This window comes from Diadema antillarum, unplaced genomic scaffold, assembly GCF_040938485.1.
Source record: "Diadema antillarum isolate AM-2024a unplaced genomic scaffold, OU_Dant_1.0 scf00000049, whole genome shotgun sequence".
Taxonomy (NCBI): Eukaryota; Metazoa; Echinodermata; class Echinoidea; order Diadematoida; family Diadematidae; genus Diadema; species Diadema antillarum.
The window spans coordinates 1,908,212-2,052,390 of record NW_027270938.1 but is presented as its reverse complement, the minus strand read 5'-3'; the positions used below and the strand labels follow the sequence as shown (position 1 = coordinate 2,052,390).

Here is a 144,179-nt window from a genome sequence, read left to right as displayed (position 1 = left end):
TTCATCCCTCATACTTCTGCCATCTGTACAGACTTCAAAGGAATTTACATGCACTGATTTAACATATCATAGATTATTGCATACACGTAGTTCCATACACTGATTACTGTATCTGTAATGGTCGAACTTCACATTTACTATGTACAACACCCTTGCTTTTCAAGGGATAAATGTACCTTTGTCTTTACTAAAAATGTTACCGTAAAGATGAATGAAGAATAAAGTTGACATAAAATAATATGTTATATCAACTTCATTCTTCGATTGTATCTACATGTATCACATTGATTAGCACCTTTCTGAGGTAGATTATCATGATCATATACTGCTCTAGGTTTCCTGCTAGGTTTTTCAATGAACTGAAAAAGGCTACTAATCAGTTGTTTCTATTCTTGTGAGGAAGCCATTAAGCTCTTGCAACAGCAGTGCTCTCCTTGATAAAATCTGTCAGAGATTGAATGGTGCATCCAGGAAAACAAAACATAGAACTGTGCAAACGATAGCTTGTACAGTGTAGATCTCCTCGTTCATGTCATGCAGATTATCCTGGAGGCCACAGAGAAGAGAATCACCATAAATATGCACGTTCCACCGATGTGATGTCAGGTACTGGGGACACCTACGTGTACAATGTGACACAAGAGAAAGAGATTAGAGAAAGGATTAGAAAATGCATAACAATTTTTCCAGCCATTACTCCAAATTATAGATGATATTCTAAACCATTATTCACATAACATGTCTGAAAACATTATCATGATGGAGTAAACCCCAATTCAAGCAAAGAGAAACTACAGACATGCACTGTACGTACATGTGCACATACATGTATACACACATTGAGAGAAAAAAATAATGTAATAATTCATAACTCACACACCTTGTAAGTAAAACCTTTCTGAGAATATTAAATTCAGACTACATCCTTGTAAACTTTATTGATAGATGTGGAAGACTCTGCATCTCTACTACACTGTATTTACAGAAAATACACTTGCAAGTTGGATACCAACTTGAAAAATTCAAAAAGCCTGGTACTCTATTCGTCTTAAAATTGCAGCAGGGTCAACTCTTGATTTCCTGAAAATTATGTTTACATCAAATACCAGAATCTCTCTACACTCTTGTCAATAATGTCTCGCAAGTAGGCACAATAAAAATTGAATCTATTCTAGGGTAGGAGTAGGACAGGTTCTCGTTTGAAACCCAATCATAGGTCGATCACTACAATATCCACAGCCAACACCTTCAAGAAGTTCACTCAGCAAAGCATCTGGGGGTCCATCTTGACAGAAAGCTGAATTTCAACACACATATTGATGCCACCGTCAAGAAGGCAAACTCTATTTGTGCCTTCTTCCGTCATATCTTCAGACACTGCAATCAGAAGATAAAGCAGGCCACCTATTTCACCTACATTCGTCCAGTTGTGGAGTATGCTGCAACAGCATGGGACCCACACACCAGGAAAAATGTGGACAAGATCGAGATGGTTCAGCGACGAAGTGCATGTTATGTGACTGGCAACTTCAAATGTCACAGCAGTGTCACCGCCATGTTGGACAGGTTACACAATGGTCATCACTTGCTAGCAGGCATCTACAAAGCCGTCTTGTAATGCTGTATCGCATAAGTTATGATCTGGTGAACAATGACTGGCAGCAATACCTACAAAAGTCAACATCTTCCACAAGAGGGCATGATTCCCGCTTCAGGACACCATTATGCACCAATCTGGTGTATAGCTCATCCTTCTTCTCCAGAACTGCCAGAGACTGCACGGAACCACCTACCAGCAGACCCAGCTGACTCATCCTCCCTTGAGGCATTCAAGTCCTTCTGGAGGGAGATGTAACTGCAGCTCATGACATGTAGGCCTACAGTGTATGAAATTATGGATTTTTACTTGCACTCCAAAAGTAAAAATTTTCGCGGTGTTGAAATTTTCGCGCAACCAGAAACTAGCGCGAAAATAAAAGTACGCGAATATTTTTGCTTGCTAAATGTTCCTGTGTGGGGTGTCTTGATTCCGCGGAATTAAGAACACGCAAAACTCTTTTCACCCGGCAAAGCGCGAAAAATAAGTCGTGCAAAAATATCCACTTTTACAGACATGTTTTGTAAATACACTAGGCCTACTTGTGGAATTTGACTGGTAGACCACACATACGGCTTTACACTCTCACACACTACAACAGTGCGTAATCTTCAAGTTCAAGCAGAAAGCTGCACTTAACACCAACAGAAGAAGAAGAAAGAGAGAGTAGCCTATACAATTAGGCTACTCTTTCAAACGAGAACCTGTCCTACTCCTACAAGAACCTGTCCCAGAACCTATGTTACTCCTACAGCCACAGGCTGGAGTCCTACCCTACCACCCTACAAGGTTGTATATAAAGCAAAAGGCCTAGTACTTTAGTACTAGTACAGGTAGTAGAACATAATTTTCAGGAAATGAATAAGAGATGAAGATAAAGACTCTGTTTATAGATCTACTATAATTTATAGACATCGTCATTCGATCATTCTTTCTTGAGCTGTAATATCCATAATCCAATATAATAATCCAATATTTGTACACTGTACAATTGTTGTAAATTAGCTCAATAGCTGTACAAACTGCCATCGCCATCGCCACATACACAACACACGTACACGATCACGGAGTTTCACTTGACCGAATGAACGACGCTAATTTCAATGTATGGGACTGACCCTGCATCTCCGCAGAGATCGTCAACAACGCGTCAACGGTGCATTTACGGTCCGAAAAAGTCCCCTTCCGCACTAGATGCGATCACGTGACCTTCCGGAGGACTAGAATACATTATTTGGCCTCTAAAAATACAATCTTCAGGCCTAATTTTTAATAAATTATGCTTTAAGTTAGTCTTTATTTATGTCCTAACTTAGATAAAATAGCGACGGCGTCTGGTTCGCATAATCCAACCAACTCTATGGGCTACTGAGTATACAAATTGTATTATCCATATCCCTGTAACCTTACTGCGGCCAGCAGCCCCATACGCATAGCGTCATTGGTGTGCGGCAAAGAGACTTTTCTCCTCCCCAAAACCCACCACTGGGGAAAATCTCTTTGGTGTGCGGCCAGCAATTCAGCCCCAGCCCCATACACATACTCAAGTATGTGTAGTACGCTATGCGTGTGGGGCTGCCGCGCCGATCGCAGTTCGTTATCCCTAACCTAATCATGCTAACAGTAACACAACAATTTGAGTAACGCTAAACGAATAAACTAACGGTAGGCCCTATATGTTTACAATTACAACCCTCTAGTAGTCCTGTGGCAGAAGGATGTATTCTAGACATAGAACAAACTGGTAACTTGTTGGTAACTTGTTGGAAATGCGGGTCGCATTTACTTACACAGTCGGTCAGCAGCAGCCCTGCGAAGTCCCCGTCATTCGAGACGGCACTTGCCTGTCGAACCTCCATCAACGGCGGATCGCCGTGTGTAGTGTGCTCATGCTGCATACGTCCAATGACTCAATGTACTGTACAGTGTACGTATACTTCTGCGATTGAGTACGATCGCAACGCGATGTAAACTTGTAACCGCTACCGCTGAGGGAGCTAAACAACTTTTTTTTCAAACCAAATTCGAATAAATTCGGATAAAGTTGGGGCATGTCGTCTTTTTCCCGTTCGTTCGTTTATTCATATTTTAGCCATTTCTGACCCAATTTTCTTCAAACAAGCGGCACCTGTGCTTTAGATTCATAATTTCACATCAATATGCATAGCTATTTTGTTTCCAGCTGACGAAGTAGTTAAAATCCCAAACGCCACCTCCCCCACTTCTGTACACGCCCTTTAATACTATAAATAATAGACTAAATTTCCTTTTAATTATCGGTACCCACACAAAGGTTCATTCGACTTCCCATGCCAAGATTCGACCATGCCCAAAAGGATCCAAGTTTCTACATAGCTACATGCAGCAGGCAGTCAATATTTGGACAGCGTTGTGGTCGAATTATGGATGGCATGCGTTAAACATTAATTGAGGGGGTAGGTCTACACTGTACACAATATTTACTACATATTGGTAGGCCCTACAATTCTACATGGCCATGGCATGGCATGGCATATGGACATGGAGCCAGCAGAGCGAGCAACATCCCCGCAAGAAGCAAGGTGAAGCTTTCGGACAAGTAAATTTAGAATCAAAAGTTAGATAGATCTTGTTAGAAGTAATTTCAGATTTAGCCATTTTAGGTAATTCAGAATTTCTAATTGTTACATGTTATTGTTAATTATACCGATTGGTGATATGTAACACAGACTTCTAACTTTTGTTGCTACTTGATAGCGGATGTTAGGCCTATTGGGTATAGATTTTTAGATCTAGGGCTCTAAACTGTTGAGTGTTATTTCTAGACTATAACCAGATCGTGTTGATTGTTATAGAGATTGCAAACTAAACCTACACAAACTTCTACACGTGGGACTACGCCAAACAACATCGCCTTCAAGATCCAAACCTGTTTTATAACAAATTGGTTTTATAAAGAAGTAGATGATCCACACTATTACGGTAATCATTAAGAAATATGATTCCTAAAACGTTGTTAAAGATATACCGTGTATTGTTCAGCAGGACACCAAAATTCTCGTAACCGTGGTCGTGGAGTTTTGACGGCCTTTGGCTTTCCCCACAACACGTGCTCACGAACCGGACGCATTCGCTTCGCTTCGCACCGCCACCGCACCGCGGGCATCATCGATCGCATGCACGACTAGTGAACAACCTGAATGGACCGGTCCGTGTAGTCCGAGTCGTACGCATTGGCGTTTTTACTCTACCCAGTGTATATACTAGCGTTCTGAGAAGCGTGTTGCAAGTTTTGTCAAGTACAAAAGCTTGTGAAGAGCAGAGTAGAGTCCTGTGCTGTGCTGTGTTGAGCTGAGCTGTAGAAAGCTAGAATCTGTCTCCAAGATGGACGACGATCTTGAAGAAATGCGAGCTCTTAGAGGTAATATTAAATAACTAATGTTATTTTATGATAGGCTAAACTTAACTTTAGTCTTTATTTTACTTTGCAGTCGTCGCGTCATGTCTCACTTCATGATATTGTTGTTGTTGTTGGAAAGGCATTGGAATAAATAATGGTAATTTAATGTCAAATATGTCATTGTTTTGAAGCAGCAACCTTTTAGACCTAACCTGTTAACACTCTTTTTTTTTTTCTTTCAGGTTTCATTCACAGTTTATTTCATGATTCCATTAAGCAGCGTAACACTAACATTCGTAACAAGCAGTGTAACAAGCAGTATGACAGCAATAAATTAATGCCGAGCAAACTCCAATGGCCACGACAAAGCACAAGTTCTACGGCACAGGAACGCGGGGCACAGACAGTGCTTGACCGAAATATCGGTCTGTATCTGGTCGTCAGGGATATGTTACGCGGAGACTACGTCTGGCTTCACGGAGGAGAGCTGTAAATGTCAAAAAATTATTTTAAAAAAAGTTCCTCCGCACAGACGGATTTTTCTGTCTAACGTTAAGACAGTGCAAGGTGCTGATCGATGACGAATGACGATGCACCATATCATTATCTATTGTCATCAACCAGAAAGATAAAGTATCAACATTCCTCAGACATTCCTGATCCCGGTAGCAAAATCACCTGCGGCAATTCTATGATATACCGGTACCGGGGTACCTCTGTTTGGCTTTTGCACAGACTCTTCTCTATCAGACTCAGAGATTCTTCTTTCCAGAGGCTGTCATTAGTAACAGGGATGCCAAGTTCAAAAAAATTTTATGAGTGAGATTTTCATGACTCGGCATCTCGGCATGCGAATTTGCGCGCGAGCGAGGGTGTAGGAGGGGTTTTCCCCCCTGTGGCCTCCCACGGTAGGGAGCTTTTTCAATTTTTAACTCTTAATGGTGCGATCAGGTGCATACTTAAGCCTAAGGGACTAATTTTTACTTATTTTGAAAGACAAAAGGGAAATATACCTTCATTTGCAACTATCACTGTAATTTTTTGAGCTATCCTCATTATTATAGGCCCAAGTTGCAGACTTCGCCCGATGCGTGAGAAAAATGGGTGCCATGCGTGAGATCGTGAGATGACTCCTAAATGCTTGAGTCTCACGCAGAATGCGTGAGACTTGGTAGCTCTGTAGTAATAGTATATCAGGTTTGGAACACCCTGCAGAGGAGCATTGTTTCTAGCCGCACATAGTATGATGTAGAATATAGAAATGTTTTGGACAGTTACTGTATATTTTACACCAGACCTGGCAAATAGTATGACTGTACACCGGATAGTAGACTGTACTTTCCAAGCAGAAGAAGGAGGAGGAGAAGAAGAAAGACAATGGGGCTAGAACAGTGGCGAGATACTCGATGGCCAAAACCAAAAGGACCTTAATGCAATAGGCTCATTTATATTTTTACGTGCTGACTGGTATTCATGGTATCTTGTACTGAGATCAAGTAAAAGTAAAACAAACAAAAAACAAAACTGTAGGGTTATGTGTTTACAAATTATGTGTTTGTTTGTTTTTAACCTTTCTCTACATCAGTTGGTTCAGCTTTTGGGTTTTATAAGGATCAAATACATTGTATAATTCAAAGGAGCAACTGGAGGTCTCGACGGAAAGATTGGCTACAAGCTTTTACGATACTTCATAGATTATCATTGAGTACCTGGTATATTAACATGATAAAGAGCTGGGAGGGAGACATAGCACAGACATACAATACGTGTATCGACATGTCCCTTTGCCCACCCTACCATTTACCAGAATGCAGCAACAGTTTGGCAATTACAGAGCCCTGTATTCTTGTATTGGCATCAAGTGGGCAATGCGCTGTGCTCCAGTATAGTCATGAAGTAGTCTGACTCTACCAGTGTCATATAAAATTGTCTTTGTTTTTGTCTTCTTCTTATTCTTCTTCTTATTCTTCTTCTTCTTCTTCTTCTTCTTCTTCTTCTTCTTCTTCATCTTGTTTTTCTTGTTTTTCTTCTTCTTCTTCTTCTTCTTCTTGTTTTTCTTCTTCTTCTTCTTCTTCTGCTATCCTTTAAATGAGGTATTCAGTTTTTCTTTTTTCTTTTTGCATGCTGTTGTTAATGCATTTTAACTTTATATGTTACAGAATTACATGTATTTCTATTTCCACTTTACACACTAGAGGGCAGCTTGAGTAGAAAAAAAGAAGCAAAGTGTGTACCATTTATAACCATAGTAACAGGGAATTCTTTATTATCGTATGTATACAGCTGCACGTCTTGAACGAGAAAAGAAGGCATCAATGAGTCAGTCTGTCAGCAAGCAGAACGACAGTTCCACATCAAACACCAAACCACGAGATGACCCTCCTGAAATGGACATGGCACAAGTGATGGGATTTTCTGGCTTTGGTAAGAAACAAAATGGAATCTACTTAAAAACTGAAATAGAAAGCAGTGAATGAGGTCATGACAAGTGATATTGGTGTTGTTTGAGCAAAGTAATGCTTGTCTGACAAACTGTAGCACGAAATGTATAAAACTTTTTACTTCATGTAATTGTTTTGAAAAAAAATAAAACATATATACATGTTCACATTTATTTGATCCCTAAATTACAGGAAAGCGTTATCTGCATCATAGGAGATATCAAAAAGTTTTTGATATCTCCTATATGTTTTTTCATATTGGCTTTCTTTATTTTCTTCACAGCATTGTAGCTGAATTTGACTCACATCACATGTGCATGCACTAAAGTTGATGATAAAACTTCAGTAGATCCTCTCTGTCTCTTTCTGTCTCCCTCCTATATCTCTCTTTTTTTTTTCTCTCTACTTTCTCTTTTCCATGACTAATTTTTACATGTAAACATAGCATCATACAACAGTAGCTAAAAGATATTGTAGGACACAAAGTGAAATGAAACATAAACCAGTTTATGTGAGCAGAAAATTGTCATAATCCAAATTTCAAAGCTTTTTCAGCTTTAATACTGTGGCATGAAAAATATTCTTGACATGTAGATAAAAATGAGAAATCTAAACATGTGCTTTTCCTGTCTTTAGGAGCATTTGGAACTTAATTTGTAATCTCAAGGTCAACCTGTCCATGCGAGGTATAATATTTAATGTGTCTGTGTTGCCTTTGATGGATGCTATGTAGGCAAGAAAGCAGCCAAGACTTTTGACTTCAACAAGATGTTTGAACAGACGAGGAGAACCGCCCAGGAGATGTCGAAGAAGAAATCATCAAGAGACAGCGATGACGATGAGGACGATGATCAGATCAACCGACAGCAACCTTCGTCATCAACGAAGAAGTCCAACAAGAACACATCAGACGATGATGACGATGATGATGATGACATGATTGGTAAGATATGCATATACACCGTAGGTGTGTATTTTATTTTTTGACAATTAAAGGCAGAATCAAGTTAATATGCAGATGTTTAAATCCTCATGAAAATGAGATACTGTGTATGTACAACAGTATCTCCAGTATGATCCTCAGGAATGTGTTCATTTGGCTTATGTTGAAGTAATCAATTGGAGCTCAATACAGACTATCTGATGTCAACATGGTATATATCATTTATATATTGAACTTGATGTGATATTGTGAAGTTTATTCTCCCATCTTGGAATATCACAGATATGTTCAATTTTCTTTTGTTATTATGTATACCCTGACAGGTCCTCCACTGCCACCTGGCTTTAGCAAGCCTTCTACCTCCAAGAAATCCTCCGCAAATGTTGACAGTGAGGATGATGATGACGATGAAGATAACGATGAAGAAGATGAGGACGACCTGGTAAGAATGTATCCAGTATACATATTAGGTGTTACTAATTCATTGAAACAATTTCTGGTATAGCATTTGTGCACATTTATGTCTTTTGCAGTGCAATTTTCTTTGAATAAAAAGGTATTTCTTGTTATACATGTCAGGCAATATGAAACACTTGAGCGTAGATGTAATTTGAAAACACTCTTGGACCCATTTCATCAAAGATTTTGTGACCATTGTAAGTTAAAATTATTGCACTTACTGCAGCAATACTGCAGTCATTGCCATTAGTGGGATGTTTCCTGGCTGTAAATGTGTGTTTGTAGCCTCTATTGATTGGAAACCTCTTTGTGAAACATGCTGAAGATGTGTGTTATTTCTCTCTGCCGAACTATTGCTGTCTAAAAGTGTTGATAGCATACTAATTTCTTGAATCAAGTTGATATGTAATATGTTTTGATTTGTAAAAGCGTGTTGACAAATTTAAATATTTGTCAACACCAATCATTCTCTTTCTTCTTTTGTGTGTATGGTAGCCTCCAGAAAAGAAGATCCCAGCAACACATGAAATAGTTTTGAATCACGGCCATAAGTCTGTAAGTATTCCCAGCTGTATAACCATATCTTACTTCACTGTGCATTTTGGTCCAGTGACTCAATACAATACCTAAAGCAATTCAGAGCAAGAAGTTTTATGGTGCTATTTGCTTATTTGCTTATTTGTCTGTTATTTTGCATGCTGCTTGTCCACCCTTTCCGTAAATTATACATGAACTGCGTCTTGTGATCATGATAACTTAAGAATGACTTTAAAAAATATATATATATTTTCTCAGTGGATGCATAAAAATGGATCAATTATTATTTATCACACTGTTTGTGTATGCGGTCAAAGGATAGGGGGCACAGTTGCAGGTCTGGAGAAAAAGTCCCCCCAAAACACTTTGAGGTAAAAATATGTTAGCTGGTTTTCCAGTGCTTACATGATTGTGCTCTAAAACATTCATCACGTATATTCCACTCTCCCCACCATTCATATTATGAATTCTGCTCTGCCATGGATAACACTGTACTCCAGGCACCACACTTGTAGAAGTGGAGGCTGGTGAACATGGTATCTCATTTTTAGATGCACTTTATGGAATGCATCGCCAAGAAACTTTGCTCATTACCCCCAGTATCTTTTCTCGAAAAGAATCTTTAAAGTTGTACATTGGTACCAGTTTTGCAATATGTGAATCTCAAATTATCTGTAATGGCCTTGTCAGAACCAAGGTTAAAGTTTGACATATATGCATGTGAGCCAATGGGTGTCAAACTTCAGAGAACTTGTTTGTAATGAGCTTTAAAACATGAACGCAACTTTGAAATACTTTTCTGCAATACATGTTTCTCAAATGATGATCTGCCAGTCTTGGTTGAGAGCTATTCTCTCTATTGAATTTTGCTTGGTTCTGATGTGCATTATTTTGTAGTTTGAATGTTTTAACCTCTGAAACACAAAGACGCACAGCTTTACTTGACTTTTGTAATCCCTTTTGCCATGGTTTTTCCGTGCGTTAAATACTCAAACATCTATGAAGTATATTGAATCATTCCATGTGTGATTGACGGGCCATAGCATTTGTGAAATCAGCTGGGATTTAGAATGTCATTGGAGCTATCTTTCAGTGAGGAGACTTATTTGAGTATTTGACCATGCCACAACTCTGGACAAATCAAGAATTACATTTCAGAAATGTTGTTACAAGAGATTTCTATCTTTCAGTCTGGAATCTTTGTATATTCTAAAGGACATATAACTTGCTACCTTTTCATCCTGGCTTCTTTTTGCTCAATAGGTATCTGCTGTAGCTCTGGATCCGTCTGGTTCGAGGCTTGTGACTGGAGGCTATGACTTTGATGTTCGCTTTTGGGACTTTGCCGCCATGGATGCATCCCTCAACTCCTTCAGGTCATTCCAACCATTCGAAAGGTGACGTAGTGCAACACAATGTTCACATTTGTCAACATACAAACTTTTTTACCTGCCTTAAGTGATTTACTTGCCTACGACTGCATGCAGAAGAGATATTTTCTTTGATTTATGTCCCCATTCAGAATGAAATGTATCCTAATAAAGATTGTAACATATCGCATATTGCATATGGCATTAACACACTGATGCAGCAGCATCAGGTGAGAGAAAATTGAGAATGAAAAAAAAAAGTCATGGAGAATTCACTAAAAGGACCATTAGAATGGAAAGTGTTGGTAAATGATTATTCATAGTTTCCCGAATTAATCTGAAAATAGCTTTTGCATGGAGGATTAATGATAATTATTATGCACTGTATAGATATATTACTATTATTATTATTATGTGATGGTCACAGTGTACCTATCTCACTTCTTCTCTCCCCCTCTATCTTTTCATTGACTCTCGTGTACTCATTAAATCCCACTCTGAACAGCCATCAAATCAGAAGTCTTCAGTACAGCATCACTGGTGACAGCATCCTCATGGCTGCAGCCAAGCCACAGGTCAAGGTCGTTGACCGAGACGGCTTTGAGGTCATGGAGACTGTGAGGGGTGACCAGTACATAGTGGACATGAGCAATACAAAGGTGAGAGGAAGGAAAAGGAGGAAAATTCAATGATGATGATGGTGATTATGAAACTGATGACAATGGTGATGATGGTGATTGTGGTGATGATGATGATAATATTGATGATGATGGTGATTTTGATGATGATGGTGATAGTGATGTTGTTGGTGGTAATACAAAATAATGCTTATGGTGGCAATTTTTAATGTTATGTTTATGGCAAAGATTTGTGTTGTAATAACTTGGACTGGGAGACTGACTACTATTGGGTAAACCAATATTACAGGTACATCACAAATGTCCCTGAATGTTTGGGACATGTGAGATGTATACATACTAATGAACACATTATATGACTTACCTGGCAATATGACTGAGATAAAACATCTAAAACTTTGACAGATCATAGAATTGCAAGAGACAAATTGCAAACTGATTGTGCCAGTCATTACTTTTTAAGCATTTGTCTCCCCACAGAGAGAAATTAAAAGTTGTTTACATTTGGGAACAAATAATTGCAGTGTCTGAAGCGAATCTATCTTTGGTTTGCTTTGTTGCTGTTTCTTTTTGCAGGGTCATGTATCCATGGTAAATGGAGCTTGCTGGAATCCCAAAGTTAAGGAGGAATTCATCACATGTGCAGGTGACAGGTAAGCAGTAGGATTTATTTTACGTTGACTTTATTCAGTCCCCATGACCCATCATTTGTGAGAAAAATGTATGATATGTGTTTGAAGAAACTTCAGAGTCAGTTTAGTAAAGTCACAGCAGGAAACACACCAAGAAATAACCAATCCAAGCCCCACTGTGTTTCAGGAAGCTAGTGACCTTTGTGGCTTGCAAACAGGGCTACTAGTATTCAATTCAAATTTTGTAGGAAAAATGCACACTTATTTTCAAGTACATATATTTGTTATATATCAGCTTCTCTGTAAATTTGTTCATGATCTGATGATTATGTCTGTTTTTACATGTGATTTGTTTTGAATATGCTCCTTTACCTTTGTATGTTTTATTCAGGATAATTATAAGGAATGAGGAAATAAACAGAACTGAACTGAAGTCAGAGTAGTGTAAGGCAGTGCTGCATATACAACATGTATATAAATGAAGTCACTGATGATTGCATTGATGCTACACTATGTGATCCTCACTGCCCATTCAACAGAAAATTAGGAACTTGCTTTCAAACTTTACCTCAGGCAATCTGCCATTCCCGTACGCAAGGATTATCGTATATACCATATACTCATGGCTTTACTTATCATCACTCTCTCTGTTTTACACATGTGTTGGGGCAGCACTGTACGAGTATGGAACCTGAACAAGCCCTGGAAGCAGTTGCAGGTCATCAAGTTCAAAGGTCAAGGCGGCAAGAGGACCAACCCAATGTGCTGTGCGTTCAGCCGAGATGCCAAGCTTATAGCAGCAGCCTGTCAAGACGGGAGTCTGCAGCTGTGGGATGTGAAGAGACCACTGGTGGGCAATCTCTTCTCTTTTGCTTCTTCCTTCTCTGCTTCTGTTCACTCTTCTTCCATGTCTAGCCAGATGACGGCACATTCAAGCTCTTCCCTCTTTCTTTTGACTTTCTGAAACTGGAAGTAGTATATTCCTGAAAATAATGCATATTTAAAGTTGGGTGCATATTTTTGCTTGTGAACAAACACTTTGTACCATTTTTTCATTAAAGGACAAGTTCACCTTCATAAACATAAGGATTGAGAGAATGTAGCAATATTAGTAGAACACATCATTGGAAGTTTGAGGAAAATCAGACAATCCGTTCAAAAGTTATGAATTTTTGAAGTTTTTGTGCAGTACCCGCTGGATGAGAAGACTACTGCAGTGTATGAATAACTTAGATGTCACATGCGTACAACAATATAAGGAAAATATAAAGAGAATTTCACAAAATTCCATCTCTTGAAAAAAGTACACATTCCCCTGACTCGTTACCGATAAATGTTATGGGTAATATTATTCCCCCTGCCTTTAGAAAGAGGCAAGTCAATTGCTCTTTTATTATGCGAAAAAAGTGAAAATATGTTGAATTTTCTTTTATATTTTCTTTATACTGTTGTACGCATATGACTCACAAGCTGTAGTAGTCTCCTCATCCAGCGGTTCCAACACAAAAATTTAAACAATTCATAACTTTTGCATCGATTGTCCAATTTTCCTCAAACTTTCACTGATGTGTTCTACTAATATTGTTGCATTTTCTCAATCCTTATGTTTATGAAGGTGAACTTGTCCTTTAAACAGCACATGATAACTCAAGAGGTATAAGCACATGATAGCTCAAGAGGTATTATGGGCACTTGTATCTTATTAAAAACACTTCTACATCCTCATTTTCTTCTCTTCTTGTTGCATTTTTATTGCTATAGTGTGTTATTTCTATCTCCCTCTCTCTGTTTCCCTGTCTTCTGTCTCTCTCCATTTGTCAATTTCATATTTTGTCAATAAACTTGATGTAATTTTTGTGATGATTTGCTTATTCTTGCCTCACAAAACCCTATGAAAATGACCTGCACTTGGCTTGGAGCATGTTGACTGTTGTTATGATGTAAATAAAAGGGTTCTCTATTGTGAAATTATGGGTGATTTCAGCATGCATCTATAATGGGTGGAAATGAGCTGCTTGGTGGAGGTCCGCTCTCTATGGGTGATTTCCTAGTTTTACTTTTTGTCTAACTGAATCTCTATCTCCCCGTCAGGTGAGACCAACATACCATCAGAAGACAGCTCATGGCGTCGGCACGGATACCTCCTGCATCTCTTTCTCGTATGACAACCAGATCTTTGTCACAAGAGGGGGTAAGGTTAATCAGGTTTTGTGACATGCTTCCTCCCTCTCCATTCTCACTCTCTATTCATCTATAATGTGTATTTATCTATTCATTCATTCATCTTGCTGTCTCAATATTCTTTCATTGTTTTCTGGTCTGTAGCATTATACTTACTATCCATCTTTCTTCCCCTCTCTTTCACACACACAGGTCAACCAGAAAAAAAAAAAACACAAAAAACATGAGGGGCTTGCTTACTTTCCATTGTAATACAAAGTATGGAATTAGTGTCATTTGGAGACTAAATTTGAAAGAAAAGAACAAGTGTGACATATGATTTTAACTAGTTGATCCACAAGAAGAAATAGTTATGATGTGGTCTCTATGGCTGTGAACTGGGCCTTTTATCAGTTTTTATTATTTTGTGCTGTGTCAAATCAAGATGTCATGGTCCATAAAGAAACAAATGAAGGACTCAACCTCATACTCTTTATGGAATATACCCCCAAATGAGATTGAGGTAACTGAGATGAACTTTAGGACAAGGGAGAAGAGGTTAGAGCACGACAGATGTGATCTGTAGACTTCCTTACCATATTTGTATAGGCATAAAGCTGATTGTAAGTTTTGTTTGTCTAGACATTTCTTTATTTTCAAAGATAGTGCTCCTAACACACAAAGTTACTCATGCTCACAAAGAGAAGATTTCACTAATGCTATATAGCTACATTGCCTTGGCTTGATATTGCTAAGCCCTGATACAAACTTGCACACAAATTAATGACAATTGAAAACCTCCACCCATTAATTACTCCTCCCTGTGCATCTCGGTAATGTGCCATTGAACAGGAGATGACACGCTGAAGTCATGGGACATTCGGAACTTCAAGAGGCCGGTCAACGTTGCCACAGGACTGGACAACTTCTATCCTGTGTAAGTATCTGAAGGAGATTTGTTCTGTGGTACAATAGCTCTCAATATGTACACTGTAGCATCAGTTTGTGTAGCTGTATAGTATGCGCTGATAAATTTGAATTTACTTGTCCGAAAGATTAGTACTTATACCATTTTGTGTATCATGAGTCACTTCCTCTATGTGTTTAGAGGTAAACATCCTTGCGACGTTGACAATATATTATTGTGAGGATTTTGTTTGCTTTTGTTTGTTATTGTATTACTGTGCATACTTTTCAGCACTTACATTGTATATAGTGATTCCTTTGCAGGATTGTTTAAACATTCCCAAGGCCTTGTGGTCTTTCCTGAAGGCCCGCAGAAGTTCTTTGTCCAAAATTTACAGCCTAGACTACTGTAAAAGCAAAAATTTTCGCTGGAGTAATTTTTCGAGCTTGTTCTGATAAGATGAATTTTGCACGTTTTTAATTTTAAAAAATCAAAGATGTTGAATATTACAAATAACGAGCATTTGACTTGGACACTTTGATTTTGGCACCAGTTATGCATAAATATCACATCTTTTGCGGTATGCGACATTTGAAAGGCTGCTAGTATAAAGAGGACTAATTCTCTCAGTACAGTGTTTCTTGTCTGCTTAACTACAATGTATGAGGTTGTCAATGTCGTCTTCTTACCCATCATACATGATTGTAAGAGCGCTTCTTTGTGAATTCAATTTCCACAGTTCAGACTGCTGCTTCAGTCCTGATGACAAGCTGGTGGTGGCCGGTCTGTCGGTCAGGAAGGAACAGCAGGGAAGGCTCGTCTTCTTTGAGAGGGAAACCTTTAGGAGAGTCACTGAGCTGGAATGTGGAGAATCAGTGAGTGAAGCATGAAATACATGGCAGATTTGGGTTAAATATGATTTTTACCCGTTGAGGACGAGTCCTGAGTATACTTGAAGCAGGGGTCTATGGGAAATGCGTGTTGTAGCAAAACCAGTCCGTCCTCAACGGACGAAGTGTTTTCCAAGTACATAGTTGTATGTGACTTAATCAGTATTGATGTATGATGGATGTCAGAGGCAATGGTGTCAAATATGATTTGTCATGATTTTTTTTTTACTTCATGTTAATCTATTTTGACAACCTTCCATTGAGCTACAGTCTTAGTAAAGGATTTTGCCATTCTGCGATTCTTGTATGGTCTGTTGTTTCTTTATGGAACATCCATAGGTGTTGCAATTGTGTTATGAAGCTATTACAATGATCTTTGTTCCTTCTACTGCTGTATATTCATTGTACCGTAGTGTAGTTTTGCAAGGAGTATATTTCATGGACTGAATAAATACAAATCACAGAAACATCTGTATGTTTATGCACTGTTGACAGAGTGTTGTAAGATGTCTGTGGCACCCGAAACTCAACCAGATCATCATCGGTTGTGGCAATGGACAGGCCAAGGTGTTTTACGACCCTAACAAGAGTCACAGGTACAGTACCTGCAAGTCTTTCTCTTTTCCTAGCTAGGCTTCATCCAGGGAGAATCAAAGTGATATTTTTTTTTTCTGTTTTTCATGTTGGCTTTAAAGTCACTCTGTTAGAGTGTAGATTGTTATTGTATCCTGATCTGACTGATTACCGGTACTTAGTAGCCCATGTTACTAATACATCCAAATTTACAATTTGTTTTTTTTTTAATGCTAAGGACCTTATAAACATATAAACAAGCTATTCAATTCATGTGACCCCGTTACATTTATTTCACTACTTGGAATCCAACTTGCATGTATTAATTGCTGCTATGTCAGGTGTACTTGGTGGATGTATTTTTCCTCCTTTTATTTTCTTTATTATTTTTTTTTTTTGGTGGTGGTGGTGGTGTGTGTGTGTGGGAGGGGGGGGGGAGGGATGTCCAGGTTCATGAAATTCATTATGAACAATAATGTTGTAGGCCTGAGGTAGTTGTATGGTGTTCAGTACAGCTTTCAAACAAATCAATGTGAACAGAGGCATTTATCATCATGATGGCAGATGACAGTGTGAATGTGTGTGAACTTTTGAATTTGTGTGAAAGGGAATGATATAGACCTGAAAACTTTGCAGTGATGTCTCTTTCTTGTTACTTTCTCAGAGGTGCCAAGCTGTGTGTCGTCAAGAAGCGGAGGAAGAAAGTAGAGCCAGACATTGTCAAGAATGAACACATCATTGCACGTAAGTAGAGTGTGTGGGAAGAAATGATATTTCAGGAACAAGAACAGAGACTCCAACTCTCCCGTTTTCGACGGGAGATCTCCCGCCGAAAGCCCAGTTTTGCAAAATCTCCCGTTCTCCCGTTTGAGATTTGATTTCTCCCGCCCTGGCTCTGTGTCTCCCGGTGGAAAGGATTTCTTACTTATTGCTATCGTACCTTGAAAAAATAAGCCTTAGATAGCACCAGAGAACATCTAGAACCCTAGGAACTTCACGCTTTGCACACATCAACTTGGAGTCTCCCGTTTGCTGGGGGTTTCGGGTGGGAGAATCTTCAGATCAGAAGGTCCTTGGGGTTGGAGTCCCTGCAAGAATTGTGATTGAATAAATATTCATACAATTGTTCATTCACAAAAATCAAATAGGAACATAGAGGGGGTGATGGAAAGAGAGCTGGCGCAAAGAAATGTACAAGTATGTGCTCAGAGTAAGGCAACAGGGCATGATATGTGAAGAGAGAATAAAAGTGGGTAAAAACAGTGTATTATGTCTCAGTGCACCTTCAGCATGCAGCAGTATTACAGTGTGTTCAGGTCATTGTCCCGATTTTGAGAGGCAAAAATCAAGCATGGATTTAGACTTAGTGCTTGTTCGTTGATGAAAAGTTACACAGTGTAAATTTTATTGTGTGTTTGTTTGTTTTTGTCATTATTTGGGCAGGGTTTGTTTCCGAGGTTGCAGTGATTGAAGCAACGCTGTAATTTTACCATACACTACTGTATGTCATTACAAGTGTACACTAATAGTATTTTGTGCAATGATAATGAATGACCATTTAATGTTTGCTTGTTTGTTTTGTTTTTTTATTTTCCCGCAGCTGTCATGTCAAGGAGGTCAAGATTTCGCAAGGATGAGCCGAAGCAGATGATGGCCTACAAACAGCAGCAGAAAGACCGGCAAGACCCTGTCAAGTCGAGAAAACCAGAACCACCGATCAAGCAAGGTACAAAAACAGACAAACAAACAAACAAACAAACAAAATCACAGGATACCTGATACTAAGGTTCTGGCTTGATTTGTTGACAACTCTTCCAAGTGGTCATTGCTGAAGTGTTTTTTTTTTTTTTCTTTATGTATTGTGCGTCAATACAGATTGGTTTCCAAAGAGCTGGCATAGATTGTAACCAAAGGGTTAGAGGCTTATTTCTGATGGCAAAAAAAAAAAAAAAAAAAAAAATATGACAGCATACAATGACGTTAAGAATTCTTGCTGATCATGATTAGTGGTAATGGATTAAATTTTAATACCATTGATAGTGATAATGTTGATGTTGATCTCGGTGATAATGATGATATGAATAGTGACGATGATGACTGTAAATGTGATGCATACATCAGAATATCACAATCTTATTTATATGATAGTAGTAATGACATAAACACTGCTGTAATATTTCTCACACATAATTTTTAATTTTCTACTAATAAAAAAAGAAAAGAAAAAAATGGAACTTATCCTTTACTTGAACCATTTTATTGACCCATACACAGGTCAGGGAGGTCGTATTGCAGCTGGCGGTAGCACACTTTCTCGTTACGTAGCCAAGACCATTGCGCTGACCAAGAAGGTCGATCCAAACATTGACGCCAGGCAGGCCATTCTGAGACATGCCAAAGATGCTGAAGAGAACCCCCTTTGGGTCGCCCCAGCCTACAAACAGTGAGTTTATGGCCTCTTATGGCCTTTTATTATTTTTTGGTTATGAGCATCAGAGTTCATCTATCACAATTTTGAGGTTACTCGAATCTGTTGTCGCATACACAAGAGCGCAAAATATGGGTTAAGCTTTTGTATACTTCGCAATAGTTTGATTATTGTCTCCCCTTAAAAAATATCAGTACTCAAAATGCAGCAAACCTTTTAAAATCCTAGAAACACTTTGTGTCAGTTTATTTACGGCCATTCATACAGTATATGGACATGTCTTCTGACATGGTGTAGGAATGGATGCTGCGAAAGAGTACTTTCCTGTCTAATGAAAAGATATGAATATGATGTGACTTGAGCAGTACTTGTCACATCTTTTAACTCTTTATGTGCCACGTTCGCACGTCCGACTCAGTCGACGGCGTGCCAACTTCGCATATTCTGCTCAACAAACAAAGCCCCCAAAACCAATCAATAAATCGCTAATCTCGCAGTACAATGAAAGCGTTTCTTGCGCCTTTGTTCCTCTCACATATGGATTGCATTCTATGTGGTGATTGACTATCAAGCGGTGTTCACAACTAGATTTGCGTGTACATTCTAAGTTTCTGTCACGGTTTTATGTGCAAAAGTCATGCCTTCACAGTAATGTAGCAAACTGGTCAATCAAAAGAAAACTTGAAAATAAATTTGTCATGTAATATATATCGAAGCAAAGTTTCGCTTTCCTCTAAACTTTGATCACTATTACGTCCAGCTTAACAGAAATTTGTAGAAGTTATAACACATTGGAAAAACAGAATTCTTTCTCAAAGCATGTCTACCTTCGTGTCCAAGAATAACATGGCACACAGGGGGTTGCCACCATGGCACATAAAGAGTTAAAGGGTAATGTACAGTATTATATCTTCTTTCCTGGAGGGACACATTTTCTTCATTATATGGAAAATATGTCATTCTTCCATCGTGAATAATACTGTGAAATTTAATCTTTGACAGAGAAGTTCAAACAAAGAAATATTTTCTTTTTGTACATTCAACTTTTTGAGCCATTCTGAACAGTTGATCATGTTCTTGTTTTGGGCAAGTGTTGATTGTATTGATGTGTTTCTATCCATATTTCTTCTTGTCTTCATCCAGCACTCAACCGACACCAATCTTCCATGAATCAGATGAAGAGGAGGAGGAAGAGGAAGGGCCGAGTTGGGCCAAGAGGGCCAAGGTGGATTCCAGCAAATGACACTCTCAAACATGTACCCTACCATCTGCCGCTTCTTCAGCAATTTGGTCCTCTCTCGCAAGTGAGATGTGACATGTTCCACCTCGGCTCTGCGGGAGTGAGATATCAAGAATGGAGCAACACCAAGTTGGCTATTTTTCCTTGAGGCAAGGATGATTATTAACCTAAAGAGTTTGAGAACATCATGCTCCTACCAAACCAGCATGTGGGGGAAAATAGGACGGCAGTGAAGTAACAGGAACAAAAGTGAGCAGATGCAGTATTAAGCAACATCAAGAGCTGCATGAATCAGAGAAGAATGGCTTTCTTTTTCTTCTGAATATTCTTCTTTCCATCCGGGTACATGGAGAGCTGGGATCATAAACTGAGAACCAGATAGGCTTTCTCCTCACTCTTAGTGCTTGAGGTTACTCCCCTCCCACTTCTCTTCCTGCCTGCTGTCACATGTAAACCCTAATCACAGAGCTGTGCTGCCCTTCAGTGACTGAAGTGACTGAAATACAATATCTTGTAGATGAGCACAATGTATCTGTGATTTACACTGACATCATTGTGATTGTAAAACAAAGGTCCGATTCCAGTCACCTGTCAGGAAGCTTCTGCTGCCCTTTATACAAATACAGTAAGTGTAATATCTGTTATTTACAGTGACACAAGAGTGGCATTTTAACAGCATGGCTAGGCTGTGTCTCAATCAAATTAGTGCCTCTGCTGGTAACATTGACATCTAAGTGGAGTATGCTAGGTGCAATGAGAATACATTGATTACTTTAATTTTGATGATTGTTTTGTCACTCACTTTCCTCACAGTGAGGCTAAGTTATTTGTCAAGAATACTTGGAGCCACCTTTCCCTGTCCATCTCTAGGTTTGAAATACATGGAATTACGTGTGTTATATTATAAAACAAGAGCAAAGACATAAAATCCATGTTTTATGAGCTGTAATGCAATGTATACATAATTTGTGAATCAGAGTTTCACCTGAAGGCTTATCGCATTTTACATTTCAGAGAGTGTTTTTATGCCTCCGCCACGAAGTGGTGCCGGAGGCATTATGTTTTCGGGTTGTCCGTCCGTCCGTCCGTCCGTCCGTCCGTCCGTCCTTCCGTCCTTCCGTCCGTCCGTAATAAATTTTGTGGACAGGGTAACTATCAAAACCTTTTTAAGGTATCCTAATGAAACTTGGCATGTATGTGTATTAGGGGGTGAAGTTGTGCCTATCAACTTTTGGGTGCACATGGTCAAGGTCAAAGGTCAAAAGGTCAAGGTCAAATACGTAAAATTTCACTATTTCCTCCATATCTATGCAATGCCTGAAGATATTTTCTTGAAACTTAGTGTATACATGTATTACCCAATTAAGATTCTCTGGTGAAAGTTTTGGGTCATGAGGTCAAAGGTCAAAGTCAGAAGGTCAAGTTAAAATATTAAAACTTCGCTTTTTTCTCCGTACCTTGGAAATTGTTCAAGGTATCTTCATGGAACATAGTATATATACACGTACTGACTGGCAGTTATTATCTAGAGAATCTAGGGTTCATAGGTCAAAGGTCAGGGGTCAAAGGTCAAGTGCAACACTTCAAATTTTTACTATTTCCCTCATACATGTATTTATGTAATGCCAGCAATTTTTTTTTTTTTTTAAACACTTGGTGTATGCATGTATAACCTAGATTATCTGGAAATTTTCTTTTTCTCTTTTTTTTTTTTTTGAGGGGGGGGGGTTTGCCTCAAAGGTCAAAAGGTCAAAGATCAAGGGAAAGTGCTGAACTAACTTTTTCCTCCATATCTCAGAAGTGGCTCAAGTTATCTTGAAACTTACTACATATTTATGCATGTTCTGCCTGACAGTGATTATCCTATGAATTTTAGGGTCAAAGGCCAAAAGAAAATGGTAACAGTGTACTTTTCAATACAGAAATTACACTTTTTCTCCATACCTTGAAAATTACAGTATTCATACACTTATGAATGGGTCAAAGTTAAGTTAAAGTCCTTGAATCCCCAAATACATGCTCTCCTATTCATCTAATTAAATCTAGGTAAAGGAAGGTGAACATTCAACACATTTGTGACAAACATGTAATTTCAATATTTTGCCAATATTGTGAAAATGTAATTATACATTGTCCACATGTACTATAGACCTATTAGGAGAATCATGCATTATGGCGGAGGCATAGCAGTCGCCTTAGCGACATTTCTAGTTCCGTATGTTTTCATTTCGGTCTGTCTCTTTGTGTGTTTGTAGTACTTCTCAAATACAGTGGACTCCTGTTACAACGAAGTCCTCGGGACCAGCATTTTTCTTTCATTGTATCGAAATTTCGTTATAACCGAATAAACAAACAATAAAAACCAGGGAGAGGATAATGTTCCGGCCCTGATTTTTATTTCACTGTAACCGGAATTTCATTATAACCGTGTTCGTTATAACGGGAGTACACTGTATACTGTATGCCACTCATAATGTGCCAGCATTCCCCACAAAATCATGCTGTTTTTTTTTTACAGTACTGGCCTGTCAGTGTAACTTCCCTCATCTAAAAATATGACAAGTCATTACAATGAATTCATATACACGTGTATTTGGCATTGTGATACAACAAAAAGATCAAGAAGACAAAACGGTAATATTCTTGCTGCTTTAGTTGTGGTTAAGGATTTATTGACAACACTGATGACAGACATGACTTGGCTGCACTGTGAACATTTACGATACTAAAACTATTTGTTATTAAAAAAAATGTTAATTAAAAAAAATCAGCAGACTGGATGCAGTCTAAGTGGGTATAACCAGCTTTCTTAATTACAGAACCTTGTCCATAGTTCACTTCAGGATCACGTCATAAACATCCTTTACACTCCTGTTTTTGTAAAATTCACTTCAACGTGGGTGAGATTCACACCTAATGCAACATCTACTAATGCAGAGTTGACTGCACTTCTAAATGCATACTGTAGCATCCTACGAGGGAATAATCATGGAAAACTATACGGGTATTTGCCCAATATTTTGTTGTGGTCTTATTCTTGCTAATTTTGAGCATCTGCTGATACAAATTTGCCGAATACGCCAAAGAATTACCCGCAATAGATGAATGTCATGTGTATTGGTATTGTCTTCATGACACGTGAAGACAAGTCAACAACAAATGTCTATTGTTGGTGGTTCTCCATCAACCACTCACGAATTTGTCGTACAAATTGTGATTCACAACTGATTTATGTCTGCAAAATATGTCACATATTGGCCCAAATTCATGAGGGTGGTTTAATTTAAATTTAGACTATGGTGTAATTCTAAACCATGGTCTAAAATAAGCGTGAAATAGGCGTACCTTTGACATGCGCGCATCAATGCGCATCTGTTACTGGACGTTTGTTGGCGTACGCAATCTATCAATCTTATTTATGCAGAAGAAATTTGCATAAATCATGGTCTAAATTTAATCCACCTTTGTGAATTAAGGCCATAAAGTCTGATTGATTGCAGCCCTACAGGGAAAGTCTTGCATATGACAGCTAAATGTAATGTCTGCTCACATGGGAAATTGAATCGACTTCCTGTTGCTCCATATCAGCTTCATGTATTGTAGTGTGATGAACATATGTATAGTGTACATACCTGCAATTTTGATATCATGTACATAAACTACAGGAGACATTTCAAATTAAAGCTTTTGTTGTTGTTGTTGTTTGTAAGTATATATACCCAAATGGCAAGGTTGGATCATACTGAGGTATTTATTAGCACCTTGTTGAAAGAGTGTGTGTGTGAGAGAGAGAGAGAGAGAGAGAGAGAGAGAGAGTGTGTGTGTGTGTGTGTGTGTTTGTGTGTGTGTGTGTGTGTGTTTGAGTGTAACTACAATGTATGTGATTCATGGTTGTGCTTTCCTTGAACATTTGTGTTACGGAGCTTGTGACGTATGTTTTACTTGTGCATGCTGAGTAAGGTTTAAAACTTAAAGGCATCTTGAGCAATTAATACTCTCCCACATCTACACACAACTCTCTGGCAGATGAGGAACATAGGGGATCTTTAACATGAGAAATAGGGAGTTAGTACAATTAATTTCAAGGCTTTTTAAGAGTATGACATCCACTGTAATCAAACTCACCAGTGGATGACCATGGTTTAAACTATGTGACCATATATGGGCCTTCATTTACGCTCATGCTTTGATAGATCACGCACGCTGATGCTCAAAAGATGGTATGATTCTGGAATAGATAAGCATTGTATTGCAGTTAGTGAGTGATAAATGGAATAGATAAGCATTGTATTGCAGTTAGTGAGTGATAAACCAACAGTGAGTCCCTTTATCAAATTATTATGTCTTCAACAATTATCCACATGCTAAATTGTATGAATTACACACAGCTGCAATAACATTCTGGTGTTCCATTTAACAGAAAAACTTGTGCACTGGCCGTAATGGCTCACATCCTTACGGCTGGCTTTCACACTGGATTACCTATTGTCTGTTGTAACAAATGATTTACTGGTCAACATCCCCGCAACCCACTGCATATGGTGTCTTTGCACTCTTGATTAGATTCCTTGTGATGTGAACATGGTGTATGTGTCTACCCTGGTCCAACTCCTAGTAACTTGACACCATTTAAAGGTCCCTCATTGCACATAATGTCACATAGACAAAAGATAAAGACAATCAAAACAGAAATTATTTGAAATACTGACAAATACTTTAACAAACACCTTCCTAACGATGAGAGATGAAACCTTATGCAGAGTTTGTGTTTTCTTTAATTTCTTACAGCCTACTCACATCCATTCACACTTGATTTTACACCACACATGAACAAAAATGTTTGTGGGTTTTTTTTTTCTGATACAAACAAGACTAAAGAAGCATATAATTTCTTTATCAAAAATAATTTTAACATAAATAATCAAATGTATATTTCAGATTTATCGCAATATCTCTCTGGTATCAATTTATACAATTATATTTCACCTCAAACTGTTTTGATAGCCATAAAAACTTTCACCTCTCTTTAATACTTTTCACTTCTTTTCAATACTATTTTCCTTAAAACAAAAATCATCCACAGAGAGTTTATGCATTCACCTGAAAATATCACAGCAGCTCACTTGCCTTCAATTGACCATTCACACAAGCACAATGCACTTCTATATCATATAGAAGCATATTATAAACTATGCAATATTTGGCTGCTTTTCACCACACATTTACTGACATGTTCCACAGAAAACACAGAAGCTACTTATGTGTAGATCAGACACAATACTACAGGAACTTCATTTCTATTACAATCTATTTACCCTCTTAACTAGTTTCTCTAACTTGTTTCCAAATGCCCTAAAGGAGAAATTGTTGATTACTCTGTCTCGCCCCGCTCTCCCTAGTCGATCCCTCAGGTCAGGTTCGCGCGCAAACCGCTCCATGGCACTGGCAAAGCTTGCTGCTGTTGGCTCGCACAGGAATCCTGTTTGCTTGTGCGCTATCGTTTCGAGAGGACCCCCACTGTTGACTGCGATGACTGGCCGGTTCATGTACATGGCCTCTATTGGCACGATGCCAAAGTGTTCGTTGGACGGCGTGTACAGGAGGCACGTGCAGTTATCCAACAGGATCAGCTTCTGGGCATCGCTAAACGAACGTAGGAATGTCACATGATCTACAAGACCATGCTGCTCTGCGAGGGCGACGAGCTCTTCATAGTGCTCGCGATTCTCAACAACGCGGTCGTCGTAGCCACCAGCCATCACTAAGTGAACATTCTGCCATTCGTCATCGGAGAGCTTTGTTTTCAGTTCACCTAAGAAGTAGGGATGGAGGAAAACAATGTGGAAGAAATGTGGGCACACACAATGAGTATCAAAACCAAACTCATCTATAATTCACAGTGACAGTTCAGAGTTGAAAAGGTGAAAGTGTTGCTATCTTTTTAATATGATACTTTATGAGTACTTATTGTGCATTCATTCATGGAGACAGAAATTTGATTTAAACTGGTAACATGTAGACAATGAAAAATATGTTACTAAAATACAATTATACAAACTTACATACAATGTACAAACAAAGTCCAACTTTACATGTCAAATTATAAGTAACATGTTCAAAACAATATGGCTTTTTTCATTCCGCATCTCTACTACAAGGAGATGATACTCACCCATGGCTTCTATTGCTAGGCTGAGATTCTTCTTCCTCTCATAGCGATTGATGGACAAGAAAAGAGTCTTGACACCAGATGGTATGAGGTCACCAGCCGACTCGATGGTCGCATTGAAGGCTGAGAAGTTGAGGGAAGGATACAGCACCTCCGGCTGGACATCGCTCAGGGTTGAGAATGTCTGTTTGAAAGTTTCAGCTGGAGAAAAGAGAAGAGAGAAAGGAGAAATAACTAATAAAGACTATGAAGGTCTTCAATTCTTTGTAGTTTTCACATTTTGTGCATTCATTACATCAACTGTGTATTGTTCTATAAATGCAGCTTCAAGTGAAAACAACTTTATGTTCCAGGCAAGCACGAGATGTCACATACTGTTTAAGTCTTCATACTGAAAATGTTATTAACTCAGAATACACATAGGTCTTATTAATTGCCATTACATTTGCTGCTAGGAACAGATTCCAAATGTGATAGCCATGTCATCTACTCAGTGTCCTTCTTGTAATGAACAGATGAAACCACAGTATAACTAAAACACTATTAAGTGCATCACAACATTTACATATCGGGTCGACAACAATTTGACAATTTTCTATGTTTGATATGTTTTTACCGGACCTGTGACAATCCTGCAGGCTTCTTTTTGTTTTTATTCCACACAGTCTTCACTCATTTTTTTATTCTTTTTTTTCTCTGGAGAGTGAGGATGATGCTAAGTTGCTACCACTTGCAAATATCTTTGTATAGACTTTGCAAAGATTCAGAAAATTGAAGAACATAAATTACCCTAGAGTAGTTTTTATGTAAGACAATGCTTGCCTGTGAAATTACTGTTGACCACTATACAGTCTGCCATTCCTGTAGTCTTCTCCTCCAGCCAGTCAATGGGCGCACGATAGAGCTTTTTCAAGAAGCTTTGTCGTTTTGTAAGCAGCAGGTCAGGAAAGTGGCAGTAGAAGAGTATCTGAAATGAGAAGGGCAATTGTCAATATTGGAAACGACTGCAGACTTGGAGCTTTACAGATTGAAGCACATGAAGAAACTCACAAAGTGATATCCTTAAATAGTTTAGCTTCCCATTATATAAAATTGCTCTTTAGTGGATTTTTGCAGGGGATTGACCTCTTGTCTAAATCACTTTGCTATTGACAAGGCAAGCAATATATACTTGGAAAACAAAAATGAGGATTCATTCATTAAAAAGCCTGATAAATACTTACTTGCAGCTTTTTCATACCACTTTTTAATTATGGCTTGATTTGGTCTAAAAATAGGAATAGTTTGCAGGTATATAACATAACAATGTGCAATATTTTTGAAAGATAAATGTATTTATAGTTAAAGAGAATTATAGATACCAAACATTTGTCAAAAACTTATGAGATATTACCTTGGATCGACGAATCTTGAGGAATGGAATGCAGGCGGAGATCTGGTCACAGACGATGACATCATACTGTTCTCGACTGAACAGAATCAGGTAGAGGGTGACATACACCATGCGCAAGTATGCACAGAGGGCGTAGCAGTAGCCAAATACGCTCCTTGGCAACCAGTCTCCAGCTGTGATGACCTGCATGGTGTCAATGGGTGAAGCATGGATTTAATATAATTCCTACCATAATTAAACAAAGAACAATGAGGGCAGCACAAATGACTCTTTAACACACCTCCATTCATATCAATTAGTGTACCTACACAGTGACTGCAAATCAAGGCATGTTTACAGCAAAACGATAGCAAGGTAAAGTACACGACGTGAAACATCCAGCATGGTGACATATAAACCAGGGCTCAGGGCTTGATGTTTAGCGGTAGCCTGGTGTCAAGCCCTGTATAATCCATCTGAAAGTCTCCATAATTTTAATTTTAGTTGGTCCTAAAACATAATGAAGCACTCACTTCATGGCGCTAAGGTCACCAGAACTCGAAATCACTTGCGACTGTGTGTGTTTGTGTGTGTCCTATCATTATTTTTTATTTATTTTTACCTTGGTACTGCTTAGAATGCAATTAAGTATTCTTTTTTTTTTCTTCCTTTTTTTTTTCAGTGGGGGCGGGGGGGGGGGGGGGGGGGGGGGGGCAGCTTCACTTGCTACTGGCCACAATTTACAACTCATTACAAGATTCAAAGTTTATAGTCGCCAATTCAATGACAATGCCTCTGAACAACAACAACAACAAAAAAAAAAAAAATATATATATATATATATATATATATATATATATACCTAGATATATATACTTAGCAGGAAACCTAGATTTAAAATAAATTAATTTTACCAGAAATTAGCATCCACGACCCACTCACTGCACTGGCACTGCTCTCCCGACACAACACAGTTATCAGTTTCATTATCCTTGACATTTTGCACTCTGTTCTGATGTAATGTACTATTAAACTAAGCGTGCTATCAGCCATTGGCATATAGAATGGAGCTGTGCTCTTGGAATCTGTATGGTCTGGTTACGTAACTGGATCAATCAGTGGATGGGATGGATGGGTGCACAGCAATTCAAATTTCCCACAACATTATTAACGTGTGGGACTACACACAAGCTAAAGGTGACTCTGTGACGGACATATTACAAGTTGGTTTATCGTAGCTTGATAAGTTTTCATCAAAAAACTTTAGGAGTTGTATCCATACCTCCAAAGTGCCATCGCTTGTCTCTTTGAAACAATGCGAAGGGTCGTGATGAGCAGTGTACAGCTTCACTGAATGTCGCCGAGTCTGCAGGGCTAGTGCGGCGTCGACTACGAGTCGCTCGGCTCCACCTATGCCCAAGTCTGGATGCAAAAAGATCACTCGAACCATCGCTGATTATTTAGTTTTACAACTGTCTTTCAGTTGTGTTGCAAACTCTTTTGGTTGCCCAGAGATGTCTTTTGACTGTGAGGGAGATTGTAAAAGATTGGTCGCTACTCAAACGGTATTTCCAAGCGCATAGCATACACGTTGACCTGAAAATGAAATATGAGGTCTTATAGCATGACTGCTCTGACTGTGTGTATGGGTTGATGAGAGTGTACGTGTGTCATGCTACTGGCTGCTACTAGTAGTTTTCGTGCACATGTGGGGTTCGTGCACCAACGACCGCGGGACGCTACCATACGCCGCGAGCGCTACACCGGGACGGGACGGGACCTGCCCTGCCTCCGATCCCCTCCGCGTTGCAGCAGCAGATTCAGCCTCGCCTAGCGCCTACGTGTCGATGTAATCGATGCTGATATTTTACAATCAGCTGATGCCCGACGCGACCAGCCGGCCACCCGAACAGGTCGAAACAGGATGATGTAATCCCGGTTACAAATGATAACTGGGGTAAAATCAAAGCAAAACGAAACAGTCAGAATAGAAATCGCTTAACGTCAACAAAAATGTGTGATTAAGTATAAATTTAATGATATTCATGTACGTTATGCTAATAAATACCACAGTAATCTAGGGGTATTCATAGCATGAATGCTTTTGTGTGTTGGGAGAAAGTGGGTACATATCGCAAGGATGAAGAATGGATGGCAGTACACTCCATATTAAAATGAATTCATTTTTCTGACGCAACAGCCACATGCATGTAGATGGTAGGGTGGAATTAAGAGACAGGTCTTTCTTACAAAACATTTCTGTACAGGCAATCTGTAATTCTATAAAAGCAATTCATGACATCCTTCAATTTGCCACTTGCTCAAATTATGAAAGGATCTGGTTACAAAATATATACAAGTTGTAGTCCTATATAGGCCCAAAGCAGGAAATGAGGTTTTTATTTTATTTATACAAAGATGAAAGTCAAAAGTTCCAATGTAAACTTTAAATTGTAAAAATGCAAACGCACATACACACCATCTCTCTCCCTCCTCTCCCTCTCTCTCTCTTTCCCATCTGTATATCTCTCTATCTTCTCTGCCTTTATATCTTTTCTCTGTGTATGTAATATAATGCTCTATCTCTACATCTGTATAATATATTTGAAACATAATATATCTCTTTCTATGTATATGTATCTCTCTCTCTCTCTCTCCATAAAACCATCACCTATATAATATCTATATACTGTTGTACATGCACACATTTTTAGTACCAGTAAATGCAATAAAAGAGAGAGGGAATTACATCATGGATTTTATTTTTCTTTACTGAAATACAAGACAGAAACATTTGAAAATGTAATGTCACCATCTATAAACATACAGCATAAACTTAAAATATCACAGTTCAGTCATCTGGATGCATAGTGGAGCCACCACACAAAATAATAGGCCACAAACCCTAAAACATGTACAATTCAATTCACACTGCTCATTCCGGCAACTGCTAGTAGTGTTTGTGCACCAATCAAATCTACATGACATTCACAGAGCAGAAGACAAATGATTATCTGTTAAAGGACAAGTCCACCTTCATATACATGTGGATTAAGTGAATGCAGCAATATCAGTAGAACACATCAGTGAAAGTTTGGGGAAAATCGGACAATCCGTTCAAAAGTTATGAATTTTTGAAGTTTCTGCTCAGTCACAGCTGGATGAGAAGACTACTATAGCTTGTGATGTCATATGAGTACAACTATATAAAGAAAGTATAAAGAAAATTCAAGATATTCTCACTTTTCCCACTTAATAAAAGAACAATCGACTTCTCTCTTTCAGAAGTCAGGGGGAATAATATTACCCCTAACATAAGTCAGTAACAAGTCAAAGAAATGTGCACTTTATTCAAAAAGTCAAGTTTTGTGAAATTCTCTTTTTATTTTCCTTATATCGTTGTAACATCATGTGACAACATGTGACATCATACACTGTAGTAGTCTTCTCCTCCAGCAGTCATTGCACATATGTTTTAAAAATTCATAACTTTTGAACGGATTGTCGGATTTTCCCCAAACTTTCACTGATGTGTTCTACTAATATTGTTTCCTTCACTCAATCCACATGTATATGAAGGTGAACTTGTCCTTTAACCTATTCACTCATCTACATGAAGTCCCATTCATCTATCTACTTCCTTAAGTTGACCTCACATAAGTCGAATAATCGTCTAAGTCAAAGGTCTTTTCAAGTCCTCTTCTCTTTATATTCTATTGATTTTAATCCCTCATAAGTCAAATTTTCTCTATAAGTCAAAGTTTAGTTATTTCTTCACTCCATATAGATTCCACTTCGGTGACGCTGACTGTATATTCCTTCATTCATTCATTCATCCATCCATCCATCCATTCTTCTACCAACCTATCTATTTTCATCCCGGAAGTGGAGCTACTCAGTATGAAGCCAAGGAGAACAGCTGTGGAACACGCATCTCCATAGTGTACAAGTCATTCTACGTGGCTCACTGATACTCATATAGTGAGGCCTTATGGAAGCATTTTTTCCTGCATAGTGAACAGGAAAAATCGACAAGTTGCCAGCGTACATAATGGAGTTGGTGAAACACAAGACGCATAGTAGGCACAGTTTGAAGGAAAATCCCAAGACTTTTACAAATGTTATGACAGCAGGGATGACATCAAACTAACACTATGATTGCCACTAATACATCCAGCAGCCAGCATGTAATCCTATACTAAAACTTGCAATAACCAGCTTGGTTATGGGACTATCAAATTACATTGCTTGCACAGAAAATCTCAATCATTTCAAACAGCTAAATGCTAATGCATGGAATTACTTTATTCAACTCTTCCCAACAAAATATTTGTCTTCTCTTTTTTCTGGTACACGTGGCAGCATGCAGGATGATGCAATCCTGGTCATGTCATGAACAGAGCTTATCATACATTGTACTAGTAAAGTTTGTCAAAGAAGTTTGCATGTCATATGCACACACACAAACTGAGGTGTTTTGAACAGTCATTCATGTATCAGAAGGCTGGTTGACATTAGAAATGTTGATACCATATTGTCGAGGCCCTATTTTTCTTAATTCTCAAAAACTGTGCAGCACTAATATCATCATGATACACAAGAGTTATGTTATTATTTCTGTCTGCATAAAAATTAGTTGATTTCATTAACACATAAAAGATATTTACATATATTTGACTTGAGAAATTATGCAGAGATAAAAAATATAATATATCACTTTTACTGGCAATTTGATACATTTTGTGCACATACATTGTCAAGGGTTTGAACAATTTCATACTAATTACAATAAATTGCACAAAATCTGCATTGTCTTTAAACACTCTTTATTTCACAGAAAGCTGATGACTAAAAATTTCCCATGATACTCCCCTCAGTGTGAGAGAGACTTGTTTACCCAAACATTCAATAAAAAAAAAAGAACAGCAACATCATACATTTCAAGAATTTTACAAAAAAATCAATTTCTGGACAAGTACATGTAAGACTTGACGCTCAGTTATTATGTTTTGACAAGATGACTTATCTATCTATCATGGTTTTGTATGATTTAATTATGTAGGCCATGTCCTAGCATTATTTCTTCATTCTTTCTTTCCAATCTATTTATTTATTCATTTATTTATTTGCATGTGTGCAGCAGATGTAGAAAATCTATACTGGTATCATCAGGCTTTAAAGGGACTGTACAGTACTGGTTGAGGTGGGGATTCATGTTTTGAACATTCCTAAGTGAGATAATGAGAAACCTCTCATGAAATATGAAAGAGCCTGTAATTTTAAGAAGGGTTCAACGTTTATTTGATGAAAAGTGGTTTTCAAATGGCTGAGATATCCAAAAAAGTGATGATAATAATAAAAGGCGACATGCCACGACTTTATTAGGATCTCTTTGTTTCACCTTTGTTTTTGAATATCTCAACCATTTCAAAACCGATTTTCATCAAATAAACTTTTGATACCCCATGGAATTGCATGCTCTTTGACATCTCATAGAGTGGTTTGTGAATATCTTGCAAAACATTAAAAGCTAAATCCTCACCTCAACCAGAACTGTACACACCCTTTAAACTTGAAATCAAATGCCCAGTGTGCTTTGAGTTCCAGTTGGCACAAAAAACCCATAGCAAGGTGCACACTGTCCAACATCCCTGGCATGGGAAGGGTTAAATATACTGTATATCCGAATTTTAGCCAAGGGAATACACAATTGTAGATTCCTGCTTTCTCACTGTTGTGAATGTGCTATTGTCTGGTAGGTACTCACAAGGAATATATTCAGCAGGAAAACATATCATTACTCCAACTTCATACGCAGACTTCAAGACACCATGAGATACATGATCATTCTACATACCTTGTACCACTTGTTATCTCTGCAATATCTTCTACGGAAAAAGGAAATCAGTTTGAATCTGACATGTAAGTTATGATGCTACACATCTACATTTACATCATATGTTTCAAAATCGGACTTAGTACGCTCTATCTGCATACCAAGCTTTGAGCACACACTCAATGTACTAATAAGTCAAGATATCAAAAATTACACTGATGTTAATACAAACAACAAAACACAGATTTCGCATTCTTTGTTCTTAAAACTTACTTCCTTTCGCCAAAGTAGGGCAGGTTATTTGCATTTTGATATCTTATATGTGACTGTGCATCACAAAACCAACAAAAAGTCGCACACACTTATTTTGTGTTAGGACTGAAAAAAGGTGAAATGGGTCAACCCAGCCAATTTTGAGTTTTTCATATTTTCTGAAAGAGCAAGTCTTCTACATTATACTAAAGTTTGGGATCATAAAACGAATAGGAACTTGTGTTCTTAGCAGTTTTTCTTAAACACTTTTTGGTGGAATATTGTGGGTAGGAGTCTCTCCTAGAGTCCTCTTTTCATTTCTTAAAAACGCTCTCTATACTGTTGACTTTCAACTCCAATAACTTTGAAAAGAATGATGCTCCTGCATTGAAAGTTGACATTATCTACAGAAAGTGTTAATAAAGCATGCTCAATTTCTGCTTAATCTGATAATCCCTTCTTTGTTGTTGCTCCAGTGGTTAACATCCTTTTTTTTCCTTTTTTTTTGTTCCATTTATCGCACAGCTAGCACGGCTTGCTTGAATAGACCGTGTACTTCAGAGCCTCTTTTCTCAGTTCACACTTTCCAGAGTGTGTGCTTTCTTTCCAATATTGGGATAGGTTAGGAAAGTCAAATTGAATTATGTTATATATCATTTGAAAGCTTAAAGTCTGCTCTTTCAGAATATGCTCTTGATAGTGTAACTAACAAGAGACCCGCGGGTCTAGCGCTCACCTGAGTATCGCAAGTTCACCTTTCACGCAGTCACTAATCTAAATCATTCACAGCTCTACCAAAATTTGACCAGGCATTCTCAAGTAGAAGATGAAAATGTACAATATCAAGGGCCCATTTTTTTTAAGATTCCTTAATTTGGGGGGATTGGGGCCCCCTGGGGCCCTCTGGGTGGGGCATGGTGCCCATTTTGATAAATTGAGATATTGACCCCTAGGGATGCTACCTGCCAAGTTTGACAAAAATCCATCATGAGGTTTTCAGGAAGAAGATGAAAATGTACAATTCAGGCCCCCATTTGGACCCTTCCAACCACCCCCCACCCCTCCCCCCCCCCCCCCCCCCCCCTACCCAAGAGGGGCACCCCTGGATCTCCTATGAACAAACTTGTAGTATTATCTCAGCTCTATAACTTTTGATTCTAGAGAAGATTTATAAAGATTCCTTCATTTGGGGGGTTTGGGACCCCTGGGGGCCCCCTGGGTGTGGCATGGTGCCCATTTTAACAAATTGAGATCCTAACCCCCTAGGGATGCTACCTGCCAAGTTTGGTGAAAATGGGTCATGGGGTTCTCAAGAAGAAGATAAAAATGTACAATTTAGGCCCCATTAGGACCCCTCCTCACCCCCTCCCCTGGGTCCCAAGGGGGCACCCCTGATTCTGCCATGAACAAACTTGAAACTACAGTCATCAATGTACTAACTCATAGTATTAACTTAGCTCTATCACTTCTGGTTCTAGAGAAGAAGATTTTTGCGGATTCCTTCATTTTGGGGGGGGGTTTGGGCCCCCCAGGGGCCCCCTGGGTGGGGCATGGTGCCCATTTTAACAAATTGAGTTCCTAACCCCCTAGGGATGCTACCTGCCAAGTTTGGTGAAAATGGGTCATGGGGTTCTCAAGAAGAAGATGAAAATGTACAATTTAGGCCCCATTAGAACCCTTCCCCACCCCCTCCCCTGGGTCCCAAAGGGGGGCACCCCTGATTCTGCCATGAACAAACTTGAAACTACAGTCATCAATGTACTAACTCATAGTAATAACTTAGCTCTATCACTTCTGGTTCTAGAGAAGAAGATTTTTACAGATTCCTTAATTTTGGGGGGTTTGGGCCCCCCTGGGGGCCCCCTGGGTGGGGCATGGTGCCCATTTTAACAAATTGAGTTCCTAACCCCCTAGGGATGCTACCTGCCAAGTTTGATGAAAATCGGTCCTGGGGTTTTCAAGAAGAAGATGAAAATGTAAAAAGTTTACGCACGACGCACGACGGACGCCGGACGAAGGGCGATCGCAATAGCTCACTTGAGCCTTTGGCTCAGGTGAGCTAAAAATCCATGTCTGGCGACTTTTTGTTGGTTTTGTGATGCAAGGGCACATGCTTGAAGAGAATACAGCATGATTAATATATTTTGTAGTTCATACAGACACTCGTCAAAAGGAGCTGGTAATAAGCCTTGAAATACATTTGGTTAAATTATAATTCCTAATATCTATATCTATTCTATCTTATTTGTCATTGCATAGGTTCCTTTTTTTTTTTAATTTTGAATGAACACTAAAGTCAAAGTGAAAAAAAGGTGAATTTGATAACAGTTCAGAAATGATAATGGAATACAAATACACAACATTTAAAAACAGCATGGCTTAGTCCCAAAGATCAATATCTTTTCCTATAAATCAGGAACTACTGAGGTATTTTCACAACTCTTTCTAGACAACACATAATGTGCAAATAACAGAGAAATAACAAGATACACTGTAATCCTTTTTTTTATTACAAAAAAAATAAATCTGATGCAAATGCTTTGCTAACTGTAGTATCATGCTGCAACAGAAATATCTAAGAGAACGATCACATCAATGTTACATGACTTTGATATCTAAGTGGCATCCACAAAATCCACCAGAACCACTTTGCTTCAAATAGGGGATTCTTTTTTATGTTTTAAAGATAAAACTTTGAGTAAATACAGCATACAGCCATATCCATACCATATTGCACAAAGTTGTCAAATGTTGAGCTTTAAAAATACACACAAGTTAAGAAGAAACATAGTTGTCATCATAACAATCCCCTGGTACCACAAACTACTACAATTGGTCAATCATTGATAATAACAAAATGAATCTTGTAAGTTGTAAGTGTGCATGCCTCAAATTTTGCAAGTACAAGTGTATACTTTTAAAAAATGTTTTTATTGAAGAAAAGACAGGACGTTCAGAATTGAGACTTTTAGGACAATTTCACATGGGTTTATATTTGCTATTAACAACCACAGAAACAGTGAGAAATAAGGAATACTTGTTCTTTTTTAGGAGAAAAGATATGGATTTCCCACCTTGGAACTGCTATATGGTGCATATGTATTACAGGTAGGAATATTTTTGTAAGTTGTTAATTTTGCAAATATCTGTCATTTTGCAAAATTTGGGGAAATAAAACACTGCAAAATATACTGCCAATACCTTCTCATATAGCTAACAGGGGAGGGCAAGGCAAACGTATGCTGGAGGGTGAAAGACCTTCCTATGAAGAAACTAGAAATGTCGCCATGGCAACTGGTATGCCTCCGCCATAATGCATGATTCTCCTAATAGGTCTAGATAGTACATGTGGACAATGTGTGATTACTTTTCACAAAATTGGCAAAATATTAAAATGACAAGTTTGTCACAAATGTGTTGAATGTTCACCTTCCATGACCTAGGTTTAATTGGATGAATAGGAGAGCATGTATTTGGGATTTAAGGACTTTAACTTGACTTTGACCCATTCATACGTTTATGCATGGAGTAATTTTCAAGGTATGGAGAAAAAGTGCAATTTCTGTATTGAATAGTAAATTGTTACCATTTTCATCTGGACTTTGACCCCAAAATTCATAAGATAATCACTGTCAGGCAGAAAATGCATAAATATGAAGTACATTTAAAGATAACTTGAGCCACTTCCGAGATATGGAGGGAAAAATTAGTTCAGCACTTTCACTTGATCTTTGACTTTTTGACCTTTGAGGCAAAAACAAAAGAAAAAAAAACTTTCCAGAGAATCTCTAATAGGTTATACATGCATACACCAAGTGTAAAAAAAAAAAAAATAATCCTGCTGGCACTGCATAAACATGAGGGAAATAGTGATATTTTGAAGTGTTGCCCTTGACCTTTGACCCCATGAACCCTAAATTCTCTAGATAATCACTGCCAGTCAGTACATGTACATATACTATGTTCCATGAAGATACCTTGAACAATTTTCAAGGTTCAGAGAAAAAAGATGAAGTTTTAATATTTTTACTTGACCTTTTGACCTTTGACCTCGTGACCCAAACTTTCACCAGAGAATCTTAATTGGGTAATACATGTATGCACTAAGTTTCAAGAAAATATCTTCAGGCATTGCATAGATATGGTGGAAATAGTAAAATTTTATGTATTTGACCTTGACCTTTTGACCTTTGACCTTGAGCATGTGCACCCAAAAGTTGATAGGCACAACTTCGCTCCCTAAGACACATACATGCCAAGTTTCATTAGGATACCCCAAAAGGTTTTGATAGTTACCCTATCCACAAAATTCATTACGGATGGACGGACGGACAACCCAAAAACATAATGCCTCCGGCACCACTTCGTGGCGGAGGCATAAAAAGAAATAATAATTCTGTGCAGGGACTATCTAAGTCAAAGCATTCCACACATCAACATCAGTTTGAGGTGGATTTCTTCAAAGTATGGATAGATTAAGATGGAATCAGCTTTACCCCCATCAACTTTAATTATGGTGAATACTCGGTGAAACTGATTGTCCCAGACCATGTTCTGTGTTAATATTGGACTTATGCTCCACATAATAAATAGTTGAATAACAGGACAGCCCAAGGCCTTTCTTTGGTGTCTAAAATTTGACTTTGAGTGACGTTCACAACAGCAACATCCTTCAGAGGAACCATAAGGTGCTTTTTAAGATCATGTTGTGTTGCAAAAGTTGTCACACATACTTAAGTTTATTGCATATCATAATGTTGTTCTTTATACAAGAAAGTTTATTGCATATATATCATAATGTTGTTCTTTATACATAAGGTGACAAACCCAGGAAAAAAACAACAATATTTCTCTCAAAAGTATGTCATGGGTAAATTATTAAGATTAAATGATACAAAAGAATGTGAGATAATGCGAGCAGAGTGCATTAAGACATCATTTCATGATGAAATGTAGCCATGGATTTGACTAAAGTATATTATCACAAACAGATTCCCTCCCACTAATTCTTACAATTACACAACAAACATACACTCAATCTATTTCATCTCGTACATGATGTTCTTGCATATTGTTGAGTTATCTTTAATACCAATAATGAGCTTTAGATCTGTGATGTGAACGCTAAGACGACGCCTGCCCAAGGGTTAGACAATGGAAACAGCTGTCTCCCGCATGTGCAGAACACCATTTTTTGCCTAATTGCATCATCTTAACGTTTGCATAGCAGATCTAAAGCTCGCCAATGTATCATACCACTGGGTACCATACTTGCGGCATGTTTAAACCAGCTGCTACATCATTACTTTCTGTTTCCAACATCTCTTCATACCCAATGCTGTTTTGCATTCAGGTTGTTCTACACATTATCTGGTATGAGTTCAAAACAACATAAAAGTTGATGAATGCTTTACTAATAAGGATCCTGAAGGCTTTTCACTTAGCAAATAGATAAAGCTTCTAAACACCTTTAGAAACCATGATGTTGTAAAATAGGGTTTTCTTGTGTGTCCGAGAACTATAAGAATTAGTTTTTGTAATCATGTTCTTTAGACTAGACTTAGCAAATTATGGCCCAGAGATTTTTTTTCACATCCAGTTTTCCACTATCAATGCAGGCATTTACCATCTTAACAGCTTCACCTCCAACAAACAGTTCAGAAGGCAGAATTTAGTACCTTGACAATTCTGCTCGATTTCAACAAAGTATATACTTCTTACAGTATACATTTTTTTTTTCGCACACTATTTTTGCATGTATGTGTTTGAAGAGCTGTATTACGTATTACTCACTGGCTCGCCATAGTTTGCGGCCTATGAAAACAGACAATATCTGTTAACATGATTACAAAATGCCACGCAAAAACGGAGTTACACGCAAGATCCCATGGCCAAGTGAAAAGCCTTCTGACTCACCATTCTATTACTTTTATCACCAGATACCATGATTATTCCAGTTAAATCTCCCTTGTGCCAACCTTCCTAAATGCTTCAATGCCTGCCAATCCACCTCGCTAATCTGTCAGGGAAAGAAATGGACACTGACCCAGCTTCCAATGCCAACTGAGAAAAGGTGGCATGTTGGTTAAGCAGTCGAAATGGCACCAACAGCACAAATAAACAAAACCAAGCACACAAACCTTGTGATCTTCCTTCACCCTACAGCACAGTACCTAGATCACCAATGGGACTGCATGTATCAATACATCCCAACCCACCATGCATTGGGGTGCCCAGCACCCTCATCCCTTTGACATGGCAGGAATGGTCCGGTATTCACATCAGTGCTGGAAGCCCGCTTCACGAAAGGGAGTTTTCACTTGCGCTGTGTCAGTGTGGCTGCGGTATGTGGCCATCGACGTAGAAGTTGCGCGTTGCCTTCGGCAGGTTTATCTCCATCCCATCCAGCTCCTTACTAAGAATGATTTGGCAGCCTATGAAAGGAGGGTGTAGTTAAGCAAAGGAACACATAAGCCTAACTCTGAGATGACTTCAGACTTCCACATCTACATTTTTTTCTTTCTAAATGCCATGAGGAAATCTTAAATTCAAAAGTAGCACTCTCAATAATCTGAAAAAAAAAAGCACATCAAAGCATAATGCGTCATATTTTGATCCACTTCTGAATTTGGCTATACAAAATGAATACATTCATCTAATCACTTTCTATAAAGTTGTTCTACTAATGTATATCTTTCAATAACTTTCAAAATTCATAAAGTATTCTGCAAAATATTTGTTGGGCTGATGATGAACAGTATCTTTTACTTACTTAGCCTCGACGTTGCTGTGAGAAATGGTGCAAGGTCCAGCATATCTTCTTCCCTGTAAGGCAAAAAAAAAAAAAAAAAAAGACATAAAAAAAAATTATTGCTTGTGTTTCTTTGTTACAATCTCTTTCCTTTCCAACAGTCATAGAGCTACCACAATGTCAGTTTGACAACTGATGTCTTCTACGTACTATCATCATGAATGAGCAACAATGATTTCATTCTTCATCTTAATTGGCTTAGAATCACTCTCAAATAAAAACCTGCTTAATCATAACATTCTCTGTATAGGTCAACGAATTGGGTTTTTTTTTTTTTTAATGCCTAATATAATTGTTGCTTTGAATAATACGCTGGAATAAGATTGAAATAAGTAGGATTGTAATGCCTGAATTACTGCATTTCATGTCAGAATGAAACATAATGTGCATATACAAGTATACAATAATACTGAATACAAGTCTCTTTTGTATGACAAACAAAACGAAGATGTGCTTACTTGTAAACAAAATATTTCAAACTTGAACATAACTATATGTATGAATATCATTAATATCACAGATGGAAACATTACAGAAGACAAAACACTGGCTTCTCTCTTAAACATCACATGCCTGGCAAGGTCCAAATAACTGAATCCTCTCATGCTTTAAGTCTATGAGAATGAAAATCTCTCCTTGTCCAAACAGATTTGACCTTTCCACAGAAGACAGTAATGCCAGGGTAAACTTGCAGTGCAATGATATTGGAATGCTACAAGATGCAAAAGACACATATCTGGATGAGATTCTCACCAAAGCTGTGAGAAATGATACAAGCAATTTTTACACACATATTTCCATCACTCCTGAATAAAGTATTAGTGCAGAAAGGCCTGAAATCGTTACTTACTCCTCTGTGGCCTCTGGCAGAAGGTCAAAGTAAGAGTCTGGCAAGATGATGTGACAAGTACAGCATGCCAATGATGCTTCGCAAGCACCTTCAAGTAAGAGACAAAACAAATTCAAAACGATATGAGTCACTCTAAGCTTGATGAACACAGTATTGTCAGAATGCATGTTTACTTTCAATTCAAATTTCAAACAACAAATATCTAAATTTGATGTAAGCAAACGGGGTGGGGGAGGGGGGGGGTATATATCTTTGTCTCCAGTAGTAATAGAGATTGATTATGACTAAGTTTACTTGTCAGACAAGGTTTGCCATCTCATTGGATATACCATATAAAGCAATCAAATGGAAGTACATTTTCAATATCTGCTCTATTAGCGCAGTCTACAAAATCCACTCATCCCAGGTAATCAGTTTGCCAATTTCATCTACTAGCATTTCTGGATTCATCAAAGATTTTCACAATGAAAAGAGATTCCTGTGTACATTCATACTGAAAACTATGAAAAAAAAAAACCCTCTCCCCATTCTTCATTCACATCAACTTTGCTACAGATTTTCTTTCCATGCAGACTGACTACAGACTCATGTGAGCACCTCCTGAGTCAGTCATGATAAAAAAAAAAAGCTGCAATACCACAACCCCTTTTATAACTTCATGTACAAACACATGGCCATGAGATAATTAAAAAAGTTACACAGCACTCACCTTCAATTTCAATGCCATATCTATGTGCCAAGTACATCACATTATCACCAACCTTTCCTGCCACCTCTATCCTCTCATCGTCCTTGGTTATGTATGTTATGTTGACACTGTGAGGAAAAACAACAACAGAAACATTTGGCTCTGATTTAATGATTGCCTCTACCACTAGTGGCTTGATGAATTAATAGCTATACAGTTATTGTTGATTTCTGGATTTACTGACTACTTTAATCAATAAAGAGGATTGACTTATTCAAGGCTACAGGTAATCCACTTTATTTATATTTTGTACTACAATAACCCAGGAGAAGGTATATCAACCATGCATGGAATATTCCACACAAAAAAACCCATTAAAATGTGTTATGTTCAATGTAAGGTATTCTTCACGGTTTTGTAGGAGCTCTAGTTATCTGTTAAGCGTCATGATCAACTGCAAGCATAACACCTGGGCGGGGAGAGTAAGTTTGCACACAAGACTCTTCAAAGTATTCTCACTTTGCATAGAAACTGCATCAGTGCATGCGACATGATTTGCATAGTGCATTGCCCTCATGACTAATCTGACCATAGCTTATTAATCAATCTGTTTGGCACGTGCATCCCATTGGGCAGCTAGGCAGGAATATTTACATCAAACCATACATACACGACATATCTCTCAAAGAGTTGAGCAACCACATCCCACAGCACAGAGTGTTACTGAAATACATCATGAAACTCTAAGCAAAACTGGACTTTTAAAATAAAAGGGAAGTTCTTTCAATAATAGACAAAGGAAAATAAAAAGAAAATTTACAAAAACATGAACAATCATGACTGCAATGACTAATGCACAGCAGGTCAGTTGTGCCATATTTTACATATCATAGGTCAACATTCTACACTGGGGATCCTCTACACTGAACTGGTCCACTTATAACATTTACCATTGCATACCAGCCTAACCTAATTGGAACAAATCCCAAGATACAATTTACAGACCTTTCTTTTAAACAGAATATTCCTTTTGGAAATTGAAAATGTGTCCTAAGTTTCTTAAATGCAAGCAGCCCATAATTCAACCATAACACCATCCAAAATTCAATCGCCAGCTACATGTAGACTATACATCGCCGGGGTGACAAGACCTTGTATCTGCAATTTTGGTGAAAATGACTTTTTTGGATTAATGGTCAAATAATGGGTTAAGTGATGTCCTGTCCAAATCCCAACTGGCTTACTCCAAAAATGAAGCCACCACAGCATGTCAAAGGAAAGGTTAGCCCATTCGCCACAGTGCTTTGGCCGCCATGTTTTTTGGCTCTCCTGAACATTTGACATTTTGTAGATACGAGGTCTTGTCGCCCGCTTTTATGCACAGTCGAACCTTGGTGTAGGTGCCGATATCGTGATACTCACACTTCATCTGGAGATTTTGGATCTTGCCATTCATAGTCTCCATGCCTGAGACCACCACCTGTGGAATACATTGTAGAATGTGCATGTCCATCAACACATCAATGATAATCTAACAACATTGCATTTTACAAGTTGATCCCTATCTGCAGGCTATTAAAAGAAAGAAAAAAAAGCTTGAATACTCCAGACAATTGTTGTTATTGAACATGGCCACATCCTCGATCCTCACACTTACTTAAAGGACAAGTCCATCTTCATATACATGTGGATTGAGTGAATGCAGCAATAATAGTAGAACACATCATTGAAAGTTTGGGGGAAATCGGACTATGTGTTCAGATGTCACATGCATACAACGCTGTAAGGAAAATGTAAAGAGAATTTCACAAAAAGTTACTTTGTGAAAAAAAAAAAGTGTACATTTCCTCCACTCATCACTGACGTATGTTAAGGGTAAAATGATTCCCCCTTGAATTGACTTCTGAAAGAGGGAAGTCCAATGTTCTTTTATTATGCAAGAAAAGTGAAAATATGTTGAATTTTCTTCATATTTTCTTTATATCGTTGTACATACTGTTTGTATGTGATATCACAAGCTGTCTAGTAGACTAGTAGTACTAGTAGTAGTCTCATCAAGCAGTGACTAAGCAGAAATTTCAAAAATTAATAACTCTTACATGGATTGTCCGATTTTCCTCAAACTCTTGCTGATGGGTTCTATTACTAATACTGCTGCATTCATTCAATTCACATGTCTGAAGGTAAACTTGTCCTTTAAAACTAGGATTCTTGTAGGAATGCTCATTTATCAACAGATTAAGTTTCTAGTTTCATTGAAATCCGTCCACAACTTTTTGTGTTACTTTGAAAACAGACATATACAGTACAGGGCTGCCAACACTATGGAAACTAGAGTAAAATATCCCGTTTGCGGCAGTTTAAGCATTGTTAAGAGTTTTTCCAACTTGTAAACAAATCAGGCAAATTATTTTCAACCATTTCATATATCATAGACAAGATTATTCATTAACGCAATTGTTTTCATGAAAGAAATTTACCATTGACCAACGCAGTTTTCATGATTTACCAGGGCAAAACCCGGCACAATTTTCGCCGATAAGGGCGATATGCGACGTAGTATTTCTGCTTGCGGCACGATGTACAATCCCTATGCAATACGCGCGTGCTCCGCGATCTTTAGCTGAACGCCTTCACATGTCTCGCGAACATTGCGTAAGCGCCAATTCCCATTGCAAAAGCACGTGAAAATAGCGTGCGCACATGCATTAGCCGCAAACAAGATCGCAATTCTGGCGGTGTTGTTGATGTCTTTCTCGTGTTTTTCTCATTTTTTGCGGTGGTAACATCCACTTTCCGAAAAAAATGGCGGCCCACATCGGCTCGCGAAAATTCTATTTTACGTGAGGATATGTTTTCAAAATCCATGAACATCGAGAAAACGACAAAAAATCCAGTTTCTTGGACCATTGTTTCTTAACTGTTATGTTAAGAAGTACCGAAAATTTCATTTTGGATGCGATATGTTGTCATTTAGGTGAGAAAATATCACTTTCGTCAGAGATCGTGCCCATTTTATCGGTTGGTTTTTGTTGATTGCTAGTGTGTTAGTATATGTGTAGTTAACTGCGACCAGGGAGGTGAGAGGAAAAGGAGTGGGCACTGGATTAGTGTCTTTTGAACCATCCTCGGAGCCGCACTCCCCAAGAGACCACTCCACTAACTAGATTACTGCCGCTTGGCCGCACAGTGCACATGCGCAATCCTTGTCAACAGGCTGGTGGGTCTCACCCCTCCCTGGCCAGAACCTGGATTACTCCACGTGGTACTGGATGGGTGGTGTATACTGGTGCATTACTGGTGCACTACCCATTGCTGTGCCTGCAAACAACACTGGTGCATTGTGATGTGCAGTGAACTGGTTGCATGGTCACATTTTGAATTTTGCAGCTAGTATTCAAGGTATTATAATTTATGTGCATTTACATGTCCATGTACTATAAGATTTCTTGGGAACAAATGTACTTTGCATGCTATTATGGTTAAATAACTTTTACATGAAATGGAAACAAATTGGCACAGACTTAAAAACATTTAATGATAATGATTAGCAGCACCAACAATAATATACTGATAGTAAGAATATGAAGGAAACATGAACAGCTGAGTAGTGGAACACAGGCCCTAATAATGTCTGATGATTATAATATTTTAAATACCAAGCTAGCACAGAAAATACCAACCACAACAGCAACAACCATCATAAAAATACCCATTCAGCTTTCAAATAAGAATAAAACAAAAACAGAGAGACAGACAAAAAAAGCGCCATGGTGAATATCTTATCAGGCATACAGTGATACAGGACATGTGAGATGTTCAGCTCTCACTGAACTCTCACATGTTTTCACCATACACCAGGCAAGGAGGCAAGTTATTTCACCAAGATTAGGTCCAATAGTAGTCTCCATCATGACCACTCTGTTGTAGATTCGAGCCCTCCTGCCTCAATATATCCCCAGCATACAACAAAAAAACATTCAAATAGTGTTTTCATCCCCTGGAGAACTAAAATTGCTCATAAAAATATGTTAGTGGGACCAGAAAAAACATGTCTTGGCGGATGTACGCAAGTTTCCCAAAAAATATGACAAGAAAACCAACACGAGCGAACAATGAAGTGATACATCAGACTACAGAAAAACCCCAACATCTGCTGATCTACAGGTGAATGTCGTCAGCACTAGTCAGGATTTACACTTGACATTGCGTCGTAATTTGATTAAGACAAGAACAAAACAATGGCTATTGTTAAACAGTTACATTGTCAAAACTCAACTTCTTCTTGGCCGATTTTCAAAATTTTTGTATCTATCGAGAGCTGAATTCTTAGACTAGCAGGTCCCAAGAGTATATGCCGTGTGAGCCTGCATAAAGAATGTAAAACCGTCATACACGTCCTTGTGAACACACACAAGTCAACTGGCCTGTCCATACTCCTAACAGTAGAGGGCCAAATCACCGCGGCCCCGAGGATCGAACATCAAACAGCAGTGATAACGATCAGACTGACCTCGTTACGTAAGAGGTCGTTTACTTGTTCGTTGGGGCACTGATCCCTAGTAATCCTGTGTTGAGTGATAGGGAAAACCCTCAGGGCAGAGTGCCCACTCCTTTTTGTCTCACCTCCCTGCTGCGACCAGCAGCCCCAACGTACAACGTACAGTGTTGGGGCTGCGCCGTTTTGGCATCGAGATTTTAATGTTGTACCAAACGGGTGCCGTTCCGGCGCTGTATTTCCTGAATTTTTCAACAAAAACTACTAGGAATACTTACATGGGTCGATTAAACCTAAATGATTCACATCGGCGACTGTTTGATGCATTTCATTGCTTATGATGCAGAAAATGCTGTCTTATAAGGCAAATATCTTCAGCTCACCGATGCTCACTAAAACTCACAATCACTTGCACATGCGCACAGCATGCATTCAGTCGGTCCCATTGACAGCTGTATTGCTCGCTACATGATGCATATTCATTTCACCTTATATGCACCGTGCGATGATGCATTATTCATATCCTTGAGCATCCGTAACGGTGACGTCACTGTTCACGCATGCGTAGATGCGTACAAAATGGATATACACGTTCAAAATAGCAGCAAAGCTCTCCACTAGGGCAGGCCGCTTACTCCTAAAAAATGTGGAAAATTTTGCAGTTTCCAGATAAATTGGTGAGAAGAAACGAGGCAATGGGGTAGTGTATATTTCATTTTTTATTGTCACTGAGTTTATGATAGAAATTTAGCCATGGTTTATTTGTGAAGTTGCCGTATATGTGGCAATAGGGAGTTGTTCGTGATTCTCACTTGAACGAAACTGCTAGGTAGCCGCCAGGACCCCGCCGCAGAGCGGCGGGTCTCCGGGGCTAATGTGTAGTGTGCATGTAACAGTGCAATGCTGTGTTTAGCTGTATATTACCGTGTATGTTGTACCTGCCGCGAACGGCTGCACGGCCGCTTACTGACGCAGTTACTCTAGTTGAGAGAGAGACTCCCATAGGCCAATGCTATAATTTAGGGGTCAAAATGAGTGAGATCAATAGAAATGCATGCAAATGAAATAAAGTTTTAGAGTGAGAAAGGACCAAAATGAGTGAGTCTCACTCTCAATCAGGCAATGAATGAGAGTTGGCAGCCCTGCATATAAAGACAAACAAAATTAACAAAAAACAACAACAAACAAACAAACAAAAACAACCCCGACAAAAGCGTGACCGTACCCCCTCCTTGCTTGGGCCTGGCGGAGGAAAATTTTAACTAAAATTAAAAAGCACAGTGCAGTCATTGTGAATCAAAGATAACTAACACTTTTTACTATAGCTGGGACTATTATATAGTTCACACGCAATGTCGTTGTCTAGACTAGTAGCATGGTAGAGGCTCGCTTGGACATAAATACTTACCGACAGAAGTATGTATATGCCTCGCCCTCTGAGTTCGGTCGCATTTCCTTGATGTTAAATGGAAATTCGAGCCATTTCGTTTCGGTCGAGTGAGTGTTCCTCGTAGAATTGACGAAAAGATATTGTTACGAAAACTCAGCAAAACTTGCCTCATGGGTGTCGCCATGTTGTTTCCACTAATTAGTCTTTATTCAGTCGTATTTATAGGCATACTTCTATTCAGGAAATTCTTTTTTCTGGGGGTGGGGGGGGGGATGGGAACAGGTTTCTAAAATGGTATTTTTCTTTCTTTTTTAAATGATACAGATGAATGGTTTCATATCTATAAAATAATCTGATTCAGAATCTTTGTCATCTACCGAGTCAGCTGATGTAGTTTACAAACCGATAGATGGCGCTAGAGCTCTTGGGAACGCAGAGCTTGAAGGCTCAAGTGCTGTGGAAACGGTTCTACGGATATGCAGATGTAGAGATCAGTGATTGTTTGTGTAGGCCTATTGTTTGAGACAACAAAGTTCTGGGAAAGATCTTTACAAGTCAGAGGGTTGAATTTTTCGCTACAGAAGAAAGCGCGCATGCTTGTTTCAAGTAATTGCATGACCGATTTGATTTAAGGAGGGCCTCTTTCGTAAAAGCAGACATCCGGGCACCATGCATTTCATGATAGACTTATAGTTGTCAGTCTTGACAAGTTGTTATGTTATGTTACAGTCTCTGACCGGGAGAGTAAATCAGGGGCGGATCCAAGAAAGGGGGGGGGGGGAAATTCTTGTGCCCCTTCCGGGTTTCATCGACTGACAAGCCCCCCCCCCCCCCCCCCCCCAAAAAAAAAAAGTTTAAGGTTCCTCATTATTTCTTTTGTTGTTTTTTTAAAAGAAAAATAAAGGGGCGCGCGCCCGGGACGCCCCCCCCCCCCCCCCCCCCGATCCACCACTGTAAACAGGCCTGGGCCGCTGAACCTTGGGAGGAGGAGAGCTGTACCTCCCCCCCCCCCCATACACACACACACACACACACCTGTGTGTGTGTGTGTGTGTGTGTGTGTGTGTGTGTCTTTGAAATATCGGGAAAAAGTAAGAAAGAAAAAAAATCGGAAAAAAGTCGGAAACAACAATAATAATAACAACAAAAATCCGGACAAAGAAATAACGTAACCATGACTTTCCGAAAGTTTCGTCCTAGACTTTACTGTATAAGGGGTATCCCCACCCTAGAACAACGTTCCGCGGCCCAGCCTGTTATGGTCCCTAGGCTTGCAGGGGCGGATATAGCTTTTTATAAAGGGGGGGGGGTTGGGGCGGTATGCGAGGGAGCGAGCGAGGGGGGGGGGGGGAGGGTGTGGGAGGGGGTGTTCCCCCTCCCACAGTAGGGAGAATTTTTGAAAATCTGTGTGTGAAAATGGCGTTTTCTTGCATCTAAAACACCACTATTTTTGGTATAGAGGTCATTGCCAAATTAAAAATTACAAGTTAAAAAAAAAAAGATAAGATTAAAAAAAAATGGTCCCCGGATTTTTTTTTTATTTTTTTTATTTTTTATTTATTTATTTATTTTTTTTTTGGGGGGGGGGGGGTTGCAACCCCCCCCCCCCCCCCCCAACCCCTCTAGATCCGCTTCTGGCTTGCCTGACGCTGCTCTCGAATTCCTTCAAGACTGAAGTGTCACGCAAAGGTACTGATCAGCCAAGCAAATATAATAGTCGATTCCAGTACAGTGTATTGGAAATTCATAACAGAAAACATGAAATTCTTCTTTGCCTCTTTCAACAAATGAAAATGAGAGAATGTAGAAAGCTCAGAGGTGATGTCAAAATAATGGTCACGATCTTTATATATTGTCGAATATGTATTTTCTTTTTTTTTTGGGGGGGGGGAATGGGAGAGGGGCTTTGTTTTTCATCAGCTTATGGGTTCATCTTAACTCATAGGAGTTGGACAATGAAGATAGGACCTATTTCTTTCCCGGTTTGTTTCTTTGCTGGTCCCCTGCTCAATTGCCTATAAGTTATGTTTGATTGTTTGGGTTTTTCAGGTCTGTGCTGCTGAGCATGCCACCACCCTGACAATGTGCAGAGAGGCATGCTCTATACCCTCTATACATTATTTTGCAGCCATCTGCTGGATCTCTTATTCTTCAAGATGCAGATTTTACAAGCACAGCGCACGTTCTTTTATTGTATAAAAATTGATAAGTAGATATCCTATAAGATATCATTACCGCGACACCTCCTCACGACACATGCATAGTAACTGTTCATACTTAATAGCTTCTGGGAGCTATGGCAAGAGGGATTAACTCATAGAGTATCGTCGTATCAAGTATTACGGCGAAATTTTTATTTTCATTTCATACGGTTGCTGTCCTTGCTGTTTTTTTTTGTGCTATATGTTTTCGTACTTATGTCTGTTTCCATTTTATTTCTCTTTCCGTTTTCATATTGTTCATTTTATTTTGGTGGTTGTGATCGTCCTTTGCTCGAAAGAGCTTTAATTTCAAATTCTCTCCAAATTCCATGACATGTTTGCGTTTGTCTGTTGCTTTATGTTGAATCTCACAGCAAACACGAACATGAAGAACATCATACTCTTAGCAAGGAAGTTGATATTTATATTAGTTTGACATGCCCATTTCTTTCCCCGGGAAGTTATAGGCCTACCCGCATGAAGAAAAGAAGAAGAAGAAGAGGAGGAGGAGGAGTGTTACATGTCGATAGATATAGGCCTATTTTGCACACTATTTAGAGTTTAAAAAAATAAATAAAATTTAATATTTGTCAATTAATAAAATATCCAAATATGAGGCCGGCACGCCTGCGCTCACGAAAACCTATTATATAAGCGGACTTAAACCAACAGCTCACAATAATGAATAAACTCTTTTTTCAGGCAAAAGAAGAAGATGAAGAAGAAGAAGAAGAAGAAGAAGAAGAAGAAGAAGAAGAAGAAGAAGAAAAAGAAGAAGAAAAAAAAGAAGAAACAAGGAAGCACGGGCAAGTTACGTATTGATTTAAAGATGAGAAAATAATGTCTTCTTAAACACAGTCTATGAACGAATGGTTGCATCGCTGCGGCTTTTTTCGATCCCGTGAGGCCTCTGGGAGGGGTTGCGCCAAATGGCCTGGGTTCCTCTACTCCGTTCACTTCGTGTACCTGGCCCGGTGTGTGTGTCTAACAATATTACAAATCCCGTACATGAAGTCCCTAGAACTTTACAAAAAATTTAGTAGTAAATTTTGTTTACAAAAGAGAAAGAAAATAACGAGTGACTAGTATATTCTTGAGGACTAGTAGATTTGCATTGAAAAGAGGGATAATAGCAAAGAGTGAGAATAGGAACAAAGAAGAAGAACCGGAAGAAAACCAGGGGGAGAAGAACAACCTCTTGCATTAATGGAATGGACACAGCCCTGTTGTTATACTAAGGGAATACTATAAGACATAATAAATAAGTTACATAGGCCCTATGCATAATATCCACATGTAGCAATTTTAGATATTTTATATTAAAGCTGCTGAAAAAAAAAACAGAAGAAGAAAATGATTCCCCCCGCGTGATACTCAGTAATTTTGATTAGATTTTAAAGAAATATCTTTATTAACCAGTGAAGTATCATTGGACGGATTTAATTTTTCTCTATCGGGTGGCCTCACTTTGGAAAATTAAAAAAAAACGACGTTATCTGTTCTTTTGCATTCAATTTTCTATAGCCAATCATTTCTCTAGGCCTATAACTGTGACACACATTGTTGTCTTAGTTGTCGTTCCCAAATAAAAGAGAATACAACCATTACGGTATTTTGAGCTTGCCACTGTGGAACACAGTGTAAGAAACCAAATCGCATGTAAATATTACGATTTTATGCTGGCAAGCCGTTCAAAATTGATATTACAAACTCTTTCCCCCTCTCTCCCGAAGTTATTCTCAAGATGAAGTGAGTTATTACAGGATTTTACCCCGTAACATCACTTGTTTTGATTAGTAAATTTATGCGTTTTCCTTCAAACAGAGACGCATAATGTAATCTGCCTAATCCTCCCCTGTAAACCAACGTAAGATGATGTCACGCTCTACTGGTATTTTTTTTTTTCAATCTTCTTGTTTGTTTTGGTTTTTTATGACATGCGTGGTCTATCAACTTGTGAATAATAAACTTCATTTGGTACGATGTATTCCGAAAGACACATGGTTTAATGGTTAGTGTAACGTTTATGTTCGTACACTCGTTGCATTCATTTTCGTCACACTCTCGCCGAAATAAAGTACGCCCTCACGTGTCATCTCTGACAGTTGCATGCAAAAACCCTCGATTTCGATTGCAGTCGTGTTGGCTTCGGCAAGTGGCACAACATCCACAGAGCAATGCTTACATAGCATAGCGCGCATAGCCTGTGTAATAAGTGCGATCGGGGAGTCTATGCACCTTCTTGCATGCCGAAACAGAACAATACACACACTGCACTAGCACTGCGCACTATCCACGCATCGTGCTATCAGGATCGGACAACAACGGGCGAGGAAAACATTGCAGCAGTGTGTACGGAGAGACGTCCTGTGCCAGTACCCGTGTATACTGCGACGCGACTACGGCGTTCAGCCGCTCGAAGGTACGGCATCGGCAGGTCGGGAAATTTGCCGCAGTCGTTATTCGCAGTTTTATTCAGTGCTAACATTATGGAAAAGAAACTGAACGTTATTTTTCCTCTTGAAAGTTAAGAGAACACACGACAGAACTGTCCATGGATAATTTCCCGGACATACTTTATCGTATGGGCATCGCATTGACGCTTACGTCGGACGTGTAGCTGCAGTATAACCCAGCGGCGAGCGAAGACAGTTGAAGGGGGAGAACATGGCGTCGGGAACAAGAGGCCCTAAGCTCGTCGCGTTTGCGGCTTCAGCGCTGTGGCTATTACTTATTTTCTCTCGTATCGAAGCTGAGAAGACGAACCAGTCTACAGAACCACAGCAAACTGGCCCAGAAGGTCCCGAAAAAGAGGATACTGCAAACTCTAAGAAAAAGCTACCAGAATTTCCAAACGGAGTCATCAAGTTCAATAACCCAGATTTGTTGAAAGGATTGACGGGCAACGCTCGCCCACCGGCCGCTAACAAACGGCAAAGCTATGCCGTTGTTGAAGCCGAGTTTAGGTCTGGAGTAACAACGAGTCTCATAAGCGAAGCACAAACTTTGGCCAAGAAATTTTCTCAAATTGTTGAAGAGGAACTGGGATACACTTCTATGCAGGTAATTTCATTTTTTTCGTGATTTTCTAGAGTTTCTTAAGTGTATAAATGTCGGCGATAAAACTGAATAAACCATGATCTAACTGAGCCATTCACATCGATATACTAACTGCTAGCCAGGCCAACCACCCGACTACTACTACTAGGTTCCTAATAATACTACTAGCCTCTACATTCCATGATTGGACGTCTACTCTAAAGTGCTTGGATTTGGAATGCTTGTGTATTGTACAATTTGATTGATGCCGATGTGAAGAAAAAGGATAAATTTCGCAAATTGAATCTGTTGACAGTTGTTGTGGAGTTGTTGAATCTGTTGACTGTGTTGTTGTGGAGTTGTTGTTTTTGAAATTTTGATGATACCGGTACTGATACTTCCTCGTGCAGAAATACAGAACTTGAACATCGCAATTTACTGTAGTGTGTCCATCAGTAGATCATGAATTTATATGCTTTGCTGCCATTGAATATTAACACTCAAATCTATTTAGTGTTTGTCCACTGCAGTATCATGCCATGTAACCATGGTAACATACAATTTTTTATTGACTATTGTAGCAGGGCTTGACAATGACATTAGCGATGGTCCGGTGGCCCAATGGCTCAGACAAGTACCTGTGAAATCTTTTGGTGACCCAATCAGGCACTTTGGTTTCAAAATGGATTATTATGTTTGCATTTATTTGGGGCCATTACATTTCTTTTTTGGGCCACCAAAATGTCAGATTTGAAGATTTTAGTGCCATAATGGTCCAAATATGCCATCAGAGGAAAAAACAAAACTAAAACTAGTTAGTGTTTACCATCAAGTTGTGCTATAGAAAAGTGAAAAGAAAAAAAAATGAAGAGTGTACTAAACCTCAATCTGAAATTATCAATGAGCTTTTGAATAGGATAGCCAAAGGCAAACCCAACCAGGTACAAATTGTATTTATCATAGTCAAATGATCTTATTTTGATCATACAAAATGTGTAGCAGCTCAAATGGAAGAGTGAGATCTGAACAGAAAGTGAAATTTGATGGAATTATTGAAATGAAGGGATGAAGAGTATATCTGTCATCTACAATCCATTATGTAATTTGCCTTTGATATTTCCCACCAAGTTTTTCATGATTATGCAAGATAATGCATAAAGACTGAACTGAACTGAACATGCATGTAATGATCTTTAATAGATGCTTACTTTCATTGGTGGTGGAAGAAACAAACGGTCTAGCTTCAAGAAGAAAACATTGATCCATAGTTTGTGACTTTCTACTTTACATCAAGAGGGGATTTTAATGCAAAAACACAGGTTTTAGATAAAGAAGTCAATAAACCATGGAGTACAAAAATAAAGTAAAAGAGCATGTTTGTCATTGTTCTGGTATATTGAGGAGCAACCAAACAGATATGAGAATGGTCAGCAGAAATAAAACTTGTTTTCCTCACTCTTTACCATATGAGTGTTTGTCATGTAAGTTGCATGCAAGAGAGACCCACAAAATGCAAATCTTCTGAGTGGAATAGAGAAGAGGGAGAAAGAAAGAAGGATTTCATGCCAGGCATCTTGGTCTAGGGGTAACTGAGTCCAGCCTTGGCCTTGTAATGGGGTCACCTCTGGAGGGGTAAAGCAAGCTTTTGACAGGGAGAGTAGATCTGGCAGTAGGGGGAAAGATTTTAAATCCCTGTTGCAGGTCATATTGGTACTGTAATGGGATTAGAGAACTGGATTGAATTTTTGGCTGCAGTCCTCCCCTCAACCTGGTCGGGATTACAGCGACATGTTTGTGCCTGAGCAGTTGAAGCAGATTGTTATTAGACGGGAGCAACTGTGTGTGCATAACCTAATTTTTTCTTTTGGAATAATTTGTGTGTGTGTGTGTGTGTGTGTGTGTGTGTGTGTGTGTGTGTGTGTGTGTGTATGTTCCATCAGAACTTCATAATCACGCTTCTCTATTTAGGGCTTATAGTATGATGCTTTGAGAGATGAGAATTAGACATTGTGTGTGAGGGAATGTATTTTTCATATCTGAATTTCTTATTCAGGTTCATAATTTGACAGCAATAAGTTTAGAATTAAGAAAAGAAGCAGGTTTGCGACGCAGGTCTTTGACAATGACATTTTCTAGTGTCTGCTGTCGTGAGTGAAAGTAGGATGACCTATTGAAAAGACACTATTAAGATAGCAAACAAATCTCATCAGGTCTACATATTTCTATCTGAATCAGCTGATCTCAAGTTGGCCTTGAGATGGCAAAACAATGTTTTGTCAAAAATGTAGGAAAGTTGACTTTACTCACATATGTACAGTCAACCTTGCCTATGAAAAGTTGAATCTGTTTGGACTACGAGAAATAGCTTCGACTTAACCTTGTAAAGGCATAATTTACCATCTGCAGATGAAATAAAAACCCAGCATTAATGCTTCAAAATACTTCCAAAATGTGAGTTAGGGATAGAAACAACTACAAGTGTAATGTAGAAATTTGAATCATTTTTGTATGTTAAACACACAAAATGTGAATAATGAAAATTTTTCCAGACTAATCCGTCTACAGTTATGGTTTATTTATAAAATAGTGATATTTCCTTATATTTTAGGTTCTATTGCAAAATTCTTAGATGGTAGGATGTTTTGTGATACAATTGACCAATACAAATGCATCAAATGTGATATCTTGAACATTTTTAAAATCACTGCTCCCAAAGGTAAACAGGACCTTTAAGAGAAAATTTGACTTAGTAATGAAGGATTAAAATCAGTAGGATATAAAGAGAAGAGGACTTGAAAAGACCTTTAACTTTAGACGATTATTCGACTTACATTGTATGCGAGGTCGACTTGAGTAAGGTTGACTGTATTTCAATTTGTGATCTAATCTAATATTAAAATCTTATCTAATCTAATCTAATCTAATCTAAGAGTGATCTAATCTGAGCTGTAAATGTGTTTCAAAATAGCTTTGCATTTATCAACTCTACACAAACATGTTTCTGGCTCAAACTCATTTGTGATCACACTTTTGTTGCCATTTTAGAGGCTTGTTTCTAACCCCATAGGCCTATAATCAAAACAGCATTGTGTTTATCAACTGCCCAAAACTCCCTGCAAGTGTTGTTTGGAAACCTTAACTCTCCAACAGAAGTGAGTTGATACAGTACAATGCACCCAACGTGACCCAAGAACAACTGGAATGGACAATGTGCTTGGTAGAAGATTGGTGCAACTCTACTTTTAGTCAGCTAGCAAGAGAGTAAAGTTATGAGACATGCTTTGATATGATCTGAAAGTAGACCAGGCTGCCATAGCAGCTGGGAATATTTACTCCTGGGATGAGTGTACAGGCCAGGTATGAATGTTTTGAAAAGAGAGAATGTTGAGATGTGAGTTTTCTTCAGTTTTCTTCAAAGAGAGAATGTTGCCAGGTCCAGGGGATGATACACCTGATGCAGGTGGCCCAACTGACAATGTACAATGTATGACAGTGTATGTACTTCACTGCTTGTGGGGAAATTGTGAGCTGCCACCATGTCCTGGAACTACAACTCACAGAATGATGTCAGGGGTGTCTGGAACCAAGTGATAGTCAGGACAATTTCTTTTTTTCTTTGTGATCAGTATTAAAATGCATGATGTAATGATGCAAACACTCAATATCCTTCAAATTCTGGATCCGCATTACTCTGAAGTCTGGGCAAGAGAGACTAGCGCATAGAGTGTAAAATGCAATCTATGTGAACAATGGCAGTCTTTGCGAGATACCGGTGAATGGGACTCCTTTTGGAGCTAGGGAACAACAAAGCACCTTGGCTTCCCCCCTTTTCTGGGTGTATTAAACACCATTCATTGGGCCGTGATCGCCTGCCACAAGCCATTAAGTTTCGGGATTAAAGAGGTGGAGGGGAGGCATGTGCATACGGACAGGGAATATGACTTGTACCTATACCAGTGCCACCCAGAAAGAAGCCCATTAAAGGTCTGATGATGGGTTTTTGGGGTGACCTCACCTGTTTTGCAATGTACAAGTGTATTGTCCAATACTGGGTTAATGCGGGATATGAAGATGGTATCTTCTTGCTCATTAACTCTAAGTCTAATTTGTTGAGAAAAGGTGTGCATTTATGCCACTGAAATGATGCTTAACCAAAGATACATTTAACTTGTTATGTCGTAGGCAATGAGGTGAAATAAGAATCCCATTTATAAGACTGTATAAAACATAAAATCTACAATGAAATTGGGGTACACCATGTACCTTGTATCTCCTCCTCAATACAAATAATTCCATATTTTTTGAGTACAGTGTAATCTCAACAAACATAACACAGGTGCACAAGTGCTGAAAGATAAATTATCCCTGTATGCCCAATTTATCACTTTTTATTCAAACACTTATTTTGTTGTTTCTTGTAATTGGCTCAATTATTGTGACATTAAAGGGTGTATTTATTGATTTTTTTTTCTTATGGGCTGTGATAAACCTGTGTAGATTTACACTGTATGTTTGCAAAATTTCATTTCTCAGCGTATTAGTACTCTTTCAAGTTTGCTCAGTGACATATTAAATGTGTTGTGACATATTTGCTCACATGGTGTAAAATATCCATTTTCCCCTCAAATTGATGCAGGGCGGGGATTATGTTCTGCTCGGTGTAGCAGAACAAAACTCATCCCATTTTCTGCATCATTTGGTAGGCTAAGTGTCCTTTCCTTTCTTCTGATATAGAAAATTATAAAGCAGTTTCTCTTTTCTTTTATTTTCCATTCCCCATTTTTGATTGTGTGTGTGTGTATGTGTGTATGTGTGTGTGAGTGTGTGTGAAGGGGGGGGGGGATTATATATTTTTGTTTGGAATATATATTTGTTTTTTATAATTCGTGTACTTTATGCCTAAACAGGTATTGGGGCCTACTCAAAGCAGCCATGGGATTCATTATGACATGTCTCACATTTGAGTCTTTTATACAAGCTTTATTATACAAAAAAAAAGTATTTTACCTCCAAAACATTTACCAGTTATGACGCGTGCAAGGGTAAGATTCTGATACCCTACAAGTAAGTTATCTATCACCAGTATGGTAATGTAAAGTTCTAATGTCGTGAAGGTATTCAATTACATGTACATTAAATTGATGTATGAAATGTACAACCTGTAGGCCTATGCATGAAGTGATATCACAATGATCAACATGACCAAAAAAGGTCCTTTTTTAAATGGTCAAGTTTTCTAATCAAGGAGTCACTGGTGTCAGACAAATAATGATATCCTTCTTGCAGTACTTTATTCTCTTTTTCACCCTTCATTTATTCAAAAGACTGTTTTTCTTTCAAGGCCCATTGTATCCAAAATTCTTACATGTACATTTACAATGTCTGTCTTACACAAGTTCTTTTTAAGAAGTTAAATCTCAGTGAAGAGTGTTAAATGTTTCATAACATTATTCATAAAACTCATGTGGGGCAACTCCGATTGTCAGGGATTATAATGCATATTTTTAGAAAGAAAATGTGTTTTTCCTGTCTTATTGATTGTGATAGGAGGAGTTGGCCCACGTTTGCACTGCACTTTGAATAAGTCAAAGCTACAAATGTACCCCTTCAGAAAGAAGTACAGGTGAACCGGCGCAACACTATGGATACTTTTGTTGATATGTGTCGGGGGAAAAAAATATGCTGTAAACTTTGCTCTTTTGAGATTGACAGCATTGTATTGATTGGGGTTGGGATGTAGGTAGGTGCCTACCCTTTGCTAATGCCTTTGTAAAACATTTATTTCTATAGATGTTGAGGTGCTCTATCTTTCTATTGACATCATATTGAGTATCTGTGAAGTCATGGCATTCAGATGTGTGATGATTAAAAAAAAATGTTAGAGCATTCAGACTCACTGCTGTGTCACAGCAATTGTTCAAAGTGCGTTCAGACTGTATGCCCTGCTTTTGAACGAATACTGTAAAACACGATAGTTTCGCAGCATGACATTTTGGTAAATTGGAGCCGACAGCCTTTTTTCGCGGCATGAAATTTTCGCGAGTTGCCTCTAACATTCAATGTGTATAGTATAGTCAAGAACTTTCACATGCATTTTAGTTTTGCAAATCTTGGCTATCGCAAAATTCGCGAAATTAAAATGCATGCGAACATTCCTTGCTTTACAGTAGCCTACATGACATTTGTATCAATGGAAGTTAATGTGTACAAAATGAATGATGACTCTCACTCGTGCAGTATGAATGTTGGTAACGCTTTGCTGCATTGACAAAGTTTTCATACAAATTTTAGATTTTGAAGGTTGGTAGGGTCAACTATGGACATGCTGTGCACAGGCTATGCTCAGATACAGGCATCAATGTTTGACTGTTTGGACAGTAGTATACAGTTTTGTGCATGATCTTTGCATTTATCAAATCTATTCTATGCAAGTCAATTGAAAAAAAAAATGTTTCAGCACGAACGCATTCAGACTATAAAAGTAAATTTTAAACTGAATTGTTTCCACATTCACACTGAATTGAAATTAGTACTTTTTAGTGGGGGGAGGGGGGGCAATCTCATACAACACACACACACAACAACAACAACACACACATACGAATATGGGTCTATACAAGAGAAAAGACAAGCTCAGGAATGCTTCGTAGGCCACTCAAGCATCAGAGTTTACAAGTCTTCATCCCTCTTGATGAGTCAAGAAGAATTCCTGTCAGGAGGTGTCCTTACAACCACTCAGAGAGGGATATTTCTCTTGTTCCCCGGCCACTTAACTTAAAACGTGAGTGAGTCCGAGCAGCCAGCGTGCCCACAAAATTATGACTAGTCTTGGACAATGCAATGGGCTGTTTGCACAAAAAGAGCAACTCTCCTCAACAGCACTGGCCTTCTCCTCGCAGTGACCTCGTTAAAGCTCGGTTTTATCACTCCGGGCAGAGCCATTAGAGACTTGGCAAACAGGGGTTTATGGCAGAAAAAATAAAAAAAAAGAAAAAGAAGAAGAATGAAAATAGAAAAAAGGGAGAAATAGGCAGGAAAAATATATGCCAGCAGGACCTGTTTTTGATAGTTTGGTGGAGGAATACCTTTGAAGGAATAAAGATTTTTTTTTCTCAAGGTTTTTTTGTTAAGTTATCAGGTATACATCTCAGCTGCATCAATGGAATGCCCCCCCCCCTCTCTCCCACCCTTCTTATGTATTGAACAGTTGCACACAGTTATTATGCGGTCAATTCTACTTAATATGGAATAACATATCCCCAGGGAAGGATCATGTTTGAATGAGGAAAACAACTTACTTATATAATTTCTAATATGATTTTATTTCAAAGGGGCATTCTGGACAATTTTCATAATTTCACATCATGTAGTACATAAACTGACAGATCCATGTATAGACTTGTGGATAGATAGATTTTATAGTTTTGAGAGAAACCAATACTCTGAAAAAAACTTTTCCACAAATTACACAGAACAATGTTGATGACATGGGAGACTCAAAAATGTAGCAGTGTAATTGCATTACAATAGAGCCTTTAGACCACTTGCTTTCAGTTCACCTGTGTATAATCTATGCATGCCTCCTTCTTTTGTTTTGCTTCCTTGAGCCCCAACTCATGCTTTCTTATGGTGAGGCTGCCATGTCATTATCCTTGTTCAAATTGCAATTTGTTATAACTGAAAACATTCTTATTCCTCATAAAATCCCAATCAATATACATTCTGAAACTCTGTAGGACCTACTCAGTACCTATTGTAAAATAGACATCATTCATTAACTGCTGTTGTTGAAACTTTTTTACTTGCAGAATTGTTTTAGGTGTGCTGTAAAAGTGACAATTTTCATATAATTATAAACTATGGTCCTACATTGTAATCAAGTGGAATGAATTAGGCCTATAGGCTACATGTGTTTACAGTTTCTTTGACTGGGCATACATTTCTACAAGTACATTGCATTAAAACAGTACAAATTAATGCAGACAAGATATTGTAGATAATATTGCTGCTAATATACCTTCATTTTAAAGAGCATTTTTTTTAAATTTTGATGTGACATGCACAAAGAACTTCATGCAGTGAAATATCCATGTCTGCAGTAGATTGCCATTTGTTTAATGAATTAGTTAAACTACAGCAGCATTTTAACATATCTCTGTGTGACAGAAAAAAACATTTCCATCACAGAAAACACAAGAATGCTCAAGGAAGACATGATGATATCACACAGATTTTATCGATGCTGTGAATGTTATTTTGGTAATTATGAAGAAAGTGATATACCATTGTTTAAACTGCATTGCATTCTATGCATTGTATAATGCTTAATAATGCCATTATTGTGTGGTTGAAGCTACATTGTATCCTCATGTTTATTATATGTAGCCTGTTATCTGTCACTTCATATACACACCTGTAGTCCATTATCATACTGCAGCCCTCTCAAAAATACCAATATGTTTTATAGATACTGGTGAAGAGAGCATGGAAAGACGACTAGACTACCACACAAGGCAGGAGGAGCTGCCTTTTTAGTCATGCAAGGACGAGTCGCCTCTTAGACTTATTATGCAGGCGAGTGTTTGATCTGATGTAGCGCGACTTTGACTTTCCTGAGTCCATATTTGCCGGGCTCCTAACTGCTTTTGTGGTGCCAGGGCCCCATAAACATCCCTCTGTTTACTGTGTGGTGGGACTATTGTTGTGTGCACGCTGGATGCAGTGTACACCGCAAAAAGGAAATGTGGCCACAGTTTTTGGTACTATCTGTACATGTGTGTGTATGTGTGTGTGTGTTGTATGTGAGCTTGCATGTGTGTTTTGCTTGCAGAATTTTGAGCATATTTTAAACTAAAATGTAGGTAGTTGAGCACAGTATTTTCAGCCTCCTAAACCGGGTTGATGGGCTTTACCACGATAAAACCTTACCGTTCAGTAACACACATATTTCATTCACATCTTTTCATTAAAATTAGAATTCTGAGTCATAAGATGAAACATATAGGCCTAAAGGATCAGTGATTGAAAGGATATATTGTAGGATACCGCAAGAAAAGCTTTCAGAACAAAGTTTACCCATTTTATCTGGACACTTTTGTGTACATCAAAAAACGTTCGCATGTAACCTTAGAAAAATTCCTTTGTCACCACTGTTCAAGTAAGAATGTCTTCTTTTGTAATATGATTCCTTTATATGTTTCCTGAACAGATGGTTGGAGATAGAGCTCTGTGTTTCTGAGGTATAGTTCCATTCTCTGTCGTTTACGCTGCCCAAGGAGCATTGAAAACAAAACTGTTTGGATCTATCCATCTTTCATGTGGATTGTATAATTTGATATGATTCAGTCTCAGTTAATGCATAGAAATGCCCTCCGTTCTTTACCCCCCCCCCCTTCACACATACCCGAGCACCACCACCATTCATCTACATAAACGGTAAATATAAAATCAAGATAAACCTGTTTGCCGTAGTGATTATAGACCCAGATAGGCTGCAAACTCCTTACCACTATAAGCCACAACTTCTTTCCTCCCTTCAGAAAGAAAGAGAGGGAGAGATAGAAGGAGAGAGAGATGGAGGGGGTGAGAGAGGGAGAGCGATGGAAAAGGGAATGCTAGAAATATGTGAGAATTAGAAATTGTTCCCTTCATCCCAATTCTTGAATCATGCCTTGCGTTTTATCGTGAGCCATTGTTTGATCCCCTTTTCTTCCGCACACTTGATCTTCGATGATATCTGAAGGTGTTTTCCAAGGTCTGTGTGGTTTGATATTTCACATGCACCTAAACAATTTTATATGGCTGTGTACAATAGTGGATGTGAGTATTCAAAATGTTTTCATATTGTACACTGGCATACAGGCATGATGTGCATGGAAGCCATGCTGTGTAGAGAGTTTTCTATTGCCAAAAACTTAGGGAGGTATAGAATACATGCTGCATTATTTTCATTACATTGAAAGGCTTAAAGTTGACCCATCCCTCCATCAATCACTTCGTTTATTTATATTCAATCGGGAGTCAGAAGTTGATGCTGCCTCTTTTGCTTAATCTTCCATATCATCCCAAGAGAGAGTGCTGAGTAGAAAATCTGGACTCTGAAATGTTTAGGCCTTTTAGGGTGATGACATTTATTCATATTGCTTGTTGAGTAATGCTACAAATATGCCTGCAAGCAATATTTTAAACCCCTCTTTCTTGTAATTTTTACATTTTTTTTCCAACTTCCTTGTTGGCATGTCCTATTCCATACTGGGCTTTCATAGGGAGAACATTCCTGAAACTGTTATTTTATTGCAAATTACAGAGATTGTCTCTTCTATTTATTACCATGAAGCTCCATGCTTTCACAACCTTGTTTTAAATTCGCTTATCTTCCTGCTGTCATGAAGTGGTTTAAATTCCCGAAAATTAGAGTTATTTGAGCAAAATGTAAACATGATCGCCATTTTCCAACTTTTCTCATATCTGAGTAGCAGAGATTGAACAGCAAAAAAGCAATTAAATGCGGAGTAGATAGAACTTCTTTTTTGTTTTTTGATCGGAGATTTTCATAAACTGAGATTTGTAACATCACAGTAGTCAAATCTTTTGCAAGGAATAAACACTGCAGATGTGTACCAGTTGAATGATGCCTCAAGGAGTAACACAGGAAAATAACGCTGTTGTTTTAGTGGTGGTTATTTGCTGCATGAGGACTCTTGAAATGCATGGTTTGCATGTCTACAACCAAGTTTGACATTTTTGGGATGAATATTGGAGGTGGATGGATTTGGTTTTGTTGTTGGCAATTTGCTACTTCTTTCAAGGAAAAGAATTAAATGAACAGGAGTGTATGATGTAGCAAGTGTAAATTCTTGTGGCTTCTAGCTATTCAGTGTCTCAAGCCTCCCCAAATGTTAGATTTTGAAACAAGCTTCTCAGAAAAGGAAGAAGGAAGAAGAAAGAAAGAAAGAAAAAAAACTCCCCTCTTTTCCTGCACCTTGCATATTTTCATGCGCTTGCAAAAATAAATGGAACTGGACAACTTGGTTTAATGGCGATGGGCTTTCAGCAGTAAAAACCACAATAAAAGCTGACAGAAAATTGCCTCGAATTTATGACATGTTCGGGCTAAAAGCGACACAAGACCAGAGTCAGAAAGGTCATTGATTTTATTTCAATCAAAGAAGAAAAATACTGCCGCCATCTCCATATATATCTGAATTAATGCAATTTTGTGTTTGCTTGGGAGCTCAGCCGGCAGGAAAGCAACTGCATTGCGTGTACAGGAAATGCACGGAACATGTCTGTGCACATTGCAGAGGTAACTTGCACTCAAACTTTAAGCACGCGCTTTGTGGATATGTTTTTAGGTTGATCAAAGTGGCAGTGCCACATATTGTTGCAAGTATGTACTATATGCCAAAAGTGCAGAAAAACAGCAAAGAAAAGAAGTTAAGATTCAAAGATATATTTGTTTTCCTGTGATCGAAAGAAGAGCTGCCCTCACATGAAAGTTATCTCAGGATTATGAAATAAGACTCAAGTTGATTTTTCCATTTATTTTGTTTAGAAAACTCTAGATTGGCTGAGAGGAAAAAAGAAATGCAGAGATAGAATTGGGGATGACTCAGGGATAGGGATAACTTACAAAGATTGCAAAATATATTGTGTACCAAAACAAGAGTACTTGTATAAAACAAAATACAGAGGGAGGAGAATTTTTCTTCTTCATTGCGACCATGGGAATACAAGTTGAGTTGTTTATTTTCCGTAAGGATTGACGTGTGTGTCTGATGCAATATCTTCATGTATGCAACAGATTTGTGCTTCCATTGTTGTATAATGCTTGATCTGTACATGTATGCTGCATTATGTTATGAATGGTATGTAGTATGCTCATGTTTTATTAAAAGCGAATGTATGTCATGGCGAGAAATGTAATTTCAAATGAAGCTAGTGAAATCCAATGTCAAGTACAATATAAAGGGAAATTATTCTTACCCCGTTGAGGACGAGTCCCGAGTATACTCGGGCAAGTGTTTATGGGAAATGCGTGTTGTAGCAAAATTCAGTCCATCCTCAAGCTCAACAAGTTATTAACATGTTTTCAAAAGTTATTGTAACATGGCTGCCAGTGGGACCAATATGTACATGATAGTCCTGTTTGGTGCTGTATGTGACATTGACATCACCCATTCAAAGTATGCTATTTGCCGAGTATGATTGATAGTACATTTTTCAGTCAATTGAACAAAGGAATCAAGTGTTTATGTTGTATGACAGTATGTTTCCAGAAGTTATCCCTTGGGACTTTGCATCCCGGTTTAATTTGAAAATTGGTTAATTTCACACTCAAAACATGTCATGGACAAATATATTTGAGATAACTACATTGATATGGACATATCATGAATGATTTATGAGCATTCCGGTTTTCTGCTTATTTTTAAAATTTCTGCATTTTGCACAAGTTTGTAAGTATTGCATGTATTTTACAATGTGCCTGGAATACTTGTTTCTTGGCGGGTAGGGCCTATACACTTTACTTTTTTAAATGAAACTATAACTGTTCACATACGGACAAAACAGGAATTGGGCTCTAGCGCTTTTATAAGTAGGCCTATGTCATATAACATGACTTTTCTGTATGCTGTTCAGCCCATTGACATGTTGTAATACCACAGGATGTCCCTGGTTTTGGGCTATAACTCCCTGTGCATTGCAGAGTGAGGTACAGTGTACATTGTACAATGTAAATGTCTGCTTTCTTCAGCATCTCTGCTTCCGAAGCTGCCCCCCTTTTCCCTTTTTGCCTGCTTTGACAAGGTAAAGCAGTTAAGGTGCTTTCGTGGGCCATCTATTGGCCGCGCACGCTCCATCAATTTTGCGGGGATGCTTTCCCCCGTCGGTTTCTGTTCAGGTAATTTACAGCATTCAGTGTGCGGCAAAGGCCAGTGGATACCTTTACTAGCCTGTAGCCAGGTTACATTGGCTGTGATTAGCATAGATGGCCTGTAGTCTGCATATCAGTCCCACCTACTGGGAATTGTGTTTGGAGCTGTTGCAGGTGCAATGTAGTGCCAATGGGGAGACCCCTTTGTTTGATGCCTCTGTGCACTTTCATGGACCCTAATATCCATGTTGGCAGGGAGTGTACTGTTCTTCCCATTCAGTACATTGAAATAATTACATTACTGTACTTGATCTACAGCCCCATGATATTGGCTTTGTGTGCCCCTAGTGCCTTTTTATATGAGGTTATCAGATCATGTTTACAATATGAACCATCATTTTGGCCAGGGAAAGACTTCTCCATATTTTCCCACTCATATTGAAAATATATGAATGCAGATGCCAGAAATCTTTGTGTGAAAAATATTACAAAATAGTTCAATGTGAAGTGTTAGTAGCCCATGCCCTTTCTTCCAATTATGGGTATTATAATTTTACAAGTGAAAAGTGAGCTTATGGGGCCTACAACTGTACATTGTACGTAGATTTCAGTGCATGTTGTTTTAGTGTGAGTTGTGTGCACACTGCACATTGCACCATGCCAGTAAAATTGGACGACATCCCTGCAGCATAACCCTTTCATCTACTGTATCTTGGTCATTACTCTAGATTTATTATAATTTGAAGAGATGTGTTTGTTTTTCTTTTACCCATTTTTCTCTGAAGGCTGCTGGTATATCAATTCTTATGACTCATGATGCAGGTATATTCTAGGGATCCTTAAATGTACATAACATCGGTGGTCATCCAAACCGTTGTATATCCCAATTTTCGCTCAAATTTTCGATTTCGAGATTTTCAGTCATTTCGATAGTGGACATTCCATGATACATTTTGTGAAGTTCTCAGTTTCTAATTTGATATAATTTTGTGTAATCACTTTTATATAGAGTCTTGTCATTTCCCCAAAGGCACGCGTGTTAAAAACAGCAATATGCCGTCCTCTCATATATAACACCGTTTGGATGACTGCAAACACAGTCCGCACGGTCAATCAAACTGTTGTATATTGGGCGCATTGACTTTGCGTCTAATGTTTCTAGTGATATACGATGGTTCAGAGACCCCAAGTACTGTGCACGTGGTCAACAGAACTGTCTTATAATGGCAAATGAAAATGGTCTTTGCAACTTCTCCCCCCCCCCCAAAGAAAAAAGACATGCATGTAGCTCTCTTTCAATTTTCCGCATAATTCCTAACCATATAATTCGCCGAAAACGTCACACGTTAGAGTAAGAATTAAAGACTGACATATTACAAAAATAATTGGAAATGCCAGACCTAAAACTGTAGCAATCGTGATTGAAAAATGGGTAAACTTCAACTTGATTATCTCGAAATATCATTTTTACGCTAAAATTGCATATATTACGACAGTTTGGATGACCCCCGATGAAATAAAAAGGCATACAGTAATCAATTTTATACATTTAGTATTACTACACTGAATCAGGCAAGATAATTAAAGAGAGAATTGAATTGAAACAGTAACAATAACAACAACAGCAGCAAATTTTGATGTGATGCCCAACAGCTTGGGGAATTGAGCGGACAAAACACCCAGTCTCCTTTCCCCAGTGTAGCCAAAGCAATTAAATGGTTAACCCTATGTATTGTGAGGAGTGTTAAATGCGTAAAGGCACTGGGCATGAGACTAGGCCAATACACCGGGAGGCAGTGCCATTCCACACAAAGCATTCAATCTCCCCGAGTAATTGTTCTTCCTACAACCAGCACCAAGCATACATGAGGCTATAATATTATGAGAAAGTAGAGGATGGAGGGGGGTGGGGGTGGGGGGGGGGGGGAGGAAGAAACAGAAAAAAAAGGGATTTAGAAGAGGAGAAGGAGAAGGAGAGGGAGAGATGGAGTGGAAGAGAATGGGGGAAGGAAGAATAATGTAGAAGAGGAAAAGATAGTAGGATATAATGGTAAAGAAAAGCACAGCTGATAGATAGGCTGCCATTTTGATGTTTAGATTATTAGGAAGAAAGAGAGTGATACAATACATTGCATAGCAGATGGAAGTGTATAAATGTGATAGATAACTTTAAAGGTACTCATAGCTGAATCATATGACTGGTATGTTATACAAGGTGTGTGTATTTGAAATGGAAAAAAAAAAGTGTGGTAAAGATATTCTACAAAAGGTTAGAGATGCAAATGTAAGGGGAATTTCTTGCATGAAAAAATAAAGATACAAGTCTCAAGATTGATAATAGACCAAAAAGAAGGAATGATAGAAAGAGAGAGAGAGAGAGTGAAGGAAGGAAGGAAGGAAGGAAGAAGATGAAACGGTGATAGGAAAATAAGGGTGAGGCAGAGCGGAGGAAGAGAAGGGGTTCTGGCCCCAACAAAAGGTCCAATTGCTTAATCTTTGATCTCTTTTACTAACATGGTCCAATTGTGCCCTCATACATTGTGTGTGTGTGTGTGTGTGTGTGTGTGAGTGTGAGTGAATGTGTGGATTTTCTCCTTTTGATGGGGGGGGGGGGGGTAATAGGAAAGGATCCTTTGTATTGTGATGGGGGTCCTGGCTGTAATGAATGACCTTCTTTCGGGTAAGAAATAATTATCACGTGAAAGGGCATGTCAGGGCTACTGGGAAAGAGAAAATGGTATTAGCTGGCTGGATTCCCCTCCTTTTTGGGGTGAGCTGTGATGGTAGATGGTAAATTTATCAAATGAAAAGGAGGAGAAGAAAAAAAACACCCTCATTCCAGTTCAAATTGGAGAAGATAATGCCATATTCTCCATATTTTTGATGCATGAAATGTAAACAAACAATACTATCTACAAGTATGTAGGCCCTATACATGCAGTACACATTTGATACTTACATCAAATTTGTGTTTGTGTGTGTGTGTGTGTGTGTGTGTTTGTGCTGGAATGAATTTTAGCAGGGAGATACAGGCCTATAACATAAAATTTGCTGCTCCATGCCAGCATGGGCTTAGCTCATAAAAAAAAAAAAGAGTGAAAGAAATCAGACAAGGGGGAAAATAGGCAGTATGACAAGTTTGAATATCTGTCTCCAAGTCATTCCTTCCTTAATACTGCAGAGTCAGCATGTGGTGTTAACAAAGGACAAGTGAGAAAGCATTTTTCTTTTTTTTTAAAGAGATGGATGGACAGAATGAGACAGAAGATCTGTGGTTGAGATTGGACATGAAAGGTTGAGAAATACAAACTGGGCATGGCTATATTGAGGAATATATAGAAATGTTATGTGAAGAATGAAAGAAATATGAATATAACAATTATAGTAGAGAAAGGGAAAAAATTATTTGAAAAATTCAATTGTGGAAAGAGAGAGATAAAGTAAATCACAGGCATGGGGAGGGTGAGAGAAACAGAAAGGTAGATATGAACAAGGCCAGGAATATACCAGGAGAGAGAGAGGGAGAAAAAGATGGAAAGAAAAGAAACATAGAGGAGAGAGAGAGAGATGAAGAGAGCAGGAGAGGGAGAGAATGAAAAGGGTCTGCAGTTTTCTCGCCCTGCATTCTGTCAAAACAGCATGACTGACCCGCAACTTGAACTTGCAGGATTTAGGAAAGAGGCAGAAAATGAGAGTCCCATCTTATGAAAACACCTGGTTTCCCGTTGCATGGCTGCATCCCAAAAGGCAGATTACAGCACTCGCTGGATGAAAGGATTTGGTTGGTGATGAGTGGAACAATGCATGCTATACCCAATCCTGTTCCTTTTTCAAGGAGATTTATTTCTTTTTTCCCCAGCTATTAAAACAGGGGTGTAGTTTTGAGAAACCATCAACAAATCATATATTTAATAGGTTCTTTTTGTTCATGATGGTTATGCTGAAGACACTGATATCTTTTATTTCATCATCTGCGTTTACATGGTTATCATTTCCACAAATAGATATATTGCATTGTATGATATATTTAAGAATATTGTTTTATTGATTGTGACTATTATCGTAAAATCATTTTACTTTTTTACTACTTTTACTGCTGTTGCTGTTATCATTGTTATCACAATTATGATCACCATCATCATCATTACCATCATCATCATCATAATCACAACCATTGCTGCCTTTCCATTCTCAGCAAAGTCCAGCATAATTGAATACAGGATTATAACTGGTGCATATGTAGACTGATTTGCATTCAAATGTATGCACAATAATGAGAAATTCACTGACTCTGTCTAACAGCAATTATTAACACATGCATGCATACATGTACACACATGGATGCTTACATTGTACAGTTGAACCTCTCGTATCCGGACAAGTCGGGACCGGGGCTCCATCCGGATAAGGGATTTGGCCGGATACGGGAGACTCAATGCTTTATACATGTACATATACATACACATGTACTGATGTAGCCCATTGTAGTACCACATGTAGTAATGTGTATACTGCAACCTTTTCATTGTTACACTCAGTAACAGACCTGTATACTGCAACCTTTTCATTGTTACACTCAGTAACAGACCCCAAAATAGAGGTTCGTGTTTGCAAGATTGAAATCATTTTCTTTTATAAATTCTTGGGATGATTTACCTAAATAATTATTAAGAAATGTATCAAGTATATGTAATTCATGTGTGTTTGTGTAGGAGTTCTCAAGGAGTTGGGAATCCCCCTTTCCTCCCGTAATTATTAAAAAAAATATAAAAAAATCACGGCGAGATTGAGTCCGGATAATAGAGAGATCCGGATAAAGGGAGGCCGGATAATAGAGGTTCAACTGTAGATACAAACCGCAAGATTTCTCCTGAATCTGATGATGTGCATGTACTGCTCACTGCATCTTAGACTTGTAGTGCATGAACATTTTAGTTGTTATTCAATTTCCAGATGACAGAGAAAGGAAAATGTGTAGATCTAGAGATGATAGCATTTTCTTCAATTGGTGGTGATGGGAGAGGGAAGAGGGAGGGGGGGGGGGGGGGGGGCAGGGAGATGGGAGGGGGAGATGGCCAAGGGTATCTAATATGATAAGTAGATGAAGCCAGAGAATATGTGGAGGGCAACTGCTGGTTGTTAAATTGGACAGCCCACGACCTCCCACTGTTCCTAGACGTGGCTTGCCTACTGGTCCTGTCATGTGGGTCTTATGAGGATGACAGGGAGTCCTGACCACACTCCTACCCCCAGTGGGAAGATACTCAGAGGAGAAACATTCTCAGGAGAGAAAAGACAGACCCAGCTTGTTTGAAGTCGCATAGCCCACACTTTGTTCTCTTTCCACCTCGCTGCATGATTATACCCTTCACATCTACTGCAGACCAACTTCATGTAGGCCCGTTGGTTATCCGTTGGAATCTTTGAATAATTTTTTCGAAGAATTCTGGGCCCCATTTCATAAAAGATGTTAGGATAGCATCTCTTGCTGGAGTGGCAACTTCCAATAGCAATAGCCAATCAGGAAGCTGGATTCTTGTCGTTACTATGACAATTGCCATTCCAGCAAGAGTTGCTACCATATCAACTTTTCATGAAATGGGGCTCAGATGTGTAGCAGTGGTGGATTTATGCCTCACATACTGTAAAACGAGGAATGTTCGCGTGCATTTTAATTTCGCGAGCGCCAAGATTCGCGAAATTAAAATGCATGTGAAAGTTCTTGTCTACACTACATGCATTGAATGCCAGTGGCAGTTTGCGAAAATTTCATGCCGCAAAAAAAGGCCGTCGGCTCCAATTCGCGAAAAATTCATGCCGCGAATATATCATGTTTTACAGTACTTTGTATGAAAAATGGGAGATGAAAGAGGATGAAAATAAACCGTGGAAAAAGCCATACTGTTGAGCGTCTCTAACTGTATGGGCAGTATGGTGGCATGTGCCTTGCCATGTGGCAGCAGCATGAGTGATTTCAATGATCTATCAGTTGGATGAGCTTTTCAATGTGAATCACCATTGAACTCACTACATGGGGGTGGGGAGGGGAGGGGGAGGAGGGGAAAGGGGGACTAACTTTTGATCAGTGAAATGGAGTTCTTTAATAGTAGTATCAAGTTTAGTAATATCATTCCACTGCTTGCATCTCAAACCCTTTTTCATAGACTTTGCTGAAGCTGTTTTTGTGTGGCATAGATCCTTTCACGCTGAGAATTAGACCATTTCTCAGGTGGTCTAGGAATTTCTGTGCCTAACTTTCAAAGGCAGTTGCAGATTAATACTTAATATGAACTTTAAGACATTGTGCATGTACCTGAGCAGTTTCTCATCCTGGGAAACTCGAATCAATTTTCCTCATGCAGGATTAGATGGCGAATGCTTTAAGAAGGCACTGTATTCTGTATTCTGGTAGCTGTTCATCTGAACAACATTCTTGCATATTGCATGACTCATTGCTTTTGTGTTGGCATTTTAATAATGGAATTGCTCTGAACGAACTGAGCTGTATAGATAGGAATAATGTGAAGGGAGGTTCCACTCACTCATATGATATAAGGATCTCTATCTTTTTGTTTCAGTTATTTCTTTTGTGACCAAATGAAAAAAATTTTTTCTGCTGGGCAAATTGTGTTTTTCCCCTTGCAGATAGTATTTGTTTATCTATCAGTGACACAGTGCAGAAAGTCATGAAGTGCTTGCCATGACGTATCTGCATTTCTATGAGAAGTCTGAAATGAATCAAGGACCAGGTCAAAGATTTCGATGGTGAACAGGGTCACCGTCTGGATGCACAATTTGTAAAAAGGATATCCTAGCCGTTGTGAGGTAGCGGCAATTTTGACATTACCTACATGGTAGGAGATCATTCTGTTCCCTGGCAGTGGTATGAGCTCTTGCAGCGGTCTGGTTGGCTTCACTTTAATGAAGCACTGAAGTGTATTCAAAGCATCCTTCTTTGGATATGAAACACTGGAGACAGGAATCTTGACAAGCATCTTGCATGTCCCTCTTGTGTTCATCTTCCCTCTTCCTTTCTGGTCCCTTCCATGTTTTCATCTTCGTCATCCTTTCCTTCCTCTTCATCCTCTTCCTCTTCCTCTGTCTTTGCCCTTCCCTAATGTTCTCTTTCTCCATCATTCCTTCTTGTTTCTATCTTTCTCTACACCATCTCCCTCTTCCCATGTCCTCTTATTCCCCATCCACATTATTCTTTTTTTCCACCTCCTTTAATCTTCCTTCTATTTTCCTTCCTTCTCCTCTTCACCTCTCCTTCTTTCCCATGTCTTTATCCTGTCATTCTTCTCCTACCCCTCTTTTCAAAAGACTTGGTAGCTTGAGGATACCATAGCGTGGGGAGGCTGGCCCTGTTTGGATATATTTGAGAATCCTCATTTTATAACAAATTGTGTACAGCCCTATCACTGATCTCTATGTCATTACATACACAGCCAAAGAATCGTGATGACTGCAGTCGACTGTTAATACGGTGATACCAATGGGCATACATTATTGCACATAGGCCTATTTTGCTGATGGGCGCTGTTTGTAGTTTTTTTGATGTACCCTGGTGAGCAGCGAATGAAGATCAATTTATTTTAGCCACCCATGTCTCTCCACACTACTGGGTCTTTAATTCTATTCCCTCTTCCTCCTTCTTTGGATTAGAACTTTCCTTTTCCTCTATTAAGTACTTACAGCTTGTAAAGGGGAAGTTTTACCCTTATATACATGTAAGTATGGATTGAGTGAATGTGCAGCAGTATTAGTAGAACACATCAGTGAAAGTTTGAGGAAAATAGGATAATCTATTCAAAAGTTATGACATTTTGAAGTTTTAGCGCAGCTACGGCTGGATGAGAAGGCTACAACAGTTTGTGACATTACACTGGAACAACGATACAAAGAAGATTTAAATAGAATTTCACATGATTTGATTTTTTAATGAAAAGTACACATTTCTTTTACTTACATGTATTGTTGACATCTGTTAAGGGTAATATTATTCCCCCTGCTTTCTGAAAGAGGTATTAAAGTCAATTGCTCTTTCATTATGGTAGAATAATGAAATTTTGTGAAGTTTGCTTTATGTCTTCTTTATATCGTTGTTCTGGTGTGATGTAAATAAGATGTTGTAGCCTTCTCATCCAGCTGTAATGTACTAAAACTTTAAAATGTCATAACTTTTGAACGGATTATCCAATTTCCTCAAACTTTGACTGTACTCATGTTCTATTGATATTGAGCACTGTATTCACTCAATCCACATACTATATACATATTTGGATAAACTTTCCCTTTAAATGTTTCCTCTTAGTACTTCCACTTTCTGCTCCCCTCTCCTCCCTCTCTAAATTCTGCCCCCTAATTTTCCTCTCCCTCCTCATCCTTCATTTCTAGAGTTTGCCCTTCTTTCTTCCATCTCTCCCCTCTCTCACTCTGGTAAGATGCCTTGCAGGGATTAAGGTGAGCATCAGCAGGCAGGCACGTGTAGCTCTTCCCGCGGCCCGCTGCCGATTGGTTTCATGTCTCCAGCTAATACCTGGGGATGGAGCGGGGAGAAAAGTCCGCTGATTGAGGTGCCGCTGGAGAGGGAGATCTCTCCCTCTGTTTACTCAAATCTTCTCCTGCCAAGCCCCTAAGAATGAAAAATAGAAATTCACCCCTCTGTTGTACATTACGTGCATGTATGTATGTACACAGTGACAGCCCCAATCCACTGTACCTCTTCCCTTTCATAGTAAGGTATGTATGTATGTTTGTGTGTCAAATTTTAAAGGTGCTAATCGTATCCATGTCGTAACTACTTAATAGAGACATTTACGTAGTATGCATTAGCCCTTACATACACCATATCTCAAGACATATTGTAAGGCCATTACAGAATGACTCTTTAAGGGCAAGGTACCTCACAGCACTGAATTTGTGATGGCAGTGTGTACATTGATTAATACAAATGTTGTGAATCCATACTAAAACAGACCCTGGCTTTTGGATTATGATGACAACTTGAAGAAAGCTTTAAGCATTCAAAGGAAATGGGAGAAAGAACAACAAATGGCATTTTCAATCCTGACTTACACACAATTATGTTCGCTTGTGTGGGTTTAATTTTGCATATAAAAATCATTATGATATCGAACACCGATTTCACATGGAGGAAATGAGGTTTAGTAAAAAATAAAGGATTTGAAACTTCCATAGTGACAAGTACATGTATGACCCTTTTGATAGTTGCATCTTCATAAGATATGGATAGCGTTTATACATGTTGGAATAATGTAACTTTGTATCATTTGGCAGCATTTTATTCATGATTGAGTTATTATTTTTTATTTTTTATTTATTAAGGCCTTCTTTACCTTTGAAGTTTGAGATATAGGCTTGGGTCGCCTTTAATGGGCATGTTCTTTTTTAACGTATGATAAATGAGCTTTGTTGGTATGGGAAATATAATAGTATGTAACTCGATGATAGGCTGCCTTGTATAGCCGATACATAATGATAGCATATGATATGCATAGAAACAACTCTCCAGTCGACTCTGGTGAATCTCAAGTGTGGCTATAAGGGTTTGATCCGTACAGTTGCATTTCGCCGTTTACCCATGTGACCTCATCGGCGACATCTCACTCTCGTCAACAAAGATGCGCATGCACTACAAAGGAAGTTACGGTTGCTGCATGACAAATATAATGTGTACTGGCAATACTTCAATATTGAAATATATCATAGAGTCACTTATGTTATGAATGAGCCCCTCCGTGCTTGTCGTAAAAAGTCAATTTACAGGAATTCCCCAAAGTACATTCCAATTTGGCTGACCTCCGTGTGGCTCCAATTTTTCATGGTTTTCATATTTCCCCCGCTTGTGTTTATCTCTTCCTCTACCTTTGCGGCACTAATCCTTTTTGGCTCTTAATGCCCCACCCCGAAGATCGGTAGGGAGGTAGAGATGGGAGAGAGAAAATGTGAGCAGTGATTTGATAAATCATTACTGCGTGGATGGCTCTGTAAATGGATGGCTAGACAGAACTTTAATGAACAAAATTCCCGTGGGGTAGTGGTGATGGTGAACAATACCCCCCCCCCCCCCCCCCCCCCCCCCCCCCCCCCCCCCCACACACACACACACACTCATGGAGTCATGCATACACAAGGGTTTCTTTCTCTCACACACACACTCACGTCCACAGAAATGCACACAACACAAGCCATAAACTCTTTAATTTCAGCCTGACCAGAACTCTATTGTACCATTTATTTCCCCCAACCATGTTCTTTTGTCAATTTGTTTTGCCACCAAATTGCTAAAAATGATCAGTCTTGACTGGAGACTAATCATAAGTGGTACTGAGAATGTTGTAATATGAATGGGAATCAACAGTATAATTATGAGGTAAATGAAACCCCCCAAAAATAGCATCATATGATTGACCTTTCGTGGACATTGATGGCAATATTTATCCCTGTGTCAAATTACAATAACTTCTTGAAAACAGCAGTGCTAACTTTGGTAAAATGTGCTCAGCATGACAATTGAATAACATCCCCCCAGCTTTTATAGATAAAACGTAACACTGGAATTAATTGTCTACACACAAAACATTTGTAGATAGTGTGGAGAACAATAGAATGTGCATTTCACACACTAGCCCAGCAAGCATTTAATTTTCCATAAAAATCATTGTGTTTTAATAGTGTAAATTAGTTTACTTTATGACTGACCATGAAGGGTTCCAAAGTTGATATTAGGTCATCATAATAACTCACAGGGTTCATTTAATTGTGGAGGATTTCTGCTAATAATGCTAGCAGCATTCTCGATTTGTTACACACATTTTCAGTTATTGTAGATTCTGTATAACGTGGCACATGGTCCTCTATTCATTCTGAATCAGTTGGTAGTGTTCATCTTTGCATGTAGGACCTGTATTTACATGTACATCAGTTATTTATTGCCAGGATTAGTTGAGAGGGTGATGTAGTGTCTATGCTGGGAAGATTTCAACAGGAAGTATACATTACATTTTACAGTGTAACAGATCTCTCTGGTGGCATTGCCCCTGTCGAAGTTTTTTTTTTTCAAGGGTTATTATTATTATCATTTGTTGTTGTTATTGTTGCAGGATATTGTCTGTATAAAAGTTTGCTGACTGTGAGATTAGACCCTAGTTATTGCTGGAATGTAGACAAGGATACAGTCCCTGTTACATTAGCCCTGGTAATGATGTAGCCCCATTTCCCCCAGCCTGACAGCCCAGAGAAGCAGAATAAAGACACCAGAATTGAAATTAATTCAGTCTGGATGGTAGATTTGATTGAAAAATGGTCCTCGTGCAGCCGGCATATCTCATGGGGTGAAACGGGAGCCCAGCAAAAATATGGAGCTGATTTCTGGCTGGATTTGTGCCTTGGGATGGCAGTATTCTCCCAGTGCAAGACTCTAGTCTCAGTGATACAGTCTTCAACAGTATGCAGTGAGACATGCCTTTTAGAATTGTGTAATTATTGATTTACTCTTGTGTATTGTGTGCTTTCTTCATTTTTGCATGTTTCATTAACTCAGTCAGGGCATACAACTGTACTTGCACAAAATATTATGTATGGGATATAATCTGCAGTAATATGAATGTGGTTTGAGATAGTTCAGAGAAATTGTACCCCTCCCGCCACCCACAACCCCACAACTCTGTCATACAATCCTGAAGTACTAATTATGCAGAGTTTCTGAGCATTCTCATGTTTGCGATTTCAATTGTCCGGTGCAATTTTGACTGATATCCATTTGTAATGTATAGTATGCATTGTAGAAAGAGTAAATCTGCTTTCTGTGTAATTGATTGTCACTGAGATGAAGGTCTGTGTGTTAAGTATGTTAATCAATGCTCTTCAAATGTATGGACACAAATGGTGGTGATTAACTTTGTGTGTGTGTGTGTGTGTGTGTGTGTGTGTGTGTGTGTGTGTGTGTTTGTTTGCAATTGCTCGTAGAATGACATCATGTGTATATATTAGAAACAGAAGGTGGGATATTAGACGAAGTTTGGTCGTGGATGCAGACTAGTCAAGTACCCTACCATACACAGAGGGTGCAATTCCAGAGTGCGGCGAGAGCTTTAATACGCATCATATTTTTGCTGCTGGAGTTATGACAGCATCTGCACAAGGTGTCATCAATTTTGTCCAATGGAAGACTTTCCTCTCCCACTTTCTCTCTCAGGAGCAAACTGGTTTCTGTGGGTGTGATCAAAACAAAAGAAATTTGTTTCCCGAAAATAACCGGTAGTTGGCAGACTTGGAATGCATGTAGTTGCATGGAGGTTTTTTCCACCCCTTTTTCCCTCTCCTCTTTCTGCTCTCAATTCAAGCAAATCAGTGCCTTCTAAAATGCACCTGCTCACATCGTTCAAATTTTAATTGCTGTATATTCTCACATTAAAGCATTTATAAGTAAAGTTTAAAAATGAACAAATTTCTTGTGAAATACAATCAGCAGAGTTCAGCAACACAGTGATTTTTTTTCTTTTGAATAATCAATTGAAAGAAGGTATTCATAGCTGAGTATTTATATGTACTGTACATAAGGTTCTGACAGGTATTAACAGAAGATTGCAACTGCACCAAGTTTTGAATGGCCTATGAAGACATGGGATTGTAAAGAAGCAGACGACGGTGCTTGTAACGAGGCTAGCATGGGTAAGCAGTTATTAACACTTGGTAGTCTCCAGCAAAGTTGTTGCGGTGTCTGGTCACCGCTGTGTCCCGTGAACATGGATTAAATCAAGCAATGCTGCCACACAGAACACAATCTGTGAGCAGTTTTTTTTTTTTTTGGGTGTGTGTGGAATATTTTTCTTTTATTAATTCATCATGTCCAAGAAGTCAGAGTACTGCCATTTTTTGGCTGTATTTTTATGATATTTTTTTATCGTTCATTATGAGTATCTAATATCAAAGATAGAATAAAAGCTTCTCTTTCATTTGAGCTGTATTTTGGTCACATACCTTTGTTAATTTTGGTTGCCAACTTAGCTTCTAAATCACTATAATCTTAATTGATCCTTCAATTGGCAAGACATTGTATGAAGAGAAAAGTTAATGTCTCTGTTGCAAATTCTATTTTTTGTGTATTTTTTTTTTCTGATTTGGTGCAGATTAGCTGATGGATCCAATTCCATAAATGAAATCTTTTTCAAATGTCGAAAATATGAGGTGAAATGCAGAGTTGCCAATTTAATGATTATGAGATAGAATTAGAGATAGAATAATTTCTGCAGCAAAAAATTACCTGATGACCCAGATGGATTACTCCAGTACTACTATCTAGAGGTTTCAAACTTGTAGGCACACTGAATAAGGTTTGAGATAAGTTTTGTATTTTATTATTTTCCTAGCAAGACACTAATGATGGTAATTTATTACATTCAGGAAAGAGAGAAACACCTCTATGAAACTTTACATAAATCATACTATAAGAAGATGAATAACATGTAGAAGAGGGAAAAATTAAAGTTGCAACTGTGGTAGTGGCAGTAGTAGTAGTAGTAGTAAAAGTGGGTATAGTGAGAAGTTGATAAATTTGCTTTTATATTGTACGGTATGTAAGATATCTGCCTTTTCATTATTGCCATTCATGCAATATGTTTCAGTTGTGCAACTCAAAGTTGTTGTTATCAAAATTAGATGTGCTTTTGCTATGCCAGATATTTTTTTCCCCTAGAACTAGTAAAAAAAAATATATATATATATATGTGAAGACGAGTGAAGGATGAATGATAGAGATTTCTACTTCAGTAGCCTGTCTGTTTCAGCGTTGCTTTCATACATATTTGTATGTGCTTGGCTGCACCACTATTGAATATGAGTATTGAATGTAAAATCATTCCAAGGACTGGCAGCACTGCATCAATAATTTATCCGCAATGCTGGGCAGACATGGAAATCAAATTGGCATTGATGAATGCAGGCGCTGGAATCCCCTTTTTGATGGGCCTACAGTCAGGTAGATAGAAAACCTGGCAAAAATGTCGGAATACGGCTGCGACACTTTGGCGTGTATGTGTGTGTGTGTATGTGCGTTTGTGTGTGTGTGTATGTGTTTGTCATTAAACTCCCATTATTGATCACACCGACATTCCCCCCCCCCCCCCCACCTCCATTTCCCCTCTCGCACATGCATGCTGCAGATAAATTTCAATTAGCTAGGGTGCATTGATTTGGCGGCAGTTAGGGTTGAGAAAAAATACACAAACAAACAAACCCAAAAATAAAATGCCCTGTCTGCACGCTTTGTTGGATTAAAGGCATAATTTACTGTTTGCAAATTATGAAACAAAAACCCAGCATTAGTGCTTCAAAATAGTTTTAAAGGGACTGTACAGTACTGGTTGAGGTAGGGATTCATGTTTTGAACATTCCTAAGTGAGATAATGAAAAGCCTCTTATGAAATATGAAAGAGCATGTAATTTTAAGAAGGATTCAACGTTTATTTGATGAAAATTGGTTTTCAAATGGCTGAGATATCCAAAAAAGTGTTATATGATAAAAGGCGACATGCCCCAACTTTATTAGGATCTCTTTGTTTTACCTTGTTTTTGGATATCTCAGCCATTTCAAAACCGATTTTCATCGAATAAACTTTTGATACCCCTTAGAACTGCATGCTCTTTGACATCTCATAGAGTGGTTTCTGAATATCTCGCAAAATGTTAAAAGCTAAATCTACACCTCGACCAGAACTGTACACACCCTTTAAAATGTGAGTTAGGGATAGAAACAGCCAGTGTAAAAATTTGAAGTAGTATAATCGATGTTAAGTATTGTTAAATATACAAAATGTGATCAATAGTTATAATAAAAATGTTTCCAGACTAAACCGTCTACAGTTATGGTTTAATGAGAAAAAATAGTGATATCTCCTTATATTTTAGGCTTTATTGCAAAAATTTCATATGATAGGATGTTTTGTGATACAACTGACCTACACATACACATTTGTATGCATCAAAAGTGATATCTTGAATTTTTTAAATCACTGCTCCCAAAGGTAAATTGGACCTTTAAGGGAAGGTGAGGTTTGCCAGTCTCGTCAGATGTGCTGCTGAATGTGCACTATCTCCACATGATGGAAGCTCAAGCAGAAGATCATGGTTGCCTCCTAGTGATCTTCTGGACAGTGCTCTTTATCACACGGACTACAATAACATCTTTCCGATATCGTAATAGTCCTCGCCCAATTTCCAATATTACACTTGTACTGTATAGTGACAGTCACCATTGATATCACTTCATGACTTGCAATATGAATTCATAAAATGTATTTATGCTTCAAATGCATTGCATTTATATCTGCTCATAATGTCATTTGAAGTGTGATTTCTGTATGTGAGTAGCAGCCCTTCATGCCAGCCTCAACACTTTAAAGGAGGCATCGAAACAATTTCAGACTTTTGCATTTGAACATCTACAGATTGGTTATACGGTATTCAGAGTTTCAAAATGTTTAGTTATTGGGATGAGGAGTAAGAATGTTTCCAGATTCATAATAAATCAAAATGAACAAGGATGATGATACAGCAGCTTTGTGTAAGAATGCATGATTAGGTGCTTAAGGAAGCGGAACAAAAGAAGGAATCATGCAAAATTCTGTACAGGTGAATTTAAGCAAATGATATTATAATGGCATTACAATTACTGGTATGTGAGCCTCCGATGTCATCATCCTTTTTTTTCAGTGTATTATGTTTTGTTTCTTTTTCCAAAAATTGGTTTATCTGCTCAAGGACTACAATGAGTTCCACAAAACTAAATGGCACTATCTATTTATATACTACATGATGGAAATTATATTTGAATTGTCTGGAATGCCCCTTTAACTATTGAGATTTACATGCACATGGCATTCACCATGATACAAAATGATACATTTAATAGTATATGTTTATAAGGTGATTTAACATTCACTAGTGATATACGTGTACCCATATTGCAGTGAAAATTTAGATTTTCCCGTAATTTTTCATACAAGATCGATTAAGATTTATTTTAGGCTTTTAATATTTTGAAAATAGTGACAGCATAAGTTCCATTGGTACAAACTTTGATAGCAAACAAAACACTTTCCTGTTGCACTATATTTCCTGTTTTTATTTGTAACATAGTATGTGAAACGTGTTAATACTCGTACTTACAATATTCCGTATGTATAATTGGGCTTAAAGGTGTCTTTGCCATGTCCAGAGCAGACAGGTGTGGCCATGTGTTTGGTTATCAGGCTGCTTTGCCCCTCACTCCTCCCCTGCCCACTTTTCCCCCCTGTTCAGACGCAAGCCAGTTTATACCAAAACTCGATAAAGAAACGACATATAAAGAATCATCATATAGCCGACAGACAGTTCAGACGCTCATTTCGACCATTCTGGAAAAAAGGTCGTATAGATGTGCAGTTTCTCACTGCGCATGTTGTTGTGGTCATGAGTGACAAGTACAAGGTCACCTTTCGTGCTCGCTCCCATTAAGCCCCTCCCAGTTATACCGTTCTATGGTCGCCATACGTTCAGACGAACAATGGACACGATGGAATGCTGATTCGTTATCGAGTTCTAGTTCGAAACGATGCTCTGACCGTTGTTCGCTATACGTCATTTCGTTAGCGTTCAGACGTATAAATTCATCGTATAGCTATACCGTTCCAGTATAAATTTTTTTGCGTCTGAACACCCTGTTTAGTCTCGAGTAGATGTTGCACACCTGCCAGATAAATAATTTGGTGCACCTTCTCCTTGTCATTGATGGCTCGCGAGTGGAAAGTTCATGTGCCGACGAGGGCGGAGTTTAATGAACCATACGGCCTCGAATGCCATCTGGCAGTTTAGTCAGTGGGGGTGGGTCATCCCTTCTCACAGTCTCCACAAGCTTATCGTTACCCCAAAGAAGAAATCTTGTACGTAAGATATGATGATATTGAAATAAATGAAATGAAATGAAAAGAAAAATGAAATGATACTAGGGGATTGCACCCTTCCGTCACATGTACTGTACATGCAACTGTCTGGTAGAATGTGCTTTAGATTGTTAAGAAATCTAGGCTTTTACAATAAATCTGGGGTGTTTTCTTGTTTATCTGGTTATCTATTCATAATTTAGTTTGATCTAAAGGTTTTAAACTTGCTAATGTGTGTTTTATTATTTACTGATTATCATTATCATTGCTTTTTCTTATAGTTATCAGGGTTGTTGCAAAGGAAAATATAGGGAGGTATTTGGCTGGAGGATGGGGGGGGGGGGGGTAGCTGGCTGTAGATATACGTAGAGGGCCCCATTTTGTGTAATATCTCCTGGACCGGTGAGAAATGACGCTCTCAAGCATTCTTGGCCCTTCTCCTTTCCCATAGAAAGAAGGGATTTTAACTGCTGTAGATTGATATGAGGTCTTTTTGTCTGACAGGATCAGAAAATATCGCAATAATGCACTGGGCGATGGTTTATTATGTGCCTGCAGCCCCCGCCTCATATACATGTATCTAACCTCACGTCGCATGGGAGTTGAGAGTGGATATGCTGTATGGCAGTGTACGCTCGTGACACACGCTAATCAGATAATATCATGGCATTTTGATAACGGTGTCATTACAAAGCCATTACTGATCCTACTTGACATTTTCATCCAGCATATGCACACATTCTTTTTCAATTAGGCAAGGTACATTGATAAGAAAGGGGGGGGGGGGGGTGTTTGAAAGAGTGAGGGAGTGATTTGTGACATGTCTGCAAACTGTTTTCTTCAATATTGCTTTGTAGTTCCCTAGTGGGAGTGCTTTGTGTACATATCTAATCTACTTTTATTAGCTTTTCAATTCCATCAGCAACATGTTTGTGTGCAAAGTCAATGTGATTTTGGTCTGGAGGTTTTGAAAGGGTTAATAGAACGAGGTGAAGTGAGAGTATTATAGCTCAGTGTCTCTCAACCAGTGGGCTGCGAAGTTCTCGCAGGATGGCCACAAAGTCTTCCCAAAACAAAAAATAAAACAAGTTTGTACATTTGTAGTTTGATATACTCATGTAACTGGGCCTCAAAAAACTTTGTTCCTTTATATTGTTGTCCACACGTGACATCATAAACCTCTAGTAGTCTCCTTATCCAGCAGTTCCAACACCAAAACTTTAAAAACTCATAACTTTTGCATCGATTGTCTGATTTTCCTCAAACTTTCGCTGGTGTGTTCTACTAATGTTGCTGCTTTCACTCAATCCACATTTCTCTTTGGGTTTTGGTTTCCTTTAAAAATAACTTGTCATTTAGTATAGATGGATACAAAAAAGTAAATCATGTTGCAGAGGATATGCAAACATTTTGTTTTTTAATCATAATACGCCACTTCTTAGTTATACTACTTTCATGTGTTCCTGATTCTTATGCTGTGCATCATTTTTTTTTTTCAAAGAAATGAGATATCAAAGAAAGCTAGAAGGAAAAGAACATTTGAGCATGGATATGGAGTGAGGAATGTTGACTTGCTTGAAAACAAGTGCTGACCCGGTGACTCCAGAAAATTCTATTATTCCCATTGGCTTTAAGACAGAACCTGGACTGTTCCCTGAGGTAACTGCTGCAGTAATATCATGTAAACAGGATAGACAAAGGAACATATCTCACAATTTATACACAATGATCATCCAGAGTTTCATGGTCTAGTTACATGTATATTTATTTATTCATTTATTTTGCTTTCTTTAGTGAAGCCATTTTTTCTTTTCAGTAAAGGACCAAAACTTTAATAAGAGAAATGAATGTATAATGGTTCTTTTGTTGCAGAATTTTGGCCATTATGACTGTAGTGTCTAGGTGAGATGTTTTGTACCACTAAAAACACTCATGAAAACAGAAATTGCAGAGCGCAGGAACAGACGTTTCAGAATCTTTGAATCACTTATATACTGTATAAGCTGTTATTTTCACAAGGGTTTTAATAATTTTCACGAATTTCACAAATCACAGTTGGACCGGGAATTTAAAAACACATCAAAAAGGTCACCATGTACTCTATAGTTAATAGTGCGCTTATGAAGGCCTCTGTGTCAATTCTCGAAAACATCATCTCACGAAAATGTCAGTGACCTCCTCGGTTATGAAATTATCTGTAGGCCTACGCGAAAATAACAGCATATACAGTAGTGTTTTCCTGCGGAGCCTCTGATTTGGACCACAACAGAAGAAAGTGAGAGATTCCTTCTTAAAGGACAAGTTCACCTTCATAGACATGTGGGTTGAGTGAATGCAGCAACATTAGTAGAACACATCAGTGAGAGTTTGAGCAAAATCGGACAATCCGTTAAAAAGTTATGATTTTTTGAAGTTTCTGCTCAGTCACGGCTGGATGAAAAGACTACTATAGCTTGTGATGTCACATGAGTACAACGATATAAAGAAAGAATAAAGAAAATTCAACATATTTCCCTTTTTCTCGCATAACAAAAGAACACTCGACTTCTCTCTTTCAGAAGGCAGGGGGAATAATATTACCCTTAACATACGTCAGTAGCAAGTCGAAGAAATGTGCACTTTATCAAAAAAGTAAAGTTTTGTGAAATTCTCTTTTTATTTTCTTTATATAGTTGTACGCATGTGACATCATACACTGTAGTAGTCTTCTCTTCCAGCAGTGACTGCGCAGATACTTAAAGTATTCATAACTTTTGAACGGATTGTCCAATTTTCCTCAAACTTTCTCTGATGTGTTCTACTAATATTACTGCATTCTCTCAATCCTTATGTATATATGAAGGTGGACTTGTCCTTTACGATTACCATCCAATACATTCTAGTTAAAGTATTATTGGATGCTGATTTGCTTTTAATGCCTCCGCCACGAAGTGGTGCTGGAGGCATAATGTTTTCGGGTTGTCCGTCCGTCCGTCCCTCCGTCCGTCCGTCCGTCCGTCTGTAATGAATTTTGTGGACAGGTAACTATCAAAACCTTCTGAGGTATCCTAATGAAACTTGGCATGTATGTGTATTAGGGGGTGAAGTTGTGCCTATCAACTTTTGGGTGCACATGCTCAAGGTCAAAGGTCAAAAGGTCAAGGTCAAATGCTTAAAATTTCACTATTTCCCCCATATCTATGCAATGCCTGAAGATTTTTTCTTAAAACTTAGTGTATACATGTATTACCCAATTAAGATTCTCTGGTGAAAGTTTGGGGTCATGAGGTCAAAAGGTCAAAGGTCAAAAGGTCAAGTAAAATGTTAAAATTTCACTTTTTCTCTTTATCTTGGAAATTGTTCGAGGTATCTTTATGGAACAATATATATATACATGTACTGACTGGCAGTGGTTATCTAGGGAATTTGGGGTTCATGGGCTCAAAGGTCAGGGGTCAAAGGTCAAGGGCAATACTTCAAAATTTTACTGTTTTCCTTATATTTATGCGGTGCCAGCAGGATTATTTTTTTAAAACTTGATGTATGCATGCATAACCCACTAGAGATTCTCTGGGATTTTTTTTTTGCCAAGAAGGTCAAAGGTCAAAATGTCAAAGATCAAGTGAAAGCGCTGAACTTACTTCTTTCTCCATATCTCGGTAGTGGCTCAAGTTATCTTTAAACTTTAATAGTATATATTTATGTATACCTGCCTGACAGTGATTCTCTTACAAATCAAAGGCCAGATGAAAATGATAACAATTTACTGTTCAATACAGAAATTGCACTTTTTTTCCATACCTTGAAAATTACTCAAGTGCGTAAACTTATGAAAGGGTCAAAGTCGAAGTTAAAGTTCTTAAATCCCCAAATACATGCTCTCCTATTCATCCAATTAAACTTAGGTCAAGGAAGGTGAACATTCGATACATTTGTGACAAACATATCATTTTAATATTTTGCCAATTTTGTGAAAATGTAATCACACATTGTCCACATGTACTATAGACCTATTAGGAGAATCATGCATTATGGCGGAGGCATACCAGTCGCCATAGCGACATTTCTAGTTTATAATTGCAGTTTCATACCACAGAGAAGTCCAGTTGAACTGTATCTTCATAGACAATAGTGAACATGTACATGATGTTCACTGAACGATGAATCAAAATAGAATGCAACAATGACCAAAAAGAACAAAAAACATAACAGGCAAGTAGGAGGAAAGTTGTTCATGACCACATGTGATTGCCTGGTCATACAAGGGGACGTTCCATAAGCTTTGTGTATTATATGGTATGGTAGAACAGAAGATTGGAAGACTTAATGTAAGTGTCATAAAAGGAGCTGTTAGTATACAAATTCGCCTCGTGCATGTTTCACAATTGTAAATACCCTCAAGTGCGCTGCATCTCCACTAACTCCACGAAATAATCCTGTGCATCATTTGTTTTATAAAATGGGTCGAAAACTAATGTGTTCAGCATTTTGCACGTACCTGTGTAGGTCAATACCAGTCAGCTACATGTAGCACTTGCTCAAGTCAAAAAGTCAAGATGTCCGAAGATGTTCGTCCCAAACATTTACGCACGTCGCACTCGGAAATCCAGCACATATAAGTACTGTACGTATACGTACGCCACATGTTATGCACAAGAAAGGCCGGCTGGCAGCCCAAACTAGAAGTTGTTTACAGGATTGGCAGCGCATATAGTAGCGCGCGACGCACTTGTAACAACTGATTGAGTGCGCACTGCTGGTGTAAACATTGTGACGTCAGGCCGTACATGTTAGTGAGAAATTAATGCACGCACACGTGACTCATTTCAGCGCTTCCAATTGGCTACATTCTTGAACCCATTTTATAATAATGTTTATCTACAGCCTCTCATTTTGTCAGCATCTGAATTCTGTCTGTATATAACACGGTGTAATCTTTAAACTTTGGGTGAATACAGTCAATTTGCATGTTAGATTTTCCCTTGTAGCTGTTCACAGCTTTAAGTCAGACAAATATGATGAATCTAGAACATTTAAGGGAGATCAAATTAATTACATATTTCCCTGTCTTGTGTAGGCCCACATACGACATTGTATGTAGAGAGGTGCCCCATTTTGATGAATTCAGGAATCAATGAGCAATTACAGAGATACATGATTGAACCAAAAGCTGCCTCCCTATTGGTCGGTTGTTCATTCGGGGTGATCATCAGCATTGCACTGATTGATGTTTGGATCATAGAAATAGGATTCCCTTAGGGGGTTCTGGTGACCTTGTTTCACCATTGTGTATTCAGATGGGGTGCGGGAGTACCATTTTGTGTCGTGACACGTTAAGTGTGATCTGTGTGCGTAATCATGATTAAAGACAGAATGTGGTTACCACCACTCTCTTTGCAGTTTTGGCATGATTTCTCCTTCCCTTTCACAAAGAACAAGGCCCAAAGGATTGCAGCGTCTGCTTTGCCAATTACTGTCAATCATTAGGCAAGTGAGAAAACAACAACAACTAACAACACATCTCGTCAATTGAACATTAACAAGGTATCGGGGAGTAATATGCGGGCCATTATTGTTGAAACCTCAACAGTGTGTGTTATTAAGAGGGTGTCTTTTGCTGCGAGTACACCATTTGTCAGTTTAATGATCACAGAGTGGGGAAAATTGTGTCGGAGGTCACTGAGATTACGTAAAAAAAAAGAGGGGAAAAATCATGTATAATGAAAATTGTTCCCAACGGAGGAGCATTGGGGAGCATTGAAATGGTCTCTTGACAAGTCACCCTTTTTCTGTGAAGATTTGCCGCAATGGGCCGACGCTTGGATGGTGTGGCGAATGTCGTACCTCGCGTCCTGGGCAAGAGAATAGAATCTGGCAGATTATCACCCCGCGACTGGCCGGTGCGGAGCTTATTCTCGCACCTCGGTGAGGCGGCGGTGTCAATCGGAACACCCGGTATGCCGGAACCTTCTGTCATTTTCACAGCTATCTGGACGCACACTGTATGCACCCGTAGTCTCCTGGTACAGCCTCTTTATGCAGTGCTTAACAGTGTCAGGTATTTGAACCTTGTGGTGTTGGATTTGTTTCAACAAACAAGGCTTGTGATGTGCTTCCATTTGGCATTGACACAATACATTTGCTTATTAAATATCATCCCCTTGGATACATAATCTGATAAATGTTGTTTAATTTTGTGTGTCACTTCTTTTCTAGTACAAAACGTGGACCTAAATGCCAGTTTTGCCATCAGTGATGAAGTTGATGGGGAAAGCATAATTCAGTCATCTTGCGTGGAATTAGGAAGAAATTTTTGGATATTTGCCCATTGAGAAAGAAACATGATTTTTTTCTCAAATGTGTTGCCAATTTAAAACAGAGATATTGGATTTAGCAATAAAGAAACTTTTGAAAAGCCTGCAACTGAAACTGAAACTGTTGTGTAATTATGACAAAGGGCTCAAGTGAATGAAAATTTCTTGATTTTAAATATTCATGGAATGCTAACATGGAAACTTCAGGAACACTAACAATACATAGAAGAAATTGCCTGTGGGAGAAAAGGCACACTACACCAAACCACAGAAGCGTAGCTTTTGGCATGTATAAAATATGTGGCTAATCTTCTACCTCTCTTGAATATAGATAAAGCTTTTCACACGCTATCATAAACATCACCTACCCGGCTCTACTTTGGAGTGGAGTACATGAAAATCATGAATATCTGGTCTTCGATGACTGTTGCCTTCATGTATACATGCGATTGACTTCTCGCCCGCGATTATGCATGCCGCATTGTTTATGTGCGCATTTGGAGGAAAGGGTAGGGACTCCCGTTCCTCTCTTTGGCGTTTCATGTCGGCGAGCCGGTTGGCACGGTGGTCGGCCAAGAGTCTGCCTCTGTCGGCGGGATGAACGAACGAATGCAGGGGGAGAAATCATAGAGATGTGATTTGGGTACATGTTTGGGGAGTTTTTTATTGCATTTATCTCCCCTGATGGTTCCTGTCTGACCGAATGAGTCACGTATCCTGAAGGGGGATGGGCAAAGAATGTGCATATGACATGTAGGATGAAAGAAAGAAGGAGGGGGGGGGGGGGTGGGTGAGAGGGGAAGGAGGGATGAAGGCAGAGAAAAAGCTGGAAAGAGGAGCTCAGATGGAATTTGAGAAAGTTAGCCTGGGGAGGGGTTTGCAGATTGAAGTACATGATTGAGCAGAGGTTTGGAATGAAACCCTGGGAAAAAAGGAAATAGGAAAAGGATTTGTATGATCATATTATGTGTTTTGTTAGTACAGAGGGCCGAAGAATGAGAAGAAAGCAGAAATGAGAAAGCAATATATCTCAACAAGAGTGTATAATCTGTAAAGTAATGAGAATGTGGAGCTATAAAAGAAAAAAACGCATGCAGTGAAAAAAAAACAACCAACAACAAAAAGATTGAAATGACGACCAAGAGTTAAGATGTTTAAACATGTCGATGACCAGAGACAAGAGTTGACATATCAAATAATTATGACTAGAGTCAAGAAGTTAAAATAAACCTGTTTTGTGTGTGTTTTTGCAGAATAAACATCAAGATGAACAGGTGTTTTCTGTGCAAGTGTATCACAATTTGACTTGATACATTATGTGTGTTGTGTATGTGTTACTACTACAGAATGTGGGGAGATTGTGTGTGGCAGAGAAAAAGATACAGCAGGATGCTACAGATCTACTGCTCGCTTGCTGGGGCAACTATAGGTACATTTACATGAGAATTACTTCGGTATTAATTACCACTGTAATTTTTGTTGCCATTCTCGTTGAAGTGAAATACCATGGCATTAGATACAAGTGTACCAAGATATTTCAGTTGGTATCCTTCTCATAAATGTAATACTGTGAGTGTGGTATTTCTGGCCTGAAATTACACCTCTCCGAGGTAAGCACTATGCATGTGCAAATCTCGTACGGGGAGAAGATGGGAAGTAGGCCTATGCCAGGTCATTTGAGAAATACATCGCAGTGCAGTGGGTAGTATTTGATGACACGATTCACACTCAAAGCTCTCATGCCTACAATGGATTTCTAGCCAAGTTTGATATAAATCACCCTAATTACCCACAGTATTTCACAGTGTATTTGTGCTCACATTATTTTTTTCTTTTTCTGTGGTGTTACACCAAAAGTATGAATGGGCCCAATGACTTTAATACTGTTACCATGGGACAAGTGACATAAGTTGGCATGTGCCTCTGTGATAGTATGGTGCCCTTGCCCTGGATATCCCTTCTGGCAGGTGGGAAAAATAGTGTGCTTTGCAATGCCATGTTAAAGACATAATTTACCATTTGCAGATGAAACAAAATCCCAGCATTGCTGCTTTGAAATAGTTCTAAAATGTGAGTCAGGGATAGAAACAACCACTGTAAAAATTTCAATCTGAATAATCGATGTTACAGTGAACGTGTTGTTAGATACACAAAATGTGAACAATAGTTGTAATAAAAGTGTTTACAGACTAAACCGTCTACAGTTATGGTTTAATGAGAAACATAGTGATATCTCCTTATATTTTTGGCTTTATTGCAACAATTTCAAATGGTAGGAAGTTTTGTGATACAACAGACCTACACATATGCATCAAATGTGATATCTTGAACATTTTTGAAATCACCGCTTCCAAAGGTAAACAGGAATCACTGCTTCCAAAGGTAAACAGGACCTTTAACCCTTTCTGTGCCATGGATGTTAGACAGTGTGTACAATGTTACAGAGTTTTCTGTGACAATCTGCACTCAAAGTAGGCAAAGGGTTAAACATGATCAAAGAAAAGAAAGGAGAAGAAGAAAAGAAGAAGACAAAGAAAAGGAAACAGAGAGAGAGAGAGATGGGTTGAGGAGGACTGAAAGGAAGAGAGGGAAGAAAGATTTTTTTTTTTTTTTTGGGGGGGGGAGGGATAGAATGATGTATGGTTGAGATTGGTGGATGGGAAAGCAAGGACAGATACAATGTGTAGTGAGGAATGAGATGGATTCACTTTATCTTCATCTGTAATACAAGAGAAGATCTGAGCGCGTATAGCAAGTACCCAGAGATATTGCCAGGAGATGTGTATCGGTGCAGACTTGAGACCCTGGGAGGAGAAATTGGAACCTGGTGAAAAGATAGATCCATATCCACCTTTCTTCTTCTTTTTTTTTTCCTCTCTCTTTTCGCTAGCAGATGATCAGATGTAGCATGCACTTCCTTTTCCTGCCGACATCATCAGGACCACTAATGAAATTAGTTGTGATGATCCCAGTATTGGCTGGTGCATTTTGTGTGTGTGTGTGTGTGTGTGTGTGTGTGTGTGTGTGTGTGCGTGTGTGTGTTTTCATGAACAGTTTCCAGGGCTCGAATATCTGGTAGCCCAGTCGGGCCACTAAAATCTGTAATTCTGAAATTTTGGTGGCCTGAAAAAGAAATGTAGTGGCCTGTATTAAACTGGACATAACAATCAATTTTGAATCTTAAATACCCAATTGGGCCACCGGAAGATAGGCTTTTTGGAAATTTGGTGGCCCAAAATCAATTTCAGGGGTCCCCGGGCCACTAGGCCACCACTAATGTTAAGCCCTGAGCTTCGAAGTAATGCACTAATTTTGCATGTGTTTTCGTTTTGACTTCATAACTTCAGAAACATCAATTTCCTCATGAGAAATCTTGTACTATTGGCCATTAAGAAAAAAAATAGTGCATGTTTGATGAACCTTTGGTGTACAATGAGAATTAACAATGATTCTTATGCTGTTATCGTCATTACAATTCATCAAATGATTTATCAGTTGTAATTCTTAATTTGTTCTTTTCAGAAAATCTATGATGCCCAGAACTACCAGCGCGCAGATCAGACATCCAGCGATGAGTACCAGGTGCAGAGAGTAAGTGCTATGTGAATTTCACAATGTTTTCAGTTTGATGGAAGCTCCCACTAGACTGGAAGAAAACAGAATGCAGTACACTCACAGGAATATGCATATGTGGGACTACGTATTAGTCACAGGCTTCCAAATTCTGGCATATATGGATCCATGATGTGTAAACTACATGTACAACATGCATTTGTGTTTAAAATCCATATATTGTACAGTACATGGTAACCTTGTAGATCACCAGGTTCTGTTCTGTTGATCTAGTGTAAGTTATCTAGGAATCATTATTTTCATTCCTGCGTAATCATTTGTTTTAAATACAAAATTTGACCATGCCTGTACGATTGATGGCTGCCATGCAGACTTCTAGCAGTTACCAGGGGCGTTATTTATAACAGCAATTGTCGCTTGTAATTGTAGCCTAATGCTGTCTACTGTGGCGATGTCAGAAATTCATATACCGGTACTCAATGCTGATTGGCAGTTGCCATGGTGATTGCAGTTGTCACAGTCAGTCTGAAATGGGATTTGACCTCTGTGGCTGTACAAGGTCTTTCTTCCACTGTGTTGGATATTGGAGTATACCATGTACTTGCATGGGAACCATTGGATTCAGCAATTCTCTAAATGAAATCATACCAAACGAAATCTGATCAAGAGATGGAGAGTGTGGGGGGAGGGGTCGATCTCTCCAGGAGGTCAACGAATGCAACAGGTGAAGAGAAGATACTCTCATATTCTTATGAAGTATGTGAGATCTGATTGATTTTTGCGTGGGGGGGGGGGGGGACACTAGGTGGTTGGTGCCAGACCTGGATGTGAGCTGAACATAACTGGAAAAAACATGATAGGCTGATGATCTTGTGAGCATGTAAAGCGAAATGTGATTGAAATATCGGCGCAAAGGTTTCAGGAATGGGGTGGATGGCAGCTCACTTGCTATCGGGAGTCAAGTGAACATACCGGATGAGAAATATGATGGTTGGAGTAATCTCTGTATCCGAAGAGTGCAATCTGATTGAAAAGCCAAAACTTGGTTGGATCAGGGAGGTGAGAGGACTCACCTCCCTGGTTGGATGTCTTATGGTGGTTGGTGGAGGAGAAGGAAGTGGTGTGGGAGGGAGAGGGGGATGAGGAGGACAAGTTTGGTACTAGAAGTTCATTGAACATGACAGGGGTGAATGAGGTGCTAGGATGAGTGTAGAGTGAAATCTGATCAACATACACAGGAGGCTTGTGGGGTGTGGAAAGGAGGACAGGAGTAGTAAGCTAGAGGTGCAATGGAAGATAACACATTTTAAGAAGTTACTGTACTAAAGCAAAAAGTGACATTTGATCAATATGAAAGTGGGGGGGGGGGGGGGGAGATAGGGAGGCAAGGATGGTCCTGAAAGTTAAAGGGAAGGTAAACCCAAAGAGCAATGTGGATTGAGTGAAAGCAGCAACATTAGTAGAACACATCAGTGAAAGTTTGAGGAAAATCGGACAATCGATGCAAAAGTTATGAATTTTTAAAGTTTTGGTGTTGGAACCGCTGGATGAGGAGACTACTAGAGGATATGACGTATGAGTGGACAACAATACAAAGAAAATATAAAGGAAATTCAACAAAAATTCACTTTTCTAGAATTATGAAAGAGCAGTGGACCAACCGCTTTCAGAAAGCAGGGGGAATAATTGCTACCCTTAACATATGTCAATATCAAGTTGATGGAATTTGTAATTTTCATGAAAAATGGATTTTTGTAGTATTTTCTTTATATTTTCTTGGTATTGTTGTCCACTCGTACGTCATAACCTCTAGTAGTCTCCTCATCCAGCGGTTCCAACACCAAAACTTTAAAAATTCATAACTTTTGCATCGATTGTCCGATTTTCTTCAAACTTTCACTGATGTGTTCTACTAATGTTGGTGCTTTCACTCAATCCACATTGTTCTTGGGGTTTATGTTCCCTTTAAATGAATGTGACAGGTGAAACTGAGATACTGTGAAGATCTAATGGACCAAAAGTGAAATCTAATTGAAATATTGGGGGGGGGGGGGGAGGGAGGAGAGGGTTGAAAGAGGAGGGGTCCAGATGGGTGCAGGCACTTGACTAAGCAGAACAGGTGAGAATGAGATATTGTGATGAGTTTACGAGCCAGAGGTGAAATCTGATCGAAATATTTATCGGGGGTGGGGATAGTGGATGGAGAGGTGGCATCAGGTCTGGCAGTCAACTGAACATTACAGGAGAGCAGGAGATCCTGTTGATGATCGTTAAGAGCGAGGGAAGGCCTCCCAAGGGGGGCAGAAAAACGTGAGAAGATGGGGCCATTCAGGTGAAAATGATACCGCATCCATATCATAGCCGCATCCATATCATAGCCGAATGGATGAAGGTGTTGCTGGGGTTTGGCTGGAAGAGTAGTTGATGGGCAGCGAGAGAGAGGAACCTTTGAAGTAAAATGGAATGTGCCTTTTACACTCTTCATCCACTTCACTCCATCTTTTGGTTCTGTCATAACTCCTTCTCTCTATCTCTCCCTCGCCGTCCCCCTCTCCCTCTTTCTTCCGACCGCGCAAAATGCATTAAAGAGGGCACAAATGGGGCTACTCTCGTAATTGAGGTGGAGGGGCGAGCAAGAGTGAAATTCTGGACTGTGAGAGAGGAAGTCGGGATGCACCGAAGGGTTCACTTTACGTCTCGTAGAGCATCTCCCCAACCACTCCTTCCATTCTACCCCATTTCCCTTTTTCTTGCACCTGTCTGCTCCTCATTATGCCTTGTACGCTATCATTACCTACGTCATACAGGACATGTAATTGGCTGGGGAACATGAAGTAGCTATGGTCACTGCAAAACATGCTTTCCCACTCATGAAACTGTGTCAAGACCGCCAATGCCATCTACTTCCTTTTTTATCTATCAATCTATTGATTTGTGTACCTATCTATTTTAGTTATCTTTCATTTAAGTATTTATCTATTTGAGTTCATTCCTTTATATTTCTTTTCATTCATTCATATGATTATGGTTATATCATTACCTATTCATTTGTTCAGGCATTTATTCACATTTGTTCATTTATTAATTTCTCTCTCTCCATTTTAGTGTGCTTTTGATTATGTATCTATTCATGCTATTACAAAAATGTATACATGTAGAGAATATCCTCATGTTTAATTTGAAGACTGCTGTATGCGAGAAATGCACAGGATCTGACTTCTTTCAAGCTCTCCATCGTGCAAACCCTCAAAGATTATCAAATGCACTTCAGCGTTTCGTAGCCCTCTCGTGCTGCGGAAATGCAAAACATTTCCCTCAGATTAAAAATGAGAATTGGAGCCTTGTGGATTTCCTTTGCACTCTCAATTATGCAGCTCATTATCTCAATGTCTGTGGCCGTAATGGATGAAGGAGAGCGTACATTAACGGCGGATTAAAGATCATTGAAGCCATCTGTCACTGCTTTCAACTGTGTGGACTTCTGACTATAAATGTCAGCCGAAGTAGAAAGTAATTTGGCGAAGGAAATTTTGAACATTAACTTCTTTGGGGAAGGGGGGGGGGAGGGGGGTGGGGTAGGAAAGAGAAATGGAACTGGGGTCCAAGGATCATTGACTGGAAAAAAAGAAACGGGCGTGTACAATGTAGGGCGGAAGGAAGTGCCCTATGTGGTGTGGTGGAAGGAGAAGGGCAGGATGAGGGGGATGGAGTGATGATGCTGCCTACACAGGAGTAGGGATGGCACCCCAGATGATTTCCTCCACTAGTCTTGCTTCCAGGCTGTGACTGGACTGCTTCTCACGGTGAATGTCTATATGTGGAGCATCTTTAAACTCAGTCCTGGGCAAAAGCACCTTTGTTTACTTGGTTATAAAGCTAAATTTTTTTTCTTCAGAGGAATAGGGTATGTTTATTGTGTAAGAGTGCTTGAATGTATCACATGCAAATTCCCACACAGTCCTGATAATGTGGATGTACTGACCATTGGAAACATCTACTGGGTAATCTAGGATCATTAATATCAGTAGTGGTAGAAAATACTCATTCTACTATATTTCTCTTCTTTTAGAGAGTAAAATCTTGCTCTTGCAGAGACAACTTAAAGGACAAGTTCACCTTCATAGACATGTGGGTTGAGTGAATGCAGCAATATTAGTAGAACACATCAGTGAGAGTTTGAGCAAAATCGGACAATCCGTTAAAAAGTTACGAATTTTTGAAGTTTCTGCTCAGTCACGGCTGGATGAAAAGACTACTATGGCTTGTGATGTCACATGAGTTATATTATATGTTGAATTTTCTTTATTCTTTCTTTATATCGTTGTATACAACGATATAAAGAAAGAATAAAGAAAATTCAACATATTTCCATTTTTCTCGCATAACAAAAGAACACTCGGCTTCTCTCTTTCAGAAGGCAGGGGGAATAATATTACCCTTAACATACGTCAGTAGCAAGTCGAAGAACTGTGCACTTTATTCAAAAATTAAAGTTTTGTGAAATTCTGTTTTTATTTTCCTTATATAGTTGTACGCATGTGACATCATACACTGTAGTAGTCTTCTCTTCCAGCAGTGACTGCGCAGATACTTAAAATATTCGTAACTTTCGAACGGATTATCCAATTTTCCTCAAACTTTCACTAATGTGTACTACTAATATTGCTGCATTCTCTCAATCCTTATGTATATGAAGGTGGACTTGTCCTTTAAGTTGTCTCTGTCTTTTTTTGATATATTTAAAAAACCCTGTATTTTAGCTCTCTTATACCTGATACAATGTTCATTTAAATCCAGTAAGCATTCACATTGGTCTTGAGTAAAGTCTAAGTCCTTCCTCAGTACATTTGCACTCATACCCTGGGGCTGGACATATTACTCTGTCTCAGCTGCTGTTCCTGTAAAGGGTAGTTGAAAATAACATCCCTAAGCCGGGATGCTGCCATGGCTCTTCCATTGTCAATCATGGTAGCAACTGTCCAAAGACAGTTGTGTTCATTGAGCCTCATACCCATGGAAAGAGGTACATTTGTACCCATGGAAAGAGGTACATTTGCGGGATCCCTGAGGTGCCCCATAAAACTTGGCCGGTTGGTCAGACAGGCAGGCATGCTTCCCTAGTGTCCCTGTGCCATTCCATCCATTGGCTGATGATCCCATAAATCCCTCAGTTTGCATTCTAGTCACAGAGTATCATGAATCAAGGAAGAGTTTCTTTGATGATCTCATCATTAGCTGATGAGAGGAAATGGTCGGGTGGGATGTTGAGAGGAAGTGTGAGGGGGGTAAGGTTGGATGGGCGGGAGTAGGTTAGTGCTGGGGTAAAGGTTGAGGGGCAGATTTTTACACCCCTTCTGATTCCCCCTTCCACTTTTGGTGAGTTCTTCCTCCCGCACCCTAACCCCGCTCCTGCTCAGGCAGCTATGCAATCAGATGCGCCCCACTTCACTTCCACATTCAGCCCCTGGGATGCGATCCCACTTCTCTGTTATCACTTGCATCCATTTGCATTAGCACATGTCAGTGGCTGACATTGAGTTGTGTGTGTATGTCAGTGCCAAGTTACATTTGGGGAGGAGAGAGAGAGAGAGAGGGGGGGGGGGGAGAGGGAGAGACAGAATTTCACCGAAAGGAGCGACAAAATCTGAGAACTGGGAGGGGTGAAAGAAGGAGGAGGGGCAAGGGAAGAGAGGAGGATAATTTTAGCAGGAAGAGTAAGGTCTTATTAGATAGCTATCTCAGAAGTAGGAAATGGAGAGAGAGGGTGAGATGGAGGTTAAAACTAGAAAGTTTGAGGAAGAGATTGAAACATTGAGCGGGAAGAGGACCAAAATGATCCTGTAATAACAAGAGAGGGGAGAGCGACAGAAGAGGAAAAAGAACAGGAAGATGAAGGAGAAGAAGAAGGGGAAAAGAAAAAGGAGAGGAAGAAAAAGATCAGGAAGAAGAAGAAAAGAGGAAGAGGAAAAAAAAGAAAAAGAAAGAAGCAAGTGAAGAAGCAGAAGAAGAAAAGTATTTTTTTCTTGCTACTCTTTATTTTTACCAAATCATATGGAAACCTGACAATTTGAAAATTTACAAGTTTCACCCTGCTGCCTATTTGGAAAGAAAGTGTTGTGAGGTTCTCACCAGGAACTTTATGGTGGATCTGAAGTTTGTTTCCTTACCAAAGTAATTGTTCTGCCAAAATTAATGTGATGCATTGCAAGAATGTAAATCTAAATTACTTCTACAGAGATTGAACTAAATTACTTCTACAGAGATTGAAAGAGCTTCATACAGCCAATGTGAATGTCATTGATATAAGTGAAATGAATATGCATGAAGGTAACTTATGATATGATATAACTTCATAATGCTTTGATCTGTTTTTTTGTCTTTTGTTGACATCTATCATTAATACATCTTAGAGGTTGACATGCAGTCTTGCCTACATTTGATAAGCCAAAGAAAACTGTCCCTTTTCTCCTCGTTGTAACCTGTCTAGGTCTAATTCACAACCCATATTCTACAGTATCATCTCATTTTTTTTCTGACTCTTTTTGTCCCTCTCTTTTCTTCTGACTGTTCCAGATAGCATCCAAAGTCCGGGCCAAGCTGAGGAAATTCCAGAACGTCCTCAACACGAACCGACGAACAGTGGAATCATTGTACCGCCAGCACCGCTCTACTCCCATTTCAAACAGTGTGGACTGCTGTACGCTGGCCAGAACCAAGCACAGGTGAGTTTCAGGCCGATATCATCCCTACCCTCTTAAATGTTATACAAAATCATGATAATGAACCACCACCAACTAGGCACATTTGGCCCTACAAAACCAAACACAACCAAAAGCAACACCTGCAATGGAAACATGCTCACGAAATGTGAGTATTACACATCTGGGCAAATGTCACATTCTACTTTAATGTATGATCATTATGTGAAAAGATATTGTTAGTAGGCACATAATTTTTTGTGGCAATTATGAGATGCCTGAGAAATTAAGAAGAGGATAAATGGAGGACAGAAAACTTAATAAATGAGACAAAATTTGAAACATATTTCAATATCTACTTTTTTTTTCACGAGGGTACACCACATTATGACAGTATTCCCATTTTTAGACGCAATTGAATTGAAAATCCAAGGTAAGGTACGTTTACAGTATTGCAAAATTTTAGATTACTGGGTACAGTGGACATGGTACATATATACTTCACTTTGTCAAGTGTGAATCCAAAATATAAAACTATATTCTGTTGTTCTGGAAGCTCTGCGTTGATAGGGACTACCGAAATGGAAGAGCAACATAGTATCAAATAAGTTCTCCATCAAATTGATAACTATATCAATTTGCCACAGCCATTGATGCTATAATGAAGTTGTTTGAGGTCTTTGCATCTTACAGGTTCATAAAGTCCCCTGTGCGATTGTGTTTTATATCTTTTATATCCAGATACGACTCATTATTCGGCACAAATATCTCGCGAGATACGTCATGTGAGATCTCTTCCTTGTCAACTCCCCCCAGTGCCTTCATACCAACAAAAAATATCACGCAAGGTAAGATTTCGCTCCGCGTCATCCAAATAAGAATTCTGCGATGCTGTCAAAACTGATTGAGTGACGTCTATATTCATTTTTATATGTAGATCTTGGTGCATTCTGCGTGTTGTGAAGATATTTCAAACAGAGAATTGATCCACGTAATTGTATGGGTCAAAAGTTTGAACATATCAAGTGTCCGGTCGAACAAAGACTGTTTTTGTCTGTGTAAAATATGATGGAGTCACATCATACATGTACTCACTTCTTCATTTCATCCGCCAAAAAACGAATGAATATGGGGTTGTAACCTCCAATGATTGGAATATAAATACTTCAAAGTGCAAGGAATATTTCAGTGCTATCATGGGAAAATGGTTTTCTTGTCTGGCCTCTGTGGTGAATTGGAAAATTGATTGAAGGGATTAATTTTTAGGGGAGGTTATTGGACTGGCAAAGAAAAATGAGAAATAAAGTGAAGAGGGTTTTTTATTGCGATATAAAGAAGGCTATACAACAATTCCAGTGGTATCATCAATTTGCAAAATTGAGAGTTGGATCCAAGGTTTTCCCCCTGCAGGGAATGGAAATTTATTTTTGTGTTTTGAACATTAGCCGCTGCATCGCTAAAGAAAGAATGTCTCGGGGATGTGCTTGGGTTCAACACCTTGCTATTCTGAAAGAGACCACCCCGAAACTGCTGCGTAGTTTCTTCATTGTTTCATTTGTTCTTCGTAGACATCATATACGGTGTAAACATGTGCAGGTCTCTAGAGATAAGGTTTCACCAGAAGCTGCTCCAGGCCAAATCTTGGTACTGAAACAACTAGGCCTATAATATATGATTTTGTTTTTGTTTTTGTTTTCACAAATGAAATCAACCTTTCAAGGTCATGTATGTTCCACCTGCTTATTTTTGTGTTTGTTTGTTTGTATTTTTTTTTGGTAGGGTTCATGATTGTGAGTGTGTTCTTGTGTTTCAGAAGGTTTTTTTCTCCTGGCTTGTCTTATCATATCATAGAGATCACGGGAGCTTGATCTTCATTCGTTTATTTCATTCTTCGGATAAAAAGATTGGAAAAATAACAATCATGCATATATACACAATATGTACAGGTTAAAATGGTAAAAATTACTATCAGCGAACAAATACAATAGAACAAACGGAGTGCATTATAATAAAGAGAAATGAAATAGGATGTATCAGTAAAAGCCTAGGAGGCTTGACAGGTAGATACACCCATAACGTATGACATAGAAATAGCTACAGTACAGCACAGAATAACTCAATGTGTGTTCGCGCGTGAGTGAGTGTGTGAATGTGAGTGAATATAAATTGTTGCGTTAAACATAAAACGACAAAAGATGAAACTTATACTTAATTTTGAATGAGTTCAGAAATTGAATATGCGTAGCGATGAGGCAAAGAATTCCACATATTTGGACCAGTATACCGAATCAATTTATACAGGGAATGGGAAGTTACTCTTCCCATCTTACTGCATAGTCAGTGGTTTGCAACAAGTCTTGGTGTTGAATTTCTCTTGAAAACATACTTCGTTGTCCCAAAGGGTTTGTAATGCTCATAAAGCTGTGAAGCAGTGACGAATAGAATAGCACAGAACCAGGGTTTGTTACCTGCGCTTTATAACGGGATGATTGGTTAAGATTTCGAGGTAGCAGAGGATCTCACCCATGGTGCAACGTCCGGAACACGAACCGTGACAGTTTGATGTCCTCCTGGCACATCAACTGACCAAACACTGCGGAGAGTAGGGATGAGTGAGGATGAACGGTGCAGGTTGGATGCGGGGAGGACTTTTGGGGTGTCTGGTTCCGGGCAGGCATCAGCCCGTAGCCATCCCATGTCAGCTTTACATCGCCATCTTCCGGCTGCTGTCGTATCTCTCTAAAGGAGGCTTGCCCCCGCCTGCAGTTTCCTGCAGACTGACGAGATAAACTTGACATCTCCCTCTGCCCTAATGAATAATTCATGAGAGGCCTTGATGGGTTTGGTCGCTCTCGTGTTTTGTTTGTTTTTGGTTTTGTTTTAATCTCTGTCGGTCTGTCTTTCTCTCTTTCTCCCTGTGTCTTCCTGTCTCTCTTCTCTCTCTCTCATACTACATTCCATTCCAATAAGAGCCAGCTTGCTCTTATGATGTTGTGATGTAGGAAATGTATGGACGATAATTCTATAGTCATCCAGTGTGACACTTTAACACATGCAGATGACGAATCACTTCCTTTTTGTTCAGTATTACGTCATATGCCACTATAGTATCAATATCTTCAGAATCTAATAGCTATTTGATGTCATCATTTAGAATTTGGCTAATATATAAAAGTATAGGTTATATGACATTAGTTATTAAACTTGAGTGTCTACAATGTCATACTTTATTATCTCCAAGAGTGTCCATAAAATGTGAATGTATTGGTGTGTGTTCTCTAATTGTATTGACTGGTAGATAAAAAAGGGCTTGTGTGTGTGTGTGCTTCATGTGTGTGCTTTAGGTACCAACCCCACAAAACAAAACAAAACAAACCCCCCCCCCCAAAAAAAAAAAAAAAAAAAAAAAAAAAACAGCATGCAAAATACCTAGTATGCCACTGTATGCATTCTATATGTCTGTTTATATGTTAACATGTCTATGAATGGGAGCTAGCCATACATACAGTACAAGCTGAGTACAAGATATATCTAGGTATTTTCCAACAGATAGATTTAGTTGTGTATGAGTACATGTGTATGTACATCTTTTTCTGTGTGAGTGCATATAAAAGAGAGTGACATCGTCATGTCAGCACATCACATCCATGTTTAGTCAGAACGCTTCATGCAGTGTGAGCATTTCCATGACATTCATGCCGCCTTCGATTACATTGAGGCGTGCGATTGGCTGTTAGGAAGCCGAGGCTCCCGTTTTGCATGTTTAGGGAAAACTGAGCCACTGTGGGGTGGTGCTAGAGTCAAGTACTTTGCTGAGGTCTTGGTTTGTCTTTACACTGTACCTGTGAGGGAAACATTCCAAGATCCTTGGAAGAGCATGTCTTTAACCCTGAGGTATGTGTGAGAAAATACACTTCACTTCTGCCACTCACAGCCAAGTGCAGACTGACATAATATGAGGGAATTTATTTGGACAAACTTCCCCCTCCGAATGTGCGGGAATGATCTCAATACCCTCGTTCAAATTGATTGGATGCATGCGAGAAGATCCATATATTTTCTGGGACGGTGCTGAGAGTCTATTTTTGTCAGGGGGATAGGAGGGGCATTTTAACTTTCAACGTACAGTGTGTAGGTCATGAGGGACCTGCAGTGATGTTTATTGCTGGAGTATTGATTTGCATGTGCCCGCATGCTACGAATAAAAGGGAGGGGAAATGAAGCCAAACAAATGTGCAAATTTGTATACCGACAGTTCTTAGCAAACTTTAAGACACATTTGCAAAAGCATGACGGGTTGACTAGACTGTGTGATGCCTCTTTGCCCCAGCTAAGGCAGATGAATGTGTCAAACTTGAAGCTTCAAGCTGTGCTAATTGTCAGCACAGTTTCTGTTCTGCTTTATTGTGTTTTACAAATGCTGAGTGAGGGACAGGTAATATTCACTCAGCAATCTAATTGCCATTCAAGTTGTTATTTGGCAAGAGTAGAAAGAAAATGACATTTGTTTTGATGATTTCAGCTTTTTGTGGAGTTGTATACGGTTGCACTGAGTTAGTTCAGTCGGTAGCTTGTCTGCCTCACGATCCAAAGGACCCTGGTTCAATTCCCGAGTCCCATAAGCAATGTTGTGTGCAATCATACTGTTCCCTCTAGTAAGAGGCAAAATACGCTGTCCTATGGATAGGACAGAGAGGTCTCGTGCGGGAGAGAGTCACAACTCATGCACGTGAAAGATCCCGCTTCATTTATTCATCACGAAGAGCAGGGTGTTTAACCCGGTGAAGTGGTCCCGCCTTACATCCAACTGGACCGCATGGAAGACCAGCTAGTGTAGCTGCATATGGGCTATCCAGCCATCTTCTCAGATGGAAATAAAAATAAAACAAGCAAACAATACTTTCAAACTGGACTCTACCTTCACACTTCCCTGCTTTGCTTGGGGCAACTAAAACTTACTGTCGGGCAAATATGAAAAGCATGAATGAGCAGTTGCTGAGGAAAGTATATGACCCTCACGTAAATGCTCATTTTAGGCAAGTGCAAGAAATGACACATAGAATTCTCTGTGGAACCTGGGCATGTTGCATAAGAAAGGTACATTTGATATTAAACATGAAAATAGAGTGTAACTCATTTTCAGCCAGTTGGAACAAAGTATTTTCAAGAACTGTGTTTGGCTTCATGTTTGCACATATAATCAAACATAACTTTTTAATTTGTAACAGGCCCCTGGAAATAGAATGTGTATAGCTGGCATGGCCTTTCTGTCTACAGTTGTCTTTTGGTTGTTGTTTTTTGTGTCCAATGCATGCTATCCTTTGGATATTAGGTAGAAGATGTGTCAGTTGCCATACTCATTAACAATTTTAAATGTGCACTCTAGTCTTATACTTTCTATGTACATCATGAAACCTTCTAGGGAGAAAAAGAAAAAGAAGAAGTGTCAGAATTGATGAATTTGTCATGTAATATGATTTGACTTACATGTGATAAATGACCCAGCTGGTATTATTTACAGATGGATGCATTGCACTTTTGTGTACACACTCTACATTTAGTAATAATAATTCTTTATTTTCAAGAGTACCCTATCCATTTTCCCTTGAAGATAATATAAAGTTTTGGTACCTCAAAAGTTTCCCTGAGTTTCCTTGTCTTAGTTTGTGTTTCAGGTTAAAGTACGTACCTTTCATATAACTAACACTGTGAGACTTACTCGCCCCAAAGTGCTCTCATGTCTTAGTAATCATGCAATAATGGTTTCGTACCAGAGCAGAGCGGGCTCTGAAAAATTCAAACAAGCCGTTAGTTTGACACGACGCGGTACCGCGATAATCAATGTACACGTATTGTACGAAACCATTATTGCATGATTACTAAGACATGAGAGCACTTTGGGGCGAGTAAGTCTCACAGTGTTAGTTATATGAAAGGTACGTACTTTAACCTGAAACACAAACTAAGACAAGGAAACTCGGGGAAACTTTTGAGGTACAACACCAAAACTTAATATTATCTTTAAGTATAGTGCATGCCAACAAATAGATATCAGTTATTCAAAGGATTACAATTCCAAACAGACAGTACAAGTCATCAGAACTACACTGTATTTTCCACCAGTTATCTTTCCTGTAGGCTTATTTTTTTGAAATATATTTCCTGGCCAAAATAGCATAGATGACATGAATATGACTCCTAGTCTTCTGCTTTCTGAACTTAAGAATTAAAAGACTGGAATTGAATTTATACGGCAGCACGCTACTGATAAATCACATATATGTCAACATGCCACAGATTTGTAAAAGACTGTCATTGTACAGCCAAAGGACTATTGTGGGTAACCCAAATTGTGAGAGGAAAGTAGTGTCCTTTGCATGTGTGTGTGTGTAGTGTATGTGTGTGTTGTGTTTCCCTAATACATGTAGCTTATTTCTTTTGTTACCGTGATGTCAAATTGAAGATGGATAATATCAACCTTGATATTAAAAGGCATGGACTGGATGAGATCCATTTTATGCGGCTGGGGGGGGGGGGGGGGCTCATAATATGGGAGACGGAATTTTAACTTTGGGGAGGTCATTCACCGCATGAAACCCCTCTGTCCCAGTGAGGTTCCTGGAAGCTCAATCAATGTCAGACAGATCGCTGGTGCCATCCCAGAGTTTTTTAAAGCCTTACTGACCTTGCAGTAATTTTACAACGACCAATAATATCACAGCGAAATGGTTAACTGGAATTGACTGAATGGCTTTATACTGTACCCATCATGCACTGCTTCAAACTAAAAGTCCCCCCCCCCCCATCTTCCTACCAACTACTCTGAGTAGTAGACCATATAATGAATCACTGCTTGTTTGTTTTCTTTTTTTGTGTGTGCTCATTGTCAGGCATATAGAGAGGAGGGCAGTAGAAAAGAGAACACAGTCTGATGCCTAATAAGGGCTTTTTACACTTGTGTTTCTTAACCCCGGACTTTCTCTGACCCAGGACTATCGTTAGTCCCGTACTATCTCTTGTCCGGGGCTAAGGAGAAAACTGACCTTTTTACACTCGTATTTCTTAGCCCCGGACTTTCCAAACCACATGAATATTCATAATTACGCTGTGTACTGTACACGTACAGGCACGCACCGGCAGCACTTGATTACCTCGTTTCTGATTGGTCAGTGAGGGTCGGACTTCGTCTCCGTCGCTTGGCCCGGGATTATTTTTTCGTTCTGTTTACACTCACTTGCTTGGCACCGCAATTGCGGTGCTAACCCCTGCTATTTTGCAGGGCCAGATAGTACCGTACTATTGGTGGGGCTAGCCCACTTTGGCAAAAACGAGTGTAAACAGAAAGTGGGCTAAGGATAGTCCCGTACCAACGGTGGGGCTAAGGCCCCCCCCCCCCCCCCCCCCCCCCCTTTAGCCCCACCGTTGGTCCGGGGCTAAGCAAAAATTTGCAAGTGTAAAAAGCCCTATATTGGATCAACATATGTATGTGTAAACATGGATAACTGTCTGTAGGTTTTTTAATATAAAAAATGACATCTCTTCTGTTAGGCTTCTTTTAGGCTGCACTTGACACTGTGCATGTTTTAGCTGAGCCAGATACACAATTTGAACGTGCGTCACCTCTGGGCGTGAATGATGGATGAAGTATAGTGTTGGACGTTTGTTTATTGTGCGAAGGCCATGGGCATTGGTATGGCTGGCAACGAACACGGTCGCCTCCGAAGCGGGCATAAATCTGCGCGGACTTTCAAACAAACCAATATTTTCACACTTCTGCTGCAGGATTTATGGTGGAGAGTGTGGCTTGCGAGTGAAAGGAAATAAACGCAGGCTCAGGAGGTGCAAGAATTGGAGGAACTTTAATGGGGTTTAGACAAAGAAAAAAAATAACGGTGCATAAAGGGTAACCTTTAAATGAGAAACAAGGCTTTGTGTAGTTATGTGATGTCAGTTGAATTGGCAGTCTTTTAAATGCTCACTCAGACAGTGTGTTATTTTCTCTTTGCTTTTAGATGTTGCATCGCCCAATTTAAGAACATGTTTTGCCTGAACTGTGAAAGACTGCTCATGAAGGAGTCTCAATACATTTTATTTAATTACTTGTCCCACACATTGAATTTTATTGGATAGCACATCCACTGTATCAGACATATTGCAAAATTCAATCAAGGGCTTTTTACACTTGTAAATTTTTGCTTAGCCCCGGACCAACGGTGGGGCTAAGGGGGGGCCTTAGCCCCACCGTTGGTACGGGACTATCCTTAGCCCACTTTCTGTTTACACTCGTTTTTGCCAAAGTGGGCTACCCCCACCGATAGTACGGTACTATCTGGCCCTGCAAAATAGCAGGGGTTAGCACCGCAATTGCGGTGCCAAGCAAGTGAGTGTAAACAGAACGAAAAAATAATCCTGGGCTAAGCGACGGAGACGAAGTCCGACCCTCACTGACCAATCAGAAACGAGGCAATCAAGTGCTGCCGGTGCGTGCGTGTACGTGTACAGTACACAGCGTAATTATGAATATTCATGTGGTTTGGAAAGTCCGGGGCTAAGAAATATGAGTGTAAAAAGGTCAGTTTTCTCCTTAGCCCCGGACAAGAGATAGTACGGGACTAATTGGCGAGTGTAAAAAGCTGAAAAAATTGGTACGGGACTAATGATAGTCCTGGGTCAGAGAAAGTCCGGGGTTAAGAAACGCAAGTGTAAAAAGCCCTTCATTGTATTGATGGTTTCAAGTCTCCATTATTTTTTTCCCCGCTAATTGTTGGGATTTAATTCTTTCACCTCTCAGAGACCTTTCATTCCAGCATCGTTTTTTTTTTTTTTCTACTTGAAATCAGCTGTCTTTGAGCGGTCACACATGGTCAAAAATTCATCATTTCAATGATGATTCCAGTGAAAAATAATTCTAATGACAAATTTTTAGCACATGTGGAAGCAAATTAGAATCATGAATGCTAATCACAATCACAAATTCAAATTCTAGTCCGGAGGTGAATTCCAGTGAAGTTTCACTCAAATTACGGTGTGAAATTTGCATGTGTAATGCTTGACCTCCAAAACATCTTTTGAGGGGTGGAGCTTACGTGACCTTTCAAGCACTTTCCGAGCTGAGCTGGAGCTGCGCTGAGCCAGCTAGTATGAAAGCTCGTGCGCTATAGAACCTCGTTGTTTTGATTGACAAGCTCACCAAGGATTATGTAATGCCTTTGCTCGGAGAATTCGAATTCTAATCACAGTTTTCGAGGCTGAGCATGTGTAAGGTCCGATAATTCTAAAGACGAATTGCAATCATCATTACAATGATGATTCAAGTTACAAATTTTCTCTCGTGTGTAACTGATCTTTGAGGTGTGAGTATGATGAGGCATTTGCACCACTCCTCATTGTTTTGAGTTGCATGCATAATATCCACAATCATGACTTTTTCTTAATCAAATCTGAGATGAATGAATTGACCCTGATTGTGTGGTTTGCCAGGATCTGTTAGCAAGTGTTATTTTGTACAGTGTATGGAATTATCTTCTGTGTTGAGAAGTGGCTTTATATTGTGCCTCTGTTGATCCCTCACAAAAGTGGGTTTGCTTCATGTGTGGTCAAATAGAATACTGATAACAGTGTGCCAACCTTATGACTACAAAACCTATTTGTTTTTGTTTTTGCTTTTAAATAGTCTTGTAGGACTCACATGTGAGTTTTAAAAGAGGTGTGTCAATTGTGTGTAAATAGAGTACCAAAGTGTGATGTCATAGCCATTCATTGCCATGGAAACTGGCTCTAAACAAACCTCACGTAGCCTGAATATAGATCTGTGAACACAACGGTTGCTAACCCTGCTCAAAAGACTGTGACATCATCACTTTGGTACTCAATGATAATTATCTATTCAGTAAATTGTTTCTGCTTTCAATACATACGACTGTACAATGTGTGATTTGAATTTTCTCTCACATTCAATAGACCAGTGTACTACAGTAGGTACTGTGCCTTGTGAATGACACACATTACATGTTGTATCGATTTCTTCTGATTGTGTTCCTGTTCCCCCTCCCTCTTTTCCTCTTCCAATCTTCGCCCAGCTTTCAAGCGACAGTTGCTTAGCAACCCCACCCTCAAGTGGCAGTACTTCAGCTCGGAGGATGGGGTCCACGCCATCTACCCTGCCACCCCGTTCGTGGCCCAGCACAAGTTTGCCGACGCCTGCACCGTCGACATCCGCACCAAGTAAGTCCGCCCTTCTGTCACTTAGCAGCAGAAGGAAATTGTTATAACAGCATACATGTAGTTACTGCCCATGAAAATATTACAAAATCTTTGTAATGAAATCCCAGAACTCATGAAATGGCCAGCTTAGCCTTTGCTCGCATGAACTACATGTAAGTGTGCCGTACAGTGTGTACATTGGCTGTATGGGGAATAACTGTTATACGCCATATAAACCAAGGAGGTACTAGGCGAGCTAATTTTTCATCGAATCTGGACTTCTAGAAAATGTTGCAAGTGGTCAAATTCGCGATCAGGGAGCACAGTACTTAAAGGGCAAGTTTACCTTCATAGACATGTGAGTTGAGTGAATGCAGCAATATTAGTAGAACACATCAGTGAGAATTTGAGCAAAATTGGACAATTCGTTAAAAAGTTATGAATTTTTGAAGTTTCTGCTCAGTCACGGCTAGATGAAAAGACTACTATAGCTTGTGATGTCACATGAGTACAACGGCATAAAGAAAGAATAAAGAAAATTCAACATATTTCCATTTTTCTCCCATAACAAAAGAACACTCGACTTCTCTCTTTCAGAAGGCAGGGGGAATAGTATTACCCTTAACACATATGTCAGTAGCTAGTCGAAGAACTGTGCACTTTATTCAAAACGTAAAGTTTTGTGAAATTCTCTTTTTATTTTCCTTATATAGTTGTACGCATGTGACATCATACACTGTAGTAGTCTTCTCTTCCAGCAGTGACTGCGCAGATACTTAAAATATTCGTCACTTTTAAACGGATTGTCCAATTTTCTTCAAACTTTCACTGATGTGTTCTACTAATATTGCTGCATTCTCTCAATCCTTATGTATATGAAGGTGGACTTGTCCTTTAATGGAGAAGTGTATGCGTGCACATTGCAGTCATGTTGGGTTCAGAGTTGATATTTTCATGTGTTCTTGAATTTGCGAAAAACACGCGACTCGTGAAATTCGTGAAAATGAAAACCTTTTGAAATATATATGGTGTATATAGCACCATATGTGAGAGGCTGCCGGTTGAGAGGAAATTTTTTGTGTGTAGACATCCAAATACTGTGATGAAAGCAACACAACTTTATCATATATCATGTATATGATTGTATGAATTTATCTATAAATGTATTTTGTATGTTTGCATATCACTTATCAGCATCTTTCTTCATTGGCAATGCATGGCCTGTATATATGCAATAGGTACATGTGGGATTCTTTCTTACTTGAAGCCTTTTCGTTGTAATGGGAGAGAATACCATAAGATCTCTGTTAGATGGCAACATACTAAAATCTCATTTTAATCGAGTAGTAAGAGCAGTAGATACATCCCTGTTGTTGTACATACTTTTGCCTTTTATTGTTTGTTTGTGTGTGTTTGTGTATGTGTATGTGTGTGTGTGCGTGTGCGTGTGTATGTGTATATGCGGACAACATTTTTTCATACACACACATTGCAAACAGCAGCAGCAATTAATTAATCCCAGCAAGATCATGAAATAGACTCACTATATTTATACTTCAATAGTTTCAAAAGAAACAATTAGGATTTTGTTAAAAATACTTGTTTGTTCAATTCCTGTTTTTTTTTTCTTGATAGCACATGTACACTTGTATGTGTACAGGCTGTACCTCTAACTCAAAATAGGAAAAGAATTACAAACATATCATAAAAACCATGTACATGTGGAAAATTAATAGTTGACTAGTATTCTTCACCTGTGGTTATGTCAATACCAACAAAGCGTATGTGGCAAAACATTGATTTTCATGTTTATCAAGCCTTATTTGTCAGTATAATTATTGATTTCGGGGGGGGGGGGGGACAATTTTTCAGTATTGGTTTTCTGACAATGGAACAAAACTCTAGCTCTTGACAGGAGTCAAGAAGGGTTTTTGTGTAGCACAGAGTGGTGTACGAAGACCCATAGGTACTGTAGGAAGGGGTGAGCTTGATGGGAATACATGGCAGGCAGTTTATATGGCAGGAGGATGTATCCCTGCTTGGATTATTTGTAGTGCAGCGTAAACTACTTGTAAGTTATTACAGGCAATGCTCTCCCAATTTTCAGGTGCACGGTACGTGATAAAGTATCAATCTGCCGCGCATCGGGTTTTATCGACAGCACATCTAATTATCACCTGTCTTCCTTGTACGGCGGCTTGGAAAATGCATGTTACGTTGGCGGTGCAAGGGGGGGGGGGGGAGGGAGGGGGGTTAATTTTCATCCACTGCGTTTCTTGCTGTCATGGTTCTGATGAGCTTTGCAGACTTCCCCGTCCGCTGACATTCTCGGCTAATTTGTGCATCATCGGCCGCATGGGTTTTCAATCTGGCAGCGTGGCGAAATAGCGAGGCAATCTGGCGTGTGCCGCGGCTGCGTAACTCATTGCGCCCTCGCACGCAATGATGAAAAAGCGTGTGCCGAGTAATATTGCCAAAAAACAGGAGAACTGCGGAAAGGGAGGGGGGGAGAAAACAGAATGCTCCACAGAGAAACAAGAAACTGGAGCAATGCTTATTAGTGTTAGAGTGCCTCCCAAAAAAAAAAATGAAAAAAGATGTTTCCATGGTGATGGGAGGGAAAAAAAGTCTCTTGAGAGTTCATTTTAAGGGAAGCATGATATAAATGTGTGCCTAAAATAACAGTTGCTACTGAGTGCATGTTTATGTATACCTATAAACGTATTTTAAAGTCAGTTCCTACTGTACATGTAGGAGATGTTCTTGATATATTTGTATAAACTGATTCTGATGTAATGTATCTTGTATTTGCATATCAATTAGTACAATGTATTTCCCGCCTCATGCCAGTATTGATATTTGGGTAGAGATGGAAAATGTTTTTCTTACCTTTGCCTGAGTCTGGTCAAATTATCGAAGTGATGATCCCCAAAGAATATCATACTGGGTATTCATTTTCAAGATATTGTCTCATGTCCAAACAGGAATCTTAAAATAGGTCAGATTGAAGCACATGAAAATGTTTGTTCCGAACGAGTAATTTTGTTTTCATATATGAAGCTCAATCTAATAGCATGATGTTTGTTCTACGATTTGATTTTTTTTTTTTTGTATTGTAAGGGGGGGGGGGGAGAAGAGAGGGGGGCTTTCACATTAGGAATAACAGATTTCCAAATAAATCAAAAGAGGGACTGTGTAATGTTTACTTTTTTTGTGGGGGGGGGGGGGGAATAAAATCAGGAGTAATGTACTGTGTATCACATTGCAAAAGTCTTAGGCAGAAGCTATTGGTTTTTAGGATCTCCTCCAAAATGTTACATACTTGCAGGCCACGATTGTACATGGTTCAGGAAGATGTTCTTGTGTGTAAAGTTTGATTGGTAGTTATAAATCTGATAGTTATTTGATAAGATTCATATCATGTACAGTATGTACACATTATGTGTGAATCATTAAGAGCAATTTGTCTGGCTTCTCTCTCCTGTTTTCCATCAGTCATTAAACCTTTCTGGGTCTGAATGACTAATTATTGTAATCTGAATAATTAAGAACAAGTGAGAGCAATATCATTTCCATTGACATTTATTCATTATTCGCCAACCGATTTTGATTGATTATTTTTTCATAGCATTTTTCTCCATTATGAGACCAATGATTGATCCCATTTTGCACCAACTGTATGAAGTTATTGTACCAAATTAATTCATTATACATCAGTTGTCTGCAGTTATAGAAGAAAATTAATTTTGATAGTGTTGACCAATTATAATCTCAGTTACAGAGCATTTAAAGAATGTCTTAGTATGGTCATGTATCATGTATGCCAATAATGCTTGGTCCGTCAGATACCTCGTAGATCTTCTTCTTCAAGATGCTCAATGTTTGATGTTGTATACGTAATGTGTATTTTTTTTTTTTTTTTTTACTGCTGTAAGGGAAATGCATTATGCAAGGGTGTTGATGCCAACAAAATCATCCATCAAATACAGATTTTGAAAAAAAGAACAACAACAACATCTTGTTGTGATGAAATTGTACATATGCCGTACCTATAAAAAAAAAGTACCCTTGCCCTTTACATGCATTATGTTTGTAGCTGTCAATAAAATTATATGGTTATTCTCCCAGGGGGACCTTCAATGATTTAGTGACATTTGATATTAGAATCGCTGTGCATCATCCCTCAATACTGAATATCTTTGAGCTGGAGTGACAGCCACCTTCGATTGCACTTTCTTTAGAGTCTGGAAAATATCCTCGTTTTTGCTGCAGTGATATTGTTGTGTGTCTCCGGGTATACTTTCTAGTCAGTCTACAAGAAGAAAAGCAACCAACTGCACATTACTGAGAAGATGATCTTATAATGACTTTTGTACGTTCTAGCATCAAATTCTCTTATGATTTCAAAAGAAGATCTGCAGTTGTGTGATGACTTTAATATCTGAAATATAAGCTGAAATAACATTTCTTTTTGATAGGGATAAGTATGAAGTTTGATGAATATGTGATGAAGATCTGTTGACACATACAATGTATATTGGCATACCGGTACATACACATTATGCATAATATATACACTGTTTTTGTGAATATATTCTTTATTTGAATTTCATTAAATGTCAGGCTCATTTTCACATTCATTTTTCATTCAATGGAAATAAGCTGCTGTATTCTGCGCACTTCTGCTGCTGTATCACATAACAAATACGTACACACACACAAGCTGTGACATTTTCAACAAAGCAAACTCGCTTTCTCACGCACACAGACATACACAGGCACAGACAGACAGACAGACGCACAGACACACAAGCCAGTTAACAAACATTCCAGCAGACAAAGAAACTGGTGGCATCACCTAGTAAGAGTAATCGCAGCATTTTAAATCTAACATGCCATGTATTAAGTAACCCAAAGGGGGCGTTCTAGTCAGAGATCAAGATACCTGTTCCACCACTCTGACCACACTCACCACAAAAAGAGTCTCATTTCATGCCAGAAATCACTCCTCGGTCTGTAATGTGATGATACAATCAGTAAATGTTTGACACTCATACCACAACTCCCCCTATTTAGTTGTTTTGTTTTGTTTTTGTTGTACCTTCATCAGAAGTCTGTATGCCTCCACAGTCAGGCCGACTGCCACCAACGTGGTGATCATCATCGACAGGGGATCCTCCATCAGCCCTGTTTCCCTGGAGATTGCCCAGAAGGCTGCCAAGATTGCACTCGGCGCCCTCTCACGGAAGGACAAGGTATCGTTTGTTCCCTATACGCTAGTTAATCATTAACCAACCCGAAGTGCTTGGATAGCTAATTAGTGGTCAAGATTTCCAGGGAGTCGCTCCCCTTCATAGGCATTTTAATACCTGTAGATTAATTAACCCATTGAAGACCAGTCTCGGCAGATGTCTATGGGAAATGTGTGTCATAGCAAAATCATCTTGTCTTCTACGAGTTAGGGAATTTGTGATGAACCAGGTGGAGTTTATTTTCATGCGAAATTTGCCCCCTTATTTTTGTGACCAGCCATTGAAACGAAGGTTGATGTCTGTATTGTTTATACAGTATGTCTGCCTGCATCTACAATGTAGGATTTTACATTTCGGAAAATGACCAGGGAAATAAACAGAAGTAGCTTCCGGCAACTTCATTTGAATTTTCATCGACAAAAACCTTCTTTCTACATTATGCATACAGAATTGTATTTGCCAAGTGTCCTTGATGCTGCAGAGGGCTTCATGGAGATTTCAATATCTCTTTCATGCCCGGATAAGAGAAGTCTTTAAAGGGATGTTATAATTTTGGTTGAGATTTGGGATTCGTATTTTAACTTTTTGCAAGATAATCAGAAACTACTTTTATATGAAATATTAAAGAGCATATAATTCTAAGAGGTATTCAAAGTTTATCTTAATGAAAATTGGTTTGAAATGGCTGAGACATCCAAAAATAAAGAAAAACAAAGTGGTTCTTATAAAAGGTGGGTCCCACCTTGTATTAGGACCACTTTGTTTTCTGTCTATCTCAGCCATTTCAAAACTAACTGAATTTTCATCATATAAACTTTAAATACCTGATAGAATTTTATGCTCTGAAATGTTTCATAAGTGGTTTCTAATTATTTCGCAAAAAAAGTTGGAAACCTGAAGCCCAATCTCAACCAAAACTATACCATCCCTTTAAAGACATTTGATCAGAGAGCATGCAATGTAGATGATGAAATGTTGAGTACTTTTTCATTTTGCAATTCTAAATTTTTGTAGGGGTGTATTTTCATCACAGCAATCTACGGATATTTCTGTGCTTTGTCAATGGTTTAATGTGTATGAAGTATCTAGGCTTCATATTTCTTGCTCTTCTTCAAATATCATTGCGCTGTGATCTTTTTGCATTTGAAAAGTTATATTTTTACTGATGAAAATAACTCTCCCCTCCCAAAAATAACTCTCCCCTCCCAAAAAACAAAACCAAAGGTCGCTGTCCTGAGCATGGGATCCGATGTGCACGTCAGTCAGCCCGGCAGTTGCTATGACAACAGCCTGGCACCAGCATCGGCGAAAGTCAAAGAGCATCTGATCACGTTTATTAACGGCATCAAGGCGATCGACGGTAAGTTGATGGATTCTGTTCCTCCATTCTTTTTTTTTTAAAAATTTGCTTCTAACCCATCTCCTGCTCAATATGTAACGTCTGTAAGGAGCTGTACAATATGTAGAAGGAAGAGGCTAGGACTTCATTGGGCTTGCTTGTGTGCGGTCTTTTCTGGCTGTGCTGTTGTTTGTCGTTTGGTTTACCACAACTTGTTATGCTGCGTTCTCGTGGGAAGCTGATGCATTGTTGACTTTGCGTGTGGTTGTGTTGTGCATAATCTGTTTGTGAGGGTATGAACAGGCTACACTTGTGTTTTTATTGTTGGTTAGTGCTTTAGCAATCTGAAGTTATATAGTACTGTTATGATTACATTGTAGGCCCTGCTTGTGAAATCATTTGATTAAACACAGTTTGTAATAACCTCATCTAGTGTGACCAGAGTTTTGTTTTCTGTTTTCTTCAGTGGTATGGATCTGAAAATGAATGGATGCTGGATTTACTTGTTCCAAAGCTTTTGTGGACTCCTATTTGAGAATATGATTGTGTAGTTTGAGGTAGTGGTTATATTATTTATTCCTTCATCGTTATGATTGATTATGATGATGAGGATTATGATGATGATGATGATTATAATCATCCTTTTTTCTGCTCCTACTGCTACTACTACTTTACTACTACCACCACTACTACTGCATTGTTATTTAATTCTCCCTTGCAGGTCCATCCAACCACACAGCAGCATTGGGAATAGCCTTTGAGCTTATACAGAGGTCAACCTCCCCACAGCAGTCTAATGGCTCCAAACCAGGTAGGGTCCACATTGTATGTATACAATGTGGAGACAGATACCCTGTGCTTTTTGACGTGCAGTAAAATAATCGCTGAGTTGATGCACAATTGCTCAGTCCCACACATGTAAAGTCCATGCTATTAATCTTGTATTTCAGACTATTGTGTGTTATCCGCTCTAGCAACAGGAATCATCCCCCGAGTTAATGTACAATTGCCTAGTCCCACACATATTAGCTTTTGTTGTTAATCTTGACTTGTGCGTTATCCTCTCTCGTGACAGACTCGGTAATCCTCTACATCAGCACCGGCCACGCCAGCAATCAGCAAGAGGTCCGGTCAGTCATCAACCTTGCCATCTCCGAGAACAGGCGACTCAACAACCGTGTCGTCATCATGACCTACCCCCTGGTGGAACGTGAGTTTGTGATGCTGTTTTAAAACCATTCCGACCATCATTCGGTCTTCTAGATTTATCCTCTTGTCTGAAACCTTGTTATTTTCAAATAATTCAATTCAAATCTCACTTTCTTTTTTTAACAAAACATAATGAGATATACACTGTATGTACACTACACTTAAAAAAAAATGGAAATAATGCATTTTGAAAATGAAGAGAGTATACAACAATAGCAAAACATTGCAAGAAATCATCGAAGTAAACAATATGTAACAGTATACATGTTTTCCATGTTGTGTATTCATTTCATCTGTTATTGTTGCTGTTGAAATTTAGAAATTGTGCATGACAATGACAGTGAACGACTGTGGAGAAGAACTATGGATGCCACATAGTGCTCAAGCAACCAGTCAGATGTCAGGTAGTATAAGGATGTTATTTTCACTTGTCATTGCATCCACTACAGAAGGAAGGACTGAATTGGAAGAGCTGTCTTTCTTACGAGACCTGGCGGAGCAGGACAATGGAACATACAGGGCTGCAGCGGCAGGTCCTCAGCAGGCACCAGTTCCGGTAGGAAAAGAATTTTTTTCACAGTGCTTTGGTCATTGTGTAGCAGTGAAAATGCTGGGAGCAGTGACGCACAGTGTGGGTTGGAAAAGAAATCTCACACAAGTTGTGATCAGTAACAATGTAGGAAGTAATTGATATCAGCAGTATTGCAGACACAATCGTGAGTTGGAAAAGAAATCTGACATGTGCTGTGGCAAATGTATCACTAGCATCAATGCTATGCCACAAGGAAGATTTTATTGAAAAAAAAATTGGCATTCACGTGGTCATTTGTAGCATTTGTTATCTCTCTTGTGTTAGCAGTGGATATCTTGTTGACATTTGACATTTATAGGCTTATTTTGTTTGTTATGTCTGAATAAAATGATAAGAAGACAGGTATTCTCACATGCTTAGCTAATCCTTGCACATTCTCCTTTTTCTATGATTCTACAGATGGGAGTCATGACAGTGCTGAACCCAATCAGCCACATCCCGTCAACCATGGGCACCTTCTACACCGTGTTGCCACGGCAACCAAGCCAGGCACCTGTCTCCTTCTCCCTGCCGTACATGGATTCCACAGGGACAGGTAAATGCCCGCAGACACTGCCTGCGCTCTCCTTCATTCATTTATGCACAACAGCGAATGTCCATGAAATCTTCATGGATGGCATCTCCGAGGCATTGCGAATAAGTCTCAAGGAATATTTGCTTGTGATGTACAAATGTACATATAGAATGAGCTGTTTCTGACCTCGTATCAGTGGCACAGCACATTTCTTGTGTCCGATGTTCTGCGACCATATGAAAGATGAACAGTTTTTCTCCCATCTCAATATTTGGAGTAGTGCATCGTGATAGCTTAGTTTTATATTTGTATTACATTTGTATGTCTGCTCCATAAATACTGCACTGAGACACTGGAAAGACTTTGTGTTTAAAAGAAAAGATGACCTGCATAATTAAGTACATTATGAAATTGACATATTGTTTCCACTGCTACATTTCCATCAGGACATTGTATGTAGTAAGCTTGTTCTGTTTCTTAACTCTGTCTTGTGTAAAATTATGGACACATGTATGTTTCCCTTTCCCTGATTTCAATGAATTCTCACCTTATAACATAAAAAAATTGCTCTTGAAAGCTTTCTAAATAATGTTAAAGCTCTGCATGACAAACTTTGTTTACCCAAGCAAGAAAACCACTGCGTGTACCTTACAGGAAACACCTATACAATGAGCATACATCAATTATTAGAAACTACCATTATGTGATGTGTATAGAGTTTATTGTCCATATGGAAGTATTGTGGGAAAGGAAATGATGAAGTAATCGTGAATGCTGTTGCATATCCTAATCTGTCGTGACACAGGTTTGATCATGAGTCTGACGCGGCCGTGCTACGCCAACGACCAAGTGTTCGGCATCGTGGGACTGGACATCAACATGGCGGATATTTTGGAGGATGTGACCTATTTTGAGGAAGGCGACCAGTCCTATGCATTCATGATTGACGACCAGGGTAAGACCAGAGGGGAATAGAAATAGACGTCGCCATTGTCGTGAATTTGCAGTGTAAAAGATGAGACATATAATAGTTAGATATCGATCGGAAAGTATTTGATCCATATTGTTTGTGAGGGTGATAAGGGGCAATTCAATGCATGTACAGGTAGACACAGTTTCATGTACTGTAAAGGTGGTTATTTTCACACAAGTAGTTTTTTACGTGCTCGGCTGGTTAAGATGAATTTCGCATGTTTTTAATTCCGCGGAATCAAGTTAGTTATTAGTGGAACATATAACGTGCAAAGAAATTTGCATGTTTTTATTTTCACTCTGGTTTCTGGTTGTGCGAAATACATGAATATTTCCACTTTTACAGTTTAGCAGTCACAGTTATCATGATTTACCGATATTTGTGTAGATTGACAAAAGCTGCAAAGAAATATAAGAGTAGCAAAATTGCTTATTTCACTTGTAATGTATTTCTTACTTTATGTCATGCTATATCTCAGAAATACATTGTGGAAACATTTTAGAAAAATTGACATAGATTATAGAGAGTGTGTGTATAGTGTACATCTCACTGGTATACTTTACGACAAACCATGATATATTATATCTCAGAAATTCTTTTGGGATACACACTGGTATTTCAGAAATTGACACAGATGGTAGGGAGAATGTGAATTGTGTATTTATCTCTCCTTGTGACTCCGCCAAGTGTTTTTATATTGCTCTGCTCTTCAGGTCTGACCATCATGCATCCTTCCCTGCCCAAGCCGTCTCTGGTTGTCGAGCAACCCATCTTCACCAGCATCAGACACTTTGAGCAGTCTGTGGGCTTTGACAAGCTTCAAGAGATTGTTCTCAGGTAAAAAAGAAAAGAAAAAGAAAAAGAAAGAAAGAGTGGGTCGATCACCCTTTAATAGTGCATTCACACAGTATTGCAATAATCACATGTAAATGATATGAACCATGGCAATTTATTTTGTCATATGTGTAGTTTAACGTACTTTGTCGTGAGTAATGCAAACTTGATCAGAACATATTACATATGATGTTTATGGTCTACCAGTATATATTACAGACTTGATATTCTTAAAATAGGAAAGAATAAACAAGTTCAGACATTATGGTGTGTATAATTTGCTGTGATATTCGCAACAAAAACAAAAAACAAAAAACAAAACAAAACAAGAACAAAAAACAATCTTTTGTTTTTATGATATTTTGATAACATGATGATGCCCAAGGCAAGGTTGACTTGTTTTGATGTATTACCATACAAATTTCATGTTTTAATTATCGTGCAGGGAAAAGTCTGGGAGTGATGTTCTGCGAGTCTCTATGAATGAGACAATAGAAGCCAGGTACTCCTGGAAACATGTAAGTAGATGAGGTCATTTTTTTTTTTCCAGCCCCAGCTTTGTTTTCATGGCATGTTTCAAATAGGGCAGTATATGAATATCAATCTTATTGTTTCCTGTAATACTAGATGTCATAGATATGATTTTTGCATGAGACACAGCTTAGGGTCTACGAGAAGATATTCTGTATATAAAATATATATATATGAAGAGTTTGTTTGCAAAAACCGATAAGTCCATTTTTGAAGATTTTGAAGTACGGTCTCTGTCATAAAGTACAAAATAATACCTTTTAAGTGATATATTGGTCACTACATATAAAGGTACATTTTTGAAGTTATGGTCAAAAGAAGCAAAAATGTTCTTATTATTCTCTTTATTTTTTTCGACCTTTAATCGCAAATATCTCCATTTGGCAAATATGGACTTATCGGTTTTTGCGAACAAACTCTTCATATATAAATATATATATATATATATTTTTTTTTTTTTTTTGTAGTGCATGTGTGTCAGGTTTGTGACCTCCTTACATTCTGTACAGGAAATTTAAACAAACTCTTCTGAATAGTACAAGGGTAGCATTGAAATGTAGTGTTGAACTTTGACCTCGGTAAAGCTGGTAAAGAAAGTAATACATGCACTTAACTCTGCAGGTAAAGGCCTGTAGAGAATGAAACATTCTCTGTAAAATTTAGAATTTGCTACAAATGCATTGAGAATGGTCTCCCGATTGTTTTAACAGCATAGGGGAAGAATGGAATGAGCCAATACATATGCGAATCAGGTGCATATGAATGTGATGTAAAGGAGGTATTAGAAGCTTTAGTCACACCATACGTGTATCTTCTGCTGCTTACTAATGTTGACTACAAAAAGGAGCGAATTCAGTTTTATGATGGGGTGATGATATTTTTCTGTGTGTCTGTGTTTGTGTGTTTTTATTGGAGATTGCATTATTGCCAATTCTAAAACTGTGTGTCAAAATCCTCTGATCTTTCATGTGCATGTTTGTATGAGTTTGACCGTAGACATTATTAGAAAATTGCCATTTTGATTTGACCTGCTACAAATGTTGGTATTCACAGGTTGATGGAACTCCATTCACAGTGGTTGCAGTTGTACTGACAGAAATAAAGGACATTTTAAATCTAAGACACACAAAAGGTAAGTCCATTTGGGTTATATTCCAAAATATCCACCCGTAGAAGAGTACAAAGCAATATCATTGTATTCTTAAATTGTCTTAAAGGGATCGTACAGTTTTGGTTGAGACATAATTTCAGGTTTGTAACATTTTTTGGTGAGATAATGAGAAACCTCTTATGAAATATGAAAGAGCATGTAATTCTATGAGGAATTCAACGTTTATTTGATGAAAATTGGTTTTGAAATGGCTGAGATATAATATCCAAAAAAGAGCAATTCTAATAAAGTGTAGGACCCACACTTTATTACGATCGCTTTGTTTTACTTTGTTTTTGGATGTTTCATTCATTCCAAACCAAATTTTCATCAAATAGAATTTGAATTCCTCTTAAAATGGTATGCTCTGTATTATATCATAAGTGTTTTCTTATTACGTGTATCTCGCAAAAAGTTAAAAGCCCAATTCTCATCTCCACCAATACTGTACTATCCCTTTAATGAACAAACAATATATGCACTTTATCAATTAAAGCTGGCCCTGCATAGATGTCAGTCAGCTTCATAAAGTATTTTTGTTTCCATTGCTTATTTCTTGGTTTGACAATACAAGGTGTAACAGCAACAACAGCAACAAATCAGTGTATACCTGAACATATGAGAATGTGAGAGCTGAGTTTAAATGATACAGTAATATATATATCTTTGTATACCTTATACACATGTACATGCATATGGTATACCTCAGTAGCCAGTAGTTTTCAATAAGTATTTAATTGGACAGGGAAGTGACATGAACAATTTTTGGGCATAGTACATGTATATTCTAGGGTGAATATAATTTTAGTTTCTGGAATCTGATTCTGTAAGTTGAGTTGATAGTGTTTACTTTGTCATATTTTCAAAGCAATCAGCTACACTGAAAATGTTTACACATACTGCTCAGCATATCAACGCTCTTTCTTGTGAGGTATGTTATCACACTGGTAATATTTGATAATCTACAAAAATACTGGTCAATGATTGGTCATAATGCAGTCATGTGACTATTGCAGCGAGGTTGAAATCACTTTATTGCAAGCAGTGACGTCACGTCAAATGATACCCTTTAAGAATTTTGCTGCTGATGGGGCTGGATTGAAATGACTAGTCATATGTAGACCATATGATATAACAAATATTGCCTTGTCTGCCATTGTAATATATACTTGACAGTCCCTTTTTGCTTATATTCTCCCCTTGAGGCAATATATTGAAATCCCTTGTGGAAAATATAACTCCTGTGAGGGTGTCAAGTGTCATATTGCATTTAAAAAAAAAAGCCAATATCTGTATGATAGTGTGAGGAGGGGACAGGAGATTAGGAATAGAGGTTGCGATGGGGGGGGGGGGGGGGTGTGGCAGGGGAGATGGGGAAAGACGTCGTGATAGGGATGTCTTTGTTGTGCATGTGAAAGACATGACGAAGCTTGATGAGTTTGGAATTGAAACATGTGATATTTCTTCCCCTGCAGTCTCATCCGGTGAGAGCCTGATGTACCACCGCCTGGACCTCCTGCCTTCCAGCGTCATGTGTATGCACCTCAAGCAGCTAGCCACTCTAGGTGAGGGAGAAAGTAGGGGGGCCAGGGGGCAGGGTGTCCCACCCTAATGAATGAGATCTCAGTCTCCCCTTGTTTTGTTTATGTTTCGCTAACTCCATGTTGTGGGGTGAGAATGAGAAGGTTGTTAAGGTGCCTCGACCACTATGTCTTTATTGGCAACTTAACGCCCTTCTCATTCTCACGCGATGATGTAAAGAGGTTAATTCAAATGTGATACAAATGGCAAGATTCGTTATATTACATTGTTATGATATTGGGTTAAGTCATCAGAATTAGGGTTTAGGCATTTGCGCTGATTCTGTAAGGATGAAATGTGTTTTATTTGTATTTAAAACAAGTACATGTATTTTCCACAGATGAAAACTTATTGTTTATATGACAGTGCTACCATTCTTTTGGATACCTGCTCCACGAGGATGTTCCTTGCAAACATAAGTGACAGAAACAACAATCACTTCAAACTTTCTTTTTGTACCTTCCTTGGTTGGGCATTTGAGCAATCAGTCTCTTAACAATCTAAAGTGACATATAGTTATAATGAAAGCCAATGCCATAAAAGTAACAGATGATTAAAAGTCTGAAGGAATGTACACATCCGTATTTGCAGTAGATAAACAAGGCATTTCTTTTTTGGTTCCATCATTCATCTCACACTTTTGATTCATTGGCTTGTTTTCTGTCATCTTCCAAAGATCCACATCAAATGATTTTGAATTTGCTGTGTATCTTTCAGAGGAATACCATTGAGAGAATTGTGGAAATGTGGCTAAAATTCAAACAGAGTGATCTACATGTAGGTAGCGCTGCAGAATGGGGTAGAAAATTGTGTGCACATACTTCATGAGTGCTTGTGTTTTATGTTTTAGCAGCACATCTCACACTCTCAATCCTACTTTAACCCTTTGTGAGCTTTGAGTGCCGGTTAGCCCAGAAAACTCCATAGCCTTGTGTGCACTGTCCGAAGTCCCTGGCACAAAAAGGGTTAATGACAAATCAACATTTCAATTCATTCATTCTTGTACGTACAGATGGGAGCAGTCTGCTGCTCTCGGCCAGTAGCTTCGCCTCGCCATACGAGCACCTGAGCCAGGAGGAGACCAAGTTGGTGGTCCAGGCCTACATGGCTTACCTCAGCGACAACACGCGACTCATCGCCAACCCAGGCCTGAAGGTATAGTGTGTCACCATCATCGTCCTTCTAGTGGTGGTGATGGTGGTGATGGTAGTGGTAGTGATGGTGTTGGTGGTAGTGGTAGAAGGTGGAAGTGGTAGAAGGTGGTAGTGGTAGAAGGTGGTAGTGATGTAGGTAGTGGTAGGAGGTGGTGATGATAGTATTTGTAGAAGGTGGTAGTGGTAGAAGGTAATGGTGACGGTGGCGGTGGTGGTTATGGTGGTAATAGAAGTTGGTGATGATAGTGGTAGTGGTAGAAGGTGGTGGTGATGGTGGTGGTAGAAGTGGTAGTGATAGTGCTCGTAGTCCTTGAAGTTAGCAGAGTTTTGAATTTTTTTCTCACAAATGTACAATAATAATATATTTTGCATATTTTTTTGCCACTGTAATTACACATATGTTGCTATTTATCTCATTGCCATCGTCGTTGTTGCTGCTACATTTTTAATTCATTCCTATTGAATTCGCATGATGTCATGATATTTATGAAAGTTTCATCTGTCTTCTCTCTCCCTTCAGTCAACCATAAAAAATGATGTTGCAGTCACGCGACAAATCGAGAAGACGTGGATGAAGCAGATTCTGAACAGCGACAACACCGAATACATCGTCCGGAGGTGAGGAAAACTGGAGGATTCTTTGTATCAAATGATTAATGATGGGATAAAAGTTGGGCACTGCCTCACAAAGTTTGCATGCTGTCATAGTCTCCCTATCAATCAACAGCGCTGCCTAAAGGTGGATTAAAAGCGCCTTACAGTACATCGCAGTTCTGTATTAGTACATGGTCATTGCTAACTTTACATGGTCAGTTGTAGTTCTGTGTAGTACATGGTAATTGCTAGGAATGTATCGAACAGCTGCTTGTACTTATAGCTGTATATTGCCTGCCGAATCCTGCCTGCTACAAGTGTCTGCTCAACTGTAATTTACTGTATGAGTGAATTTGAATTGTTTTTAAAATAGAGAAAATGTTACCTTGGCAGATATTGTTTAGGAACGCATTAAAAACACCCAAATGCAGCAGTCGTTGAAGGACAAAGTTCTTTCATTCAAAGTTTTGCTTCGATCTCATGAACAGATTTACTTATCTCAACTTTCAGCTTGAATGCAGAGCCTAGCATTTTTCTAACCAAGTCTATGTACCGTAGATGTCCATTTGCCATTTGTTGTTTCTTAAAACCTCAAGTCTGCTAAAACTTATTATGCATCAGTGTGTCAAGAACACCCATTATGATCACTTTTCTTGATGAACATAATATATGCATCTTCCATTGTTCAATTTTGAATGGCAGGTATGTTGCAACCACCAGTGGAGCTGTCTGGATGTATCCAGGGACGCTGATGTCAAAGACCTTTGACCCTGCCAGGCGACCTTGGTATGTACACTTTACCATGTTAAAGGGAAAATTGAATGGATTCATGTCTGCTACATATTTCATGGTGAAAAAAAAAATCTTAAGATGTGGTTGTGCCCCTTGCATATTCATAGCATATCAAATAGAAGTTACAATATACAATGCACATGTACATGGGTGAGAAATTCTATTCGATTCATGTACATATTTTTGTGTGTATTCAATGTTTTGGTATTGATTCACAGGCTAGCTGTTTTGTAGATAGTGATGATACACGCACAAATTTATCACAGTCATGTATATCATGCTTTGCTATCTATGTCTTATTTTGTAGTTGTAAGTTAGGTACAGGAATCCTTGTTCTCGATGTGAAGAGTGTATGCACACATCAAGTCTATGCATGACACTGCCAAAGCTTCAAATATTGGCACAAAGTCTGGACAACAGTCAGTGATGGTTAAAAACGCTTTCCCAACCCCCAGGTACAAGAGGGCACTGGACAACCCGGGCAAGATCACTCTCTCCTCTCCCTACCTGGACGCTGGTGGCGCTGGTTACATTGTAACGCTCAGTCGTGTCATCTTTGAGGGAAGGTGAGTGTTCAAAACAAGATGAAACACAATAAAGAGATGCCATGCATGGGGTATGATGGGTTGTGGATACTGAAATTTGTCTAGTAACTTTTGTGTGTTTTTATAGAGCTTCAAAGGAGTTGCAGTTTAGGATCATCACAACAAGTAACAAATGTATGTTGTGCTGCACAGCTATTTGCATTCACAGCAAATGATGTGATCTGTTTTAAAGATCCGATTTCAGTGAAGGAACTGAATTATTGATGTTGCCAGTCCTTTTACTTGAAACAAAATCCGTAAAGATTAATTTGATACTTGCAAGTAAAATTTGGAGTGTTTGTTATTAGATCAGTCGCTGTTTTGCAAAAATAACGTCTACTTTTCATTTTGCCATGTATCTGAAATACATGAGTCAAGGCAGAGTGCGTTTTGGACTGTTCAAAAGCAGAAGAAGGAGATGTTTACTAATGCCTGACCAAGTAACATGCATTACTTGTTTTCTGAGATAGTGGTCATGAATTAAATTCTGTTGTAGCCACTTTTGCAAGATTCCAAGGCCAGCTCCAGCTCCAAGCTAACTGAACCACACACACAAACAATTGCAATGGATGCAAAATACATGGACAGTGCAACTGAGTGCAGACTGGCAGTTGTTAGTAGTGCTGTCATTTAATAGCATACCAACACCCGGTGAAAAGTGAATTTGGGAATTTAGACAAATACATTGTATTGGTTGCATGTAAGCTTTCAGTCAATCATTTGAAAAGGGTTCATATTACCATTTTATTTATGGCATTAACCCCTGATTGTATGTTTTTCATGTTCTTGGTTGTCCTCCAGATCGAATGGCTACCACACGGAAACTGACCACGTTGTGGCTGTCATGGGGATTGACATCACCCTGCCGTACTTCTACCAGCTCTTGACCGACACCCTGCCGGTCTGTACAGAAAAGCACATCAGGTATGTGATACCAGCGATAGAAATACTTGAAATCTCACCCTTTGCATTATAATCCACTGTGATGTGAAAGCTTTCAACTCTGGCAAAACAAAAAAAATTATTGAATGAATGGTTGAAAAAGTTTTCTAAAGATTTCCCGTATAACATCAAAAATTCAGGTACAAGTATTTGCTGATGACCTTTCATAATACTTGACACAATATGCAAGATCTTTGTCATCCTTCAATTGTCTAGTCTATGGGAAACTTGCCTCTCAAGGTGTTTTGCTTGAGAGCGTGTACCTTGGGAGTTTGTGTGGTTCATTATGGATCTCACAATGCTTACATACCACACATTTTATGGTGTGTAAAATCACTAAGGAACTGCAGCAATACTCACTGAAATCTATCATGTTGCGAAGAAGGCAAACTCATCAAGCCAGCTTTCAAACTTGCTAGGGCCCTGAATTTGATTGCTTCTTTCTTTATTAGTAACAACCCTCTGTTACCAATAACCAAAGATGTCAGAATATCTCATTTGACGCCAGATTTAAAAAAAGTTTGAACCCGGATATATAGGTAAGAGCTGAGGTGCAAGTTTACACTAATACAGCAAACCTGTCTTAGTGACCACCTGTCTTTAGCGGACACCTGGCGTTTGCGACCACTAGAATTAATTCCCTCAGAGAGAAAAAGCATGTTAAACAATCTGTCTATAGCGGCCACCTGTCTATAACATCCACTATTTTTAAATTGTCTCCTGTGGATGACCTCTATAGACAGGCTTGACTGTATGTACATGCCACCCATATGTTGATGTGATGCCAATCATCTAGTTATTACAATTCAAACCTGAAACAGCAGAGTTGCACAACTACAACAAGATACATTTCCCTTTTGTCAAAAGAGCTAGTCAAATTGATAGACCAGTGTTTTTACATCACATCCTCCATGATTTTCTTGCCTCTGTATTCCTCAGATGCTTTGTAATGGATGAGAGGGGATACCTGGTTGCCCATCCATACTTTGTGGAACCTCTGGGCAGAGGACCAATGGAGAAGCAGCACATCACCCATCAGGTTAGTTTGAGTCTCTTGAATTTCATTTAATTATGTTAACTCCACCTATGGTGAACATTACAAATTTGAACACGCTCAGAATAAACCCACATATGCATACCTGTGAATGCAGTGGTGTGGATGAAAGCCTGATATGCATTAACTCATATAGAGTACCAAAATGTTATGTCATAGCCATTCACTACCACAGAAATTGGTTCTAAACAACCTCATCACCTGGCCCGAGTGTTTATGCAAGCACCTGGTTCCAACCCAAGCTATACCAAAAGACTGAGACATCATCACCTTGGTACTCTTTTCAACACCAGGCAATAAATACATTGTAATGTGACCACAGAATGTCCATTGTATGATGTCAGAAAAACAAGTAAAATTTCCCAGGCATTGCACACATATCTTGAAATTTTTGATGGGCTGATACTTTTTTTGGTTTCTTAGGTCTACTTACAGCTTGTTTTTTTACCAGCTGGACATTATAAGTAGACTTCTGTACAAAGTTGTTTTTTTTTTCTTCATTTCTTCTCTTTCAGGAAATACTCATCTCCAATGATGTGCTCTACCATGACGAGTTTGTGCAGAAGTTGCGCTGCAACCGCTTCGGCAACCGGACGGTGCAGCGCTACTACTCCTTCAACACCAGCTACCAGGGCGTGGTCGCCAACAAGTTCCACAGCGAGCACTGCATCCAGTACAAGATGATGCCCATCCCCTTCAGCAACACCTTTGTGGGTGTGGTCAATGAAACCTGCGAGTTTATAACAGCCTTCTGTCCGTGCAGCATGGTGAGTGGCGGTAGCCTTCCCTCCAGTGATATTGCTTTCTCACAGCTGATAGTGGGCAATTTGGGGGTTTAAAAGTGCATGGAGCTGGGATCAAGAGGGCGCCGTTGGAAACCGTGATGATAGCTGCCATCTTATATAGTCTTCCTTGACAACAGGATAGACTGCTTTGGATCGAGATCTTATAAGTGGTCTTTCTTGTATTTGTTTTTAAACAGTAGTAATAGAAGACATTTGATTTTTTTCTCTTTCCTTTCTTCAGTTGTTATCTATGAGGAAATGATTTACCTGTGTTCTGGTTCTTTGATCATGTTTTGGTGATACTTTTTTTTTTTCTCCAGACTGACCGGCTGTGTCTGAATTGTCACCGGATGGAGCAGGAGGAGTGTGAGTGTCCATGCGAGTGCGGTCTTGAGCTTGACCCTTGCACCGGGGACATTATGAACCTCGATGATGATGGGTAAGATATCTCTCTCTCTTCTCTCCCCCTCTCTCCCCCTCTATCTCTATCTCTCTGTCTGCCCGTCTCTCTCTCTCTACCGATGACACGACATTTGCTCCTGCCAGAATTGCTCTGGTCTTATTTTCTCCAAGGACTTATGGTTTGGGTTAGGGTTGTGATAGGGTTTTAGGTTTAGTGTGATGTGAAGATTAGGATTAGGGTTAGGGTTGTGTTTGTGGGTAGAATTTATGTTTCGCTTATTGGCGCACAGATATTTCATGGGAGCAATTGTGGCAGGAGCAAATGTCATGGAGCCTTCTCTACCATATGAAGTGCCTTTTTTGAAATGTGCTATTTTGAGTTCCTTTTTTCAACCCTTTTCCAACAATTCCATTTTCCTTCTGTAACATTCTTCCATCCCAGTAATGTCACTTATGCCTACATCCCCACAATACCTTCTTAATCTTTTTTAATTTCTCTTTACTCTCAGTCTTTCTTCTTCATGTTCAGATGATTCTCCCCTCACTAGGTCTTCATTAAGATGAGGGTCTCCCCGGTCTCATCTGCTAAACCCCTTTGCACCAGCTCCTGCTGTATCTTTAAATTTCATTTGTCCCCATAATCCTCATTAACATTCTCGCCTCCTAAACCGTAGCTCACAAATCTTCTCTTCTAGATGACTTGTGTCTGTTGTATTTCTATCGCAAAACCCTTTATGACGAATAGACAGAACACTTAAGAATCATATTTCTTCGTATCACCGTCTGCCATTTTGTCAGGAATCCAAGCTGCCCAGGGATGGAGGAGGACACCAGCCTCCCGGCCGTGGACGAGTCCATCGTGGCTGACCTACCGCAGTGTTACGACTTCCAGTGTGATCAGAGAGCCACCATGGGGTCAGTTTGGCTTCTACTTTAAAACTTTTGAACCTCTTTTGTTTTGCCTCAGTGGGACAGGTGCATTGGTGCTTGTGTGATGGGATGTCAATCCTCTTTCGGAATTAATAATAATAATAATAATAATACATACAATTTCTATAGCGCCGTTCTCCACTTTGATTAAATGCTCAAGGCGCTTTACAATTGTACATCAAAGCAAACAGATTGAAAATACAAGTACATCACAGTAATAGAAGAAGGATGAAGAAGCAGAAAAAAAAAAAAGACATGAAAGTCTGTCTTCAAAAGACACTGGTCTTCAAAATGCACTGCTAAACAGATAGGATTTAAATTAAATCCTCAAAATGTCTGTAACATTGTATATAAGCCTTGTTGGTGGGACTGAAAGTGTTAACATGTGATGTTGAGTATATTGTGCCAAAGAAATATACAATGTATCAATATTTAACGGCTGAAAGGGGAGACCATATGATACATCTCAACTCAAAAGTTCAGAGTTTGTAATACTTATCAAAACAGGAACAAATATTTTAATTTTGTTTGTACCTGAGTGTTTGATAGGATATTGGATACAAAGAATTTTGATAAAATTCACAATGTTTGTGAAGAGGAGTTTAGGCAGGTTATGTCACATTTTGGCAGCATATTGCCTGATTGAAATACTCTTGCAGTTTATTCCCATGACCACTGTCTGAAGAATTTTCTTGTCTTTTTTTGCTTTCCATGTAGTTTTCTTTGTCTCTGCAAATTTACTCTGCATCAAATGAGCAGTTTGTATGTCCTAACACATGTCTCAAATGTGATATTTGAAGTAGATGTAACAAATAGTAGTAGTTTAAAGATAATAAAAAGTTTTGGTACCTCAAAAGCTTCCCTGAATTTCCTTGTCTTAGTTTGTGTTTCGGGTTAAAGTACGTTGTCTGTGAGAATTACTCGCCCCAAAGTGCTCTCATGTCTTAGTAATCATGCAATAATGGTTTCGTACCAGAGCCGACGCTGACCAGCGTCGATAAATATTGTACGAAACCACTGACTGCGACCAGCAGCGTGCAGCCCATTGTACGCATAGCTAACTGCGACCAGCAGCCCCATACGCAGAGCGTAATGGGGCTTCGCATTGTAGCATTCAGGATCATGACAGATTTAGTATCGCGGGTAAATATCAACTTAAAATCCAAAAATTTCTTTGATTTGAAGACTTACCAATTAAGTTGAAGTATTGAAAACAGGCTTCGAACAACGTTTGGTTCTGCCAATAGTCCCTTTCTGTTCGAATTGATGACTGAATGTGACTCGGTCGAGAGGACCTTGGGAGAGCTACATACACTGGATACTATGGCCAGCGCATGCGCACACAAACATCTTATCCGTTCATGGATTTGAAATTTGTGTGCGGGCTGCATATGATGTGTTCGCAGGCACTGGCTGTAGTATTCAGTGTACTGTATGTAGCTCTCCTAAGGTCCTGTCGACCGAGTCACATTCAGTCATCAATTCGAACAGAAAGGGACTATAGGCAGAACCAAACGTTGCCCGAAGCCTGTTTTCAATACTTCAACTTAATTGGTAAGTCTTCAATTGAAGAATTTATGGGATTTGAAGTTGACATTTACCCTGCGATACTAAATCTGTCATGATCCTGAATGCTACAATGCGAAGCCCGATTACGCTATGCGTATGGGACTGCTGGTCGCTATGCGTATGGGGCTGCTGGTCGCAGTTAATTGCATGATTACTAAGACATGAGAGCACTTTGGGGCGAGTAAGTCTCACAGTGTTAGTTATATGAAAGGTACTTTAACCTGAAACACAAACTAAGGCAAGGAAATTCAAGGACACTTTTGAGGTACCAAAACTTTTTATTATCTTTAAGGCTTTGTAAGTTTAGCTGAGTTTATTGTTACTAGAGATTCATCTGCTCTTTCCCCCCATTGACTTACAGGACATGCCGTGGAGTACTAGACTGTGAGTGGTGTGAGTATAACCAAGATGGCAGCACGCTGCTCAAGGATCCATACTGTGCCACTCAGCGAGAGTGCTTTGGAGGAGTGCTGGGTGCTCCCACTCCATACCAGGACCAAATTGGTAAGTTATGAGAATGTATCAAGTGGCCTATATAAATACCAGTTGGATGAATATTGGTCATTATGCCAACATGCGACTAATGAAGCGAGGAACACTCGGAAGTTTTATCTCCATGATGGTGAAAGGGATGCTTAAAGTTTAGGGTAGTGAGTTTTACTGGTAATGCCGAAAATGCAACAGTTGAAGTGCCTGTCTGAAGAATGAATGTGGTGTAACGGATAACATCATAAGATAACATTTAAATGTAGATTTCTTTCTTCTGCCTTCTTTAATCTTCTCTTTAGGAGAGACAAGATTTTGTACACAGAAGCATGCTATATGGAAGGATGATTATGCCAAAATACTAGCACAAAAATAGTAAAATATCATTCTATCTGTATATCTATCTATCTGCATATGTAATATATTACATATACATTGTACTTATGGCACCAAAGAGTACACTGCTTGAGGGAATATACTCCATCATAGAACATTAAAGATTATGATAAATGATAGTACTCCCTTGTATTCATAGGCATTTATATTTTTTCTCTAGTAGTGGCACATCGGTCCTTCATCTTTGAGACCGATGCCAACGCCCACGTTGGGCCCGTGGCTGGCGCCCTCTTGGGTGTGATCCTCTCGCTGGCCTTGGTCATCTACATCTACCGACACCACGTCCACAACCAGGAGCGGCGGCGGCGGGAGATGGCCCAGAACGGCTCCGACACCTCTGTCCGGATGACCCAGGGAGATGCCGACGCGGCCGACGCCACGGACCCAGGTGGAGCCGGGAGCAACTCCCCGGATAACCAGCCTCCTCCAGGCGCATGTGAGTCCGGAGCATCAGATGTGTTGAGTGAAGGTTTCGGGAATGTGCATATTGAAAGCGCAACATGTACAACATGGAGGAGTGGAAAGATGGATGGGTGGATGGATGATGCTGGATCTGTGAATAGATTGATATGAATAGACAAATGATACATAAGATACTGTATATCTGTAATAAAATTCGGTTCATGAAATGAAAGTAATGGTGATGGTGAGACAGACATTTTTAAAATTCTTTATTTGCAAGACCATATTTTATCAAGGAAAATAAAATCCATCCAAAGGAATGGGTTTAGAGTTCTATATTTGTTAAGATTAGACTACATTGTAACAATAAATAACCATGGCTGTGATCTCCCTTGCCATCCATGTTTTAGTATTCTGTCAATCTTCTGCTGATGGGCAATTCAGGCATCTTTATGTGATCAGCTTGTCATTTGTCAGATATCAATTAGTAAACAATAGCCGGGTTCACACGTACACCAATTAGCGGGATACAAATCTCGAGATTTGCATCGCGATCGTCATCCCGAGTTTTTTGCACGTGTGGACAGAAAAAACCCGAAAATTAGCGGGATAAGCATCGCGATGCTAATCCCAAGAAATCTTGCGCTGGTTCGCCAATAAGCGGGATAATTGGCCCCACGCTGGTACGTGTGAACGGTCGGGATTACAATCTCGAGTTTTTACATCCCATCATGCAATGCGCACATGACAACAGCGAGGCCTCTGCGAAGAGGTCCTTCACCTCTTTGGAGCACAACAACAACAGCGCGCGAACCACACCACTGACGCGTAAAAGACAATGGACAAAGGTAAGTGCGCGCAGGCAGTGATAGAGAAGGGCGCTGTGTGACCCAGTTTGCAGGCTTTGCTGTTATCTCTATCGGCAATTAGCTGGATAATTCGGTACGTGTGGACGCTCGCCAAATTAGCAGGATACCGATCGCGATCGCTATCCCGCTAATTTGGTACGTGTGGACGCTCGCAAAAAAACTCGGGATGAGCATCGCGATCGTCATCCCGCTAATTTGTACGTGTGAACCCGGCTATTATGCATCTGTTCCTTCTTTCCTTGTAGATGGTCAGGGAAATGTCATCTTGGCAGCTCTTCACCATCCGAGCCCCTACCACCAGAGAATCCGGCATGGCATTCGTATCTGGCGCCGCCACGGGCAAGCACCCAGCGAGAGCGATCACGGCTACAGCACAATGACGCCGCACGAGGATAGCGAGTACCAATATGTGGAACCGGAACCGGTTGTCGCGTCGCCCGAGCGTAACATCGTCGATCCGCCCCCGGGAATGCTCCACGTAGACGGACCAATGGAGTTGCCGACAGTAACGTGTAGGACTGCACTCATAACGAGGGGCAGTAGCCCGCCCTCTTGTGACAACCCTTTGGCACCCTCAATCGTGCCAAAAATCGATCCCCCGCCGCAGACCGTGCTGCCCCGACGGTCGCACCACATGCGGACGAGGGCGCAGGTGCATTCTGTGGACACGACATGCTAACGAAGACATTCTCATGCAGACCTTCTCAGCGTTTTTGCTGAAGTGTGCAGCACAAGCAAAACAACGACAACCTAGACTTGTAATTATTGGAGAGTATAGGCATTATTGTATATTTATCTCAAACGTTTGTACATAGCAAAACCCACCTACCAGTGGAGCATACAACTGCCAAAGTATTATTTTGTACTGATATTCAGAGGATCAAAGTTAGATGAGCAGAGAGAGCTGTTGTGCCAGATGAAGGAGATTACCTTTAATGTAGTTCATTATGATGCACAGAGGTATTCAAGAAAGAACACCTTTAGATGATATGAGTCCACTATGTAATCCCGCCGCGAATTTAGAGCTTGTAGAGTTTGCTGTCTGTGCGTGGAGAGTCTTTGAAGAGTCATCCGGTTACCTCATCGTAATCCCACCTGGAAACTGCTTCTTCGTTCTGGAATTTCCACCCAAACTGCCGTGTTGGTGATGAGGATCAGAAGCTGCAAAGTTCTTTCTCTTATTGCAAAAAAGGCATTTTTTGTGAGGATGATGGTAATGACATTGTGTGAAATCTGGATCACTAGATACGCTAGACTCTGGCCATAGACTGTATTCATAGGTACTGCTTATTAAAGTACTTGCTAGAGAACCTTGTGTGGTAAAGCTGTACTGAAAATTAAGTATTTTTAGCCGAACAGGAGTTCCGTGTTTGTAAATATGAAATGTAAGTTGTATCCCCCAGAGTTTTATGTATCAACTAATTGATGCAGTGTGGAATGACTCTATGTTTCATGTGAGTAGATTTGCCAATCTTTAAGTGGTATGAATATGAATGCATTTGCAGAGAAATCTTCTAGCCTAGTAAATTCACCAAAATAAGAATTGTAACATTTGTGAAGAGATGGTATTCAAAGAGAACCTGAAGAAATTTTGATAAGATATTTGAGTAAGTTAAACAATGTTGATCATGTGGACCTGGAAAAATTGAAAATGATTGTACAAGTTTGCTGAAAACTTTGTATTTTGAAACTATTGACATGGATATCAGTATGTAGGATTCCATAATTCCCCCCCCCCCCATCAACTGCAAACGATATGCAGTGTGTGGTACAACATGTCTTGACCTTACATGCACACGTATGAAAGATATGTTCTTTCACATGAACCATAACTTTTCTTTGTTTCTATTTAATATGTTGAAGTTTTTCCTATATCGTCTACCTGCAGTCAAAGGGGTCATATCGCCGCACATTGACTTTACTCCATGCTCAATGAATGAATGTCCAGACTTGTCCTTTATTTGAAATTGTAACATCAATTTTGGGTTTTTGTTTTGTGGCAAAGTGGAACTTTATATCCAACAGCTCAGTACTGCAGTGCTTACAAACAATACATAGACAGACCTGTACACAACAGCAGTCTGCATTTTTCCATGTCAGAGCAATACACTATTTATTGCAGCAATTTTGTTATCTTTTTTTTGTCTAAATTTTCAAGTGGTCATGAAATGTACCTTTTTTTTACCCATTTCTATGATTGTCTTTTTTTTGTACTGAATGTTTACATGATCTTTCTTTATTATTGCCATCACACTGTAGTGTGATTTACCTGGTCTGATCTTATGTGGAAATTAGATAGCAGTGTTTTGTTGCTCATTTGCTATAAGAAAGACAAACAGTGTGTCTGTGTGGGTGTATATTAGCATGTGTGTATGCAAGGTTCTTCAATGATTTTGCTCAAAATTGCATAGGTCTTGCAAAATTTTGTCAAGGGATCAGGCATGAATGGGGAGAAAAAAACAATGACCGAGATAAATACGACTTCTTGCATTATCATGTAGAAAACTTTTAACGCTATTTTATGACACATATTTGGATCAAAATTCTGCCATGATGAATTACCTTCTTGTTCATAACATTGTAAAACTATTTCTCCATTACTTATTTTTGACGGAGTTTTATTTTGAAAGTCGCTCTTACGAAATCTTCGTAGAAAACTGTTCTCACTTCTTGATTTCTCTAGTAAGAATTAACTTCATTGCCAAACTAAGTGATATTTTTTGTTTGATATTTCTGTATATCAAACTGTATTTATTATTTGTATTCAATCTGAAAAGAGCAGTTCCATCACAAAGAAAAAGTATTGCTTCCTCTAATTGTTATCGTGGCTGTGGTATGTTCACAAGTTCTGCACACCTCAATGCTTCCAAATTTGCTATGCATTCTGTGGTACTGTTATTTTTTTTTCCAGGCGTCTGTTTTGCTTTTCATGCAAACCTACTATCATTTCTGTTTGAAGTCACAATAATAGTTTTCTGACTGAAATTCATTGGAGATACATCATCCAAAGGAGAGGGTGTTGATGTTATTTCCCCTCCTGATTTAAATACATAAGGGATAAAAAAAAATAATGTGCCATGATTTCTTGCAGTATAGGCCAATCCTTTGTTTATATACTGATTTGCCAAATTTATGTCTGTTTTTACTTGATTTTCGTATCCTGTATGCTGTACATTGAGACTTTGACAGAGGGACTAACAGTTTCCTCATCTCCAGTGAAGAGCGGAGGGCAGGAAGGGAGGGTGTAATGATTGATTTATGAGATTATGTTGTATGGTATACAAGTACACCATCTATCTACAGATACATGTACCTCCATGTAGGTGTCTCTTTTGTATTTGGATCAGTGCTTGTTTAAGAAAAAATAGAAAAAAAAAGAAACATAGAAAAGAGTAAATCCTTTGGAGAAACTGCCCCGTTTCCATTAATTGATGTAGTGTTCTGCCATGTAGGGAGAAGTATGATGTAAAGAGTTTCTACCAGTACTATTGAATGGCAGAGTAACCCCCTCCTCCTCCCAGGGTATTTCAGTTTTAATACATTGTCTCCTGTTTCTCGCGTAATGTTTACCAAGTTTGTGTTCACCCATATGAACTTGAAGATAAAGTGACTACGAGAACGAGCTAATTATGAGTAAGTGTGATTATGATGATGCAAATGGAATGAATTCACATGTCGTACGCAAATTCACTTCTTTTGAAAAGAAGATTGTATTGTAATATTTACTACTGTATTGCTTTTTTTTTTTTGTACAGTACCTCATAAAATTGTGCCAGTACTGTGAGAATGACTTCAGATTACTCTTAGATTATTTGTATTTTCCTGGTGATGAGGAAATTGTAGACACATAAGCAGATGTTAGCTTCAACTACTGTTATGTAATTTTATACAGCATTGCAAATTTCTTTTTGCTCAGTTTTGATTATTATTGTGTGAAACAACAGCAACTAACAGAAGCAATGACTGCCAGTCAAAATCCACCTTGTTATTCCATTTTTATGAAATGATTAACTTGAACTAGAAGCTCTGTCCACAGTATTGTTTACTTTAGATGCAAAACATGGATTCCTTACATCCAGTCTACACCCCCCCCCCCAAAAAAAAAAAAACGACAAAAGAGAGAGAAAAAAAGGTCCTTTCAGTATAAGTCAAATTTGTGTGAAGTTTTGAACCAGAACAACATCATCATACAGTTGGCAATCTTGATTCAAATTAGCAGCAAATGCATTCCACCTCAGACAAGAATATGAAGGACCTGTAATATTTGTCAGTTAAAAGAGTTTTTTCTTTGAAAAAGAATTGTCCTTCTGTGAAACATTCATTCTCCATTATTTCAGAATCAACATTCTCAGTAATAGCTCTCTCTTTGTATGGTGCTAAAATAGATATTCTGAGAACACTGTTTATAATCAGTTTCAGCATACCTGTAAAAGGGAAAATTCTTAAAACTTGAAAGATGCATTCTTAAGTGTATTCTAATTCTAGAAATAAGACATTCTGGTACTTTTCACCACGGATTATTTTTTACCCATTTCATTCACACCTGTATTCATTCCAGTAGATTGTGTTTGTATGCATGGTTTTACTCAGTGATTATGATGTGGGTGCCTGTATACGCAGGAATGTATGAGTCAGTCAGGGTATTGCAAACAAGAAGGCTTTTTTGTGCTTATTTATTTCATATTTCATATTTCATATGGTATCAACCCTCTTGTTTAGGTAAGCATCTCACAGGAGTCTTGACTGGCTGTGTTAAAGTTGTAGATATTTGTGTCATCAACAAGAAAAACTCTATGTTCCTATCCATTCAATGCCATAGACCTGTGTCATTTTTTTCAACGTTTAGTAAGTTATTTTTTTGGAAAGAATGTAGGACATCATTTCTTTATGAATGTGGATGTCTGTAAGTAAAATCTACAAGATCCCTGGTATCCATCTTGCTGAGGTTCTGGTGATGACAAAAAGGTTGTTTTATCGCCCTTTTTGCATGTTGTAAGATATCAATAGGTTCTGCAGATTTTGTTGTAATCCTGTAATTTCTCATGTATTAGCAATACAGGATATAATCTATAATGTTTTCTGTCCCCCCCCCCCCAACACAGCAAAAGTTATTTCATACTAAGAAGTGAAACCTAATAACGTGCTTTGCTTTTTATACACACACTTGATGGCAAAATGTTGATGGTTTGTGATATTTTTATAGGACCTTTAAAGATATAAAGCAACAATAACATGGCAGAAACTTCTTCAGTCCATGTCTGGCTGTTCAATGGACAACTGCCAAGTCTCTCTTTGATTATACAGGAGACCCCTTGAAAAATCTGATAATCCTTTTGAGTCTTGACAAGAGAATAGTATACATCGAGACCTTCCTGATATAGGGAATTACTACATGTGCGTGCCTAATGAGATGCATGCAACATGCAAAAAATCTCGTCTCCCTGATTGCACTTTCAGAACTTCCCTGATTTTTGATGCATGAATGTTAGCAATCCTGTTTGATGATTGCAATGCGAATACATAAAAGTACATTGTACCGGAAAACCTACCCCTATGAACTTTTTGCTACCATTATTCTAATTATGAATGTGAAATGTGAGGCGGACGTGCAGAGCAGAAACTCTTTGTCATGTTAGCCAGAAGCGATGCTGAATCAAGGGTATGTCAGCATTGCTTGTTTTCATTTGTACATGGCACCAGAGACCAACTATGAAGTCGTGTGTCAGTACACGTCGCTACTGCGTACAAAATAAACGAAAATAAGAAGTGAAGAATTTCACTCATTCACAGCAAATACTCCTTGTCGATTGCCTGTTTTCTTTTCAAGTATCTGAGCAGTTAGTTGTGTACCGAAGGGAAATTTATCTCAAGGACAAAGTTGATGATGATTTCGCAGCAGCTGATTGAAAATGTTCACAATTACCTAGTGTTATGATAATAATGATAATAGTAATGACATGGATGCTATTTATAGCAGTAATGATAATGATAACTTAAACCAACATTGAGGTGGGAATTTTCTTCAATTTATCTCCCTCTAACAAATGAAATTTGAAAGATTGCAACTGCTGATCTGTAACAGAGAGGTCATTACAGATCAGCAGTTGTGATCTTACAAATTTCATTTATTAGGAGACAAATTGAAGAAAACTCACACCTCAACCTTCACCCCTCTACTTAATATTCTCTTGCATTTACACCAACATTGTTTCAACATGTTGAATTGCCATTGCAAGAACAATTATATAATTTAGATATGTGTAGCAGATGGGTGGTTGGTTGAAAGAAAACTTGATTAGACCTTTTTCTTTGTTATTTTTCATTTTGTCAGTAATGAAACATACAAAAAAGTTATCTGTCAGTGATTACAGTACAATGTACATCTATCAGAATTAATATCTTTTACTCAGCACAATTTATTTCAGTCTTTAAAGGGGGTATCTCACTGAGCGGCGAACGTTTGCGAACGTAGCGAATTTGGGAATTCGCCAGGGTTCGTAAACGGTTGCAAAAGGTTCGTTAACATTCGCAAGAAAGTTCGCAAACGGTTTTTATTGTCGCAAACAGTTTTTCTTGTCGCAAAGAAATTTTGAACATGTTCAAAATTTCTTTGCGAACCTTTGCGAATTTGTATTTGCGCTAACAGTTGCAAACATTCGCAAACATTCGCAAAACACTCGTAAGAATTCGCAAACGGTCGTAATACGGTGTCGCTAACGTTTTTATAGGATTCGCCACTGCTAGCGAACAAGTAACCACATGGTTCCTATATAAAAGCTTCTGAAACAGACAAGGTTCCTCTCTAAGAAAGTTCTTGAAGCTCTTGACATCTCCATCATGATTGTAATTGCTTCAAAAGCTTTTCATATTGACTTAAGTCTGTCCTCTGCAACAAGCACTCTCTGACTCTCTTTCTTTTCTTCTTCCTTTCTTGTTTTTCTTTATTTTATTTCTCTTATGCTGCACAACTCTCTAAAAAAGAAAGAGTGAAAATGTTCACTCTTGAAGGAGTGAATTACAGAAAAGAGTGAGTTTTGAGTGAAATTGGAGTGAATTTTGAGTGAAAATATCTATTTTCACTCATTTTGGAGTGACCTCAGGGATCACTCGAAAATCTTGGAGTGATCCCTGAAGTCACTCCAAAATGATTGAAAATGAACATTTTCAGTCCAAAATCACTCTAATTTCACTTGAAACTCACTCTTTTCTGTTATTCACTTCTTCAAGAGTGAACATTTTCACTCTTTCTTTTTTAGAGAGAATAGCTGTAGCAGCAGCCTGACAAAGCAGCTCTTCAAGGATAGCAACACCTTGAGCCTCTTCTTGGCAGAAATTTATTTCCATATCCTGGAAATCCATCTTGAACGGTTGTCACAAGAGATCTGAATTCAGTGGAAGGTTTTATGTCGTTTTATGGGTCTTACTATGCACAATCGCCTGGTTCTTTTCTAGGTCCAAGAACATTCGCAAAATTGTCGCAAAGGATTTGCAAACAGTTGCTAATATTTGCAAAACTGTCGCTAACATTTGCAAAATTGTCGCTAACATTTGCTAACATTCGCTAATAGTCGCCACCTGTGTTCGCAAACACTTTCGCAAACATTCGCTAAAGTGTTGCTAATTGTCGCTAAACATCGCTAAAAGTCGCTAACTGTCGCTAATGGCAGAAGCGAACTTTGATTTTTCGCAAACATTCGTCAGAAAAGTTGGCGAATCTCAAATTCGCTACGTTCGCAAACGTTCGCCGCTCAGTGAGATACCAGCTTAAGAATTTCATTCTCATGTCATGCATTTGCAGGGGGGGTGGGGGGGAGGGGATAGGTGTTCATGGTTGGTTGGGTCAAGGGTCAATGCTCCTCTCCCCCCCCCCCCCCTTTTCAATGCAAATCTTAGGGTGGGACCCTCCAAAGCAATGGGCTTTCTTCATTTTTCTTCATTTTTCCCCATTTTTTCCAGCTACCCCCCCCCCCCATTGCTCCATGGCCAGTGAGTTGTATCCTCTGTCATGTGAACACCAAGACAAACTTATGCTGAGCCTATCTGATAGGAATAGGCGGAGTGATGTTCCAAAAAGGGCAACATCAATTGAAAGATTATACCAAAAATTTGTTTAATTCCTGATGAAAGGAAACTCTTTCTTGAAGGAGAATGAAACCCAAATATATTTTGTGAATTGAGGGAATGCAGCAATATTAGAAGAATACACTGTATGTCAGCAAAGTTTCAGGAAAATCAGACAATCCATTAAAAACTTTAGCCGTCGCTGGATAAGAAGACCCCAACACTGTGATGTCACGTGCAAATTCATATAAAGAAAATTTCACATATTTTGATTTTTCTCTCTTCTGGCATAATGAAAGAGCACTTGATTTACCTTTTTTTTTCCAGAAAGCAGGGGGAGTGATATTACCCATAACATATGTCTGTAACAAGTCAAAGGAATGTGTACTTTTCATAGAAAGATGTAATTTTGTGAAATTCTCTATACACCTATCATTTTCCATGCATGACATCACAAAGTGTTGCAGACTTTTCATCCAGGGATGGCTATAACAAAACTTTACAATTCCAGCATTTTTTGATTGACTTCCCAATTTTCCTCAAACTTTCCTTATGTCTTCTACAAATATTGCAGCATAATCCCTCAATCCACATGTAGGCCTATATTTAACAGGCTTCATTCCCCTCAAAGGAATAAAACAAAGGCAAATGAAATAGCACTCCCTATTCATTGCACTCATGAATGAACGGATGCTTATTGAGTGTGAGGTGTAATTGAGCTATAGAGTGGCTATACTCACTTACCGGTAATGTAAAACCACAGGAACAGAAAGCAGATCATATGGCAATTCTCAACAAATAGAGCTCATGTATACTGCCAGCCTGTTGTAAGCATAATTACTACGGTACATTGTTTCCACCTGCAAATGTTGCTGGTACAAAAAAACTTGCATGTAACATATCTGTCTCGGGGAAATCAAGCTTTTAGTGAAGTATCAATGTCATGCGGTGCCCTTGAGATTGCGAAGAGTCAAGTTGATCTGCTATAAATAAATCTGAATTTCTGGATAGTGTTTTCCAGCAAAATTATAAGACATGTCTGCTGAAACCAATCGATCCTGTCACTTTATTGTTTGGTCTTGTCAAAAAAAAAAAGTGTTTCTTTACAAATCTTTGTCTTATTGCTAGAAAATGACATTAAGAAAAACAATGAAAAAGGGGAGGTATCATCGCATGCAATAAAAAAAAATCACTTCAGCAGCAGCAATGATGATGATGATGATGATGATGATGATACCTATTATGATGGTAACAATAATGATTACCGGTAGTAGGGTCCTACAATACAATATAACAA

At 38.9% G+C, this 144,179-nt stretch overlaps 4 protein-coding genes across 4 annotated transcripts; 2 read left to right on the top strand and 2 right to left on the bottom strand.

Annotated features, from left to right (window-relative positions):
- The first annotated feature begins 4,960 nt into the window (after window positions 1-4,960).
- Window positions 4,961-20,197, top strand: LOC139715457 (WD repeat-containing protein 70-like). The gene is made up of 17 exons (XM_071627030.1): window positions 4,961-4,997; window positions 7,260-7,400; window positions 8,151-8,360; window positions 8,684-8,802; window positions 9,315-9,374; window positions 10,620-10,753; window positions 11,232-11,385; window positions 11,941-12,017; window positions 12,669-12,846; window positions 14,088-14,187; window positions 15,009-15,093; window positions 15,803-15,938; window positions 16,449-16,549; window positions 17,191-17,270; window positions 18,127-18,252; window positions 18,801-18,969; window positions 20,098-20,197. The coding sequence occupies exons 1-17, from the start codon at window positions 4,961-4,963 to the stop codon at window positions 20,195-20,197; spliced, it is 2,007 nt and encodes a 668-aa protein (XP_071483131.1).
- A 4,989-nt stretch (window positions 20,198-25,186) lies between these two features.
- Window positions 25,187-26,849, bottom strand: LOC139715456 (alpha-1,3/1,6-mannosyltransferase ALG2-like). Its single transcript, XM_071627029.1, has 3 exons — window positions 26,807-26,849; window positions 26,367-26,564; window positions 25,187-26,006 (listed from the first exon to the last, which is right to left on the bottom strand). The coding sequence occupies exons 1-3, from the start codon at window positions 26,847-26,849 to the stop codon at window positions 25,495-25,497; spliced, it is 753 nt and encodes a 250-aa protein (XP_071483130.1). The 3' UTR covers window positions 25,187-25,494.
- Window positions 26,850-40,105: 13,256 nt separating this feature from the next.
- LOC139715455 (adrenodoxin-like protein 1, mitochondrial) lies at window positions 40,106-43,665 on the bottom strand. The gene is made up of 5 exons (XM_071627027.1): window positions 43,595-43,665; window positions 42,194-42,300; window positions 41,485-41,572; window positions 40,596-40,648; window positions 40,106-40,257 (listed from the first exon to the last, which is right to left on the bottom strand). Exons 1-5 carry the CDS (start codon window positions 43,663-43,665, stop codon window positions 40,154-40,156), a joined length of 423 nt encoding a protein of 140 aa, XP_071483128.1. The 3' UTR covers window positions 40,106-40,153.
- A 9,019-nt stretch (window positions 43,666-52,684) lies between these two features.
- LOC139715521 (VWFA and cache domain-containing protein 1-like) lies at window positions 52,685-136,140 on the top strand. Its single transcript, XM_071627088.1, has 28 exons — window positions 52,685-53,324; window positions 92,936-93,004; window positions 99,560-99,708; window positions 100,426-100,532; window positions 109,764-109,908; window positions 114,998-115,142; window positions 116,364-116,499; window positions 117,200-117,289; window positions 117,554-117,688; window positions 118,137-118,243; window positions 118,679-118,814; window positions 119,599-119,748; window positions 120,480-120,603; window positions 121,046-121,118; window positions 122,185-122,263; window positions 123,757-123,846; window positions 124,875-125,017; window positions 125,537-125,634; window positions 126,313-126,396; window positions 126,858-126,968; window positions 127,788-127,910; window positions 128,868-128,967; window positions 129,498-129,749; window positions 130,088-130,206; window positions 130,968-131,084; window positions 133,030-133,172; window positions 133,711-133,986; window positions 135,067-136,140. Exons 1-28 carry the CDS (start codon window positions 52,929-52,931, stop codon window positions 135,498-135,500), a joined length of 4,131 nt encoding a protein of 1,376 aa, XP_071483189.1. The 5' UTR covers window positions 52,685-52,928; the 3' UTR covers window positions 135,501-136,140.
- Window positions 136,141-144,179: the final 8,039 nt, after the last annotated feature.

What these genes read in the sequence shown, in the direction of transcription:
- LOC139715457 (XM_071627030.1), top strand. Translation starts at nt 4,961, where the DNA reads ATGGACGACGATCTTGAAGAAATGCGAGCTCTTAGAG. An exon ending in AAGAAGATGAGGACGACCTG is followed by an intron (nt 8,803 to 9,314) that starts GTAAGAATGTAT and finishes TGTGTATGGTAG; the next exon opens with CCTCCAGAAAAGAAGATCCC. An exon ending in TGGACATGAGCAATACAAAG is followed by an intron (nt 11,386 to 11,940) that starts GTGAGAGGAAGG and finishes TTCTTTTTGCAG; the next exon opens with GGTCATGTATCCATGGTAAA.
- LOC139715456 (XM_071627029.1), bottom strand. Translation starts at nt 26,849, where the DNA reads ATGACATGGCTATCACATTTGGAATCTGTTCCTAGCAGCAAAT. An exon ending in ATCTGTTCCTAGCAGCAAAT is followed by an intron (nt 26,565 to 26,806) that starts GTAATGGCAATT and finishes TCTTTTCTCCAG; the next exon opens with CTGAAACTTTCAAACAGACA. An exon ending in CCTAGCAATAGAAGCCATGG is followed by an intron (nt 26,007 to 26,366) that starts GTGAGTATCATC and finishes CCTACTTCTTAG; the next exon opens with GTGAACTGAAAACAAAGCTC.
- LOC139715455 (XM_071627027.1), bottom strand. Translation starts at nt 43,665, where the DNA reads ATGTATTCCACAGGTGGTGGTCTCAGGCATGGAGACTATGAATGGCAA. An exon ending in CCAAAATCTCCAGATGAAGT is followed by an intron (nt 42,301 to 43,594) that starts GTGAGTATCACG and finishes TTTTCCTCACAG; the next exon opens with TGTCAACATAACATACATAA. An exon ending in CTGCCAGAGGCCACAGAGGA is followed by an intron (nt 40,649 to 41,484) that starts GTAAGTAACGAT and finishes TTTGCCTTACAG; the next exon opens with GGAAGAAGATATGCTGGACC.
- LOC139715521 (XM_071627088.1), top strand. Translation starts at nt 52,929, where the DNA reads ATGGCGTCGGGAACAAGAGGCCCTAAGCTCGTCGCGTTTGCGGCTTCA. An exon ending in CGGCATCAAGGCGATCGACG is followed by an intron (nt 116,500 to 117,199) that starts GTAAGTTGATGG and finishes TCTCCCTTGCAG; the next exon opens with GTCCATCCAACCACACAGCA. An exon ending in TCGCCAACCCAGGCCTGAAG is followed by an intron (nt 125,018 to 125,536) that starts GTATAGTGTGTC and finishes CTCTCCCTTCAG; the next exon opens with TCAACCATAAAAAATGATGT.